The sequence below is a fragment of the Gossypium arboreum genome, chromosome 13 (genome assembly GCF_025698485.1).
Source record: "Gossypium arboreum isolate Shixiya-1 chromosome 13, ASM2569848v2, whole genome shotgun sequence".
NCBI lineage: Eukaryota > Viridiplantae > Streptophyta > Magnoliopsida > Malvales > Malvaceae > Gossypium > Gossypium arboreum.
In genome coordinates this window covers 52,601,578-52,745,756 of record NC_069082.1, presented here as the reverse complement: position 1 = coordinate 52,745,756, position 144,179 = coordinate 52,601,578, and the positions used below count along the sequence as shown (strand labels likewise).

The 144,179-nt window shown below is 36.3% G+C and overlaps 3 non-coding genes and 1 pseudogene across 3 annotated transcripts; 3 read left to right on the top strand and 1 right to left on the bottom strand.

Annotated features, from left to right (window-relative positions):
* Window positions 1–28,147: 28,147 nt before the first annotated feature.
* On the bottom strand, window positions 28,148–106,412 carry LOC128286806 (uncharacterized; annotated as a pseudogene).
* Window positions 34,490–34,596, top strand: LOC128287195 (small nucleolar RNA R71). The gene has a single exon (XR_008277891.1). It is a non-coding gene; the product is annotated as a small nucleolar RNA R71 (small nucleolar RNA).
* On the top strand, window positions 45,792–45,898 carry LOC128287234 (small nucleolar RNA R71). The gene has a single exon (XR_008277929.1). It is a non-coding gene; the product is annotated as a small nucleolar RNA R71 (small nucleolar RNA).
* A 2,792-nt stretch (window positions 106,413–109,204) lies between the features above and the next one.
* LOC128287338 (small nucleolar RNA R71) lies at window positions 109,205–109,311 on the top strand. Its single transcript, XR_008278038.1, has one exon. It is a non-coding gene; the product is annotated as a small nucleolar RNA R71 (small nucleolar RNA).
* The last annotated feature ends 34,868 nt before the right edge of the window (window positions 109,312–144,179 follow it).

The following is a 144,179-nucleotide window of genomic DNA, read 5'->3' as shown; positions in this document are numbered from 1 at the left end:
GATAATATTGTTTGGCATCATGAAGAAATTTCCTTCTTCTTTGATTAGTGAGCACAGGTGCAGCAACCCACTCGCTAGGAAATTTACTATATCGGCATACCAAGGTAATGCTGTGATAACTAGAATTTGTTCATCTAAGAATTCTTCCTTAATGAGTTGAATATTGCCATCTTCATTTCTTATATCTGTAACAGATCGTTTTTAGTCAAATCGAAACAGTGGTTTTGGGACAATAAATTTGAAGTCAAAATATTTATTTTATTATTTTAATAAGGTCTACAGTATGATAGATTAATTATGTGAAATTTTTGTAATTAAATTTTACCGTTCAAATGCTTAATTCGATAAAAAGGACTTAATCGCGTAAAGTGTAAAACTTGTATGCTATTAGTTAAATGTGTCTAATGGCTATGGCTTATTAAAGTGAAGGTCTTATGATATAATTAGACCATTTTATATTGGGTGGACATTTATGGACATAAAACATGTGAATTTTAATGTTCTAATTTAAGGTTAAAACTGTGATTTGGTAAATAAAGATTTATTAAATTAAACAAAACATGGTTTTCATCTTTCTTCACCATGCCTAATCAAAATTAGCTAAGGAAAACATCATTGGAATAGCTTGAAGGTTTTTCCATATATTAGCTTTGCATGTAAGTCCATTTTTGTTTAGTTTTTAATGATTTCTATGTTTTTGTGATCGTTGCATCTAGTGCTAGCTAGCCTAGGAACTAATTTGCAAAACCATTAAAAGATTTTGAATGTTTCCATCGATGAAATAGCATGTGTTTTGATGTTTGATGATAGATTTTGAATGCTTGTTGATAAATATACAAGTTTTTTAAGTGATTTTTAGTGAAAATGCAAATTAGGGGCTAAATTGTGAAATGTTTAAAATTTGAGGTTAAAATGTGAAATAAATGGAAAATAGCCTTAATATGTATTTCGGTAATTTAGCTAGCATGGGTTTATTGTGAATTTGCATTATGGTAATTCAGCTAGCATGGGTTTATTGTGAATTTGCATGAATTTGTGATTTTGTGTATTAAGGACTAAATTGTAAAAATGTGAAAGTTTAGGGACAAATGTGTAAAATAGCCTTAATATGTATTTTGGATTGAATTGAATAAATAGAATAATAAATAATTTGATTTTGATTACTTATAGATCAAGAAAAGAAGAATTTAGACTTAGATCGGGGAAAAAGTAAAGTAATTGAATAGTTGATTTGTTTCGTCATTTCAGTACACGAGGTAAGTTCATATGAATTAAGCATTATTATAATTATGCTTTTAGTGCTTTGATATTACATAAATTGTATATACAAGACTACAGATATGGTCGACGACAGATCAATTATTTGTGGCACTGAGTGTACGATTCGACATAGCTTCAGCTATATATGGCACTTAGTGTGTGGCCTGAGATAGCTTCGAATATGTATGACACTTACTGTGCGAGATATCGAGTGTGGCACTTAGTGTGCGAGATATCGAGTATGGCACTTACTGTGCGAGATATCGAGTATGGCACTTAGTGTGTAAGACAATGAGTATTCAATGGCATTCTGTGTATGTATGAACTTGTTATGGATTGGTACAAGTATGTACATGTATATTATGAGATTATAATCGAAGAAGTTACAAATTTTGTATATAAGCTTATGAATAAGCAGTTGAAAGGTTTGTTAGTAATCTTAAAATACATGATAATATGTTTAGATTGATGAATGTTGTATTTGTGGTTAGTTAAGTTTATATCATATGAGCTTACTAAGCTATGAAGCTTACTTTGTGTTAATTTTTCTATGTTTTATAATGAATCAAGGCTAGCTCAGATCCGAGAGTCGTCGGGAACATCATCACACTATCAAACATCTAACTTGGTACTTTTAGATTATACATTTTTGGCATATGGCATGTATAGGCTAGATGTGGTATTTTGGTTGTGATTATGAGATTTGGCTTGTAAATTGTGTATGTTTTGTTTTGTATATATAGCCATGAGTGATGGCTTATTTTGGTATGTTTGGTATGAATGTAATTATGGTTTTATAGTTTCTCAAATGGTTAATTGATTTGTGGAGTATAAAATGCTTGAGAAATGCCTTGATAAGGTATGATTTTAGATGTTGTGTGGTTATTTATAAGGAAGTTATGTGAGTGTGAATTATGGTAAATGAACTATATAGATTGATATTGATTTGGCATGTATTTGGCTAAGTAAATTGTAGTGATTTGAGATTTGGAATAGATGAAATTATAATGGTATGAATTGTGCATTTGGTTGATGATTTTGCCTGCCTAATTGTATGATGAAATGGCACCATTTTGGTTGTTTAGGTGAGCATGAATAAGGGTGGCAAACTGATCTTGCAAATGGCCTATTTTTGTCCACAAGGGCAGAGACACGGGCGTGTGTCTCAATCATGTGTGACACACAGTCATATTACACGCTCACGTGTCCCTTGGTGATGAAATTAATTTGATGTCAGTATGCTCCACACAGTCTCACACACGAGCGTGTGACTGGCCATGTGGTACAAGTCAATATACTCTCTAATTGGCACACGGGCATGTGACTTGGCCATGTTGCATAAGTCAGTATACCCTACAGTTTTGGGATGGCCAAGCACACGGCCTGGCACATGGGGATGTGTGGCCACTTCGAAGGGCACACGGGCTAGACACACAAGTGTAATATCCTGAATTAGGGCTTAATCGGAATAGTGGTTTCGTGACCACAAATCTGAGATAGAAATAATTATTTTATAATTATTTTGATGATTATGAAATGATTGCATGATTGTGTGAAAATTTCATGATGAAATTCTATGCCTAAAGTGCTTAAATTGAAAGTAGGGACTAAATCGAATAAGTTGCAAAACTTGCATTCTAGAAGTTTTTAGTATGAAATTGTTTTGGAATATTAATGAGGAGGTCTTAAATAGCAATTTGACCAATTTTAAGTTCATGGACAAAATTAGGACATGGAAGGAATTTTTGGAAAGTTTAGTAGTAAGGGTATTTTGGTCATTTAGTTATTAAAATGAATTAAAAACAAAATTAAAAGCCAATTTTGTCCATCTTCTTCATTAGGCCGAAATTTCAAGGGTTCTCCATAGCTAGGGTTTGTTTCAAGCTTCCAAGCTCCATAGTAAGTGATTCCAAGCCTGCTTTTAATGTTCTTTACGTTTTGGAATCCCGGTAGCTCGATTAAGCTTATGTTAGCAATAATTCAACCTAGGGTTTATATTTGGAAAAATACCCATAGGTGAAATTTGTGTATTTTGATGTTTTATGATAGAATATGAGGTTTTAAATTATGTTAGACAACTTGTGCTATTCGGTTTTGAGTGAAAACGAGTAAAAGGGCTTAATCGGCAAAAATACCTAATAGTCACAAGTATATGTTAGAGAGAGAATTTGATGTTGCCATAGAAGGAAAAGTGATCAGCATGTTATAAAACATAAGAATAAGGAATAAAGTTTAATTCCGAGCCTAGGGGCAAAAGTGTAATTATGCAAAAGTTTAGGGTAAAAGTGTAATTTTTCCAAAGTTAAGTATTAAATGCTGTTTTGATGAATGTATGTATTAAATAAGATTAATTTGGTATTATAGATCAAGAGAAACGAGATTCAAGTCGCGATTGAGGAAAAGAAAAGATTGTGGACTAAATTGCAAAATCTTTATATTTTGGTACCAAGGTAAGTTCATGTGTAAATAATGTAGCATAAATGTTTTTTTTAAGTTATTAATGTTAATTATATGATATGCTGATTTTTAATCGAGAAATATTATGCTTTGTGGTTAATGTTGAGTAATATGCAAATTATGTTTACTACTTGATAAATATGAATTGCAACCGAGTATCGGTTCTGATATTCCATGGAAGACGGCAAATGTGAGATCGAGGGAAAAAGCCCGTTTGAACCTTAGGAATAGATTAGGATACAAGTGACATGTCACTAGGATGGTTGAGCATCCGAACTCGTTGAGTTGAGTCCGAGTTCACCTATGGATGCGAATGTCCGAACTCGTTGAGTTGAGTCCGAGTTCGTGAGATGTAACTAGGCATCCGAACTCGTTGAGTTGAGTCCGAGTTCACTTATGGATGCGAACGCCCGAGCTCGTTGAGTTGAGTCCGAGTTCACTTAGGGGCGGGTTACATGATTTCTTGATTACATATGAGGCACTTATGTGCAAATTATCCGTGTATCCGAGTTATATTCCGATGTGTTCAACGGGTGAAATTTCTAGTGAAATGGAAGAACACTTAAGATGCAAGTGACGTTTTGGGTAAGTGTTGTGAAATGGACACTTTGGACAGGTATGTTCTTAACCCTCGGGTTGAAAATAGATACAACAACGATAAGGTGGTAAGATGATGAATGATGTTTAGAAATGTGATATATGTTTTGGTGATACCATGCTAAAGTTGTTTGGTATATTTGTATTGTTATGTTACTTGTTATTTACATATGAACTTACTAAGCATTTATGCTTACTCCTTCCTTTTCATTCACTATAGTTTTGAACAAGCCGGCTCAGAATCGGGACAGTCGAAAGTTCGATCACACTATCCAAAGGACTTTTATATTGGTAAATGGCATACACTACTTAAGTATGGCATGTATAGCAATATACCTATTTCATGTAAATAATTTTATGATATGGCCATGTTTGGTTGAGAAAATGTTTGATATTGATAAGTCATGGTGATGGCTAATTTAGATCATGTTTGATATTATGGAAGTTTAATAGGTTATCTAGTTCATAAAAATTCATGGAAAGATGAATCTTGCCTTAAAACAGAATATTGCTGCAGCAATGACATGAATTTGAAAAATCACTAAAAATAGTATAAATGGAACTAAATAATGAGTAATTTATGAAATTGAAGCTTAATGAGTCTATTTTCATGTGGATTGAACAAAACAGGCATATAAATTATATTTTATGAGACATTTAAACTTTTGTGAAACAGGACCAGAATGATTTCTGGATCCCCTGTTCTAACTTTAAAAATTCATAATAAATTTTAAAAAAATAATTATAAGTTTTTCTTTATATGAACAGATTCCTTATTGAGTCTAGTTTTAATAAAAACAAACCTTGTAGTCATTGAAATTCTTTATATAGAGATATCTGATTCGTAATACACATATGTCAGAGCAGTCAAACCCTGAAACAGGGGAGACTTTAACTAATAAACTGTACTAATTGGCCCAACTAAAAATTCTAGAAAAAAATTAGTAAATAGATATATGAGTCTAGATTTAGGGAAAATTTACGGATCTTTATTTTGAGTTTCGTAACTCGAGATATGATTTTTCTTGTAACTGTGACACGAGTAGCTAGAAAGCTGTGAATGTAGAAACAAATGATTTGAAGTTCTTAAATTGATAAATTATGTTCGGTAACCCCTCAAGCTCGACTCCGGTGATGGTCTCGGGCGTAGGGGCATTACATTTGGTGGTATCAGCGCAGGTTTAGTCGGTTCTCGGACTACGTGTTGTATGTACGGATTTTGCTATACATGCCATATGTATGAATTGTAATAGTGTGACGACTTCTGACCTTTTTCAATGAATTTTTATATAGTAAATGGATCCCGATCCAGCTGTGGTAGATGAAGTAGAGAGCAATGCGCCAGCTCCGGCTGAAGGGGCAGCGCCGACTGAAAACCCACCTCCTACTGTTGGTCAGGGAGGAGGAGAAAGGGATCGGGAAGCCTTTCTCCAAATGATGAGTGCATGGTACATCGAGTTCGTTCAGACGAACCCAAATGTACGACCTCCCCACCTCCCCAATTCCTCAACCTATGCCTCCAATTCCTCAAGGAGTGGATATGATAAAATTTCACAGAACCCCGTTGATAGAATTAAGTAAACAAGGGCTGAAGAATTTAGAGCAAATATTGATGATGATGCGAGAAAGCGAGTTCGGCTTGAAAATTCTATCCGGTATTTGATGAATTATCTTGTACACCGAAGAATGTTTGAAATGTGCTACATCTTTGTTGAGAGATTCAGCCTATAATTGGTGGAAGACTTTGATTTCAGTGGTACCGAAAGAGAGGGTAACCTAGGAATTCTTTCAAGAATAGTTTCGGAAGAAATATATTAGTGAAAGATTTATTGATCAGAAATGTAAAGAGTTTCTTAAGCTGAAGCAAGGTAATATGACAGTCTCAGAATATGAAAGAGAGTTTGTTCGATTAAGTAAGTATGCCACGGAATATGTTCCTACAGAAGCCAAGATGTGCCGACGATTTGAAGACGGGCTTAACGAAGACATTAAGGTATTTGTTGGGATCCTTGAACTAAAAGAAATGGTGGAACTTGTTGATCGAGCTTGCAAGGCTGAAGAATTCTTGAAGGAAAAGAAAAGGTAGAATCAAACACGAAATTGGAAGAAAAGACCAATGAGTAATGCACCCTCACAAACAAACCGGAAAGTCAAGAAATATGAATCCTCGTTCCCAAGTTTCATTTGGGCAATCATATGGAAATTTTAAGAAGCGAAATGTGGGTCCTAAATCTTAGACTACTACTGCGGCTAGTGTGGGAAATCGAGATTTGTTAAACCCGAGTGCCGGTGTGGTAGAAATCATTTTGGTCCATCTGAGCAAATGAATGTTTTCGATGTGGTTCTCGAGATCATTTTATTAGAGACGCCTGAGAGAGAGTGAGAAAGAAAAATTTCGAATGTAAAATCTAGTGGTGCAGACTCGATGGGAAGGTATCCGAGAAAAGCTGGAAGTGAAACAAGCAGTAAGAATGTAGCCAGAGATGCAGTAGTTAGATCTGAAGGAAGAGCTCCGGCTAGAACCTATGCTATTAAAGCGCGTGAAGATGCTTCCTTTCCCGATGTGATTACCGGTACATTTTCTCTTTATGATACTAATGTTATTGCTTTGATTGATCCCGGTTCTACTCATTCATATGTATGCATGAAACTGGTGTCTAGTATGAATATACCTGTTGAGAACACAGAATTTATGATTAGAGTGTCGAACCCGTTAGGCAAATGTATGATAGTTGATAAAGTATGCAAGAAATGCCCTTTAATGATTCGGGGTCATTACTTTCCGGCCGACTTGATGTTGTTGCCGTTTGATGAATTTGATGTTATTTTGGGTATGGATTGGTTGACATTGCATGATGCTATAGTAAATTGCAAAGAAAAGGTTATAGAATTAAAATGTGAAAGTGGTGAAATCTTGCGGGTTGAACCAGACAAATCAGAGGCAATATTTAGTATGATTTCTTCGATGTCGGCTCAGAGATATTTGAGAAAGGGTTATGAAGCTTATTTGGCGTATGTAATTAATACAAAAGAAGTTGAAAAGAAAGTTGAATCAGTGCCGGTTGTGTGTGAATTTGCGGACGTATTTCTAGAAAATTGCCGAGTTTGCCTCCAGTCAGGGAAGTAGAATTTGGTATAGATTTGATACCGGGAATAGCTCCGATCTCAATTGCTCCATATAGAATGGCACCAACAGAGTTGAAAGAGTTAAAGTCGCAGTTGCAAGAGTTGACTGATAAAGGCTTTGTGAGACCAAGTTTTTCACCTTGGGGTGCTCCGTGTTATTTGTGAAAAGAAGGATGGTTCTATGAGATTATGTGTTGATTATCGGCAGTTAAACAAGGTGACAATAAAAAACAAGTATCCATTGCCGAGAATTGATGATTTGTTTGATCAGCTAAAAGGAGCGACATGGTTTTCAAAGATTGACTTGAGATCTGGGTATTATCAGCTGCGAGTAAAAGAGTCAGATGTGCCTAAAACTGCTTTTAGAACAAGGTACGGTCATTATGAATTTTTAGTTATGCCATTCGGGTTAGATGAGACAGAGCATGCTGAGCATTTGAGGATAGTTTTGCAAACTTTGAGAGATAAGCAGCTGTATGCTAAATTTAGTAAAAGTGAATTTTGGCCATACTTGGACAGATTTGTTGTGGTGTTTATAGATGATATTTTAATTTATTCAAAAGATGAGACAGAGCATGCTGAGCATTTGAGGATAGTTTTGCAAACTTTGAGAGATAAGCATTTGTATGCTAAATTTAGTAAAAGTGAATTTTGGCTCAGGAAGTTGGATTTTTGGGTCATATTGTTTTGGTGATGGTATACTGGGTTGATCCTAGTAAAATTTCAGCCATTGTTGATTGGAAACCACCGAAAAATGTAACTGAAGTTAGGAGTTTCTTGGGGCTATTTGGGTATTATCGGCGGTTCGTAAATGAATTTTCTATAATTGCTGCTCCTATGACTAGACTACTCGAAAGGATGTTAAATTTGAATGGACGGAAGAATGTCAACAGAGTTTCAAAGAATTGAAAAGTTATTAAGCTGAAGCACCGGTGTTGATACAACCCGAATCGTAAAGAATTTGTGGTGTATAGTGATGCTTCTCTAAATGGTTTGGGGTGTGTACTCATGCAAGAAGGAAAAGTGGTGGCTTATGCTTGAGGCGTTAAAACCTCATGAGAGGAATTATCCTACTCATGATTTGGAATTGGCTGCAGTGGTGTTTGCTTTGAAGATTTGGCGACATTATTTGTATGGTGAAAAGTGCCGAGTATATACCGATCACAAAGTCTTAAATACTTGATGTCACAAAAGACTTGAATTTGAGACAATGAAGATGGTTAGAGTTATTGAAAGATTACGAGCTTGTTATTGATTATCATCCGAAAAGCGAATGTGGTTGCCGATGCTTTAAGCAGAAAGTTGTTGTTTGCTTTGAGAGTTATGAACACTCAGTTGAAAATTTCAGATGATGGTTCAATTCTAGCAGAGTTAAGAACAAGACCGATGTTTTTGCAAGAGATTTCTGAAGCTCAAAAAAATGATCAAGATTTGCTAGCCAAAAGAAAAGCAATTGTGAAGTCGTCACGGGATCGATTTCGAATCGGTTCGATGGTTGTTTGATGTTTAAAAATCAGATTTGTGTACGAAAAATGATGAGTTGATTCAAAAGATTTTGCATGAAGCACATAATAGTTGTTTGGCTGTTCATCCAAGGCGAGACGAAGATGTATAATGACTTAAAGAAAATGTCTTGATGGAGTGGAATGAAAAGAGATATTTCGAGTTTGTATCAAAGTGCTTAGTTTGTCAACAAGTGAAAATTTGAACACCGGTACCTTCGGGATTACTTCACCTATTATGGTTCTGAATGGAAATGGGATAGGATTGCTATGGATTTTATATCGTGGTTGCCGTTAACTCGGGGAAGAAAAATGCCATCTGGGCAATAGTTGACAGACCGACTAAATCGGCTCATTTTATTCCGAATGCGTCTGATTATTCTCTTAATAAGTTGGCTGAATTGTATATCCGAGAGATTGTTAGACTTCATGGGATACCTTTGTCAATCATTTCGGATAGAGATCCGAGGTTTACCTCACGGTTTTGGCAAAAGTTGCAAGAGGCATTAGGTACAAAGTTAAATTTCAGACCGCCTTTCATCCACAAACCGATGGACAATCGAGAGAGTAATTGATTCTTGAAGACATGCTCGGATGTTGCGTATTGGAATTTCAAGATAGTTGGGAAAGGTACTTACCATTGGTAGAATTTGCTTATAATAATAGTTATCAGACGAGTTTGAAGATGGCACCTTATGAAGCATTATATGGTCGTAAATGTTGGACGCCATTGTATTGGACTGAACTTAAGGAAAATCAGATTTATGGAGTTGATTTAATAAAAAAAACCGAAGAAAAGGTGAAAGTGATTCGAGATTGTTTGAAAGCTACTTCAGATAGACAGAAATCTTATGCGGATTTGAAACGAAAAGAAATGGAGTTTCAAGTTGGTGATAAGGTATTTTTGAAAGTGTTTCCATGGAAGAAAGTCCTTAGATTTGGACGAAAGGGCAAGTTAAGTCCGCGTTTTATTGGACCGTATGAAATAATTGAAAAAGTTGGACCGGTAGCATATCGGATAGCGTTACCACCTGAATTAGAGAAGATTCATGATGTGTTTCATGTATCTATGTTACACCGGTATCGTTCGGATCCTTCACATATAATTTCACCGACAAAAATTGAATTGGGACCGTATATGACTTTTGAAGAAGAACCGATTAAGATTTTAGCTCGAGAAGTCAAACAACTAAGAAATAAAAGTGTTGCACTTGTGAAAGTGTTATGGCAAAAGCATGGGGTAGAAGAGGCTACATGGGAACCTGAAGAAACTATGAGAAACCAATATCTACACCTGTTTACCGGTAAGATTTTCGAGGACGAAAATCCTTAAAAGGGGGGGAGAGTTGTAATATCCTGAATTAGGGCTTAATCAGAATAGTGGTTTCGTGACCACAAATCTGAGATAGAAATAATTATTTTATAATTATTTTGATGATTATGATATGATTGCATGATTGTGTGAAAATTTCGTGATGAAATTCTATGCCTAAAGTGCTTAAATTGAAAGTAGGGACTAAATCGAATAAGTTGTAAAACTTGCATTCTAGAAGTTTTTAGTATGAAATTATTTTGGAATATTAATGAAGAGGTCTTAAATAGAAATTTTACCAATTTTAAGTTCATGGACAAAATTAGGACATGGAAGGAATTTTTGGAAAGTTTAGTAGTAAGGGTATTTTGGTCATTTAGTTATTAAAATGAATTAAAAACAAAATTAAAAGCCAATTTTTGTCCATCTTCTTCATTAGGCCGAAATTTCAAGGGTTCTCCATAGCTAGGGTTTGTTTCAAGCTTCCAAGCTCCATAGTAAGTGATTCCAAGCCCCATTTTAATGTTCTTTACGTTTTGGAATCCGGTAGCTCGATTAAGCTTATGTTAGCAATAATTCAACCTAGGGTTTATATTTGAAAAATACCCATAGGTGAAATTTGTGTATTTTGATGTTTTATGTTAGAATATGAGGTTTTAAACTATGTTAGACAACTTGTGCTACTCGGTTTTGAGTGAAAACGAGTAAAAGGGCTTAATCGGCAAAAATACCTAATAGTCACAAGTATATGTTAGAGAGAGAATTTGATGTTACCATAGAAGGGAAAAGTGATCAGCATGTTATAAAACATAAGAATAAGGAAAAAAGTTTAATTCCCGAGCCTAGGGGCAAAAGTGTAATTATGCAAAAGTTTAGGGGCAAAAGTGTAATTTTTCCAAAGTTCGTATTAAATGCTGTTTTGATGAATGTATGTTTTAAATAAGATTAATTTGGTATTATAGATCAAGAGAAATGAGATTCAAGTCGCGATTGAGGAAAGGAAAAGATTGTGGACTAAATTGCAAAATCTTTATATTTTGGTACCAAGGTAAGTTCATGTGTAAATAATGTAGCATAAATGTTTTTTTTAAGTTATTAATGTTAATTATATGATATGCTAATTTTTAATCGTGAAATATTATGCTTTGTGGTTAATGTTGAGTAATATGCAAATTATGTTTACTACTTAATAAATATGAATTGCTACCAAGTATCGGTTCCGATATTCCATGGAAGACGGCAAATGTGAGATCGAGGGAAAAAGCCCGTTTGAACCTTAGGAATAGATTAGGATACAAGTGACATGTCACTAGGATGGTTGAGCATCCGAACTCGTTGAGTTGAGTCCGAGTTCACCTATGGATGCGAATGTCCGAACTCGTTGAGTTGAGTCCGAGTTCGTGAGATGTAACTAGGCATCCGAACTCGTTGAGTTGAGTCCGAGTTCACTTATGGATGCGAACGCCCGAGCTCATTGAGTTGAGTCCGAGTTCACTTAGGGGCGGGTTACATGATTTCTTGATTACGTATGAGGCACTTATGTGCAAATTATCCGTGTATCCGAGTTGTATTCCGATGTGTTCAACGGGTGAAATTTCTAGTGAATTGGAAGAACACTTAAGATGCAAGTGACGTTTTGGGTAAGTGTTGTGAAATGGACACTTTGGACAGGTATGTTCTTAACCCTCGGGTTGAAAATAGATACAACAACGATAAGGTGGTAAGATGATGAATGATGTTTAGAAATGTGATATATGTTTTGGTGATACCATGCTAAAGTTGTTTGGTATATTTGTATTGTTATGTTACTTGTTATTTACATATGAACTTACTAAGCATTTATGCTTACTCCTTCCTTTTCATTCACTGTAGTTTTGAACAAGCCGCCTCAGGAATCGGGACAGGTCAAAAGTTCGATCACACTATCCAAAGGACTTTTATCTTGGTAAATGTCTTGTACAACTACTTAAGTATGGCATGTATAGCAATATACCTATTTTGTGTAAATAATTTTATGATATGGCCATGTTTGGTTGAGAAAATGTTTGATATTGATAAGTCATGGTGATGGCTAATTTAGATCATGTTTGATATTATAGTAGTTTAATAGGTTATCTAGTTCATAAAAATTCATGGAAAGATGAATCTTGCCTTAAAATAGAATATTGCTGCAGCAATGACATGAATTTGAAAAATCACTAAAAATAGTATAAATGGAACTAAATAATGAGTAAGTTATGAAATTGAAGCTGAATGAGTCTATTTTTCATGTGGATTGAACAAAACAGGCATATAAATTATATTTTATGAGACATTTAAACTTTTGTGAAATAGGGCCAGAATGATTTCTGGATCCCTATTCTGACTTTAAAAATTCATAATAAATTTTAAAAAAATAATTATAAGTTTTTATTTATATGTACAGATTCCTTATTGAGTCTAGTTTTAAGAAAAACAAACCTTGTAGTCATTGAAATTCTTTATAGAGATATCTGATTCGTAATACACATATGTCGAGCGGTGAACCTGAAACAGGGAGACTTTAACTAATAAACTGTACTAATTGGCCCAACCAAAAATTATAGAAAACAATTAGTAAATAGATATATGAGTCTAGATTTAGGGAAAATTTACGGATCTTGATTTTTATTTTTATAACTCGAGATATGATTTTTCTTGTATCTGTGACACGAGTAGCTAGAAAGCTGTGAATGTAGAAACAAATGATTTGAAGTTCTTAAATTGATAAATTATGTTCGGTAACCCCTCAAGCTCGACTCCAGTGATGGTCTCGGGCGTAGGGGCGTTACAACAGGCGTTTGGTTCACCGTGTGCCCAAACCAGTATGTATGCCCTGTTTCCACACAGCCTGAGACACGAGCGTGTCTGGAGCTGTGTGAGGCACGCGGCCTCTTCATACGGGCGTGTGACCCCTGTAAGTTTGAAAAGTTTCCTAAGTTTCTAAAATTTTCATATGTCATCGTTTTAGTCCTGAACCACTTCTAAAGCATGCTTAAGGCCTCATAGGCCCTTATAAGGGACAATATGATTGTGTTGAATGATTTATGAGAATGAATGCTTTATGCTCGATAAATGTATGTCATATGTTGTGAATTGATCGGTAATACCTCGTAACCCTACCCCGACAACAGATATGGGTTAGGGGTGTTACATTTATTGGTATCAGAGCTAAGATTTAGTCAATTCTAGGACTAACGTAGTGTATGTGAGTCTAGCTATACATGTCATATATATACTCTGAGATAGTGTGATGACTCCTGACATTTTAAACTACGTTTTTATATAGTAATGGATCCTAATTGAGCTATAGCTGATGAGGTTGAAAGTAATGCGCCTGCTCCCGTGCAAGAGACAGCGCCATCTGATTCTAGACCCATGGCAGGTAGCCAGGGAGGAGAGGCTAAAGAAGCCTTTTTTCCAAATGATGAACGAATGGTTCACTCAATACATTCGTACGAACCCGACTGCTCAGCAACCTCCACCCTCTCCTAATCCCTAACCCGTATCTGTAGCTCCTCAAAGAGCCGAGCTTTTAATATTGAATAAACCTCCTGTTGACAAGATCAGTAAACACGGGGTTGAAGAGTTTAGAGCTAATGTTGATGATGATCCTGAGAGAGCCAAATTTTGGCTTAAAAATATGACCCGAGTGTTTGATGAACTTTTGTGCACGCCAGTTGAATGTTTACAGTGTGTTGTTTCACTGTTGAAAGATACAACAAATCAATGGTGGAATACCTTGGTGTCTGTAGTACTGAGAGAGCGAGTGACTTGGGAATTCTTTCAGATGGAGTTTCGAAAGAAATATATAAATCAGTGGTTCCATGATCAAAAGTATAAAAAGTTTGTTGAAACAGGGCTGAATGACCGTGACAGAGTATGAAAGAGAATTTGTACGGTTGAGCAAGTACACTCGTGAGTATGTGTCTACTAAAGAAATAATGTGCAAGTGGTTTGTTGATGGGCTGGACAAAGATATTAAACTTCTTGTTGGAATTTAGAACTGAAAGAATTTATTATTTTAGTAGACAGAGCTTCCAAATACGAGGAACTTAGCAAAGAAAAGAGAAAGGCTAATTCAGAAGCAAGAGATTCGAGGAAGAGATTGATGAGTAAGCCGTATCAATCTTCATTAAAGAAACCCAGGGATTATTTTAACCGACAGATCACTTCAACAGGATATTCCAATAGAGATCGTGGAAAGCAATACACCAGTCCTAAAGCTCAAGTTACATCAGTGTCGAGTGTTGGTAATGTGAAAGATGTTAAACCCGAATGTCAACAATGTGAAAGATGACATTTTGGAGATTGTTGGATGAAAAATAATAATACAGCTTGTTACAGTTGTGGTTCATGAGATCATTTTATCAGAGATTGTTTCGAACTAAATGAAAAAGAAGAATCTCAGCATGCAAGATTGAGCAATACGACAACGAGAGGGAGACCGCCAAGAAATATGAGAAATGTATCTAGTGTTAGAGATGTGATGAGAGATTCTGCTGTGAGATCTGAGGCACAAGCACCTGCCCAAGCTTATGCTATTAGTGTACGGGAGGAGGCATCATCTCCAGATGTTATCACTAGTACTTTCACTCTCTATGATATTAATGTGATTGCATTGATAGATCCAAGGTCAACTCATTCTTATATATGTATAAATTTAGTATTTAGTAAGACTTTGCTTGTAGAGTCTACTGAATTTGTGATTAGAGTATCGAACCCCTTAGGCAAATGTGTTTTGGTTGACAAAGTCTGCAAGAATTTTTCGTTAATGAATTGAGGTTTCTATTTTCTGGCTAATCTGATGTTGTTGTCATTCGATGAATTTGATGTGATTTTGGGTATGGATTGGCTAACGATGCATGAAGCAGTTGTGAATTGTAGACGAAAGACTATCGAATTGAAATGTTAAAATGGTGAAATTCTTCAGATTGAGTCTGATAATTTGAGTGAGTTACCTACTGTGATATCGTCTATGTATGAAAAAGAGTTGTGATGCATATCTTGCATACGTACTAGATGCAAAAGTGTCTGAATCAAAGATTGAATCTGTACCTGTTGTTTGTGAGTTTTCGGGTGTATTTCCAGAAGAGTTACCGGGTTTACCACCTAGTAGAGAGGTTGAGTTTGGTATTGAATTAGTACTGGAACAACGCCAATATCGATAGCTCCGTACAGAATGGCTTCGATAGAGTTAAAAGAATTGAAAGCTCAATTGCAAGAGTTGACAGATAGAGGTTTTGTTAAATCGAGTTTCTCTCCCTAGGGTGCACCGGTGTTATTTGTGAAAAAGAAATATAGCATGATAAGAATATGTATAGTCTATCGACAACTCAACAAAGTGACGATCAAGAATAAAAACCCTTTGCCACTAATAGATGATTTGTTTGATCAGTTAAAAGAGGCAACATTATTTTTCAAAATTGATTTGAGATTGGGTTATTATCAGTTGAGAGTTAAAGGCTCAGATGTGCCAAAGACTACATATAGAACAAGGTACAGACACTACGAATTTCTTGATATGCCTTTCGGACAAATAAATGCACCTGCTATTTTTATGGACTTGATGAACCAAATTTTCAAGTCGTACTTAGACTGATTCATAGTTGTATTTATTGATGATATTTTGATTTACTCTTGTGATGAATCTGAGCATGTCGAGCATTTGAGAATCGTATTACAAACTTTGAGAGATAAACAGTTGTTTGCAAAGTTCAAAAAATGTGAGTTTTGGTTACGAGAGGCTGGTTTTCTAGGACATATAGTTTCAGCCGTGGGTATCCGAGTTGACCTAAGCAAAATATCTGCGATTATAGATTGGACGCCTCTGAGAAATGTATCCGAAGTCTGTAGTTTTCTGGGACTAGCCTGTTATTATAAACGATTTGTGAAAGGCTTCTCGATGATTGTGACTCCGATGACATGATTACTTCAAAAAGATGTTAAATTTAAGTGGTCATAAAAGTGTCAGTAGAGCTTCGACCAATTGAAAGCATTATTGACAAAGGCACCAGTGTTAGTTCAACCTGAGTCGAGTAAAGAATTTGTATTTTCAATAATGCATCGTTAAATGGCCTAGGTTGTATTTTAATGTAGGAAGGCAAAGTTTTAGCTTATGCCTCGAGACAATTGAGGCAGCACGAAAAGAATTATCCGACGCACGATCTAAAGCTGGCTACGATAGTGTTCACATTGAAAATTTGGCACCATTACTTGTTTGGTGACTCAAAAAGATTTGAATTTGCAATAGTGGAGATGATTAGAATTGCTAAAGACTATGAATTAGTGATTAACTATCATCTAAGGAAAGCGCACGTAGTTGCTGATGCTTTGAATCGAAAGTCCTTATTTGCTTTGTGTGCTTTGAACACATAATTAGCTTTGTCTGACGATGGTTCGACAGTAGCCGAGTTGTATGCGAGACCATTATTTCTACAACAGATTTGTGAGGCTCAAAAATTTGATAATGAATTGCAAGCAAAACAAGCTCAGTGTGAGTCGACTTCAAATTTAGAGTTTTGAGTTGGGTTTGATGATTGTTTGAGGTTTTTTGATAGAATAAGTGTACCAAGAAATTCTAAACTCATTCAAAAGATTCTAAATGAAGTACACAGTAGTTGTTTATTAGTACATCCGGGAAGCACGAAAATGTATAACAATTGGAAACAACTTTATTGGTGGTAGGCATGAAATGAGATATCTCAGAATTTGTTTCAAAATGTTTGATTTGTCAGCAAGTCAAAGCTGAGCATCAAGTGTCGTTAGGTTTATTACAGCCTATTATGATTCCTGAGTGGAACTGGGATAAAGTAACAATGGATTTCATATCAGGTTTGCCCTTATCTCTGAAAAAGAAAGATGTGGTTTGGGTTGTTGTTGACAGATTGACGAAATCAGCTCATTTCATTCCAGTACATACATATTTCTCACTTGATAAATTAGTTGAGCTGTATATTTTAGAAATTGAAAGATTACATGATGTTCCCTATCTATTGTTTTGAATAGAGATCCAAGATTTACTTCACGATTTTGGAAGAAATTACAAGAAGCTTTGGGTTCAAAGCTGCATTTTAGCACTGCATTTCACCCACAAATGGATAGTCAATCCGAATGAGTTATTCAGATACTTGAGGATATGTTGCGTTTTTGTATTCTTGAATTTGAAGGTAGCTGGGAGAAATATCTACCGCTAATTGAATTTGCTTACAATAATAGCTTCCAATCGAGTATAAAGATGGCACCGTACGAAGCTCTAAATGATCGTAAATAGAACACCATTGTACTGGAGTGAGCTCAGAGAAAAAAAGGTTCACGGGGTTGATCAGACCAGAGAGACTGAAGAAAAAAGTAAAAGTGATTTGTGATAGTTTGAAAGTAGCTCCGGATCGACAGAAATCGTATGCAGATTTGAAACGGAAAGATATTGAGTTCCAGATCGGGAATAAAGTGTTTTTAAAAGTGTCACCATGGGAAAAGATATTACGGTTTGGTCGGAAAGGAAATTTGAGTCCGTGATTCATTGGATTGTATGAAATTACAAAGTGAGTTGGGCCAGTGGCATATTGACTATCTTTACCATCTGAGTTAGAGAAATTGCATAATGTATTTCATGTGTCAATGCTTCAACGATACTGACCCGACCCTTCACATGTCATTTCCCTGACCGAGGCTGAAATTCAGTCTGATATGTCATATACTGAAGAACTGATTCGAATTTTAGCTCGTGAGATCAAAGAGTTGAGAAATAAGATAATCGTATTAGTGAAAGTATTATGGCATCGACATGGGGTTGAAGAAGCTACATGGGAACCCAAGGCTGCTTTGAGAAAATAATACCCAAACCTCTTTATTGGTAAGATTTTCAGGGACAAAAATCCCTATTGGAAATTAGCCTAGAATTTGTCCACACAGGGTAGACACAAGGGCATGTGTCTAGGCCGTGTGTGACATGTGATCTGCCCCATGGGTGTGTGATCCGGCTATGTGTCCCCTACACCCTAATTAGGAAAAATAGTATGCCCAATAGTAAACATACGGGCAGAGACACGGTCGTGTGTCTCAGCCGCGTGATAGACACGGCCTCAAGACATGGGCATGTGCCCAAGCCGTGTGAAGTCTACACTTAACTTTTGGAATTTGATTCGCCACACGGCCTAAGCACACGGGCATGTGACTTGGCTATGTGACCCTAATTGTGTTGATGACATCATAAAAAGAGAGTTACACGGGCTGAGGACATGTGCGTGTGACCCTGTTTGATGAAAATTTCTTTAAGTGTTCCCAAAGTTTTCTAAAGTTTTTGGATTAGTCTCGAACTACTCCTGATGTTTGTTTTAGGCCTCGTAGGCCCATATAAGGGACAATTTGCATATGTATGAATGAATTTAATTTGAACGAAATTTTATATCCCGATTTTGTATGTTTGCTTGTGTATAAGTCTGGTAATGCCTCGTATCCTGTCTCGATGTCGGACATAGGTAAGCAATATTATATTTAGTAGTATCAGAGCAACAATTTAGTTGGTTCTCAGACTACATAGCATGTGTTTGAGTCTAGTTATACATGCCATACATAAATTGTGATAGTGTGACGAATCCTAACGATTTTAAACTATTTTTTTCATATAGTAATGGATCCCGAATGAGCTATGGCAGATGATGTGGAAAGTAATGCACCAACCCTTACCCAAGGGGCGGTGCTAGAAGAGAGTAGACCTGTAACTGTGAGTCAAGGAAGAGAGGCTCGAGAAGCCTTCTTCCACGCTATGAACGAATGGTTTGCGAAGTTCGTTCGTACGAACCCGGCTGTTTAGCCACAACCTCCACCCCCCAAAATCCTTAATCCGTACCCCTAGTGCCGCAAGGTATGGACTTTATGACATTTCATAGAACCCCAGTTGATAAGATTCAGAAACAAAGGGCGGAAGAGTTCAAAGCAAATACCGAGGATGATACAGAGAGAACAAAATTTTGGCTTGAGAATTCAATAAGGGTATTTGATAAACTATCATGCACACCCGAAGAATGTTTGAACTGTGCTATTTCCTTGTTGAGAGACACGGCATATCACTGGTGGAAGACACTAGTATCCGTGGTACCTCAAGAGAGAGTTATGTGGGAATTCTTCCAAGAAGAATTTTGAAAGAAGTACATCAGCGACCGATTCATTGACTAGAAGCACAAGGAATTTTTAGAATTGAAACAAGGCCTCATGTCAGTAACCAAGTACGAAAGAAAGTTTATTTGGCTTATCAAATATGCTAGGGAGTGTGTATCCTCCGAGGCTAAAATGTGTAGAAGGTTTGAAGACAGACTTAATGAGGATATTAGATTGTTAGTGGGTATTCTTGAGCTGAAGGAGTTTGTTGTGCTCGTTGATCGGGCTTGTAAAGCTAAGAAACTGACCAAGGAAAAGAGAAAAATCGAGGCTAAGGCTAAAGATATAAGAAAAAGGCCAATGAGAAAGTCGTTCCCCTCTCAGTCTAAGAAATCCAGAGATACGTATTCTCGTTCTCATGTTTAGGTCGGGCGTTCGTATGGGAATCGTAAGAGGCGAAATTTGGATTTTAAATCTCAAGCTACATCTATGGCTAGTATGGGTAACACTAGACCTTTTAATCCCGAGTGCCAACATTGCAGAAGATGTCATCTTAGTGTGTGTAGAATGAACGACGGATCTTGTTTTAGATGTCGTTCTCAAGACCACTATATCAAGGACTGCCCCGAGATGATTGAGAAAGAAAAATTCATAGTACAAGGCCGAGTAGTACGACTACAAAAGGGAGACCTTCGAGAAATTTCGGTAATGGGGCTAGTAGCAAAAGTGTGGCAAGGGATACAACGGTGAGATCTGAAGCTAGAGCTATAGCTAGGGCCTATGCCATACGTGCGCATGAGGATGCATCTTCTCTCGATGTGATCACTAGTACTTTTTCTCTTTATGATACTACTATTATTGCCTTGATTAACCCCGGTCCTACTCATTCGTATGTGTGCATGAAATTGGTATCTAGCATGAATACGCCTATTGAGTCTATGAAATTTATGATTAAAGTGTCAAACCCGTTAGGCAAGCTCGTTTTAGTTGATAGGGTATGCAAGAAATTTCCCTTGATGATTATAGGTCATTATTTTCCAACTGACTTGATGTTGTTGCCGTTTGATGAATTTGATGTTATTTTGGGTATGGATTGGTTGACACTTCATGATGCTGTAGTAAATTGTAGACAAAAAGTTATTGAATTGAAATGTGAAAATGATAAAAATCTCCAGGTTGAATCAGATGAGTCAGATAGGTTGTAAATCGTTATTTCTTCGATGTCTGCCCAGAAACGTATAAGAAAAGGGTGTGAGGCTTATTTGGCTTATGTGATGAATACAAAAGAATCAAAATTGAGAATTGAATCAGTGCCTGTTGAATGTGAATATTTGGATGTATTTCCGGAAGAATTGCCAGGTTCACCTCCAAGTAAAGAAGTAGAGTTTGGTATTAATGTAATGCCAGGGATGGCACCTGTTTCGATTTCTCCGTATAGGATGGCCTCGACTGAGTTGAAAGAACTGAAGTCACAATTGCAAGAATTGACCGACAAGGGTTTTGTGAGACTAACTTTTCACCTTGGGGTGTTCTGGTATTATTGTGAAAAATAAAGACAGTTCAATGAGATTGTGTATAGACTATCGACAGCTCAATAAGATAACAATCAAGAAAAAGTATCCTTTGCCAATGATTGATGACTTGTTTGACCAATTGAAAGGAGCATCATGGTTTTCTAAAATAGACTTAAGGTCCGGCTACTATCAGTTGCGAGTTAAAGAGTCAGATGTGCCTAAAGCTGCTTTTAGAATGAGGTATGGCCACTATGAATTTCTTATTGTGCCATTTGGGTTAACGAATGCTCCTGCTATGTTTATAGATTTAATGAACCGAATATTTCGGCCATATTTGGGCAAATTTGTTTTTGTGTTCATTGATGATATTCTGATTTATTCAAGAGATAAGGCAGAGCATACTGAGCACTTCAGAACTATTTTACAGACTTTAAGAGACAAACAGTTGTATGCTAAGTTCAGTAAAAGTGAGTTTTAGCTTCGAGAAGTTGGATTCTTCGGCCACATCTTTTCAGGTGATGGTATCCGAGTTGATTCTAGCAAGATTTCTACTAACATCAAATGGAAACCGCCAAGGAATGTATCCGAGGTTAGAAGCTTTTTGGGCTTAGTCAGTTACTACCGACGGTTTGTGAAAGGATTTTCTTTGATTGCCACTCCCAAGACAAGATTGCTTCAAAAGGATGTTAATTTTGAGTGGTCAAAAAAGTGTCAACAAAGCTTCAAGAAATTGAAGATGTTATTGACTGAAGCACCAATTTTGGTACAACCCGAGTAGGGTAAAGAATTTTTGGTTTATAGTGATGCTTCCTTAAATGGTTTGGGATGTGTACTTATGCAATATGGTAAAGTCGCAGCTTACGCTTCGAGGTAGTTGAAGCCTTACGAGAAGAATTATCCAACACATGACTTAGAGTTGGCATCCATAGTGTTTGCTTTAAAGATTTGGTGACCTTATTTATTTGGTAAGAAATGCCATATCTATACTGATCACAAAATTCTTAAGTACTTAATGACTGAAAAAGGCTTGAACTTAAAACAACGAAGATAGTTAGTACTGTTAAAAGATTATGAGATTTTGATTGATTATCATCCAAGTAAGGTGAATGTGGTCGCTGACGCTTTGAGTAGGAAGTCGTTGTTTACCTTGAGGGCTATGAATACACGGCTGACTTTTTCTGATGATGGTTCGATTCTAGCTGGGTTGAGAGCTAGACCAACATTTCTTCAACAGATTTTTGATGCTCAGAAAGTTGATAAAGAGTTGCAAGCTAAGAGAGTTTAGTGTGAGTCTAGCAGTGAACTGGATTTTCAGAGTGACTCCGATGGTTGTTTGAGATTCTATGGTAGGATTTGTTTTTCAAAGGACACTGAGTTGATTTCAGAAAATGTATTAGTGGAATGGTATCAAAAGAGATATCTCAGAGTTTGTATCGAAATGTTTAATTTGTCAGTAGGTAGAGGCCAAACACCAAGTACCTTCGAGTTTGCTTCAGCCCATGATGATTCCCGAGTGGAAATGGGACCAGATTACTATGGATTTTGTGACAAGGTTGCCTTTAACTTCGAGAAAGAGGGATGCCATATGGGTCATTGTTGATAGATTGACTAAGACGACTCATTTTAAACTGGTACGTACTGATTACTTGTTTGATAAGTTATCTGATTTGTACATTGGTGAAATTGTCAGACTTCATGGAGTACCCATATCGATTATCTCGGATAGAGATCCGAGGTTCACTTTGCAGTTTTGGAAAAAGTTACAGGAGGCTTTGGGTACGAAGTTAAACTTTAGTACCACTTTTTATCCGCAAACTGACGGTCAGTTGGAGAGAGTAATTCAAATACTTGAAGAGATATTCCGATGTTATGTATTGAAATTCCAAGTAGTTGGGAAAAGTACTTACCATTGGTAGAGTTTGCCTACAACAATAGTTATCAGTCGAGTTTGGAAATGGTGCCTTATGAGGCATTATATGGGCATTATATGGGCATAAGTGCCAAACACCTTTATATTGGACTGAACTCAGAGAAAATCAGATTCACGGGGTTGACTTAGTCAAAGAAACTGAAGAGAATGTAAAGATAATTCATGATTGTTTGAAAGCTGCTTCGAATAGATAGAAATCCTACGTGGATCTGAAATGGAAAGAGATTGAGTTTCAGGTCGGTGATAAGGTATTTTTGAAAATGTCCCCATGGAAAAAGGTTTTGAGATTAGGTAGAAAGGGCAATTTGAGTCTGCATTTTATTGGACTGTATGAGATCACCGAAAGAGTAAGGCTAGTTGCCTATCTGTTAGCCTTACCATCTGAATTGGAAAATATTCATGATGTGTTCCATGAGTCTATGTTGTGCCATTATTGATCTGATCTTCACAAGTGATTACACCGGCAGAGGTTGAGATTTGATCGGATATAACTTATGGTGAAGAACCGGTTAAGATTTTGGCTCGGGAAGTCAAACAATTGAGAAACAAAAGTATTGCCCTTGTGAAAGTGTTATGGAAAAGACAAGGGGTTGAAGAGGCTACATAGGAGTCTGAGTAGGCCATGAGAAACCAATACCCAAATCTTTTTACTGGTAAGATTTTTGGGGACGAAAATCCCTAAAGGGGGAGAGTTGTAACATCTCGAATTAGGGTCTAATCAGAACAGTGGTTTTGAGACCACAAATCTGAAGTAGAAATAATTATTTTATAATTATTTGATGATCCATGATATGAATGCATGTTTGTGTAAAATTTTCATGAAGAAATTTTATGCCTAAAGTGTCCAATTTGAAGTTGGGGACTAAATTGAATAAGTTACAAAACTTGAGTTCTAAAAGCTTTAAGCATGAAATTGCTATGGATTATTAATTAGAGGTCCTTAAATAGTAATTTGACTAAGTTTTAAAATTTTAGACAAAAATAGGCATGCATAGGAAAATTTGAAAGAGAGGCATTAAAGGGCATTTTAGTCATTTGGTTAATAAAAGTATAAAAAGGGAAAAATCAAGCAAAATTTGCTCATCTTCTTCATGCCATAGCCAAAATTCCTAAGGGTTCCATAACTAGGATTTTTCACCTTTTCAAGCTCAATAGTAGTACATCCTAGCCCTGTTCTTGATGTTCTTTATGTTTTTGAGATCCTTGAAGCATGATCTAGCTATTTCTACCCTTATTTTAAGCTAAGGTTCATGTTCAAAAACTTACCCATGTGTGACATGCATGTATTTTGATGTTTAATGGAGGAATATGAAAGTTTGATGTGTGTTTAACATCTCTTACTAAGTGATTTTTTATGGAAATGCATGTAAAGGGCCTATTTGTAAAGTTGTAAAATGGGTAGTAAATATGTGAAATAAAGAAAAAATGTGGGCTACTAGGAGTAGGAATATGAATCGGCTAGGCTGGGGTAGTAAAAAAATGCATGCATTTCATTTTACGAGCTTAAGGACCAATTTGTAAATAAGTGAAAAGTTAAAGGTAAAAAGGTAATTTTACCAAAGTATTTGTTTGGGCCATTCAAAAAATGTATGTATTAAATAAGTCAAATTTGACATTATTTAGTACCGAGGTAAGTTCATATACAAATAATGTGATGTTATGTTCATATAGAAATAATGTGATGTTATGTTATTTTTTTGATGTTTAAGCTCAAATTCTTCAATAATATTATGAGTTATGCTTTGATTGCTCTATGAGGAAGTGATGAGTATTATGGACATTGAGATCGACATTACGAGCAAGCTTAACAGAGATGTGATATCAAAAAATCTCGTTTGAACCTTAGGAATAGTTTAGGATACAAGTGACATGTCACTAGGAATCATGTAATTTATAGCTCTGAGATATGTTTATGTGGTTCCAAGTGCTGGTCTTATTCGTTCTACCGGTGGCTGGGTAGTCTGGCATGTGTTGTGGATACCTGACAGCTTGTGTGAGCAGACCGTGTAGCTACATCTTGACCGACAGCTTTTGTGAGTAGACCCGTGAGTAGCTCGAGAATAAGCCTTTATGTGTTATGCGATATGAGGTAGCTTTAGCTCATATGTGGCACTTATGTGCGAGCCTTCTGTGTATCCAATAGTATTTCGAGTGTTCAACAGGTAAATTACCGAGTAACTTGACAGAAGACCCAAAGGGTAAGTCAATGAGAAGAATGAGTAAGAGATTATGTTATGAGTCAATATAGGTATGCATACCGAACTCATGAGTAATGCCTTGGTATGTGATGAACTTATGACAAAGTTGTTCATGTGATGAGTAAGTTTAAGTGATTTGATGAATTATAAGTTATGTTCATTATGTTAAATGTATATTAAATATTTGTTTGTATAGCATGTTATTTGCATATCGATTTACTAAGCTTTAATGCTTACCCCCTTCCTTTCCATCTTTTATAGTGTCACCAAGCTAGCTCGGGGATCGAAGGACGTCGGAGACTTGATTACACTATCAATTGGACATTTTGGTTAGTCTCGACATTTTGAGTATGGCATGTATAAGGGACTTGGTTGTTTTGTTATGTGTCATATTGATTAGCTAAATGAATTGGCTCATGATGGTATTATTATTCATTTTGTATATGGCCATGAGATGTGGCTTATATTGGCTTCTTAGGTTGTAACCCTTATTATTTATGCATGCATGCAATGTGTTTATGGGTTGGTGGTTGCTTATTGGTAATGGATGTGATAAATGGCACATATGCTTAATGAATGAATTGGGACTAAAAGGTATGACCATGTTCATGATATAATTGAGTAGCTCGAAGGTAGGTTTATAAGGATGAATAAATATGAAATTGGTGTGGAATGCCATATGAAAGCATGATGGTTTGAGCATGTGATATGTTGACATTACAAAGTCATGGAATAATCATGATTATGAGTATTTGAGTGACTAAATATGCTATGTTGCATACCATCAAAAATGTATAAGTGAGTGAGCATTTAAGGGTTGCAAATGGCTTGGAAATTAGCCTAGATTTTGTCCATACGAGTAGACACATGAGCACGTGTCTAGGCTATGTGTGACGCACGGTCTACCCCATGGGCCTGTGATTTGGCCATGTGTCCCCTGCACCCTAATTAGGCAAAATAGTATGCCCATTAGTAAACACATGGGTAGAGACACGGCCGTGTGTCTCAGCCATTTGTCTCAGCCGTGTGATAGACACGACCTCAGGACAAGGGCGTGGGCGTGTGCCCAGGCCGTGTGAAGTCTACACTTAAGTTTTAGAAATTAATTTGCCACACAGCCTAAGTAGACGAGCATGTGACTTGGCGTGTGACCCTAATTCTATTGATGATGTCATAAACAGAGAGTTACACAGGCTGAGGACACCGCGTGTGTGACCACACGGCCTACCCGCACTGGTGTGTGACCCTGTTTCATGAAAATTTCTCTAAATGTTCCCAAAGTTTTCTAAAGTTCTCAGATTAGTCCCGAACTACTCCCAATGTACGTTTTGGGCCTCGTAGGCCCATATAAGGGACAATTTGCATATGTCTGAATGAATTTTATATGAACGAAATTTTATGGCTCGATTTTGTATGTTTGCTGGTGTATAAGTCCGATAATGCATCGTATCCTGTCCCGGTGTCGGACACGGGTAAGGGATGTTACATTCCATGTATGTATGGACTTGTTATGGATTGGTACAGGTATGTACATGTATATTATGAGATTATAATCGAAGAAGTTATAAAGTTTGTATATAAGCTTATGAATAAGCAGTTGAAAGGATTTTAAAGTAATCTTAAAGTACATGATAATATGTTTAGATTGATGAATGTTGTATTTGTTATTAGTTAAGTTTATATCATACGAGCTTACTAAGGTATGAAGCTTACTTTGTGTTAATTTTTCTATGTTTTATAGTGAATCAAGGCTAGCTCGGATCCGAGAGTCGTCAGGAACATCATCACACTATCAAACATCTAAGTTGGTACTTTTGGATTATACATTTTTGGCATATGGCATGTATAGGCTAGATGTGGTATTTTTGTTGTGATTATAGCCATGGGATTTGTCTTGTAAATTGTGTATGTTTTGGTTTGTAGATATAGCCATGTGTGATGGCTTATTTTGGTATGTTTGGTATGAATGTAGTTATGGTTTTATAGTTGCTCAAATGGTTAATTGATTTGTGGAGTATAAAATGCTTGAGAAATGCCTTGATAAGGTATGATTTTAGATGTTTGTGTGGTTATTTATAAGGAAGTTATGTGAGTGTGAATTATGGTAAATGAACTATATAGATTGATATTGTTTTGGCATGTATTTGGCTAAGTAAATGGTAGTGATTTGAGATTTGGAATAGATGAAATTATAATGGCATGAATTTTGCATTTGGTTGATGATTTTGGCTGCCTAATTGTATGATGAAATGGTACAATTTTGGTTGTTTAGGTGAGCATAAATAAAGGTGGCAAATTGGCCTTGCAAATGGCCTATTTTTGTCCACACAGGCAGAGACACGGGCATGTGTCTCAGTCATGTGTTACACACGGTCATATTACACGCCCATGTGTCCTCTAGTGATGAAATTGAATTGAAGTTAGTATGCTCCACACGGTCTCACACACGGGCGTGTGACCAGCCGTGTAGTACAAGTCAGTACACTCCCTAATTGGCACACGACCTAGCAGATGGGTGTGTGACTTGGCTGTGTTGCATAAGTCAGTATACCTTACAGTTTTGGCACGGCCTAGCACAAGGCCTGGCACACAGGCGTGTGTGGCCACTTCGAAGGGCACACGGGCTAGACACACGGGCTTGTGGTTGGCCGTGAGACCCAAGTCAGTATGTATGCCTTGTTTCCACACGGCCTAAGACACAGGCGTGTCTGGAGCCATGTGAGGCACACGGCCTGTTCACACGGGCGTGTGACCCTTGTAAGTTTGAAAATTTTTCTAAGTTTCCAAAATTTCCCTATGTTATCAATTTAGTCCCGAACCACTTCTAAAGCTTGTTTAAGGCCTCGTAGGCCCTCATAAGGGACAATGTGATTGTGTTGAATGATTTATGAGAATGAATGCTTTATGCTCAATAAATGTATGTTATATGTTGTGAATTGATCGATAATATCTCGTAACCCTACTTCAGTGATGGATACGGGTTAGGGGTGTTACAACTTCTATCTTGGATAAGAGAGGCATGGGCTACATGAGCCCCCAATAGTTTATCGGATACATTGATAAGCCGAGCATTCCCGATTGACCAAACAAAACCGGTGGATTCTTGGTCACAACCAGCTAAAGTTAAAGTTCCGTCAAAGAGCGTTTCCATGGGGTAAAACCTCCTCAAGGAATATAAGGTTTTCATGAGGCTGATCTTGAGCCGCCATCCAAGCACAAATACCTTCGTTTAAAAGAATATTTTTGGTGTAGAAAGTCTCAAATTTAAGATCTTCTGCTGCACTGATTTCTTGGGAAATGAAGTCATAGGCACGTAGGTTCAGAGCCAGACTGACTACAGAATAAAATCAACCACTTGATTCTTGGTCCCTTTCCTATCTTGAATTTCAAGATCAAATTCTGCAACAGTAATATCCACTTGATATACCTAGGTTTGGCATCCTTCTTGGTCACCAAATACTTAATCGTAAAATGGTCTGTATAAACTGTGACCTTGGTATCAACTAGATAGGATCTGAATTTCTCAAATGCAAATATCACATCTAATAGCTCCTTTTCAATAGTAGTGTAGTTAAGCTATGCATCAGTCAAGGTCCTGCTTGCATAATATATAGCATGGAATACCTTATCCTTTCTTCGCCCCAATACTGCTCTTGTAGCGTAATCACTGGCATCACACACAAGTGCAGAAGGTAGTGTCCAATCCAGTGCTATGAAAATTGGTGCTATCACTAGTTGCTTTGTTTATTCTTCAAAAGCTTTCAAATAGGGCTTATCAAAATTGAAGGCTCTATTATGTTCTAACAAGGTACAAAGGGATTTGAAGATTTAAAAAATCATTAATAAATCTTTGATAAAACCCTGCATGGCCTAGGAAACTTCGAATACCTTTAACAGTGGTAAGTGGTGGCAACTTTTTAATCACCTCAATCTTTGCTTCGTCCACAACAATCCCTTTTTGTGATATTTTATGTCCCAGAATAATGCCTTTACAAACCATGGAGTGGCACTTTTTCGAGTTCAATACAAGATTAGCTTCTTCACAGCGATAAAGAACTAACTCCAAATTCTTCAAACAATTCTCAAAAGTATCGTCAAAAATAGAGAAATCGTCCATGAATACTTCAAAAAACTTTTCTACTATATCTGAAAATATCACCATCATGCAATGCTGAAATATTGTTGGGGCATTATACAACCCGAATGGCATCCATCTAAATGTGAAAATTCCATATGGACATGTGAAAATGGTCTTCTCTTGGTCATTGGGAGCTATGGCAATCTGATTATACCCCAAGTAACCATCAAAAAAACAATAGAAGGCTTTACTAGCTAATCTATCCAGCATTTGATCGATGAAAGGTAAAGGGGAAATGGTTCTTCTGAGTTACATTGTTAAGCTTGCGATAGTCCTTTCTTGGGTACAGATTGAACATGGCTCACCCACGAACTATCGAAAATAGGGTATATTATGCCAGTGTCAAGCCATTTGATAATCTCCTTCTTGACAACTTCCTTCATGATGGTGTTCAACCTTCTCTACTACTCAATAGAATTACTATGGCAATCCTCTAGTAAAATCTTATGCATGCAAATAACAGGACTGATTCCTTTGATATCGGTGATTGTCCACCCCGGCACCTTCTTAGATCTCCTCAAAACATCTAGTAACTTAGCCCCTAATCAAGTGTCAACTCTGTAGATATAACTACTGGCAGAGTGTTGTTGTTTCCTAAGTAAGCGTACTTTAAATGTAACAGCAAAGGCTTTAACTCCAATGTAGGAGGTTTCTTTATAGAAAGTCTAGGAGGCTTAAAAGAACAAGCTAATAAATCCAAAAATTCAAAACTCTTCCCTATTCTATCTTCAAACCTCTTGGTCTCTATAAGATCACGAAGTTCTTCAGTCTTTTCTGCTTCACTCAACTCAAATGGCTCTGCATCATCATCATCATCAGAATTGTTGTCACAAGATTTTGCAAACTCTACCGCCACTGCCATTTCAATAAATCCAATGGCGTGACATTCTTCATTCTTATCTGCACACTTCATGGCATCAAAAACATTAAAAATAATTTGCTGGTTATTAACCCTCAGTGTTAACTCACCTTTTTGCACATCAATTAGTGTTCTACCTGTAGCTAGAAAAGGTCTTCCAAGAATAATTGACACTTCTTTATCAGCTTCACATTCTAAAATAATAAAATCTACTAGAAATACAAATTTATCTACTCTTACCAATACATCTTCAATTTTACCTTTTGGGTGTGCATAAGAACGACCAGCTAGTTGCAGCATGATTGTGGTGGGTCTTGCCTTCCTGATTCCTAGCTTCCTGAAAACAAACATAGGCATTAAATCTATACTTGATCCTAAATCACATAATGCATTACCAACATAATGATTTCTAATTGAAAAAGGAATAGTAAAACTCCCTGAGTCCTTCAACTTTGGTGAGGCAATTTGTTCATCAACATCGTTGTGCACCCTTCAGTGAGAGCAACAGTTTCAAATTCCCCCAAGCTTCACTTCTTTGACAAGATATCTTTCATGAATTTTACATAATTGGGCATTCACTCGAACAGTTCCACCAACGGTATATTGATATGGAGTTGCTTCAAGACATCCAAAAAAAATTTGAACTAAAAATCTTGCTTAGATTTCTAAAATCACTGAGGAAAAGATGGCGATGGCCTTCCTTCAGATTGCTGACATTTTTTGTTGTGACATTTTTATTGGTAACACAATTTGATTCTATTACAACATTCTTTTCATTAGTATGCTCAATTGTAAACTACTCCACAAATGGGTCTAAATTCTTTCTATGTGTGAGATCTAAGTTGTCCTCATTTGTAATGGCATCATTAATAGCTCCAAGTAACTAAGTACCACTTCAAGCGTAATGGCCTTGCAATGCTCCTTCCCTTATGAGCTTGAATTTTAGTGTCACTTGGCAATGCTTCTTAAGGTCTCAAGTTTAATGCATTGGCAATCTACCTTACTTCATTCTTCAAAGCTCTTAGGGCTGCAGCTTGACTTTAGATCACGGCATCATTTTTGGCCATATATTCCTTCAACAAAGCTTCCATAGATGAAGAATATGATGCTGAACTCTTTTGAGCATTTTGTCATGGCATTGGTTGATTATAACCAAGTGGTGCATTTATGGCATTCTGTCGAACAACATTGTTGGAATTCACAACTTATAAATTATTCCAACTGAAGTTTGGATGTTAATTCTGTAACACCCCGTACCCGAGACCGTTGCCGGAGTCGAACACGAGGTGTTAACGGACTTAATTCATTAATTAAACAGCTCATACAATTCATTTTAAAATTTCCAGACAAGCTGGCTAACTGCATCACAGTTGCTTTAAAAATCATATCTCGAGTTACGAAACTCGAAATCCAATTCCGTAAATTTTTCCTGAAACTAGACTCATATATATATCTACTAATTTTTTTCTAGAATTTTTGGTTGGGCCAATTAGTACAGTTTATTAGTTAAAGTCTCCCCTGTTTCAGGGTTCAACTACTCTGACCTCTGTGTATTACGAATCAGATATCTCCCTGTACAGATCTTCAATGACTATGCCGTTTATCTCTAATAAAACTAGACTCAATAAGAAATCTGTACATATAAAGCATGACTTCTAATTATCTTTGTAAAATTTATGGTAAATTTCCAAATTCAGAACAGGGGATCCAGAAATCGCTCTGGCCCTGTTTCACAAAAATTTAAACATCTCATAAAATATAGCTCATATACCTGTTTCGCTTATTCCATATGAAAATAGACTCATCAAACTTCGATTCCATAACTTATTCATTATTTAATTCCATTTCTACTATTTTTAGTGATTTTTTAAACTCACGTCACTGCTGCTGTCTGAATCTATTTTATGGTAAATTTTACCTATTTCATGGTTTCCATGGATTAGCTAGCAATTTGACATACATAATACCAAATATGATCATGATTAGCCATTCCAATGGCTAATCATTATAAGCATTTCTATTTCCATGCCACTCAATAACCATATCATAAGACCATATATACAAAATGATTATAATGCTATACATGCCATACTCAAAATATACAAGCCATTACGCCAAGATGGTATACGGATAGTGTGAGCGTGCCTCCGACCGTTTCCGAGCTGGCTTGTCAACACTACAAGGAATGAAAAGGAGGGAGGAAGCATAAATGCTTAGTAAGCTCACATGCAAATAGCAAGTAACATAACCATATAAGCAAACATAAAACATCATTTGCATAATCATCACCAAGACATTCATATCACCTTTTCATTTATCATCTTACCATATTGTTGTTATATCGAGTTTTCAACCCGAGGGTTAAGTACATACCTGTTCAAAGTATCCATTTCACAACCTTACCAATACGTCCCTTTCATCTTGAGTATTCCTCCATTTGAGTAGAACTTTATCCGTTGAACACATCGAATATAATTGGATACATGGATAACTTGCACATAAGTGCCACATATGTAGCCAAGCTACCATGTAACCCGCCCATAAGTGAACTCGGACTCAACTCAACGAGCTCAGGCGTTCGCATCCATAAGTGAACTCGGACTCAACTCAACGAGTTCGGATGCCTAGTTACATCTCACGAACTCGGACTCAACTCAACGAGTTCGGACGCTCGCATCCATAAGTGAACTCGGACTCAACTCAACGAGTTTGGATGCCCAAATATCCCAGTGACATGTCACTTGTATCCTAATCCATTCCTAAGGTTCAACGGGACCTTTTTCCCAATCATGTGTCTCAACCATCTTCTACGGAATGCCGATACCGATACTCGGTAGTATTTCACATTTTCCAAGTATATCACATAATTTGACATATTATCAAACAATTATCACAAGTATAATATTTCATAATAATTATCATATCATTTAAAAAACATTAAAACATTTAAAATAATAACTATGTTACCAACATTTACATATGAACTTACCTCGTATGCGAAAATGGCTATTTTTACCATTTCGTCCACAACTTGGTATTTTCCCCATTTTAGCCGAATTTCAGTTTTCCTTGCTCTATCATTTAAAATATAGTCTAATTAGGACTCACATTATTCAAATTGACCCAAAATCATATTTTGGAAAAATTACAATTTGCCCCTAAACTTTAGCATATTTACACTTTTGCCCCAAAGCTCGTAAATTAAAATTCAGCCTATTTTCTTATGTTTTATGACATGCTGATCATTTTTCCTTCTATGGCAACATCAAATTCTCACTCTAACATGTACTTATGACTATTAGGTATTTTTACCGATTAAGCCCTTTTGCTCGTTTTCACTTAAAACCGAGTAGCACAAGTTGTCTAACATAATTTAAAACCTCATATTCTATCATAAAACACCAAAATACACAAATTTCACCTATGGGTATTTTTCCAAATATAAACCCAGGTTAAATTATTGCTAGCATAAGCTAAATCGAGCTCTAGGGACTCTAAAAGCGTAAAAATCATTAAAAGCGAGGCTAGAACGGACTTACAATCAAGCTTGGAAGCTTGAAAACCCTATCCATGGTTTCTCCTTGCTATATTCGGCCATGGGGTTGAAGATGAGCAAAATTGGCTTTTAATTTTGTATTTTAATTCATTTTACCCCTAAATGACCAAAATGCCCTTACTACTAAACTTTCCAAAAATTCCATCCATGTCCAATTTTTGTCCATAGACTTAGAAATTGGTAAAATTACTCTTTAAGGACCTCTAATTAATAATCTAATTCAATTTTATGCAAAATACTTCTAGAACACAAGTTTTGCAATTTATTCAATTTAGTCCCAAATTTCAAATTAAGCACTTTATGCATAAAATTTCTTCACGAAATTTTCACACAATCATGCAATCATATCATAGACCTTAAAATAATCATAAAATAATTATTTATATCTCGGATTTTGTGGTCACGAAACCACTATTCCGACTAGGCCCAAAATCAGGATATTACAAATTCCACCCTGGATTGTAGGAGTTGGAATATGGGTTATTGTTCCGGTTAAAATTACCCATGTAGCACACAGATGCAGGGTTTGATGGGCATTCATCAAAAACATGATATTCCCACAATAACTGCATGATAGCTCGGCCATTTTCATCTCCTGAACTGTAGCTGGTCTCTTTAGTGTTTTGATCATATTAGCTAAAGATTATACCTGAGCCATTAAAGAAGTGATTACATCAAGCTCCATTGTGCCAGCAACTCTTCTGCTAGTCCCCACTCTCGTAGTAGGGTATTGATGATTATTTTTGGCAATCCGTTCCAAAATCTCACGCACTTCATTATATGATTTATCTAGCAAAGTACCATTGGCAGACGCATCCACTACCATCCTTGTATGCGCATTTAATGCGTTGTAAAACATTTCCATCTGTGTCCAGTGTTAGAAACCTTGCATTGGACATTTCCTAAGTAATTCCTTGAATTAGAAACCATACATTGGACATTTCCTAAGTAATTCCTTGAATCACTCCCAAGCTTCATACAACGTCTCATCCTCTAATTGTCGAAAATATGTGAGATCATTCCTTAACTTGGCATTCATATTTGGGGGATTATACCACAGAAAAACCTTTCACAAAAATCATTCCAAAATGCCACTATCCCTCTGGTACAATCTCTTAATGAATACGGAAATAGATTAAGTTGCAAGACATCTTCAGGAACACCTATTGCTTGAATGAGTCATAAACTTCCAAGAAAAGTCTTAAGTGTAGTCATGGATCTTCAATAGGCAATCCACTGAACTGTCCTCCCGTTTGCAGTATCTAAAACATTACTGGTTTCAACTCGAAATGCTAAGCTTGAATGTGTGGCCTCACTATTCCTGGATTCAAATCATCAAAAATTGGCACAACATGCTATCAAATAGGTTTGTCTCAATCATCCATCACATGAGGCAAATCAACATCCTGACTATTTGGATATAATGGATCTTCCCTATCTAGATCATTTCTAATCCAAGCCATATCTTGCAGTTCTCGTCTTCTTCTTTTGAAAGTTCTCTCGATCTCTGGGTCAAAAGAATACTCTCAATTAGTAGGAATGTATCTACTCATGCACTAACAACAAACCTACGGAAATTAAAAACAAAAAAGTTAAATAAAACTAAACCAAATTTCACCAACTTGTCATTCCCTGGCAACGATGCCAAAAACTTGCCGCGTGTGAATATAATATGCAAATGTGCAAGTATACACGTCAAATCAAGTACTAAAGTAGTAACAAAGATCGTCTCCTTAAGGATTGAATAAGATTAATTCGACTAACCTATTACTATAAACTATATGAATTAGGCTGTGGCAAAATAGAATAACAATTTCTATAGTAATATGCCCTATTAAAATCAAATAATTAACTTAAAATGTTGTGGCAAAGATAAAGAGACAAAGTTGAGAGGAACTATGTTGTTGAATGGAAAGGTTGATGACATGACAAAATATTAACAAATTTACTATTCAGATTAAATCTAAGGTAGTTTGCTTCTCTCGAGAGTCGGACTTCAAACTACCTACGTAAGGCTTTGCATGTCTACAAAACTTAAGAAGGATACCCAGCAATGTTTCTTCCTTTCTCTGTACAAAGTGTAACTCTATGTTTATAGTGCTACGAGTATTCTGTCAAATACTTACTTGTATCATTCGGTCACAATACAACTCATCTAACCTTTTCAGAATTAAATCAAGTTTATGAACATATTATACATTCATCTATGCCTCGGTCATTAAAGGAACTAAAGATTCATCCAATAATCCCAACTCAATGAGATTAGCTCATGAGTTGTAAATTAAAATCCAAAATGAAAGTACCATTCAACAACATATTTTGATAGTTAAAATTCATAAAATCAATGAAGATAATGAAGGAAGAACTTCAGAAAGCTTTCACCAATCTAGCCATCAACTCCAATGCTATAATATCTTGCGCAGCCTAGGGTTGAATGCTTCTCCTTCTTCTTTGTGTTGCTACTCAATTCCTTAGCTGCTACCCTTTTTCCTTGCGTCTCTGGATCTCCTATGAGAAATTGTGTAAGGAAAAACCATTCTCCCTTCTCTTTCTCTTTTTTCTTTTTATAGGGTAGGTCCCCGTCTCAATACACACTCCTTTCTCCCTCTTTTTCAGGTGGATATTTCTGGTAGAAGTATAGTTGGCTAAGAGTGGCACAGATTAACAGCTGAGTCAACATCTTCCTGGAATTTCCATGGAATTTGTGCTAGAAATCTATCCAACCTTTTTTCACGACAAAACTTCACTCATTCATTCTTTTCCTCCTTTCTACACCTGTTATAAATAACACACAATTCCTTTCCTCCTACAAGTAAAAGTAACATATAGTGACATTGAAAGCACAATCTAAGATTCATGATACAATGTTATAAAAATACTACTATAACTTCCTAAAATGCTACTAAATTTACTCAAGTATGAACAATTAACCAAGTCTAGAAGCTTGAAACATAACTCTTTTCAAGAGTTATCAAATACTATGAAGTAAGGGACTATTGTGAACAGATTGACTTGGTATCTCTTCCTAGAGACATTTAAGAATAAATTCATGGGTGAGTAGTACATGGAAGCTTGTATGCAAGAATTCATCAATTCGGTTTAAGGCAAACTGACTGTAGCTGAGTATGAAGTAGAATTTGTAAGATTGAGTCAGTACATAGTTGAAATGGTTTCTCAAGAAAAGGATCACTACAAGAGGTTTCGTTTTGGATGCATCATGCTATGCAACTTTATCTAGTAGCTCATGACACGGCGAGCTTTGATAGTTTGTTGAAAAAGATACGACTACTGAAGAGATAAGAGCGGAGGCAAAGCGAGCTTCAATAAGGACTAAAAAATAGATGTCTAGACACAAATTGCCAAGTTGGCCACTTTGCGAACACTGTGAATGCAAGCACGTGGTGAATGTTGAAAGGTAAGAGGTGGATGCTTCAAGTGTAGGTCCAAGGAACACTTGATAAGGAACTACCTAAGATTACGGGAGGGATTACAAGCCCAGAACGCAATCCCCACACCAGTACGAGCTAGTGCTCACTTAAAAGGAAGAGGTAGAAGTAGTAAAACAAGGCAAGTTACGCAACGAACCTTAGCACAAATAGTTTCCATACAATATGAGATAGGAGGGCTTGCGGAAGTTTATGTTGTGAGGGAACCACGGGATCAGGGTTTAATAGATGTCATTACCAGTACTTTCACTTTACGAACTTTACCATTATTTTCCTTACTTGATTCTTGTTTTACCCACTTGTACATCTTTAGTGACCTAGCCTATGAGCTGGGAATTCCAGTGGATGTTATAGACAAAGGGATGACAACCACTAGTTCATTTCATAAGACTATTTTGGTTAATAGAGTGTACAAAAGGTGCCCTTTTATGGATTCAATATAATTTTGGGAATAGATTGGCTGACTAAGCAAAAAGCCAAGATAGACTTTACACTTAAAAGAGTGACTTGCGAACTGATGAAGGGACAAAAATCATTGTGGTTGGGAGTGAACCCAATTTTTTCCCAACATGGTCTTAGTAATAAGAGAAAAGAAGTTAATAGGGAAAGGCTGATGCCTACCTCGCCTATGTGATGGATTTGCCAAGCAAAACTATAAGAGTTCGCGACATTCACACAGTGAAAGGTTATCCTAATGTTTTTCTAGACGAGCTACCTAGATTACTCCAAAATCGTTGATCGCGATTTTTGTGACAGTTAAGTTTTAAATATTTATAATTAATCGTTCTTGAAACTAACTATTATCACGATGCACACAAGTGTACCTATCGAACAGTAGTATAGTTTTAGCAAGACCGGATTGTCAAACCCAAAGGAACTAAAAGTACTAGTAATGACTGTCTTTTTATTATCTAGCCTAAGAATAAAGGGGTTTTGTTTTAACTAACTAATTAACTAATCTAAGAATTCACAGAGAATGGAATTGGGAGATTACTTTTGGAAAATGATTGAATTAAGACAATACCTAAAGAAAAATCCACCTAGACTGTACTTGTTATTCTGGCTACGAATCGGACGATTTACTCATTTAACTTGTTCCATAGAGTTCCCTAAGTTATGTTATTATCCCTTTTCAAGACCAATAACGTCTAATCCCTAGATTGAATAATCGAGACTTTTCTCTAATTAACACTCTAGGGTTACATTAACTCGATCTATAGGTCCCCTTATTAGGTTTCACCCTAATCCAGCAAAATCTTATCACCCTGTGTCTAGGCGCGCAAACAACTCCGCTTAATTATGAAAAATGTACTCTTAGACAGGGTCTATTCCTTCTCTGAATAAGAGCTTATCTTGAATCAGTATCCTGGGATATTAAAACAAGAATTAAGAACACATAATTAAGAACAAGTTAAGTATTTATCATACAATTCAGAAAATAATAACAAGATTTGTCTTAGGTTTCATTCCCCTTAGGTATTTAGGGGATTTAGTTCATAACTAAAAGGGAAAACATCTCAGAAGAATAACAGATACAAAACATAAAGAAAACCCAAAACTCCTGAAAGGGAATTGAGGGGAGATCTTCAGTCTTGATGGTGACTCCGGCTTCTGAGATGGATCAATTGGCTTCTTTCGAGTAATTCCTTCCTTCCTCTCCGTGTCCTCCTTTTTCTCTTCCTTTAAGGCGTATCTATAGGCTTTAGAATGCCTAAAAACCTTCAAAATTAGCCTTTTCCGAATTGGACTCAATTTGGGCTCTACAGGGACATGCCTGTGTGAATCGTGCTTCAAATCTGCCAAATTGACACGGCCGTGTGGTCTGCCCGTGTGAGGAAGTCCAGGCCGTGTTGATTTCGTACTTTGGTCCATTTTCTCCGTTTTTGGCCCGTTTCTCGTTCCTTTCGCTCTCCTATGCTTTTCTAAGTATAAAACATGAAATTAAAGCATTAGGAGCATCAAATTCACCAATTTTAAGGGAAAATCATCCATAAAATGCGTTAAGCATGGGGTAAAAATATGTATATATTACGGTTTATCAAATACCCCCACACTTAAGCATTTGCTTGTCCTTAAACAAAATTCTCAACTCATAATCAAAATACATCTTTCTCAACTTATAATCTCTATCGAAAATATCTCAAAATAATCCATAGGTAATCATACATTGAGAATTCAACTAAAAGAACATAAAAGTTTCAAACATTCCAAGTTGAGTATTTAATCATGCAAACATAAGTGTCTCCCGTCATCTAACTAATTACCTTTGATTCAGAATATCACAGAGTTTCACATCCTCACTAAAGATTCACTCAAATCACTCGAGGTGTTTAAGGACAATAATTGAAGCACTCAAGAATCAATAATGAAAAATTATTACCATAGGCTTGCATGAAAATCAAATCTCCACCACTATAAATTGAGATGATACATCAATCAAAAGGTCTTTAGAGGGATGTAATGAGGCTTGGTTAGGGGGTGTGGTCACAGGCTGAAAGCAAAAGTTATAATCGAGATTGAATTGAAAAATCACTTAACTAGAACAAGATTTAATATCACTTGCGTACAACAGAGCTTCTTCTCAGAATATGGAATTAAATACTTAAGCTCAAAAACAAAAGATTACTACTAATAATATGTATACATTTTTATTTAATTAAGAAGAAGCTAAATTACAAAATAGAATAAAACATTGTTAAGCAACTATTTCGATTCAAATCTCGACAAAAATGGGATTCAAATTAATTTAGGGGATCTCAACAATAATGGGTTAAGGGCTAATATTAAGGGTAATACAAGAAATGGTTTGTTAGGCTCAAGCGGGTTTACTAGGGGTTAATCGTGAAGGTAGGCTTTTCATGGCATGAGTGGGTTAATCCTAAGTGCCTTTCTTATTTTGACATATCAAATCAAATAGTGTGGCCTTGACATGCATAATCAAGCCAGTTCTAGAATAACAATTCAATACTGACGCACTCAAAGCAATAATAAAAGTGAGCATGAAAGAATTAATAGATGCTGAAAAGGCTCAAAATCTCACAAAAATTATGGCTTTTTGATGTTTAAAACTTGTGAATTCCAACTCAAAGTAATACCTAAACTTTGGGGAAACAACCTAAAATTTTAAATTCTTAAAAATCAACTTATCATGCTTGATTCTCTAATGTCTTAAGGTTTAAACAATCAATGCATAAAATGCCTATGTTTTAATTCAATATATATCAATCAAAATCATAAATCAATCAAAATTTATCCTAAATATGATATGAGAGCTTTTCAAGAGAACAAGGCAGTCATTCAGGGATTTTTCTAATAATAAAATAAATAACCCCCACACTTAAAACGTACTAATCGCGTGATTTCATGATAGGTTTTGAATATTTATAATTAATCGTTCTTGAAATTAACTATTATCGCGATGTAGGCAAGTGTACCTATCGAACAGTAGTATAGTTTTAGCAAGACCGGATTATTGAACCCAAGGGAACTAAAAGTACTACTAATGACTGTCTTTTTATTATCTAGCCCAAGAATAAAGAGGTTTTTGTTTTAACTAACTAATTATCTAAACTAAGAATTCACAGAGAATGGAATTGGGGAATTTCTTTTGGGAAAATCAATTGAATTAAGACAATACCTAAGGAAAAATCCACCTAAACTGTACTTGTTATTCTGGCTCCGGATCGGACAATTTGTTCATTTAACTTGTTCCGTAGAGATGCCTAAGTTATGTTATTATCCCTATTAAAGACTAATAACATCTAATCCCTAGATTGAATAATTGAGATCTTTCTCTAATTAACACCCTAGGGTTGCATTAACTCGATTTATGGATCCCCTTATTAGGTTTCACCCTAATCCGGCAAAATCTTGTCACCCTATGTCTAGGCGCGTAATCAACTCCGCCTTAATTATGACAAATGTACTCTTAGATAGGATCTATTCCTCCTCTGAATAAGAGCTTATCTTGAACCAATATCCTGGGATATCAAAACAAGAATTAAAAACACATAATTAAGAACAAGTTAAATATTTATCATACAATTTAGAAAATAATAACAAGATTCGTCTTAGGTTTTACTCCCCTTAGGTATTTAGGGGATTTAGTTCATAACTAAAAAGGAAAAAATCTCTGAAGAATAATGAATACAAAACATAAAGAAAACCCAAAACTCCTGAAGGGAAATTGAGGAGAGATCTTTAGTCTTGATGGTGAATCCGGCTTTTGAGATGGATCAATCGGCTTCCTTGGAGTAATTCCTTACTCCCTATTCTGTGCCTTCCTTTCTTTTCTCCCTTAGGGTGTATTTATAGTCTTTAGGATGCCTAAGAGCCCTCAAAAGTAGTCTTTTCTGAATTGGACTCAACTTGGGCTCATAGGGGCATGCCCGTGTGACACGCCCGTGTGCCATTATTTTAGGCCGTGTTCGAGCCTGTTAGAATGGCACAGAATTGTGTTTTACCTGTGTGAGTCATGCTTCGATTCTTCTAAATTGACATGGCCGTGTGGGCTGCCCGTGTGAGGAAGTCCAGGTCGTGTTGATTTCGTACTTTGGCCCATTTTCTCTGTTTTTGGCCCGTTTCTCGTTCCTTTCGCTCTCCTATGCTCCCCTAAGTATAAAACATGAAATTAAAACATTAGTAGCATCGAATTCATCAATTCTAATGGGAAATTATCCATTAAGTGTGTTTAACATGGGGTAAAAATATGTATAAATTACAGTTTATCAAATACCCCCACACTTAAGCATTCGCTTGTCCTCAAGAAAAATTCTCAACTCATAATCAGAATAAATTCTTCTCAATTTATAATTTCTATCGATAATATCTCAAAATAATCCATAGGTAATCATACATTGAGAATTCAACTAAAAGAACATAAAAGTTTCAAACATTCCAAGTTGAGTATTTAATCATGCAAACATAGGTGTCTCCCCTCATCTAAGTAATTACCTTTGATTCAAAATATCACAGAGTTTCACATCCTCACTACAGATTCACTCAAATCTCTCGACGTGTTTTAAGGACAATAAATGAAGCACTCAATAGTCAATAATGAAAAGTCATTACCATAGGCTTGCATGAAAATCAAATCTCCACCACTATAAATTGAGATGAAACATCAATCAAAAGGTCTTTAGAAGGTTGTAACGAGGCTTGGTTAGGGGGTGTGGTCACAAGCTGAAAGAAATGGTTAGAATCGAGATCAAATTAAAAAATTGCATAACTAGAAAAAGAGTTAATATCACTTGCGTACAACAGAGCTTCTTCTCAGAATATGGAATTACTAATGTTTATACATAGGTTTTTTTTTTTTAAGAACAAGTTAAATAACATAGACTAACTTATTACAAACAAGAGATAGCTAAGCAATTTACTCAACTTAAATCTCGAAAAAAAATAGGGATCAAATTAATTTAGGGGATTTCAACAATAATGGGTTAAGGGTTGATATTGAGGGTAATACAAGGAATGGCTTGTTAGGCTCAAAGGGGTTTACTAAGGGTTAATCGTGGAGGTAAGCTTTTCATGGCATGAATGGGCTAATCCTAAGTGCCCCTATTATCCAAATAGTGTGGTCTTGACATGCATAATCAGGCAAGTTCTAGAATAATAATTCGATATTGACACACTCAAAGAAATAATAAAAGTGATCATGAAAGAATTAATAGATGCTCAAAAGGCTCAAAAATCTCACAAAAATTATGGCTTTTTGATGTTTAAACTCGTGAATTCCAATTCAAAGTAATACCTTGACTTAGGGAAACAACCTATAATTTTAAATTCTCAAAAATCAACTTATCATGCTTGATTCTTTAATGTCTTAAAGTTTAAAAAATCAATGCATAAATGCCTATGTTTTAATTTAAGATATATCAATAAAAATCATAAATCAATCAAAATTTATGCTACATATGATATAAAAGCTTTTCAAGAGCACAAGGTAATCATTCAGGGATTTTTCTGATAATGAAATAAATACCCCCCACACTTAAGATGTACATTGCCCTCAATGTACAAAGGTAGATATTAGAATATAAAAATAAGATAGGGAGAGAAGTGAAACTTTCTGAATTAAGAATGGATGATATTCTTGGATTCGTGAGATCGAGTATTTTAAATAAAGCTGGAGGGCAAGCATGATTCTAAATGATAAAAAGAGAGTTAAGGGAATAATCTTATAGTAGTGGTAAAGATAAGCCATGTTTAAAAAAAAAACAAATGAATCTTAAAAACTTAATAAAAGAAAAATAAAATAAAATAAGATAAATAATCGATTTTTTCAAGTGGCACGGCCGGTGCAAACGCCCGTATGGATCGTGTCCCGTCCGTGTTCGTCGCGAACTGAGATGTCGTCACATGGCCTTCTGGCACGCCTGTGTGCCTAGGCTGTGTGGCTACATCATCGTGTCGCACAGACGTGTCTGGCGCGGTTCACTTCTCCCACGGTCGTGTACCTCTGCGCACGCTTGTGTTATTTTGATCGTGTCGTCCACGGGTGCTAGACACGGGTGTGTCGCACACCCGTACTGTTTTAACAGGTTCAACCACGGCCATGTCGCACGGCCGTGGTGTTTTATCGTAGCCCGTGTTTGGGAGAAATTGTTGTCCTATTTTCACATGGCCCTAAGCACGCCCGTGCTCTTGGCCGTGTCTCTGTGGAAAACCTGTATTCAAGCGCTCTGTTAGTAAGTTAGATGTTGAAGACTAAATTTTAAAGAAGTTAATATAGTTAGTGCTCGGGTTGCCTCCCGAGAAGCGCTTATTTATAATCTAAGCTCAACTTACCTCTCCGTTGAATGATCATGGTGGTTTGAGGATTTTATACTCCTCATTCCTGCTATTAATCTCATCAAAATAAGGTTTTAAACGGGTGTTGTTTACCTTAAAAGTGCCGAACTTGGGATGACTTACCTCGACCGTACCGAATAGGAAAATGCTGAGTACCGTAAGAGGGATTTCTTCATTCGATGTGGTAGTGACAATGTGGGGATCTGTGGAATCTAATAAGACTCTATCTCCAACCTTAAGTTCATTTGGAAAGGGATTGAGCTTGTTCTGTCGTAGATTTGGTTAGTCAGGTGTTCTCGGTTTATGCGTCCGCCATTCACCTAGCTCCTCGATTTGTAGCCTTCGATCTTCATGAATGAGTCCTCTACTATAGCTTAAGAATGGTTCATGTACTTCCTTCAGACCCATTTCCTGCAAAGAAGGTTGCACCATATTGTTAGTTTTAGTAGAATGGTTTAGACGATCACCTTCAATTTCCATTATGTTGCTAGAATTGCGAGCTAGAAGGGTGATTGTTTCGTCTCCCACACGGAGTGTGAATTCACCTGTGCCAACATCAATAATTTTTTTAGCAGTTGCTAAAAAGGGCCTTCCTGGAATTAGAGGAGTGTTTTTATCCTCCTCTATGTCTAGAACAATGAAGTCAACGGGAAATATAAATTTATCGATTTTAACTAGCACATCTTCAATAATACCCCTAGGATATCTTATAGTTTTATCTGCTAATTGAATGCTCATCCTAGTCTATTTGGGTTTCCCGAGACCTAATTGTTTGAACATTTTGTAAGGCATGACGTTAATACTAGCCCCCAAATCAGCTAATGCATTACTGACATCTAAACTACCAATTAAGCAAGGAATTGTAAAATATCTTGGATCTTTAAGTTTGTTGGGTGGTTTATTCTAGAGAATAGCTGAGCAAACTGCGTTTAGCTCCACATGCGATGCCTCGTCCATCTTCCGCTTATTTACTAAAAGCTCCTTTAAAAATTTCATTGTGTTTGACATCTGTGATAGAGCTTCAATAAATGGTAAGTTAATATGTAATTTTTAAGAGTTTATGGAATTTACCAAATTGTTCATCTGAGCGGTCTCTCCTTGTCGCGTTGGGGTATGGCACAGAGGTTTATATTTGACATTCACTAATTTGTTTTTATTGTGATCTACCTCACCTTGACCTTTTCTTACCACAGTTTCTTGCCTCGGTTCTAGCTCAAGCTCAACAAATCCTTTTTCATCTTGAACAATAATCGCGTTGAGCTGTTCCCTTGGGTTAGGTTTAGTATTACTTGGCAAGCTCCCTTGTGGTCATTCGAAGATTAGTTTAGAAAACTGGCCTATCTAAGTTTTGAGCCCTTGGATCGACGGTTGTTGATTTTTAAGTGCTGTCTCAGTGTTCTGGAAACAGGTTTCTGACACTGGGATAAACTTTGTTAGCATCTCTTCAAGGTTCAGTTTCTTTTCCTGTCGGTAGGGTGGTTCTTGGTAGCCTGGAGGTGGCATGTGGTATTTGATTTCCTTGACTGCCCCACAAGAAATTTGGGTGGTTCCTCTAACCTGCATTGTAAGTGTTACTATATGGATAGTTTTGAGGTCGAGGATTATTACCCATATAATTTAATTGCTCGTTATCGATGTTGTGGCCATAAGGTTGGTATTCCGAATGGCTTGTTCCACCTCCACTTGCTTCGTACTACATTACTGGTGAACCTGTGAAGAACTAAGAAAACCATCAATCTTATTATTTAGAAGTTCTACTTGGTTTGATAGCATAGTAATCGAATCGACATTATAAACGCCTACTATTTTAGTTGGTTTTGTCCTCATGACTTGCCACTGATAGTTATTCAGTGACATCTCCTCTATAAACTCATAAGCATCTTCAGGTGTTTTATTATTGATGGTTCCGCCAGCAGCTACGTCAACCATTTGCCGAGTCGAAGGATTCAGGCCATTATGGAATGTTTGAACCTGAAGCCAAAGCGGTAACCCATGGTGAGGGCACCTTCTCAAAAGGTTCTTGTATCTTTCCTATGCATCGTAGAGTGTTTCTAAATCCATTTGCACAAAAGAAGAGATATCATTACATAATTTAGACGTTTTAGCCGGCAGAAAATTTTTTAGTAAAAATTTTTCGATCATTTGTTCGTAAGTAGTAATTGACCCTCGTGGTAACGAGCTTAACCGCTGTTTAGGTTTGTCCTCAATGAGAAAGGGAATAACCGAAGAAGAATGGCATCGTCAGAAACGCCATTAATTTTAAATGTATCGCATAGTTCTAAGAAGTTGGCTACATGAGCGTTGGGATCCTTATCCTGCAAACCATCAAACTGAACAAATTTTTGTATCATTTGAATAGTGTTAGGTTTTAGTTCAAAAGTATTTGCAGCTACAGCAGGTCTAACTATACTTGATTTAGTTCCTGTTAAAGAAGGTTTATCATAATCATACATAGTTCGTAGAACAGGATTTTGATTAGCCGCAATTGCAGGAGGTAGCTGATTGTCTTGGTTTTCAGCCATCTCTTCGCTTGGGGGTTGAGTATCGTCTTCTTGCTCGTTCTCTGTGTATCTTAGGCTTCGCATTGTTTCTCTTTGGTTTCAGCAAAGTGTGCGATCGATTTTTTCGTCAAAAAGTAGTGGTCCTGACGGGTTTCTTCTAGTCATAAACTATAAAAACCTGCCAAGAGAAGGAAAAAATAAGAATAAAATTAAATTAAATTAAATTGCAAGAAAAATAAATGGCTAAAGTAATAAAAATTGAGTGTTCCTAATATCTTAGTTCCCTGGCAACGGCACCAAAAACTTGATCGCTTGATTTCGTGAAAGGTTTTAAATATTTATAATTAATCGTTCTTAAAACTAACTATTATCGCGATGTAAGCAAGTATACCTATTGAACAATAGTATAGTTTTAGCAAGACCGGATTGTCGAACCCAAGGGAACTAAAAGTACTAGTAATGACTATCTTTTTATTATCTAGCCTAAGAATAAAGAGGTTTTGGTTTTAACTAACTAATTATCTAAACTAAGAATTCACAGAGAATGAAATTGGGGAAATGCTTTTGGGAAAATCGATTGAATTAAGACAATACCTAAGGAAAAATCCACCTAGACTGTACTTGTTATTTTGGCTCCGAATCGGACGATTTATTCATTTAACTTGTTCCGTAGAGATCCCTAAGTTATGTTATTATCCCTATTCAAGACTAATAACGTCTAATCCCTAGATTGAATAATTGGGACCTTTCTCTAATTAACACCCTAGGGTTGCATTAACTAGATCTATGGATCCCCTTATTAGGTTTCACCCTAATCCAGCAAAATCTTGTCACCCTATGTCTAGGCACGCAACCAACTCCGCTTAATTATGAAAAATGTACTCTTAGACAGGGTCTATTCCTCCTTTGAATAGGAGCTTATCTTCAATCAGTATCCTGGGATATCAAAATAAGAATTAAGAACACATAATTAAGAACAAGTTAAATATTTATCATACAATTCAGAAAATAATAACAAGATTCGTCTTAGGTTTCATTCCCCTTAGGTATTTAGGGGATTTAGTTCATAACTAAAAAGGAAAACATCTCAGAATAATAACGAATACAAAACATAAAGAAAACCCAAAACTCTTGAAGGGAAATTGAGGAGAGATCTTCGGTCTTGATGGTGAATTTAGTTTCTAAGATGGATCAATCGGCTTCTTTGGAGTAATTCCTTACTCCCTATTCTGTGCCTCCCTTTCTTTCCTCCTCTAGGGTGTATTTATAGGCTTTAGGATGCCTAAGAGCCCTCAAAAGTGGCCTTTTCCGAATTGGAATCAACTTGGGCTCGACAGGGACATGCCCGTGTGACACGCCCGTGTACGATTATTTCAGGCAGTGTTCGAGCCTGTTAGAATGGCACGGGCATGTGTTTTACCCATGTGAGTTGTGCTTCGATTCTGCCAAATTGACACGGCCGTATGGGCTGCCCATGTGAGGAAGTCTAGGCCGTGTTGATTTCGCACTTTGGCCCATTTTCTCCATTTTTTGGCCCATTTCTAGTTCCTTTCGCTCTCCTATGCTCTCCTAAGTATATAACATGAAATTAAAGCATTAGGAGCATCAAATTCACCAATTCTAATGGGAAATCATCCATAAAATGCGTTTAACATGGGGTAAAAATATGTATAAATTACGGTTTATCATGTACATTGCCCTTAATGGACAAAGATAGATAGGAAAAGATAAATTTGTAATCATAAGATAGAGGGAAAAGTGAAACTTCCTGTATGATGAGTTCCTCGAACTGGAGTTTTGGAGAGTAATCGGTGTGAGAGTAGAGGAGGATACTCCGGCGATGGTATAGGTTCATTAGTCCATAAGTCCTGCGCCAAAAGAATATTATATCTAGTGGTAGCTATGGTCATGGTCGATCAGGACATGGCAGTCGTGGAGAACCTTCCCCCGGTGGAGTTTTTAGTTCCTATGCGATGATGAGCTTAGGAGCTCTATATAACTGTGATAAAATCAGGAACTTTTTAGAGGATATTAGTAAGAATAATTACTCTTAATGAAATAACCGAAATTGATAATAAAATAAAATTCTAAAATTTTAATTAAAATAAAAAGTAGTTTTAATAAAAATTTAAAACATAAAATAATAAATAAATGTTTTTTAACATCATCATCGCTGGATGGTTTGCGAGGTGGGACTGGCGATGAGGTGTGGAGGTGCTGACAAATCTGCTGTAGAGTAGCATCAATGTTGTCAAATCGTTGAAAACACTGCTGCTCAAATCGAGTGAGGCGCTCAAAGATGTCAACATATGAAGCCACTGCATGAACTAGACGAGAGGGTGGTGGTGGCTGAGACAGGGGGTCCTCATGCTGTGGAGGGACATCATCAGGAATGTCCTCGTATGCTTCCTTCTCGGTAGATTGGGCGAGATTATATTAAGGAGGGTAGGTTCCTCGGCGCTTTTCGATCATCCCCATGCTGAGCATGCTCGAGATGCCTTGTGGAGACATCTGGCCAATGAGGGTTAAGGATGATTCTTGTGCGGTGGTGCTGAGGAGCCCAAAGTGTCGAGCCAACCGAGTAACATAAAGGCCAATGGAGATGACCCCCTTCCTATACCGCTCTGTTGGGTGCTGAATCGGGAGGGCTATGAAATAGGCAAGGTCGATGACGTGCCCGTGCGACATACACCATAAAAAGTAGGCGTCGTGAGTGTTGACGACGCCGGTGCTCTCTCCCCTTCCTGTAATTGTGTGAGCCAAAATGGCGTGTAGGTACCTCAGAGATGGAGGGAGAGCCGATGCCTTGGAGCAGCTAGGATTGTAGGTGGCCCCACCTACTACTAGTGCGTCCCAGCACCGTGAAGGAGAATGATGGATGTGGCGGTTGAGAGCATGTAAGTCATTCTCCTCCTTGAATTCCTCTGTATATAAACCTAGTGCCGTATCGAATTCTGAGACGCTGAGCTGCCGGACTAATCCGCCTAGGAGAAATTGGACCGTGCCGGGATATCGTAGTTCGTCATCACGGTCTGAAGATGAAATGTGGAGCATAATTCCATCGTAAGCTCAAGATACGTCGGCTCGATTATCCCAAGGAAAAGCTCCCAAGGGTCGGTGGTTAGGAGGGCCCGAATCACTTCAGCCAACTGAACTTAAGAAAGGGTGACAAACTTCCACAGTAGGACCCGAGGAAGATGACGCTCCCTTCCTTTTCTTTGAAGCAGGGACAACAACCTTTTTACCACGTGAAGATGACATGGTACTTGCAAATAGAATCATCAAGTCGTCTTGATGTGTGGTCAAAGTAAAACGAAGACAAATTTTAAATAAAAATCATAATTTCAACCACAACTGCTAAAACTAACTAAAACAATAAGTTCATTGGCATACTTTTGTGGCACTAGCATGGTGATATGAGTAAAAATGGCCAAGAATTTAATGGAAATATAAAGAGCATAAATTTAGCACATGGCATGAGTTGTAATGGTAAATAACAAAAAACAATTGAAAACTATGAATATTGATTTAGAATAGGTGAGTAAGGCATGAGAGTTTCATAAAAAATATGTCATGGGGAATGAATGATAACTAATCTTAAAAGAAATGAAACTTGAATGATAGCATAGTGTGAGATACATGAAGATTATAGCATTAAAAATGCATGGAGTTAAAGGTAAAAGAGTGAACAAACGCTAAAAAATGGAAGAATAAGTGTCAGGAATTTGGAAACAGCACACGGGCGTCGCGGGGAGGGCGTGTGGACTTGCAGCTGTGACAGACCTAATTTGGCCCTAGTCGGAAAGCGATTTCGGGACCACGAAACCGAGTCACAAAAAAATAATTAAATGTTATATTCTGTGATTATTACATGTGAAAGTGCATGTGTGAAAATTTCATGCTTTGATTTTGCCATTTGTGAGTGAAATTATGAAATAGGACCTATGTGAAAATTTTTGAAAATGCTATAGGCTAATTTGTAGTGGCCAAATAACTTATAGTATGAAATAGGTGGGTTTGCATGTCAAATTTCCCACCTTAAGGTATAGTGGCCGGCCATGATGGGTATGATAAGCATTATGGGCATTTTTGTTTTTTGATAAGTTATAGCATGAGTATGGCACAAATATTATATGTCATTTTGTGTTATGAAATGTTGGGGGAAAAAAATAACAAAAGGATAGAAAGGACAAAGTTTTTCCATCTTTTTTGTTCTTCATAGCCGAAATTGAGAGAGCAAATAAGGGAGAAAACCCTTGAGTATTCGGTCACTAGGGGGAGAGTGTTTTCATGGTAAGAAAAATAGTAAAGGAAAATAAATAAATAAATTGTTGAGTTCTGCCCATTTCTGGGCTGTTCGAATGGAGAGGGAAGAAGAGGGCTGATGCATGTTTAATTTTTTAGCTCATTTAGGAGCTGGTTCCTTAAGAAACTCACTGAAGGTGGCATCAAGAAGGGGAAAGAAACTGCCCAAGAGTAGGTTCAGCTGCTGTTCATTATTATATTAGCTGAAATAGTTAATACAATATAATTTAATTCAACAAATAACATGACTATGAAATAAAAATTTTATTACCATCTCATTAATGGTACTTGATATGTGATTTGTATTATCAATCAAAGAACCCATTTATTGCAAATCGCAATTAAAAAAATTGAATTCATTTTTCTTATTTCAAAAGATACAATAAATTATTTCAAATTTTAGAAACAAACACGGTAAATATCCCATAATTTCTCATTATTTACCTACAATAAAAAATTTATGTTAGATAACAATAATAATATAATTAAAAACATATAAACTATCTAAATATAAAAACATACAATTAAAAAAAAGAACTAGAAACATACCTAATTAGAAGAACTTCCAAATAATCTATAAAATTATATAACAACAAATTTAATCAACATTTTAATAAATCAATAAAAATTATTAAATAAATAAATAATAATATAAAATTACATTAAAAATCACAAAACACTAAACTATAAACACTAACGATTTATAATCATAAATTACTAACACAAAAAACTATAAATTTTTTTTAAAAAATACATTACTAAATAAAAATCATAATACACTAAACCACTAAACACTACCAATTTATATAACCTAATCTTAAATTACTAATAAAATAGCTATAAAAATATTTTTAAAATTATATTACTAAAAAAATCACAATACACTAATACACTAAACCACTAAACACTAACAATTTATATAACCTAATCTTAAATTACTAATAAAATAGCTATAAAATTATTTTTTTAAAATATATTACTAAAAAATCACAATACACTAATACACTAAACTACTAAACACTAACAATTTATATAACCTAATCTTAAATTACTAATGAATAACTATAAAATTATTTTTTTAAAAATATATTATTACTAAAAAATCACAATACACTAATACATTAAACACTAACACTTTGTAACCTAATCCCATAAATTATTAACTATAACAAAATAGAAAACACTAATAATTTATAACCTAATCATAAACTACTAACAAAATAACTATACAATTTTTTTTAAATTTACATTGCTAAAACTCACAAAACACAACAATTTTATAATAAATTACTAAAATAATACATTACCCTTTTTTTTCTTCTTCTTCTTCTTCTTCTTCCTTCTTCTTCTCCTTCTCCTTTCCCTATCAAGAAGGGAAAAAACGCCCAAGAGTAGGTTCGGTCTGCATTCAAGAAGTCCTTGCAATGAAACTTTGAAAAATTCCATGTTTATCTTGTGTTTAATACATGCAGTAAACGCAGATTCAAGGACATTAAGCAAAGTTAATAGTTAAAATACATGTTAGTTGTTACCAAAATACTGGTGTTAGAAGTGAAGAAGAGTTGATAAATAAATGTATAAGTTGGTGTTAAAACCTGCTGTTGAATGCTGATAGTTTCAGCATGTAATTGCTGTAGTTTATCGTGCAATAAATCCTGGTGTAATTGATCTGCTGCTGCTCTAATTAAGGTAAAATGTTGGTTAATAAATGTCCTGTTTTGTGGTAATAAGCAAAATATAAAGATGGTTGAAATTAACATGCATTACTGTTCGGTTTATGTTTGAAGAGTTATTAACTTTTGGAGGTTAAAATAGTTTAATTTGGGATTTACATTTTCAAATTTCAGTTTCAGTAATGTCCCATCATTATTGGTTGAAGCTAAGGAAATAAGCATTTGTTGAAAGGATGTAGGGAACTAAATTGTCTGAAAATTATTTGCTGTCAGCTAGTGAAATTTTAATGTTCGAATGTATGCTGAATTTTTAAGTGTCTGAATGCATGCCAGAATTCAACATGTTCAAATGCACATTGGAGTGTTTTGTTTAGGTAGGTTAAATGTGTCTGATATTCAAACCGTCAATACACAAGAGTCATTGTACCATATCAAACCGGACAAGAACTCATGTACTTAAAATTGAGCTATCATGTTGCATGATCTTGTATGGTAAATTAAATGAAAATCAGCGACATTGATATCAAATTTTAATACAAAATATAGGTGAGTACTGGATATATGAAATTATGTAAATATTTAAATTATGATGCATGATTTATGTGTATAGAAATGAAATTTCTTTAGTGAGAACTCGATGATGTGTATTTGTGAGCATGCATGTGCATTAGATGCTATGTGGGAAAATTGGTTAACATGTTGTGTGTATTATGGCCGAATGTGAATTTGGATAATATTGAGTAATGTTTGTGCTTTAAAATGATGAAATGAAGTTTATGCTTAAGTGAAATTATAGGTATGTGATGATTGATTTGTGATATGCATGTTTAAATAAGATGCATGCAAGGTATGTGTGAAAGAGTGAATTGGTAATAAATCTGCTTGGGACAGCGGCAGTAATGTGATTTTGGAAAATCACCATAAATTGTGGGAGATGAGTTAGAAGTTGAATAAATTATGTAATTAAAGCTTAATGAGTCTAGTTTCTTATAAAAGAAACCGTGTAAGCAAAAGAATTGCTGATAATGAGATATTTGAAGTAATGTAGGACAGGGTCAAAATGACTTCTAGATCCTCTGTTCTGTTTTTATAAAATCATTATAAATTGTAAAACAATGGTAATACGATAAAATTTATATGCTTAGACTCCTTAATGAGTATATTTTCAAATGAAATAAACGAGAACATATTTTAAATTCTGTAAAATGAGAAATTTGATTCGTAGTGAAGAGTGGTCAGATTAGCCAAAGACTGAAACAGGGGAAAATTTAATAAAAATATGGTATTGATTGGCCAAACCAAAAATTCTGAAAATTTTACAGATAGAAGATATATGAGTCTATTTTCAGGGAAAATTAACAGCAATTGATTTAGAGTTTCGTAACTCCAGTTATAAATGATTTAGTGACTATTGCTCAGGAAGACAGCTTACAGTGAAATTTTGATTACGGGGTAAACATTGACAAAAATTTGTTAATTAGTTGCTTATTGATTTCTTAGAAGCTTACTATGATCTGTAGGTGTGGAAGTCGAATATATATATATATTATATTTTCAAAGTGATGCTTGAATAGTCGAATAATGACTAGTTTAAAATTGTTGAATTTAAGCTCAAGAGCATGAGGGGCAAATTCGGATTAGGGAAAAGAGAAAGTAATCGAATAGTCATTGTAATCATTCGGCAACATTCGAGGTAAGTTCTTAAATGTTTAAGCTTGATTCCTTTTTATATGCCTAAGAGTTAAATTAATATGGCAAAGAGAATGCAAAATTTATTTAGTTAATGTGTCGAATATGTAATGATTTAAGGCTATAAGCCGATTATGGCTATTATGCTTAAGTTGAATTGGATTTGGAAATTTGATGCACTAAATGAGTGTTACAATGAATAAACTATAACGTATATGTGCTGGTAGAGATATCACGATTTGTGATGATTAAATATCTAATGGAAACCATGATGTGTATAAAATTATTATTATTAGTCATTTGTGGTAGCCGAATGTGGCTTGGTACTAAAGTGATTAAATGTGAACTTCGACGAGATAACTGTTAGTGATTGATGATATAAGTTATACATGATTGAAGTACAAGTTATGAAAGTGGGAAAGAACAGGTGAATTGTTTATCGAAAAATGATATCAGGCTTCGGGCCTAGCAGGCTATGATGCCGGTGAAATACTATTCAGGCCTTTGAGCCTAGCAGGCTATGATACCGGTGAAATACTATTCAGGTCTTTGAGCCTAGCAGGCTATGATGCCAGTGAGATATTATTCGGGCCTTTGAGCCTAGCAGGCTATAATGCCGGTGAGATACTATTTGGGCTTTCGAGCCTAGCAGGCTATAATGCCGGTGAAATGATATCGGGCCTCGAGCCTAGTAGGCGAAATGCCGGTGATTAGAGAAAAGTCTAAGACTAAGGTACCTTGTGTTAGATTGACAAATAAATATACTCAATACGTTAAGTGGGCCAGGTATGCATTATGTGTTCATATGTGAGCTTGATTTGAAGTGAATCATAAGTGTGTAATGTAATACATATGTGAACAAATGTTATAACTATATCTATGATCATGATACATCTGGTCAAGTTGTGAAAGTATGTGAAGGTATTTGATTTATTTATGTTATATGAATTCTGATTAAGTGTTATAAGAATGTTGAATGTGCATTATGTGCATGTGTATATTCGGCCAGATGGCAATATACCTAGAATATGGCCGCTTGAGAAATTGAATAATCGAAATATAATTGCGTTTATTTTTTGCATTGCTTAAAACTTACTAAGCTTATGAATGCTTACTCCGTTGTTACATTCCTTTGTTTTATAGATTGTTGGCTCCAGTTACTTGCTCGGGTTGGAGTTCACCGGAGATATTATCACACTGTCGAGCTCACGCTAATGGTGTAAGTAAATCCTAGAATTTTGAGTCTATGGCGTGTATAGGGTTTTAATGTTGAGTATGTGATATTATAATTTAGCCAAAGGTGGTGGCTTGTATTGATAAAGTGTTTTGGCCATGTAAATTGGCCTATGTTGGCTAGTGATGTTTTGGGCCTCGTAAGCCCATATATGGGACAGATTGCATGTGAAAAGAAAAGTTTTAAATTGATTGAAATTTTTCAGCACGGTTTTTGTGTGATTGACTGAGTTTAAGTCGGGCAACACCTCGAACCCTGTTCCGGCGAGGGATACGGGCGAGGGGTGTTACAGCAGCGGCTAAGGTTAGGGTTTTTGGGTGAAGAAGACAATGAATAGTGCAGCCTATTTATAGATTTTGGGGCACACGGCCAGGCAACACGCCCGTGTTCCCCAATTTTAGCCCGTGTGATTCGCGAATTTTGAGTTTAGGCACGTCTAACATTTAGTACAAGCCAGTGTTCTTTGGGCGTGTGGGTGCACACGACCGTGTCTGGCATTCTTTGCTTCTTCCACGCCCATGTTTATAGACCCACACCCGTGTCAATCTAACAGGTTCGACCACGAGTGCTAGACACGGGGGTGTCGCACGCCCGTGCTGTTTTAACAAGTTCACACACGGTTCTTCTACACGGGCGTGTCGCACGTCCGTGTTATTTTGGCAGGTTCGACCACGGCCATGTCGCACGGCTGTGGCATTTTATCGTAGCCCTTGTTTGGGAAAATCATTTCCCTATTTTCACACGGCCCTTAGCACGCCCGTGTGCTTGACCGTATCTCTGTGGAAAACCAGTATTCAAGAGCTCCATTAGTAAGTTAGGTGTTGAAGTCTAAATTTTAAAGAAGTTAATACAGTTAGTGCTTGGGTTGCCTTCTGAGAGGTGCTTATTTATAGTCTAAGCTCGACTTACCTCTCCATTGAATGGTCATGGTGGTTCGAGGAGTTTATACTCTTCATTCCTGCTATCATTCTCATCAAAATAAGGTTTCAAATGGGTGTTGTTTACCTTAAAAGTGTCGAACTTGGGATGACTTACCTCAACTGTACCGAATGGGAAAATGCCAAGTACTGTAAGAGGGATTTCTTCATTCAGTGTGGTAATGACAATGTGAGGATCTGCGGCATCTAATAAGACTTTATCTCCAACCTTAAGTCGATGTTGGAAGGTATTGAGCTTGTTCTGGCGTAGCTCTAGTTTATCATGCGTTCTTGGTTTATGCGTCTGCCATTCACCTAGCTCCTTGATTTGTAGCCTTCGTTCTTCATAAATAGGTCCTCTACCATTGCTTGAGAATGGCTCATGTACTTCCTTCAGACTCATTTCCTGTAAAGTAGGTTGTACCATATTGTCAGTTTTAGTAGAATGGGTTAAACGATCACCTTCAATTTTCGATGTGTTGCCAGAATTGCAAGCTTGAAGGGTGATTTTTTCGTCTCCCATACGGAGTGTGAGTTCACTTGTGCCAACATCAATGGTCGTTTTAGTAGTTGCTAAAAAAGACCTTCCTAGAATTAAAGGAGTGTTGCTATCCTCTTCTATGTCTAGAACAATGAAGTCCACGGGAAATATAAATTTATCGATTTTAACTAACACATCTTCAATAATACCCTTAGGAAATCTTATAGTTTTATCTGCTAATTGAATGCTCATCCTAGCCTGTTTGGGTTTCCCAAGACCTAATTGTTTGAACATTTTGTAGGGCATGACGTTAATACTAGCCCCTAAATCAGCTAATGCATTGTTAACATCTAAACTACCAATTAAGTAAGGAATTGTAAAACTCCCTGGATCTTTTAATTTGTTCGGTAGCTTATTTTGCAGAATAGCTGAGCAAACTGCGTTTAGCTCCACATGCGACGCCTCGTCCAACTTTCGCTTATTTGCTAAAAGCTCTTTTAAAAATTTCATTGTGTTTGGCATCTGTGATAGAGCTTCAATAAACGGTAAGTTAATGTGTAATATTTTTAAGAGTTTAAGGAATTTACCAAATTGTTCATCTGAGAGGTCTTTCCTTGTCGCGTTGGGGTATGGCACATGAGGTTTATATTTGACATTCACTGATTTGTTTTTATTATGACCTACCTCACCTTGGCCTCTGCATACCATAGTTTCTTGCCTCGGTTCTAGCTCAGGCTCAATGAATCCTTCTTCATCTTGAACATTAATCACGTTGAGTTGTTCCCTTGGGTTGGGTTCAGTATTACTCGGCAAGCTACCTTGTGGTCGTTCGAAAATTAGTTTGGAAAGCTGGCCTATATGAGTTTCGAGCCTTTGGATCGACGCTTGTTGATTTTTAAGTGCTGTCTCGGTGTTTTGGAAATGAGTTTCTAACACCGATATAAACTTTGAGAGCATCTCTTCAAGGTTTGGCTTCTTTTCCTGTAAGTAGGGTGGTTGTTGGTAGCCTGGAGGTGGTCTCTGATTTCCTTGGCCTCCCCATAAGAAATTTGGGTTGTTCCTCCAACCTGCATTGTAAGTGTTACTATATGGATTGTTTTGAGATCAAGAATTATTACCCATGTAATTTAACTGCTCGTTATGTGACAACCCTAATTTGACCCTAGTCGGAAATTGGTTTCAAGACCACAAAATTGAGTCACAAAAATAATTAGATGTTATATTTTGTACTTATTGTATGTGGAATTTGTATGTGTGAATATTTTGTGCCTTGATTTTATCGATTAGGTATTAATTTATAAGGAAGGACTCATGTGATAAGATTTGAAAATGTGATAGGTGAATTTCGAAGTGGCCTATTAATGCATGAATTATTGACATGGGGGACTTGCACGTCAAATGGACCACTTTTAATGTAGTGGCCGGCCAAGGTGATGGGTAATAGATAATATACGCATTTTAGCATTATAATAGTTAGTGGGTGATGGGCATTTCATGTCTTTTATATTAAAGAATTAAATGTTTAATGGATTAATATTATGAAATATGAATTTTTATTAAAAGAAAAGGGTGATAAAAACAAAGTTGGCTCATCGTTTCTTCTTCCATTTCCGTACCTAAAGAAAGAAAAAGAAGAAATTGAAGTTAAGGCATTTGGTCACCTTTAAGTTGATTAAGAAGCTCTTGAATATTCGGTGCCTAGGGGAAAAGTTTCTAAGAAGTTTGGCCATGCATGTAACTTGATTGAGGTATGTTTGATATTATTCTTTGAGATTCATGTATATTTTAAGTTGTAAGTTTGAAATCTACCTAGCCATGGTTCAAATTTTGTTATTTGATGGAGATGATATTCGGCCATGAATGTTACATTCTTGGTTGGTATTTTGATGTCTTTGGGATGAGGTATGAAGATGGTTGATTTTGAGTGTTTAATAAAAAGGATACATGAATTGTTGTTAAATAGTGGTCGAATGTAGCATGATTAAAGATGTGAATAAATTGAAGTTAAGGAGGTTGTCAATGAAAAATATGAGTTGGATGAGCATGCATGTGCATTAAATGCTAAGGGGAAAAATCGGCTAACATGTTGTGTGTATTATGGCCGAATGTGAACTTTGACAATATATTGAGTAATGTTTGTGCTTTAAAATGATGAAATGGAGATTATGCTTAAGTGAATTTATAGGTATGTGATGATTGATTTGTGATATGCATGTTTAAATAACATACATGCAAGGTATGTGTGAAAAAAAAAAGTGATTTGGTAATAAATCTGCTTGGGACAGCAGCAGTAACGTGATTTTGGAAAATTACCATAAATTGTGGGAGATGAGTTAGAAGCATAATAAATTATGTAATTAAATATTAATGAGTCTAGTTTCTTATAAAAGAAACCGTGTAAGCAAAAGAATTTCCAATAATGAGATATTTGAAGTGATGTGGAACAGGGTCAGAATGACTTCTAGATCCTCTGTTCTGTATTTATAAAATCATTATAAATTGTACAAAAATGTTTATAAGATTACGTTTATATGCTTAGACTCCTTAATGAGTCTAGTTTCAAATGAAATAAACGGGAACATATTTTGAATTCTGTACAATGATAAATTCGATTCGTAGTGAAGAGTGGTCAGATTAGTCAAACAGTGAAACAGTGGAAACTTTAAGAAAAATCTGGTATTGATTGGCGAAACCAAAAATTCTGAAAATTTTATGGATAGAAGATATATGAGTCTATTTTCAGGGAAAATTAACAGAAATTTATTTGGAGTTTCTTAGCTCCAGTTATAAATGATTTAGTGACTGTTGCTCAGGAAGACAGCTTACAGTGAAATTATGATTATGTGGTAAATATTGACAAAAATTTGTTAATGAGTTGCTTATTGATTTCTTATAAGCTTACTATGATCTGTATGTGTGAAAGTCGAATATATATATTATATATTCTAAAAGTGATGCTTGAATAGTCAAATAATGACTAAGTTTAAAATTGTTGAATTTAAGCTCAAGAGCATTGAGGGGCAAATTCGGATAAGGGAAAAGAGAAAGTAATCGAATAGCCATTGTAATCTTTCAACAACATTCGAGGTAAGTTCTTAAGTGTTTAAGCTTGATTCCTTTTTATATGCCTAAGAGTTAAATTAATATGGCAAAGAGAATGTAAATTTTATTTAGTTAATATGCGAATATGTAATGATTTAAGGCTATAAGCGATTATGGCTATTATGCTTAAGTGAATTGGATTTGGAAATTTGATGCACTAAATGAGTGTTACAATGAATAAACTATGCCGTATATGTGCTGGTAGAGATATCACGATTTGTGATTATTAAATATCTAAAGGAAACCATGATGTGTATAAAATTATTATTATTAGTCCTTTGTGGTAGCCGAATGTGGCTTGGTACTAAAGTGATTAAATGTGAACTTCGATGAGGTAACTGTTAGCGATCGATGATATAAGTTATGCATTATAATATATATTCGGGTTTCAAACCTAGCAGGCGTAATGCCGGTGAAATGACATCAGACTTAAAGGTCTAGCAGGCTTATGGCCGTTGATGAAATCAGGTTATTACCTAGTAGGAAAATTGTCGGTAAACTATTAAAAGTGTGGTGCTATAAAACTATGGGCTAATACTATTTGTGGATTCATTCTGTAAAGTAAATTATTCAGGTACGAACAACCTAATTAAGTACATGTGAATTAAATAAATTTGATGATTGATGTGAATCGAACATATAAGAAATGGTTTCATGTTTATGTTCAACTATGAGACCTTGTGTTAAATCGACAATCGATTTCGTTCAATACATTAAGTTGGTTAGATATGCCAGATGTACTTATGCATGTTAAATCGATTGGAATTGAATCATGAATGTGAATTGAGAAGCATAGGTAAAAATGCCTATGTCATATATGTGAGTAAGGATAAAATCATCGTAAATTATCGATAAGGATGGGCTATGTGCGGAACCATCATATAATTGCTAATTTGAATAGTTGTGTGCAAATCAGTGAGCAAGATGCATTGTATTGAGATAATGCTTCAGTGAAAATATACATATGTTCTTTGTGTTGAATGAATATTAAATTAAAGTTATGAGCCGTATGTGACTAGCATATCTAGTCGAATTTGATACTATCAAATGATGTGCTAAGATATGTGTTCCAATGTGGAAATTAAACCCTATGTGGTTGAAAGGATGAAAATCTTTGTTCATAGATATGTGTTTCAGTTATACATGATTGAAGTGTAAGTTATGAAAGTGGGAAAGAACAGTGAATTGTCTATCGAAATATGATATTCGGGCTTGGGCCTAGTGAGCTATAATGCCAAGTGAGACGATATCGGGCTTTGAGCCTAGCAGGCTATAATGCCGGTGAAATGAAATGTTATGTGAGTTCGGTGTTCCTTGTAAGGTAGGGTGTAATATCCTGAATTAGAGCTTAATCGGAATAGTAGTTTCGTAACCACAAATCTGAGATAGATATAATTATTTTATAATTATTTTGATGAATATGATATGATTGCATGATTGTGTGAAAATTTCGTGATGAAATTCTATGCCTAAAGTGTTTAAATTGAAAGTAGGGACTAAATCGAATAAGTTGAAAAATTTGCATTCTAGAAGTTTTTAGTATGAAATTGCATTGAAATATTAATTAGTGAGCAAGATGTATTGTATTGAGATGATGCTTCAGTGAAAATATACATATGTTCTTTGTGTTGAATGAATATTAAATTAAAGTTATGAGCCGTATGTGACTAGCATATCTAGTCGAATTTGATACTATCAAATGATGTACTAAGATATGTGTTCCAATATGGAAATTAAACCCTATGTGGTTGAAAGGATGAAAATCTTTGTTCATAGATATGTGTTTCAGTTATACATGATTAAAGTTTAAGTTATGAAAGTGGGAAAGAACAGGTGAATTGTCTATCAAAATATGATATTCGGGCTTCGGGCCTAGCAGGCTATAATGCCGGTGAAACGATATCGGGCTTTGAGCCTAGCAGGCTATAATGCCGGTGAAATGAAATGTTATGTGAGTTCGGTGTTCCTTGTAAGATAGGGATTTAGTCGAATGTTAAAGATGAAATGATAGTGTATTATATCATGCTTATATGGCCTAATGGTAAGTATAACATGTTGGTAAATATGCAATGTGCTTTTATAATCGATTGATAAGTTTGAAATGAATGTGAGTGAAATGTTATGCATAAGCTATCAAATGCTAAGTGTGAAAATGAGATGAAAGAAAAGTGTTTGAGATGTGTTAATATATGATTAAATATGCATGATATTTGATGTGTATCCAGCTTAAAACCCGGAGCTTCAGATCGGTATTATATCGGGTTAAATCACGCAGCTTCGTCTTTGGTAATATATCCGGTTAAATCCATGAGCTTCGTGGTTGGTATTATATCCGGGTTAAATCCCGGAGGCCTAGTACTGGTATTATATTCAGGCCTTGAGCCTAGCAGGCTATTATGCCGGTGACATGATATCAAGCCTCGAGCCTAGCAGGCGAAATGCCGGTGAATGAATAAAAGTCTATGGTTAAGGCACCTCGTGTTAGATTGAAAAATGAATACATTCAATATGTTAAGAGGGCCAGGTACGCATTATGTACTCATATGTAAGTTTGATTTGAACTGAATCATAAGTGTGATGTGATACATATGTGAATAAATGTTATAACTATATCTATGATCATGATACACCTGGTCAGGGGTGAAAGTATGTGAAAGTATTTGATTTAATTATGTTATATGAATTTAGATTAAGTGTGATAAGAATGCTGAACGTGCATTATGTGCTTGTGTATATTCGGCCAGATGGCAATATACCTAGAATATAGCCTCTTGAGAAATTGAATAATCGAAGTATAACTGCGTTTATTTGTTTGCATTGCTTAAAACTTACTAAGCTTATAAAAGCTTACTCCGCTGTTACATTCCTCTGTTTTATAGATTGTTGACTCCAGTTACCTGCTCGGGTTGGAGTTCGTCGAAGATATTATCACATTGTCGAGCTCACGCTATTGGTGTAAGTAAATCCTAGTATTTCGAGTCTATAGCATGTATAGGGTTTTAATGTTGAGTATGTGATATTATAATTTAGCCAAAGGTGTTGGCTTGTATTGATAAAGTATTTTGGCCATGTGAATTGGCCTATGTTGGCTAGTGATGTTTTGGGCCTCGTAAGCCCATATATGGGACAGATTACATATGAAAATAAAAGTTTTAAATTGACTGAAATTTTTCGGCACGATTTTTGTGTGATTGACTGAGTTTAAGTCGGGTAACACCTCGAACCCTGTTCCGACAAAGGATACGGGGGAGGGGTGTTACATTTAGTGGTATTAGAGCTATGGTTTAGTCGGTTCTCGGACTAACATAGCAAGTATAAGAGTCTAGATATACATGCCATAAGTAAAGCGTGATAGTGTGATATCTATCGGCTCTTATAAATTGTTTTGCTTAGTAATGATGTGTTCCAACCGAGCTATTATTAATTGATCCGAAAATGCTATCGAATTGATTGTAATATATTTGTGATATGACGAAATTGAAGGGTATGAAAAGAAGTTTATGATATGTGTGCATCAGTGTAAAGATATGTATAAGATTGTATAAAGTAAGTGGTAATGAAAGATCAAATTGGGTGGAATGCAGGGAATGAGTACGATCGTTCACTAATGAATTGACAGAAAAGACCATGGTTGGACCATGGCAATACATGAGACAGATGAGCTAGTGTAAGACCCGTCGGGGATGTGGCATCGGCTCGACTTGTGCTAAGCGTAAGACCTATCTGGGATAGGCATCGGCACAGCCCAGTGAGTGCTAGTGTAAGACCTATCGGGAATAGGCATCAGCACGGGCAGAGCAGAGCTAGTATAAGACCACAGTCGGACTATGGCATCAAGTAAGCGATGTATTCAAAATCGTAAGACGTTTTCTGATTTGATAAATATTGACAAGTGATCAATACTAAATGTGGAAACTTGATAAGACATTATTGGTAATTTGAGTAAGAGAAATGAAAGTTTGAATTGTGATAAATTCACTTATGTTTTGCTAATATTCACATGAAATAAAGTTGTGTGTATTACTGAGATATGTGAAAATGTATCTGTAACGAGTTGGAAATTTGAAATGTTTGAATCAATGTGCGTAATATTATGATGATGAGTGATAAAGTTATCTATGTATACAAATATGAAAGTTCCTTTCGAGGCCTAACGACCTCACCCCCTTATCAGCGTTATTATTGTTCTGGTATGGAATAAGTATACAGATTGGTTAAAGGTTACATAAAGGATCTTTATATGAACTCCGATCGTTAAATGTTTGTTTATCTGAGTTGTAATAGATTATGCAAGTATATGGAATAAAATAAATCAGTGGTATTATAGAAGTGGTTGTGAGATAGAATTTCTATCCAAATTGAATCAAAATTTTTATTATTTTCTAAGAGAGAAATATTATTGGATTATGATTTATCATTGACAATAAAAGATCAGTAAGATGGGGTTTGCATGTACAAGGTTATATTTGATGAAGTGACTGAAGTATCTATAATGTGATCTGTTGGTGTAGACCAAAGTTCCGGATTTTTGGTAAAAAGAGATACATGTGAAAAATGGAAAATTGTGATTCCGAGAATTTTGTGAAAATGTTTTTAGAGTGGAAACTATTTCTTCTGGTAAGATTTTCGGGAACGAAAATTCCTAAGGGGGGAGAGTTGTGACAGCCCTAATTTGACCCTAGTCGGAAAGTGGTTTCGAGACCACAAAATTGAGTCACAAAAATAATTAGATGTTATATTCTGTACTTATTGTATGTGGAATTTGTATGTGTGAATATTTCGTGCCTTGATTTTATCGATTAGGTATTAATTTATAAGGAAGGACTCATGTGATAAGATTTGAAAATGTGATAGGTGAATTTCGAAGTGGCCTATTAATGCATGAATTATTGACATGGGGGACTTGCACGTCAAATGGACCACTTTTAATGTAGTGGCCGGCCAAGGTGATGGGTAATAGATAATATATGCATTTTAGCATTATAATAGTTAGTGGGTGATGGGCATTTCATGTCTTTTATATTAAAGAATTAAATGTTTAATGGATTAATATTATGAAATATGAATTTTTATTAAAAGAAAAGGGTGATAAAAACAAAGTTGGCTCATCTTTTCTTCTTCCATTGCTGTACCTAAAGAAAGGAAAAGAAGAAATTTAAGTTAAGGCATTTGGTCACCTTTAAGTTGATTAAGAAGCTCTTGAATATTCGGTGCCTAGGGGAAAAGTTTCTAAGAAGTTTGGCCATGCATGTAACTAGATTGAGGTATGTTTGATATTATTCTTTGAGATTCATGTATATTTTAAGTTGTAAGTTTGAAATCTACCTAGCCATGGTTCAAATTTTGTTATTTGATGGAGATGATATTCGGCCATGAATGTTACATTCTTGGTTGGAATTTTGATGTCTTTGGTGATGAGGTATGAAGATGGTTGATTTTGAGTGTTTAATAAAAAGGATACATGAATTGTTGTTAAATAATGGTCGAATGTAGCATGATTAAAGATGTGAATAAATTGAAGTTAGGGAGGTTGTCAATGAAAATATGAGTTGGATGAGCATGCATGTGCATTAGATGCTAAGGGAAAAATCGGCTAACATGTTGTGTGTATTATGGCCGAATGTGAACTTTGACAATATTGAGTAATGTTTGTGCTTTAAAATGATGAAATGGAGATTATGCTTAAGTGAATTTATAGGTATGTGATGATTGATTTGTGATATGCATGTTTAAATAACATGCATGCAAGGTATGTGTGAAAAAAAAAGTGATTTGGTAATAAATCTGCTTGGGACAGCAGCAGTAACGTGATTTTGGAAAATTACCATAAATTTTGGGAGATGAGTTAGAAGCATAATAAATTATGTAATTAAATATTAATGAGTCTAGTTTCTTATAAAAGAAACCGTGTAAGCAAAAGAATTTCCGATAATGAGATATTTGAAGTGATGTGGAACAGGGTCAGAATGACTTCTAGATCCTCTGTTCTATTTTTATAAAATCATTATAAATTGTACAAAAATGTTTATAAGATTAATTTTATATGCTTAGACTCCTTAATGAGTCTAGTTTCAAATGAAATAAACGGGAACATATTTTGAATTCTGTACAATGATAAATTCGATTCGTAGTGAAGAGTGGTCAGATTAGTCCAACAGTGAAACAGGGGAAACTTTAAGAAAAATCTGGTATTTATTGGACAAACCAAAAATTCTGAAAATTTTATGGATAGAAGATATATGAGTCTAATTTCAGGGAAAATTAACGAAAATTGATTTGGAGTTTCTTAGCTCCAGTTATAAATGATTTAGTGACTGTTGCTCAGGAAGATAGCTTACAGTGAAATTATGATTATGTGGTAAACATTGACAAAAATTTGTTAATGAGTTGCTTATTGATTTCTTATAAGCTTACTATGATCTGTATGTGTGAAAGTCGAATATATATATATATTATATATTCTGAAAGTGATGCTTGAATAGTCGAATAATGACTAAGTTTAAAATTGTTGAATTTAAGCTCAAGAGCATAGAGGGGCAAATCCGGATAAGGGAAAAGAGAAAGTAATCGAATAGCCGTTGTAATCGTTCGACAACATTCGAGGTAAGTTCTTAAGTGTTTAAGCTTGATTCCTTTTTATATGCCTAAGAGTTAAATTAATATGGCAAAGAGAATGTAAATTTTATTTAGTTAATGTGCCAAATATGTAATGATTTAAGGCTATAAGCCGATTATGGCTATTATGCTTAAGTTGAATTGGATTTGGAAATTTGATGCACTAAATGAGTGTTCAATGAATAAACTATGCCGTATATGTGCTGGTAGAGATATCACGATTTGTGATTATTAAATATCTAAAGGAAACCATGAAGTGTATAAAATTATTTTTATTAGTCCTTTCTGGTAGCCGAATGTGGCTTGGTACTAAAGTGATTGATGTGAATCGAACATATAAGAAATGGTTTCATGTTTATGTTCAACTATGAGACCTTGTGTTAAATCGACAATTGATTTCGTTCAATACATTAAGTTGGTCAGGCATGCGATATGTACTTATGCATGTTAAATCGATTGAAATTGAATCATGAATGTGAATTGAGAAGCATAGGTGAAAATGCCTATGTCATATATGTGAGTAAGGATAAAATCATTGTAAATTATCGATAAGGATTAAATCGATTGAAATTGAATCATGAATGTGAATTGAGAAGCATAGGTGAAAATGCCTATGTCATATATGTGAGTAAGGATAAAATCATCGTAAATTATCGATAAGGATGGGCTATGTGCGGAACCATCATATAATTGCTAATTTGAATAGTTGTGTGCAAATCAGTGAGCAAGATGTATTGTATTGAGATAATGCTTCAGTGAAAATATACATATGTTCTTTGTGTTGAATGAATATTAAATTAAAGTTATGAGCCGTATGTGACTAGCATATCTAGTCGAATTTGATACTATCAAATGATGTGCTAAGATATGTGCTCCAATGTGGAAATTAAACCCTATGTGGTTGAAAGGATGAAAATCTTTGTTCATAGATATGTGTTTCAGTTATACATGATTGAAGTGTAAGTTATGAAAGTGGGAAAGAACAGGTGAATTGTCTATCGAAATATGATATTCGAGCTTCGGGCCTAGCAGGCTATAATGCCAGTGAGACGATATCGGGCTTTGAGCCTAGCAGGCTATAATGCCGGTGAAATGAAATGTTATGTGAGTTCGGTGTTCCTTGTAAGATAGGGTGTAATATCCTGAATTAGAGCTTAATCGGAATAGTGGTTTCGTAACCACAAATCTGAGATAGATATAATTATTTTATAATTATTTTGATGAATATGATATGATTGCATGATTGTGTGAAAATTTCGTGATGAAATTCTATGCCTAAAGTGTTTAAATTGAAAGTAGGGACTAAATCGAATAAGTTGAAAAATTTGCATTCTAGAAGTTTTTAGTATGAAATTGCATTGAAATATTAATTAGGAGGTCTTAAATAGCAATTTGACCAATTTCTAAGTCTATGGACAAAAATTGGACATGGATGGAATTTTTGGAAAGTTTAGTTGTGACAGCCCTAATTTGACCCTAGTCGGAATGTGGTTTCAGGACCACAAAACCGAGTCATAAAATTTAGTTAAAATTTTAATTGCATATCTTATATGTGTGATAGTACTTGTATAAACATTTGATGTTTTAATTTTATCTTAGGAATGTGAATTTTGCTTGAAAGGATCTAGTTGAGAGACTTAGAAAATTATGATAGGTAAATAAGTAAGGACCAAATAGTATTAAAGTAGGAAAGTTTGGGTTTGCATGTCAAAGTGCCCAATTCATGTTAAGTGGCCGGCCAAGCATGGTTCCATTCCTCCAAGTTTATGTTGTTTATTATTTAATATTGGTAAGTAAATTAAAATAAATTAAAGAAAGGAATTAAAAGGAAAAGATGAATAAAATAAGGAGGGAAGAGGAGTGTTCATCTTTTTTTCTTTGGCTATTGCCGTGAGTGAGGAGAAGGAAGGAGATTTGGTTATTTGATTTTGGCTTGGAAGATGGCTAGAATGAGGTATGTATTGAATGATTCTTGAAAATCTATGCATGTTTGAGATGGTTAGTTCAAATTCTACTCATCCTATAGATTAGACTTAGGATTTTGAGGTTGAAATTCGCCAAGAAGCTTGAAACTCTTAGTAGATGTGTTAATGTCATTAAAATGGATAGTAATGTAGGATATGGTGAGTGGTTAATTGCTTTTAACTTGAAAGTTGAGGTTAAAATGGGTTAAGTGATTGCCGAATCTAATTTAGGGGTGGAGGATTGTGTTCATGTTATATTGGATAGGTAGAGGTTGTAATGAGGTTGAAATTGTTGAATTGTTAGTTGGGTAACAAATGAAGCAATCGGCCATATGGGGTAAAAATGGGATGTTCATTTTAGTTGTTGTTTCATTTTTGTGAGAAATGGGTCAAGTGTTCATGAGATGAAATTTTGTGATTAGATGAATTAAAAGTAATAGTATAGTTGATATATATATATATATATATATAGATATACATATTCGGCCATCACTTAGGAGCTTATGTGATGTTGAGTTTAAGCTTTGCATATTCGGCTATATATACATATATATGTAAGCCCATTCGTGATATTACCTTAGGACTATGTATATATAATCGACAAAAAAATGGGAAAAACTAGCAAAGATGATTGTCGAATGTCCAAGTGTACATATGCATGTGTGATTGGATTATTGAAAGTATGGTAATTGCATAAGGTTATTAACCGAATAGCTAAGAACATAAGGTAGCAAGATAAAAATTTTGCCATGTCGTTCCGTATGTCATAAAATCATTAAAATGTGAATACCAATATATGTAGCAAAGCGGTTGAATGAGTTAATTTATTTGTTTAAGCTCAAGATCCTAAAGGAGAGGCGTCCAACAAGGGGAAATCGAAGGTCATCGAGTAGCCGACTTGGAATTATTTTACCCAACACAAGGTAAGTCATTAAGCATATAGTTGGTATTAATTTAAATGATCGTAATACCTAAGCAATTGTGTTTAATGAGATGAAATGTATACAAATGTATATGTATGTAGAGATGAAATTGTCGAATGTAAAAAGGAAGTGAAGCGTATAGAGTGGCTGGTTTTCGGCACTAAGTGTGCGGGCAATAAGTGTTCACGGTTGTGAGATTGGCACTAAGTGTGCGGGCTTGAAATGCATGGCACTAAGTGTGCGAGTTTAAAGTACATGGCACTAAGTGTGAGTGGTTGATTATTAAGCACTATGTGTGTGAACCCACTATATATATATATTTTCTATCAATTATTTATATTAAGGGTGCGACCTTACCGAGTCGATTTCGGACAGCGGAAAGGGTAAGTACCTTGAGTTCATGGCTAATAGGTGCTATGTTTATATTTGGAGTTGAGCGTGGTAAGTTTTGAACCTATGTGATGATTATAATTGAAGTCACGTACAAAAGGTTCATCGTGGAATAGGTGAAAGTTCGCTTAGTTGTATGATTGTAACGAAAATAAAATGATGTATGGAAATGCCTCAATTATTCTATTGAATAGCGTATGAAATGTTAATGTAGGACTTGGAATGAGATTGAATCGTAAGGTCTAAGAAACTATGGCATAGTTCGGTATGGATGGAGTACTTAGCCTCATTTCATTGTTTCCTCTTGTGAAAATTTTATTAATGGATGGTAGTGTAATGCTTATGACTTACTGAGTTATATACTCATTCGGTGTTTGCTTGTCACCTATTTTAGGTTTCTTGGACTCGACTTTTTGCGTATTCGGGACCGTCATCGAAGCCATCACACCGGCTAGCAACTTTTGGTATTTTCTTCTTAGTTGGTCTAGGAGAACATTTCGGCATGTATAGGCTATTATGTTTTGTTGAAATTTGGTATGTAAACTTTTAGCCATGCGAAAATGGCATAAATGTTCGGTTGGAATGGTTCTATGATGTTTGGACACAAGTCTTGGTAATTCGGTTTTGGTTGAGTATTGGTTGAGGCCTACTCCGATTATTATGCCATATGTCATGGCTGATTATTTTCGGTGTTAAATTCATGATTTGGTAATAGTGTAGTGGGGAGATGCTCGGTGATGATTAGCCTTTAGCATGGCTAGTCATGGTCATAAATTGTGACATGTATGATGAATTATTAGTTAGATCAAGGAAAAATCATGAAATAGGCATAGTTTGTTTTAGTAATGATCTTTGACAAAGAAGTGATGTGAGATTGAAAAATCACTAAAAATAGTAGAAATGAAATTAAATAATGAATAAATTATGAAATCGAATCTTGATGAGTCTTTTTCATATGGAAGAAACAAAACGACCATATGAGCTGTATGTTAGGAGTTAATTAAATTCTTGTGAAACAAGGCCAGAGCGATTTTTGGATCCCCTATTTTGATTTAGAAAATTCACCGTAAATTTTATCGAGATAATTAGAGGTCGTGCCTTATATGTACAAATTCATTATCGAGTCTAGTTTCATTAGAGACAAACGGCATAGGCATTGAAGCCCTGTACAGGGAGATATTTAAATTGTAAGGTACAGAGGTCAGTGTAGTCGAACCTTGAAATAGGGGAGACTTTAACAAATAAACTGTACTAATTGGCCCAACAAAAAAAATTCTACAAAAATTCCCCCATATAGATATATGAGTCTAGTTTCGGAGAAAATTTACGGAATTGGATTTCGAGTTTCAGAACTCAAAATATGATTTTTAAAGCGACCACGATACGAGAGCTGACTTGCTCGGAACAAAAAAAATAGGGGAAATAAATGAAGTGGCCGGTAACACCTCGTCTTCGATTTCCAGAACGCCATGAGTTCGGGTGTTACATTTTATTGGTATCGAGCTATGGTTTAGTCGGTTCTAGGACTACCATAGCGTATGAGTCTAGCTATACATGCCTTAATGTTAGTGCTTAATAATGTGATGACTTCTGACGGTTAAAATTTTTGTTTTGATTAGAAAATGGAACCCGGGGTAGAGAGACCCTTAGCGGATGACGTTGAAAGTGTAGCGGCTGCTCCTACGCAAGGGACACCGCCTGTTGAACCTCAGTCATCTGCAAATAATCAGGATGAGGGGGCAAAACAAGCCTTCTTCACCATGATGAATGAGTGGGTCGCGCAATATGCCCGAACCATTCCGGCTATCCAACCATTCCCGAATTTGAATAATCCACCCCAAGAGCCCGTAACGCCATCAGTTACTGATCCTGTGAGGCTGAGTAAACCACCTGTAGACTTGATTACGAAGCGCGGAGCCGAGGAGTTCAAGGCCATAGTTACTGATGATGCCAAAAGGGCCGAGTTCTGGCTTGATAACACCATTCGGGTGCTCGATGAACTGTCATGCACACCCGATGAATGTCTAAAGTGTGCTATATCCTTGTTGCGAGACTCAACCTACTATTGGTGGAGGACCTTGATTTCCATAGTCCCAAACGAACGAGTTACTTGGGATTTCTTCCAAGCGGAATTTCGAAAGAAATATATTAGTCAACGGTTCATCGATCAAAAGCGTAAGGAATTCTTGGAACTCACCTAAGGTCAGTATGACAAGATGTCGAATCGAACATGAGTTCGTAAGACTCGATCAGTATGCCCGGAGTGTGTGGTGATGAGGTTGCTATGTGCAAGAGATTTGAAGAAGGATTGAATGAAGATTTAAAGCTACTAGTGGGCATTTTGGAGATAAAAGAATTCGTAACACTAGTTGAACGAGCCTGCAAGGCGGAAGAACTTGGAAAGGAGAAGAAGAAGGCTGAATTTGAAGCTAGAGACTATCGTAAGGTACAGAGGTCAATGTAGTCGAACCTTGAAACAGGGGAGACTTTAACAAATAAACTGTACTAATTGGCCCAACAAAAAAAAATAGGGGGAAATAAATGAAGTAAGCAGGTAACACCTCGTGTTTGATTTTCGGTAACGGCCATGAGTTCGGGGTGTTACATTAGTAGTAAGGGCATTTTGGTCATTTAGTTATTAAAATGAATTAAAAACAAAATTAAAAGCCAATTTTTGTCCATCTTCTTCATTAGGCCAAAATTTCAAGGGTTCTCCATAGTTAGGGTTCGTCTCAAGCTTCCAAGCTCCATAGTAAGTGATTCCAAGCCCCGTTTTTAATGTTTTTTACGTTTTTGGAATCCCGGTAGCTTGATTAAGCTTATGTTAGCAATAATTCAACCTAGGGTTTATATTTGGAAAAATACCCATAGGTGAAATTTGTGTATTTTGATGTTTTATGATAGAATATGGGGTTTTAAATTATGTTAGACAACTTGTGCTACTCGGTTTTGAGTGAAAACGAGTAAAAGGGCTTAATCGGCAAAAGTATCTAATAGTCACAAGTATATGTTAGAATAAGAATTTGATGTTTCCATAGAAGGGAAAAGTGATCAGCATGTTATAAAACATAAGAATAAGGAATAAAGTTTAATTCCCGAGCCTAGGGGCAAAAATGTAATTATGTAAAAGTTTAGGGGCAAAAGTGTAATTTTTCCAAAGTTCATATTAAATGCTGTTTTGATGAATGTATGTATTGAATAAGATTAATTTGGCATTATAGATCAAGAGAAACGAGATTCAACTCGCGTTCGAGGAAAAGAAAAGATTGTGGACTAAATTGCAAAATCTTTATATTTTGGTACCAAGGTAAGTTAATTTGAAAATAATGTAGCATAAATGTTATTTTTAAGTTATTAATGTTAATTATATGATATGCTGATTTTTAATCGTGAAATATTATGCTTTGTGGTTAATATTGAGTAATATGCAAATTATGTTTACTACTTGATAAATATGAATTGCTACCGAGTATCGGTTCCGATATTCCATGGAAGACGGCAAATGTGTGATAGAGGGAAAAAGCCCGTTTGAACCTTAGGAATAGATTAGGATACAAGTGACATGTCACTAGGATGGTTGAGCATCCGAACTCGTTGAGTTGAGTCCGAGTTCACTTATGGATGCGAATGTCCGAACTCATTGAGTTGAGTCCGAATTCGTGAAATGTAACTAGGTATCCGAACTCGTTGAGTTGAGTCCGAGTTCACTTATGGATACGAACGCCCGAGCTCGTTGAGTTGAGTTCGAGTTCAATTAGGGGCGGGTTACATGATTTCTTGATTACATATGAGGCACTTATCTGCAAATTATCCGTGTATCCGAGTTGTATTCCGATGTGTTCAACGGGTGAAATTTCTAGTGAAATGGAAGAACACTTAAGATGCAAGCGACGTTTCGGTAAATTTTGTGAAATGGACACTTTGGACAGGTATGTTCTTGACCCTCGGGTTGAAAATAGATACAACAACGATAAGGTAGTAAGATGATGAATGATGTTTAGAAATGTGATATATGTTTTGGGGATACCATGCTAAAGTTGTTTGGTATATTTGTATTGTTATGTTACTTGTTATTTACATATGAACTTACTAAGCATTTATGCTTACTCCCTCCTCTTTATTTACTGTAGTTTTGAATAAGCCAGCTCGGGAATCGGGACGGGTCGAAGGTTCGATCACACTATCCAAAGGACTTTCATGTGGGTAAATGGCTTGTAAAACTTTATGTATGGCATGTATAGCAATATACTTATTTTGTGTAAATAATTTTATGATATGGCCATGATTGGTTGAGAAAATGTTTGATATTTATAATTCATGGTGATGGTTAAATTTAGATCATGTTTGATATCATGGAAGTTTAATAGGTTATCTAGTTCATAACAACTCATGAAAAGATGAAATTTGCCTTAAAATAGAATATTCTTCATAAACAATGACATGAATTTGAAAAATCACTTAAAATAGTATAAATGGAATTAAATGATGAGCAAATTATGAAATTGAATCTTAATGAGTTATTTTCATATGGATTAAAAAAAACAGGCATATAAATTATACTTTATGAGATATTTGAAACCTTGTGAAACAGGGCCAGAGTGATTTCTAGATCCTTTGTTCTGAATTTAAGAATTTATAATAAATTGTAAAAAAATAATTATAAGTCATTATTTATATGTACAGATTCCTTGTTGAGTCTAGTTTTAATATAAACAAACCTCGTAGTCATTGAAATTCTTTATAGAGAGATATCTGATTCGTAATACACAGAGGTCAGAGCAGTCGAACCCTGAAATAGGGGAGATTTTAACTAATAAACTGTACTAATTGGACCAACCAAAAATTATAGAAAAAAATCAGTAAATATATATATGAGTCTATATTTAGGGAAAATTTATGGATCTTGATTTCGAGTTTCATAACTCGAGATATGATTTTCTTGTAAGCTGTGGACGGGTAGCTAGAAAAGCTGTGAATGTAGAAACAAATAATTTGAAGTTCTTAATTTGATAAATTATGTTCGGTAACCCCTCAAGCTCGACTCTAGTGACGGTTTCGGGCGTGGGGGCGTTACATTTGGTGGTATCAGAGCAGGTTTAGTCGGTTCTCGGGCTACGTGTTGTATGTACGGATTTTGCTATACATGCCATATGTATGAATTGTGATAGTGTGACTACTTCTGACCTTTTTAAATGATTTATATATAGTAAATGGATCCCGATCCAGCTGTGGCAAATGAAGTAGAGAGTAATGCGCCAGCTCCGGCTGAAGGGGCAGTGCCAACTGAAAACCCACGCCCTACTGTTGGTCAGGGAGGAGGAGAAAGGGATCGGGAAGCCTTTCTCCAAATGATGAGTGCGTGGTACATCGAGTTCGTTCATACAAACCCAAATGTACGACCTCCCCACCTCCCCAATTCCTCAACCTATGCCTCCGATGCCTCGTGGAGTGGATATGATAAAATTTCACAGAACCCCAGTTGATGAATTAAGTAAACAAGGGGTGAAGAATTTAGAGCAAATATTGATGATGATGCGAGAAAGCGAGTTCGGCTTGAAAATTCTATCCGGTATTTGATGAATTATCTTATACACGAAGAATGTTTGAAATGTCATACATCTTTGTTGAGAGATTCACCTATAATTGGTGAAAGACTTTGATTTGATTGGTACCGAAAGAGAGGGTAACACAGGAATTCTTTCAAGAAGAGTTTCGGAAGAAATATATTAGTGAAAGATTTATTGATCAGAAATGTAAAAAGTTTCTTGAGCTGAAGCAAGGTAATATGATAGTCTCAGAATATAAAAGAGAGTTTGTTCAATTGAGTAAGTATGCCAGGGAATATGTTCCTACAGAAGCCAAGATGTGTCGACGATTTGAAGACGAGCTTAACGAAGACATTAAGGTATTTGTTGGGATCCTTGAACTAAAAGAAATGGTGGTACTTGTCGATCGAGCTTGCAAGGCTGAAGAATTACTGAAGGAAAAGAAAAAGGTAGAATCTGAAACACGAAATTGAAAGAAAAGACCAATGAGTAATGCACCTTCACAACAAACCGGAAATTCAAGAAATATGAATCCTCGTTCCCAAGTTTCAGCTGGGCAATCATATGGAAATTTTAAGAAGCGAAATGTGGGTCCTAAATCTCGGACTATACTGCGGCTAGTGTGGGAAATACGAGATTTGTTAAACCCGAGTGCCGGTGTGTGGTAGAAATCATTTTGGTCCGTCAGAGCAAATGAATGTTTTCAATGTGGTTCTCCGGATCATTTTATTAGAGACTGCCCAGAGAGAGCTGAGAAAGAAAAATTTCAGAATGTAAAAGCTAGTGGTGCAGACTCGAGAGGAAGGTATCCGAGAAAAGCTGGAAGTGAAACAAGCAGTAAGAATGTCACCAGAGATGCAACAGTTAGATCTGAAGGAAGAGCTCCGGCTAGAACTTATGCTATTAAAGCGCGTGAAGATGCTTCCTCACCCGATGTGATTACGGTACATTTTCTCTTTATGATACTAATGTTATTGCTTTGATTGATCCGGTTCTACTCATTCATATGTATACATGGCGGTGTCTAGTATGAATATACTGTTGAGAACACGAATTTATGATTAGAGTGTCGAATCCACTAGGCAAATGTGTGATAGTTGATAAAGTATGCAAGAAATGCCCTTTAATGATTCGGGGTCATTACTTTCCGGCCGACTTGATGTTGTTGTCGTTTGATGAATTTGATGTTATTTTGGGTATGGATTGGTTGACATTGCACGATGCTATAGTAAATTGCAAAGAAAAGGTTATAGAATTAAAATGTGAAAGTGGTGAAATCTTGCGGGTTGAACCAGACAAATTAGAGGCAATATTTAGTATGATTTCTTCGATGTTGGCTCAGAGATATTTGAGAAAGGGTTATGAAGCTTATTTGGTGTATGTAATTAATACAAAAGAAGTTAAAAAGAAAGTTGAATCAATGCCGGTTGTGTGTGAATTTGCGGATGTATTTCCAGAAGAATTGTCGGGTTTGCCTCCAGTCAAGGAAGTAGAATTTGGTATAGATTTGATACCGGGAACAGCTCCAATCTCGATTGCTCCATATAGAATGGCACCAACAGAGTTGAAAGAATTAAAGTCGCAGATTGCAAGAGTTGGTGATAAAGGCTTTGTGAGACCAAGTTTTTCACCTTGGGGTGCTCCGTGTTATTTGTGAAAAGAAGGATGGTTCTATGAGATTATGTGTTGATTATCGGCGGTTAAACAAGGTGACAATCAAAAACAAGTATCCATTGCCGAGAATTGATGATTTGTTTGATCACTAAAAGGAGCGACATGGTTTTCAAAGATTGACTTGAGATCTGGGTATTATCGATTCATGAGTCAAAGAGTCGATGTGCCTAAAGCGCTTTTAGAACAAGGTACGGTCATTATGAATTTTAGTTATGCCATTCAGGTTGACAAATGCTCCTGCTTGTGTTTATGGACTTAATGAATCGCATATTTTGGCCATACCGGACAGATTTGTTGTGGTGTTTATAGATGATATTTTAATTTATTCAAAAGATGAGACAGAGCATCTTGAGCATTTGAGGATAGTTTTGCAAACTTTGAGAGATAAGCATTTGTATGCTAAGTTTAGTAAAAGTGAATTTTGGCTCCGGAAGTTGGATTTTGGGTCATATTGTTTCGTGATGGTATACGGGTTGATCCTAGTAAAATTTCAGCCATTGTTGATTGGAAACCACCGAAAAATGTAACTGAAGTTAGGAGTTTCTTGGGGCTAGCTGGGTATTATCGGTGGTTTGTAAATGGATTTTCTATTATTGTTGCTCCTATGACTAGACTACTCAAAAAGGATGTTAAATTTGAATGGACAGAAGAATGTCAACAGAGTTTCGAAGAATTGAAAAAGTTATTAACTAAAGCACCAGTGTTGATACAACCCGAATCAGGTAAAGAATTTGTGGTGTATAGTGATGCTTCTCTAAATGGTTTGGGGTGTGTACTCATGCAAGAAGGAAAAGTGGTGGCTTATGCTTCGAGGCAGTTAAAACCTCATGAGAGGAATTATCCTACTCACGATTTGGAATTGGCTGCAGTGGTGTTTGCTTTGAAGATTTGGCGACATTATTTGTATGGTGAAGAGTGCCGAGTATATACCGATCACAAAAGTCTTAAATACTTGATGTCACAAAAAGACTTGAATTTGAGACAGCGAAGATGGTTAGAGTTATTGAAAGATTACGAGCTTGTTATTGATTATCATCCGGGAAAAGCGAATGTGGTTGCCGATGCTTTAAGCAGAAAGTTGTTGTTTGCTTTGAGAGTTATGAACACTCAGTTGAAAATTTCAGATGACGGTTCGATTCTAGCAGAGTTAAGAGCAAGACCGATGTTTTTACAAGAGATTTTTGAAGCTCAGAAAAATGATCAAGATTTGCTAGCCAAGAGAAAACAGTGTGAAGTCGTCACGGATCGATTTGAATCGGTTCGATGGTTGTCGATGTTTAAAAATCGGTTGTGTACCAAAAATGATGAGTTGATTCAAAAGATTTTGCATGAAGCACATAATGGTTGTTTGGCGGTTCATCCAAGGCGACGAAGATGTATAATGACTTAAAGAAAATGTCTTGGTGGAGTGGAATGAAAAGAGATATTTCGAGTTTGTATCAAAGTGCTTAGTTTGTCAACAAGTGAAAGCTGAACACCAAGTACCTTCGGGATTACTTCATCCTATTATGGTTCCTGAATGGAAATGGGATCGGATTACTATGGATTTTATATCAGGGTTGCCGTTAACTCCACGGAAAAAAATGCCATCTGGGCAATAGTTGACAGACTGACTAAATCGGCTCATTTTATTCCGATACGTACGGATTATTCTCTTAATAAGTTGGCTGAATTGTATATCCGAGAGATTGTTAGACTTCATGGGATACCTTTGTCAATCATTTCAGATAGAGATCCGAGGTTTACCTCACGGTTCTGGCAAAAGTTGCAAGAGGCATTAGGTACAAAGTTAAATTTCAGCACTACCTTTCATCCACAAACTGATGGACAATCAGAGAGAGTAATTCAGATTCTTGAAGACATGCTCAGATGTTGCGTATTGGAATTTCAAGATAGTTGGGAAAGGTACTTACCATTGGTAGAATTTGCTTATAATAATAGTTATCAGACGAGTTTGAAGATGGCACCTTATGAAGCATTATATGGTCGTAAATGTCGGACGCCATTGTATTGGACTGAACTCAAGGAAAATCAGATTTATGGAGTTGATTTAATAAAAGAAACCGAAGAAAAGGTGAAAGTGATTCGAGATTGTTTGAAAGCTACTTCAGATAGACAGAAATCTTATGCGGATTTGAAACGAAAAGAAATGGAGTTTCAAGTTGGTGATAAGGTATTTTTGAAAGTGTCTCCATGGAAGAAAGTCCTTAGATTTGGATGAAAGGGCAAGTTAAGTCCGCGTTTTATTGGACCGTATGAAATAATTGAAAAAGTTGGACCGATAGCATATCGGCTACCTGAATTAGAGACGATTCATGATGTGTTTCACGTATCTATGTTACGTCAGTATCGTTCGGATCCTTCACATATAATTTCACCGACAGAAGTTGAACTACGACCGGATATGACTTATGAAGAAGAACCGATTAAGATTTTAGCTCGAGAAGTCAAACAACTAAGAAATAAAAGTGTTGCACTTGTGAAAGTGTTGTGGAAAAAGCATGGGGTAGAAGAGACTACATGGGAACCTGAAGAAACTATGAAAAACCAATACCCACACCTGTTTACCGGTAAGATTTTCGAGGACGAAAATCCTTAAAAGGGGGGGAGAGTTGTAATATCCTAAATTAGGGCTTAATCGGAATAGTGGTTTCGTAACCACAAATCTAAGATAGAAATAATTATTTTATAATTATTTTTATGAATATGATATGATTGCATGATTGTGTGAAAATTTCGTGATGAAATTCTATGCCTAAAGTGTTTAAATTGAAAGTAGGGACTAAATCAAATAAGTTACAAAATTTGCATTCTAGAAGTTTTTAGTATGAAATTTCATTAAAATATTAATTAGGAGGCCTTAAATAGCAATTTGACCAATTTATAAGTCTATGGACAAAAATTGGACATGGATGAAATTTTTGGAAAGTTTAGTAGTAAGGGCATTTTGGTCATTTAGTTGTTAAAATGAATTAAAAACAAAATTAAAAGCCAATTTTTGTCCATCTTCTTCATTAGGCTGAAATTTCAAGGGTTCTCCATAGTTAGGGTTTGTTTCAAGCTTCCAAACTCCATAGTAAGTGATTCCAAGCCCCGTTTTTAATGTTCTTTACGTTTTTAGAATCTCGGTATCTCGATTAAGCTTATGTTAGCAATAATTCAACCTAGGGTTTATATTTGGAAAAATACCCATAGGTGAAATTTGTGTATTTTGATGTTTTATGATAGAATATGGGGTTTTAAATTATGTTAGACAACCTGTGCTACTCGGTTTTGAGTGAAAACGAGTAAAAGGGCTTAATCGGTAAAAATACCTAATTGTCACAAGTATATGTTAGAGTAAGAATTTGATGTTGCCATAGAAGGGGAAAATGATCAGCATGTTATAAAACATAAGAATAAGGAATAAAGTTTAATTCCCGAGCCTAGGGGCAAAAGTGTAATTATGCAAAAGTTTAAGGGCAAAAGTGTAATTTTTCCAAAGTTCGTATTAAATGCTGTTTTGATGAATGTATGTATTTAATAAGATTAATTTGGCATTATAGATCAAGAGAAACGAGATTCAACTCGCGATCGAGGAAAAGAAAAGATTGTGGACTAAATTGCAAAATCTTTATATTTTGGTACCAAGGTAAGTTCATGTGTAAATAATGTAGCATAAATGTTATTTTTAAGTTATTAATGTTATTTATAAGATGTGCTAATTTTTAATCGTGAAATATTATGCTTTGTGGTTAATATTGAGTAATATGCAAATTATGTTTACTACTTGATAAATATGAATTGCTACCGAGTATCGGTTCCGATATTCCATGGAAGACGGCAAATGTGAGATCAAGGGAAAAAGCCCGTTTGAACCTTAGGAATAGATTAGGATACAAGTGACATGTCACTAGGATGGTTGAGCATCCAAACTCGTTGAGTTGAGTCCGAGTTCACTTATGGATGCGAATGTCCGAACTCGTTGAGTTGAGTCCGAGTTCGTGAAATGTAACTAGGCATCCGAACTCGTTGAGTTGAGTCCGAGTTCACTTATGGATGTGAAAGCCTGAGCTCGTTGAGTTGAGTCCGAGTTCAATTAGGGGCGGGTTACATGATTTCTTGATTACATATGAGGCACTTATGTGCAAATTATCCGTGTATCCGAGTTGTATTCTGATGTGTTCAACGGGTGAAATTTCTAGTAAAATGGAAGAACACTTAAGATGCAAGCTATGTTTTGGTAAGTGCTGTGAAATGGACCCTTTGGACAGGTATGTTCTTAACCCTCGGGTTGAAAATAGATACAACAACGATAAGGTGGTAAGATGATGAATGATGTTTAGAAATGTGATATATGTTTTGGTGATACCATGCTAAAGTTGTTTGGTATATTTGTATTGTTATGTTACTTGTTATTTACATATGAACTTACTAAGCATTTATGCTTACTCCCTCCTCTTTATTTACTGTAGTTTTGAACAAGCCAACTCGGGAATCAGGACGGGTCGAAGGTTCGATCACACTATCCAAAGGACTTTCATGTGGGTAAATGGCTTGTAAAACTTTATGTATGGCATGTATAGCAATATACTTATTTTGTGTAAATAATTTTATGATATGGCCATGATTGGATGAGAAAATGTTTGATATTGATAAGTCATGGTGATGGTTAAATTTGGATCATGTTTGATATCATGGAAGTTTAATAGGTTATCTAGTTCATAACAACTCATGAAAAGATGAAATTTGCCTTAAAATAGAATATTGCTGCAGCAATGACATGAATTTTAAAAATCACTAAAAATAGTATAAATGGAATGAAATGATGAGCAAGTTATGAAATTGAAGCTTAATGAGTCTATTTTCATATGGATTAAAAAAAACAGGCATATAAATTATACTTTATGAGATATTTGAAACCTTGTGAACTCGGGCGAGTGATTTCTGGATCCTCTGTTCGACTTTAAAATTCATAATAAATTGTAAAAAAAATAATTAGAAGTCATTATTTATATATACAGATTCCTTGTTGAGTCTAGTTTTAAGAGAAACAAACCTCGTAGTTATTGAAATTCTTTATAGAGAGATATCTGATTCGTAATACACAGAGGTCGAAAATTGAACCACAAACTGGGAAAATTTAACTAATAAACTGTATTAATTGACCCAACCAAAAATTATAGAAAAAAATTAGTAAATATATATATGAGTCTATATTTAGGAAAAATTTACGGATCTTGATTTTGAGTTTCGTAACTCGAGATATGATTTTTCTTGTAGCTGTGACGCGGGTAGCTAGAAAGCTGTGAATGTAGAAACAAAAAATTTGAAGTTCTTAATTTGATAAATTATGTTCGGTAACCCCTCAAGCTCGACTCTGGTGACGGTTTCGGGCGTGGGGGCGTTACATAGGGATTTAGCCGAATGTTAAAGATGAAATGATAGTGTATTGTATCATGCTTATATGGCCTAATGGTAAGTGTAACATGTTGGTAAATATGCAATGTGCTTTTATAATCGGTTGATAAGTTTGAATTGAATATGAGTGAAATGTTATGCATAAGCTATCAAATGCTAAGTGTGAAAATGAGATGAAAGAAAAGTGTTTGAGATGTGTTAATATATGATTAAATATGCATGATATTTGATGTGTATCCGGGCTTAAAGACCCGCAGGCTTCGTACTGGTAATATATTCGGGTTAAATCCCGCAGGTTTCGTGCTGGTAATATATCCGGGTTAAATCCCGCAGGCTTCATGCTGGTAATATATCCGGGTTAAATCCCGCAGGCTTCGTGCTGGTAATATATCCGGGCATAAAGACCCGCAGGCTTCGTGCTGGTAATATATCTGGGTTAAATCCCACAGGCTTCGTGCTGGTAATATATCCGGGTTAAATCCCGCAGGCTTCATGCTGGTATTATATCCAGGTTAAATCCCGCAGGCCTAGTACTGGTATTATATTCAGGCCTTTGAGCCTAGCAGGATATTATGCCGGTGAGATACTATTCGGGCCTTTAAGCCTAGTAGGCTATAATGCCAGTGACTTGATATCGAGCCTTGAGCCTAGCAAGCAAAATGCCGGTGAATGAATAAAAGTCTAAGGTGAAGGCACCTCGTGTTAGATTGACAAATGAATACATTCAATACGTTAAGAGGGCCAGGTACACATTATGTACTCATATGTGAGTTTGATTTGAATTGAATCATAAGTGTGATGTGATACATATGTGAATAAATGTTATAACTATATCTAGGATCATGATACACCTGGTCGGGGTGTGAAAGTATGTGAAAGTATTTGATTTAATTATGTTATATAAATTCAGATTAAGTGTGATAAGAATGCTGAACGTGCATTGTGTGCTTGTGTATATTCGGCCAGATGGCAATATACCTAGAATATGGCCTCTTGAGAAATTAAATAATCGAAGTATAACTGCGTTTATTTGTTTGCATTGCTTAAAACTTACTAAGCTTATAAAAGCTTACTCCGCTGTTACATTCCTCTGTTTTATAGATTGTTGACTCCAGTTACCTGCTCAGGTTGGAGTTCACCGGAGATATTATCACATTGTCGAGCTCACACTATTGGTGTAAGTAAATCCTAGTATTTCGAGTCTATGGCATGTGTAGGGTTTTAATGTTGAGTATGTGATATTATAATTTAGCCAAAGGTGTTGGCTTGTATTGATAAAGTGTTTTGGCCCTGTGAATTGGCCTATGTTGGCTAGTGATGTTTTGGGCCTCGTAAGCCCATATATGGGACAGATTACATATGAAAAGAAAAGTTTTAAATTGACTGAAATTTTTCGGCACGGTTTTTGTGTGATTGGCTGAGTTTAAGTCAGGTAACACCTCGAACCCTGTTTTGGCAAGGGATACGGGCAAGGGGTGTTACAAAACTCATGTTTATATTGTTATGAATAAATTCACAGCAACTCAGTAATTTGCTAACTTATGAACATACTCACCTACACAAATCCATTCATCTCTTAACATATCCCTATGTTAATTGAATCGATAAACAAATTCTAATAGGTAGGCATGCTATTGCACATACATACTCATTAAATTGAACTAATCTCTTGCATATTCCTATGTCAATTCGAACGATTAATTAAATCTAATGAGAACATAAAAGACTATGCGAGGTAACAAGGTATCATTACCTTGAAACAGTTTAATCACAATAATCTTGCAAGTTATGCAAGGCAAGTGTATCGCCAGATACAATGCTAATTTAACCTTCAGCTACCTTAGAATAATAAACATGCACTGATTAAGTATTGCGTCAATTAATTACAATTTCAATCCGTTTAAATAATTAATTCATTAGTTCCCTCACAATTATAATGCAAGAATAACTTAGGCATGGTTTTACTTAATCAAGCATTTTACCGAGGCCTATAACAGCATAAACACAACTTTAATAATTTAAGAGGACAAAATGCAATCAACCCAACACAAATAAATTCAAGCTAAGCTGATTAAATTAACCATTCCAACAACATAAATAGTCATAGATATGTTCATCACAAAAACAACAAAAATTAAAGAGATAGGAAACAAGAATCAAATCCGATGTTTTTCTGTGGCTTGACTAGGTTGCTTCGTTTTTCCTTCTTTGTTGTCCTTGCTGATCAAGGCTGTTATGAACACTCAATTGCTGCTACAAAATGGCTGAAGAAGAACCCTTTCTCAAGGGGAGAAATCGGCAAAAGAGCAAGGAACTTTGAATGGGAAAAATGAGAGAAAAAGTGAAAGAAGAGAGAAGAATTATGAAAGAAAAAAGGTGAATGAGGGATGTGTTGAATGATCAGCCAAGGGGTTTTTATAAATGAATTTGGCAGCTGAAATTTGCTAAAAATAGTAGCCAAAGAGCCACCCCTTGGCCGGCCTCCTATGTGGCAAAGTTGATGGCTTTAACTTTGCTAAATATGGCTTGGGCAAATCTACAAAGCCGCCAATTGTGGAGGGGTTTAATTGCAATTTGAACAAGTCTTCAAGGGCTTCTTTGTAGCTTAAATAATCAGGTAATGAGTTGAATAGGGTCAGCACTTGGACAGTTTTGGGCTGTACTTTTCTTGGCCGGTTCGATTTACTCAGTTCGGTTCAATCGGACCACTTTTTCAAAATTAATTAATCATAATTTATTAACCCAAATTAAATTGGATATAAATTAAAATTAATTATATTATGAATAAATATATATAATTTTGGATTGGCTTAGGCTGAAATTTAGTTCACCTCGATACTTCAAATTGCTTCTTGGTTTTGTGCTTCTAGTAGTGTCTGCCGAGCCATTTTTCGCCCTTTGTGCAAATATGTCGAAAATAACCAAAATTCATCAAAAATAATTATGAAATTAACTAAAATTAAACATGTTCATATTTTAAGTGAACTTTAATTATTTTATAAAAATTAATTATTTTTCGATAAGAATTTAACCGAATTTGCATGAATTTAAGTTAAAAAGGATATAAAAAAGTGTGTAAATTTTTGTGTTTCCACACCCCCAAACTTAATTCATTGCTCGTCCCGAGTAATGTTCAAATTGAAAAGAATTTCTTGAAAACACCTTTGAAAAATTCCTTCAGAACAACATTCTTCCCAGAATTATGAATTTAATATACTTATGCTCAAAAACAAGAAATTTGATAATTATGCTTACTTAAGTATACATATCGTTCAAATTAATCTCAATCATTCTTATGATAGCAAAAATTAGACTAAATGCTTCCTAATAAAGTCATGTTAAACCTTACCAATTTAATTTTATTCCCTTATTCAAGATTAAGCTGCAATCATTAAGTTTAACTTATGCCTTCATATGTTGAACATAGCAATTTCTCTCCATTAATGTAGGTAGCATTGGAACTTTGAATCAATAGGTCTTTAATAAGGTTGTAATATGGTGGGCTTAGAGGTAGGTAAAAGATAGATAAATTTAGGATTTTAAACCTTAGACTCAGCTTCAATTGGACCATTGGAATAATTTCCCTCAATACACCAACTTACTTTGCTTTCACATGCTCATTTGTACATCTTATTTTAAGAACTCATGCTCTCTCTTTTTTCTAACACAAGCATTTTATTGAATGTACTACAATTTTAGAGCATTTGATATTTCTTTTCAACTCCCCCAAACTTATTTTTAAAGAATACTTTAAATAGTACTAAGTCTAGTGTTTGGGACAATTTTAAGATAGTTAAGAGAGAAGTGATGGTTAAATTTGCAAGGGTTCAAATAAAATTAGGCCATATAGTCTCAAAGTTGGGTTTCAAATGATAAAAATTTCATCATGGTTGGCTCGAAAGGCTCAAACGGTCCAAACAAAAGTTGCCTAATCATTTTCAATGTTCCATGCTTCCTAGGATTTCGCCTTAAGAAACTACTAAGTCAATTCTAAAGACTTAAACTTTCATGCATGCCTAACTTTCATAAGGAACTAAAAATTTATGGTACGATTTGCATGCTTATTAAAAATACATTCATATCATTATTGAGCTAACATAATAATTTATTGAAATAATAGAACTTTATTTATACTGAAGTTTAGCATACTTAACAAAATTTCCAATTTATTGAACAAAATATATCCTAATCATAATTAAAAGAAAATTTTATTCTGAGTGGAAATAATTCAATTTTTCGGTCCCCCTACTTAAGTTGAACAATGTCCTCATTGTTTAAAGTGAATAGATACTATCCACCATGTAGGATTCTAAAAAAGAGGACGTGAGTCCAATTGACTGCTTAAGTACCAAACTCTCTCTAAATCCAATCTTAAACATGTATATACTTATTGCCATGCTTTATACTTTGCGACTTGTTCATTATTCATGATTTCCATCTCTTGCTTTATTATGCAAAAATAAAAATTCCTAATTAAACTTAATCCTAAAATGACCTAAGAATAGAAATAAAATAAAGTCAAGATCCCCCCCTTTTATTTATTTGCAGATCCTTCCGAGTTTGAGTCATCTTTTGCTCCATCATCATTACTTTTGCATGAATCGCTTCGCTCCTTCTTCGATAATGGACTCCATGGTTCAAATATAAAATCTGGAAATTTAGGCACAAAAATAAATGGGTCATTGTAAATTTTCTTCAGAGCACCTCTCATCGAGTCATCCCTTATTTTTGAGTATCTCCAATAAGCTTGTTGCTACCATTGCATATATTGCATTATGTCCATCAATTTTGACAGCTCATCTCGAAGATCTAGGTGAGGTGATTGAGCTCTGAACATTGGTTTCGACATTAGGTTCAGCTTTTGGTTCCGTTGGTTCCTCCTTGTCTAGGACTTCAGCTAATTGAATTGTGGGGTCTTCTTCTTCTTCTTCGGGGTGCTCACTTTCTTCCACTCATTGTTGTAGAACAGATTCTCCAACTATTCGGTAGAGGTCCCAATCTGTGATTGTGCCCTGGCTATAGCCTATCTTCTTTACATTTGCAAGAATTTTAGCTTTCAAGCACAGAATTGTTATCATAAAGGGAAAGTAGGCTAGGCTAGAACGTCTAACGGCACAATTCTGCATTTCTCTCAAGATGATTTTTCCCACAACAATGGTCTTTCTAATTAAAATCGAGTATAATAAGACCATTCACTCTAATGAAATTGTAGTCCCATGTGAGCTATCCATAAGGCTGAAACGGATGAAATAGAACCATACCTTTGTGAGTGGTGTCAAATATTCTCTTTGACAAGTGTAGATTCCTTGCTTTGACACAGTCCACTTAGAACCTGGAACTGTAAGTTCTTCAAGAATTTCTTGCAAATTTCCAGGCTCTATATTGCTCATCAAGGGAGAATATTCGTCATTTTCAAAATCATGAAATTCAAAGAATTCATTAATAGTGTTTGAAGTTATTGGTACCTTGATTCCACGAACTGGAACTTCCGTCAACTCACTTGAGGTTAAATTTGCATAGAACTCGCGCACTAACTCCTCATCCACACTAGGTCTCTTCTCACAAAACAACTCCCAATTGAGAGTTTCAGTGACCCGACGAATACGTGCCATAAAATCAATATAGTTGTTTTCTTTCAATATGAAGCCTTTCTCTGGATGCGTCTGTTGATTCTTGAAGATACTCTCGTATCTCGCTTTAGCTTCTTCACAGTGAAACTTGTTTTGTGATTCGTCAATTTGAGCGCAGGCATGAGTTCTCTTGCGATGCATGATTAACCACCTTTTTTTAAGAACTCCTAAAAATAATTAGAAAGCAAAAGAGATTGAATTAAGGTAGGTTGGAGGATTTAGCTAAGGATGGGTGAAGGTGTGTGCCGCTCGAGTGTTGGAATGCTGCTAGGTGCATAGGTGGAAGGGCACGGGAGTAGGCAGCAGTGGGCGCAGGAGCTGGGCAGGGTGCACGAGCAGCAAAGTGAGCCTCGTCGAAAGGGATTGGTGCAGCGCTAGGCGCGAGTGTGTGACACACACTGGGCAAAGCAGGCCGAGTCTTGGCGAAGCCCAAGCGCAAGGCAGCGCGCGATGGGTAGGCGTGCATAAGGTCAGCTGGGCGTGTGTTGGTCGACTACTAGGTGATGTTATGGCTAGGGACTTTCGACACTTAAGGGATTTGGTGCTTTAGGGTTTTGAGTGATGAATGAGTGGAGGGAAGTAAGGGTGGAATTTATAGAGTAGTAGGAACTAGAGTAGCATTCTAAGTATAATTTAACAATAAAAAAAAATTCTAATCCTAATTCTACTCAAAGTTAACAACAATTAATAATAAAAATATACATATTAAATATTAATGTTATTAATTTATTAAAATAAAATTGAAATTAAACTAATCCTAATTCCGTGCTAAGTTTATAAAAATTAATATATCAATTATAATAGATATAATAATATATTAAAGATTATCATATTATTATTATTTGCAAAAAAAATTAATTAAAATATTTATTCTAGATGCCTTCTTAAAACTATTTACAAAAAGAGGCACCTAATTTTTATTATTTATGAAAAGAGCAACCAAATTTTAAAAATAATTCAATTAAGTCCTTAGACTTAATGAAAATTTGAAATTGAGTTGCAATTTAAAACTTGGATCAAAATTGACCCTTTTATTTGAAAAACAAAAATTTAATTTTCTATTTAGGGAATAATTTATCGGAAAATTATGTTAAGATCAATTTCCAGGAAAGATTGGAAGGGTCACAAGCGGTCCCGCTTAAGTTCCAATCTTCTAGACAAAATTTATTTAAACATACTAACCCCAAAAATATACCCTAAATCATTTATTAAAAAGGAAAATAAGAAAATTTAAACACTTGATAAAATGAACGGAATTTGATTTCATTCAATCTTATCTCTCCAGTAATGTTTCAGACACTGAGCATTAACTTGAAAATTGCCTCCCTTACCTTGGAGTTCAACAACTCCGTATGGATAGATGCGATGAATTGTAAATGGACTGAACCAATGTGATTTTAGTTTACCTGGAAAGAACCTTAATCTGGAATTAAATAACAAGACTTGCTGGCCTGCTTCAAATTCTCGAACTCGAATGTGCTTGTCATGCCATTTCTTAAGTCTCTCCTTGAGTAATTTGGCATTTTCGTACGAGAACATTCGGAATTCCTCTAGCTCATTGAGTTGGAGCATCCATTTCTCTTTAGCAAGCTTAAGATCCAAGTTCAGTTGTCGGATAGCCCAGTAAGCTTTATGGTCAAACTCCAAGGGTAGATGACAGGCTTTTCTAAAGACCAACCTGTAGGGTGACATCCCTAAAGGCATCTTGTACGCCATTCTATAAGTCCATAAAGCATCATCCAATCTTTTGGACCAATCTCATATGTTCGGGCAAACTACCTTCTCAAGTATGCCTTTAATCTCTTTGTTTGCTAGTTCAGCTTGCCCATTCATCTACGGATGGTAAGCTGTAGCGACCTTATGTTTCACTCCATGTTTATCTAATAACCATTTCAACCACTTGTTCACAAAATGAGACCCTTCAGCACTGATGATGGATTTTAGGGTTCCAAACCTTGTGAACACATGTTTCTGCAAAAACCTCATCACAACCTTAGCATCATTTGTCAGATATGCTTCAGCCTCAATCCACTTAGACATGTAGTCTACAGCAACAAAGATGTACTTGTGACCAAAATACGGAGGGAAAGGACCGAGAAAATCAATACCCCAAACATCGAATAATTCTACCTCAATGTTGTTTGTTCGAGGCATCTCATTTCTGCTGGTAACATTTTCGACCCCTTGACATCTATCACAACTCTTTACGTAAGCACATGCGTCTTTGAATAGTGTTGGCCAAAAGAATCTGGCTTGCAATACCTTGGCTGCAGTACGTGTACCTTCGAAGTGTCCCTCACTCGGAGCTGAGTAACAATGATATAGAATCTTATGTACTTCATCTTCTACCACGCATCTCCTGATCATTTGATCTGCACACTTCTTAAACAAGTATGGCTTTTCCCAAAAATAGTACTTCACATCGTGAAGAAACTTTTTCTTTTGATGATACGTCTTATCAATCGGCATCAAACCACAAGCTAAATAGTTAGCAATATCAGCAAACCAAGGGGTATTATAGACATGATTTACCTTTAGTATGTGTTCACCTGGAAACATCTCTCGAATTGGTATAAGAGAAGAGTTCCCTTCCTGCAGCTTCAATCTAGACTAATGGTCTGCTACTTGGTTTTCCACTCCCTTTCGATCTTGAATTTCTAGGTCGAACTCTTGAAGTAGAAGCACCCATCGGATCAGTCTCGGCTTAGCGTCTTTCTTGGCAAGTAAATACTTAATCGCCGAGTGGTTCCTATAGACAGTCACTTTGGTACCTACAAGATAAGATCAAAACTTGCAAAAGTAAACACAGTAACTCTTTCTCTGTTATCATATAATTCAGTTGAGCTCCTATCAAAGTTCAACTTCTGTAGTAGATGGGATGAAAAACTTTGTTCCTTCACTGGCCCATGACAGCTCCTATCGTGAAGTCACTTGCGTCACACATTAGTTCAAATGGAAAATCCCAATCTAGTATGATGATTATGGTTGCCAGAAATAGTCGACTCTTCAAATTGTTGAAAGCTCTTAAGCATTCTTCATCAAATTTGAACGTCGTGTCCTTCTCTAATAGTTTGCATAAGGGTTTAGAAATTTTGGAGAAGTCCTTGATGAATCTTCGATAGAAATCGGCATGTCCCAAAAAGCTCCTAACACCCTTTACAGATGTTGGAGGTGGGAGTTTCTCAATAACATCTACCTTTGCTTTATCAACCTCTATTCCATGTCTTGTTATCCGATGCCCTAGAACAACACCTTTTCGTACCATGAAATGGCACTTTTCCCAGTTGAGTACGAGGTTTGTTTCTTCGCATCGCCTTAGTACCTTGGCTAGATTGGCTAGGCAATCATCATATGTATCTCCAAATACTAAAAAATCATCCATAAAGACTTCCATATACTTCTCAACCATGTCAATAAAAATAAACATCATACATCTTTGAAATGTAGCAGGTGCATTATATAAACCAAATGTGTAACACCCCTTACTTGTACCAGAGACCAGGATAGGATACGAGGCATTACCAAACACATGCACAGTCATTCATGCAAAAACTAGGCTATAAAATATTTTCTTTAAAACAACCTCATTCATACATACACAAATTGACCCTACTTTGGGCCTACGATGTGACAGCCCAAAATTGACCCTAGTCGGGAAGTGGTTTCGGGACTGCTAAACCGAGTCACCGAAATGTTTGAACGTAATATTTATTGTCTAGAATATGTATTTATGAATGTGTGAAAATTTCAAGCTTCGATTTAGTCGATTGCATGTGAATTCAGTTATTAGGACTTGTGTGACACTTTTGAAATGTGATAGGCTAATCTATAAGGACCTAATAGTGCATGTAATCAAAAGGGAGGACTTGCATGTCAAATTCCCCCCCTAATAGCTAGTGGCCGGCCATGACAAAGGATTATGGGCAAAAACATGTCATAAAACATGTTGGGACAATGGTGTATGTAAGAAAAAAATAAAATAATGAGCATGGGAATTGAATAATGAAAGGGAAGAAAAAAAAAGAGAATGGTGAGTGTTCCCCCCATTGCCGTGAGTTGAAGAAAGGGAGAAAAAAATTTGTTGTTCATCTTTTTTCATTTCTTTGAGCTGAAAATTCTAAGGAAGAAGGAAGGGGTTTTTGCTTCATGCTTGGTTTGGAAGAGGATTAGGAGGAGGTTTGGCCATACTTGTATTAAGATTAAGGTATGTTTGATGTTGTGCCATGAGATTCATGCATGTTTTTGGTTGCTAACTTGATGTTCTTATTAGCCCATGGTTCAAATCTTTGCTATGTCATGGGGATGATATTCGCCAAGGTAGATGTTGTGTTAATGCCATTGCATGCTAAATATGAAGCTTGATAATGATACATGTGATGGTGGATTGAGGACTCTTGGATTTTCTTTTAGCATTTTTGAGTGAGACATTAAGTTCTTTGTTTAACCATGACCAAAATCGAAGCGGTATGGTGTTGTGGTGTATTCGGCCATGGTATATCCATAAGTATGATTTATGCATATTGCATGGTAGGTAAGATTTGAGCTTTGGATATATGTTTATGTTTGGATATAAGCAACTTTGAGATTCGGCTCTAGCATATATATATATATATATATATATATATATATGTTTGCACATGATATATTGGTATGACATATATACTATTTCAAGGTATATATTTGCATATGATGATGTTTCGGTTATGAAATAAATGATTGATGCGTATTGAGTTACAATATGGAATGCGTTAGTTAGTAAAATGTATGTTGTTTTTGTGTGGTATTAAGCGTATAATTGGCCTCAACATGGACATGCATATTCGGCCACATGAGGGGGATTGGAGTGCATGCATTTGGTTAGAGGCAAGCATATTGATGCCTATTCTTGGCTTGGAAAATTCGGCTAAGGAGAGTACTAACTAATGTGTTGAGTTTGATTCATGATTTCCGTACATATGTGACTTTAATGTCTAATGAAAAAATGTGGGCTAAGTACCTTGAATTCCTCTTTCGATGCTCAAATGATTAAATCAATTTATTTGTTAAATTAAGCTCAAGAGCAAAGGGGAGCTAAATCCGATAAAGGGAAGGAAAAAGTGGTCGAATAGCCATCGGAATCATTCGACAACATCCGAGGTAAGTTCTTGAGTAATATAGCTTAAATTATGATTTGATTAGATCATGTCTCAAGTAAATCGAAATCATGCTCCTTGTGTGTGGATATTGAACCGAAATGTGCAAGAGTGATAAGTGTATTGTATTTGAGTTTTGCTAATGGAAATGAAATACGAATGTGTCATGATTTAGTGTTAAATGTGCATGTTTATTCGAATGGTGTCCGGGCTAAGCCCCGAAGGCTTTTGTGCTAAGTGACTAAATCCGGGTCAACTCCCGAAGGCATTTGTGCGAGTTACCAAAACCGGGTTAAGTCCCGAAGTCATTCGTGCGAGTTATTAAATCCGGGCTAATTCGAAGGCAATTGTGTGAATCACTATAACGGGCTATGTCCCAAGACAATCGGCGAGTCGCTATATCCGGTTAAATTCAAGGTACGTGATTCGGGAATGAGCAATCTTGCTGTAAAAATTTCAGTTAATACGCTTGCAAAAATTCCAGCAATGAGGTATGTTCGTATGTGCATTGGAATAGTTGAATTCCTTGAATAATATTCGCTCAGTTGAGTAATGAGCTTAGGTATTTGGCTAAGATGATCCCTTATGTATGAACATAGGGGTTGGAATGTAAAGTAGAAATGATTTGAAAGTATGTATATACGGAATTATCATTTAGTTATATGAATGCTATACCTCTGTTGTGCTTAAATTCTTCGCTCAAACTTACTAAGCATAAATTGCTTACTCCGTTTCTTTGTTTCTTTGTTTTATAGATTTTGGCTCGTCACCATCGGACTCGGGATTTTTGAAGTCAAGTCTCCCACACTATCAAGGCCCTTTTTGGTACAAATTTTGGTTGAGCTTTGAAATGGCATGTATAGGACTACCCTTTGTTGATTTTCAAGTACTTTTGTGATGTATGTGTATGGCCATGCGAAAATGGCTCGTAAAAGTGGAGTATGGCATTAGACCATTTGTGTTTATGTATATATGTATGGTTTCATGATGTTACTACGGACTGAATGGAAGTGTTGGGCAAATGATCAGCCATTGGAATGGCTAAATATGATTATATGTGGACCTATGTATGACAAAACTCTAGTTGGTCCATGGAAACCACGAAATAGGTAAAGTTTACCTTGAAAGCAGATCTTGACAAAGAACATTGGTGTGGATTTGAAAAATCACTAAAATTTGTAGGAATGGAATTAAATAGTGAATAAATTTTGTAAATGAACCTTGATGAATCTACTTTCATATGGAAGAAACGAAACAGGGCCAGAACAGTTTCTGGATTCCCTGTTCCGAATTTGGAAATTCATTGTACATTAACCAGAGATAATTAGGAGTCATGACATATATGTATAGATTCCTCTTTGAGTCTAGTTTCTATAGAACAAACGGTATCAGTATTGAAGCCCTGTACAGAGAGATATTCAAGTTGTAATGCGCAAAGGTCAGTGTAGTCGACCCCTGTAACATGGGAGACTTTAACTAATAAACTGTACTAATTGGCCCGACCAAAAATTCTAGAAAAAATTTTGTAGATGGAAATATGAGTCTAATTTCAGGGAAAAATTACGAAACTGATTTTCGAGCTTTGAAACTCAAGATATGATTTTTAAGGCGACAGTGATGCAAGAACAAACTTATGCGGAAAATTTTAAATGGACTGTGAAAATGATTAAGTCGAGTTGTGTGCACCTTGTGTTCGACTCCGGTAACGGACTCGGGTATGGGGTGTTACATACGAGGCCTAAAACAACCATCAGAGAAGGATTGGGACTAAACCGGGAACTTCAGAAAGGCTTGGGAAAAAAATTCATGCTTTAAGCCTTACACGCCTATGTGGAGGCAGGGCACACGCCCGTGTACTTGCGACACGCCCTTGTACATTACCCGTATGGATTTATTTTTCATTTCGAACCTCTAGGGGTTTTCACACGGCCTAGCACACACTCGTGTCCCTGGCTCGTGTCCATCACACGGCCTAGGCACGCCCGTGTCATCGCCTGTTTCCAAAAACCTTAACATTCTGTTTATGATGTCAGCATCCAATTCGAGGCACACGGCCAAGGCACATGCCCATGGCCAGAGGCCGTGTCCTTCACACGGCTAAGACACACGGCCGTGTCTCTGCCTGTGTATTTACTATCATGCATTCTAACCTAAAATTTTAGGTGCAGGGGACACATGACCGGACAACATGCCCATGGGAGCTGACCGTGTGTCACACATAGCCTAGACACATGCCCATGTGTCTACCCATGTGGACCATTTGGAGGCTATTTTCCAAGCCATTGGTCACCCTCTAACATCCATGCACACTTGTAAACTTCAAAGGTACTCTAACATCCATGCACACTTGTAAGCTTCAAAGGTATTTTACATAGCCTAAATATACTCTTAAACCACCTTGGCAAAAGCTATTACATGTTAACCTCATCTCATTGATTTAGCACATGTAAGGTTATCCTTTTCGTATTAAGGATTACCATATCACATTGCGCATTTTACACTATATTATAACCACATAGCGTTTTATGCCATAACCACTCTCGAGTTATTTGGCCTCATTTCATGTATCCATCCATGATAAACCACATCAACACATCACATGAAACATTTAAGCATTAGCATGTAAAATAAGTAGGGTTGCAACCCACATTAATAATAGCCACATCTCATAGCCATATACAAAATAAATTAACATAACATTTAAAGCCATTACTTTGGCTAATCAAATGACTCATATAAAAAAAAGAACAAGGACCCTATACATGCCATTATAACAAAATAAAGGTTTCTATATACCAAAGCGAGACAAGTTGATAATGCAGACAATGCTCCAACCGTTTTCCAATCTTCAAGAGTCCATAAGCTCTATAAGACAGGGAAACGAAAGGGAGTAAGCATTAACATGCTTAGTAAGTTCGGATAGCAGAAAAGTAAACTTACTGGTTAATTAACATACAACCACATTAGCTATAGAATTCATCAAGCATAGATTATTTTCCCTAACACGTATACTTAATCGTCAAGTTAGTCCAAAAGTGATACAAGATAATAATCATCATAGATGAGCTCATCAATTCAAGTATTTTCATTCCTTTTTCTCATTTTAACCCCGTTGAATTTCCCATTTTGCTGTCAAATCATGAAAGTGATCATTTCAAGTACGCACTCTCGCAAACCTCGCTCTTACGACGGGATTACCAATCCAGGCTAAATCCCCTACAACGACAATTACTCTTATGAGCTCGGATCTGAATTACCAGTCAAGCTAAATTCAAATCCTAATTCGGATTACTCATCCGAGCTAAATCCATAGCGCACACATATTCTTCGGGAGGCTAGATCACTTTAGGAACACCCGTCCGGGCTAGATCCTTTTACCATCAATTCATTTTCAAGAAATCCATCAGATATCCTTTTTATTCAACCGGGACATTTTATCATCTTTTCATTAATACAACATTTTTCATAAATTATTTCACAAAGAATAACACAATTATATTACAATTAAGAACATAAATTTTAATGTATTTTAAAGTGTACATTCAAGTTATACAAACTTACCTAGTAGTCGTTTCAAATTCGTATTTCAATTACTCTGAAACCTTTTTCTTTCCACGGTCGACATCCGAGATTGGTATCTCGGGGTCTATATAAGCAACAATAAATTGTTAATACATTACATTATTCATTTTCGGCCTAAAACTCATTCTAGGGCAAAATGACCATTTTGCCTCTAACCTTTCACACTTTTTTACAACTTAGTCCTAAGACTCGTATAATGAAATGCATGTAATTTCTTGGCTACCCATACCTACCTGAATGTTTTTCATACTTATAGAAGCCCACATTTTCCTTCATTTCACATTCTTCTACCCATTTTTACAACCTTTACAAAATGGTCCTTTTAGCCATTTCCATGAAAACTACTTAGTAAAAGTAAAACTCTCATATTCCTCAATAAATCATCAAAGCACAAGCATCTCATGCATGGGTAAATTTTTAAACAAGAATCCCAGCTTGAAATATTGGTAGAAATAGAAAGAGCATGATACGAGGATCTCAAAAATACAAAGAACATTAAAATGGGGCTAGGGAGCACTTACTATTGAGCTTGAAAATGTTGAAAACCCTAGCTATGGAGAACATACAAATTTTGGCAGCTATGGGGAAGAAGATGGCTGATTTTAGCTTTCATTTTCCTTTTTTATTAATTTTATTACCAAATGACCAAAATGCCCCTCCTTACCAAACTTTCAAATTTTTCCATGCATGCCAATTTTTGTCCAAAAACTTAGAAATTGGGAAATTTTCTATTTAAGACCTCCTAATTAATATTTCAAATCAATTTCATACAAATTTCTTCTAGAACCCAAGTTTTGCAATTTATTTTATTTGGTCCCTAATTTCCAATTGGACACCTTATACTTAGAATTTTTTCATAAAACTTTAACACATGCTTATTTTCATATCCTAGGCCTCATAATAATCATAAAAAAAATATTTTAACGTCGAATTTGTGGTCCCAAAACCACTATTCTGACTAGGCCAAATTTTGGGATGTTACAAAATGGCATGTGTCTAAATGCAAATATACCATACGAGCAGGTGAATGTTGTTTTGTGTTGATCTTCCGATACTACTGTAATTTGATTATACCCTTAGTATCCATCAAAAAAATAGTAATAGTCTCGCCCTGCAAGTGTAACACCCTTCGCCCGTATCCCTCACCGGAACAGGGTTCGAGGTGCTACCAGATTTAAACTCATCCATTTATATAAAACCAGACCGTAAAAATTTTTGATCAATTTTAAACTTTTCATACACACGTATATTATCCTTTAATCGGGCTTACAAGGCCCAAAATATTCATGAGGCATTATTAAATATTTACCAATATCTTAGTCTTGTATCATTTACTTACTAAGTTTTACAACCCTATACATGCCATAGACTCGAAACACTAAGATTTACTTACGCCGATAGCGTAGACTTGACAATGTGATAATATCTCTAACGGCCTCCAACCCGAGCTAACCTGGCTGTAACGCCCCCACCCCCGAAACTGTCACCGGAGTCAAGCTTGAGGTGTTACTAAACTTATCTTACCTTTTAAACAACTCTAAACCACTTATTTTAATTTTTAGAATAAACTGTTTTTCTGCGTCATGATTACTTAAAAATTCATTTCTCGAGTTTCAAAACTTGAAATTAAAATCCGTAAATTTTTCATGAAACTAGACTCATATATCTATCTACTAATTTTTTTCTAGAATTTTTTGACTTAGCCAATTAGTACAGTTTATTAGTTAAAGTTATAGCTATTTCAAAATTCGACTGCACTAGCCTCTACTTACTACGAACCACTTTTCTCTCTGTAAAAAAATCATATGACTATACCGTTTGTTTCTATTAAAACTAGATTCAATAAGGATTCTATCCATATAAGGCACACCACCTAATTATTTTTGTAAAATTTATGGTGAATTTCTAAAGTTGAAACAGAGGATCCAGAAATCGCTCTGGCCCTATTTCACTAAAACTCAGATATCTTATAAAATACAAAACCTTTACCTGTTTTGCTTAATCCATATGAAAATAGACACAATGAGCTTTAACTTCATATATTATTCACCATCAACCCATGTCTCTACAATTCCTTGTGATTTTTCAAAATCACGTTATTTCTGATACTTGAATCTATTTTTAAGTTACTTTCACATTTTTCTTAGTTTTCATGTGATAGTTACTACTTATTCATACATACTATTAAACATGTATATCATCAGCCCTTCTATTAGTTAATCACTAGCAAGTATTTACACATCATTCATTGATCATATCATATCAAAATAAACCAAGTTCCTATACATGCCATACACAAAACGAAACGTCTAACTATACCAATGTGATTTCTTCGATAGTGTGATCGGTCTCCGACGTTTCTTTCGATCCCCGAGTGGCTTGATAAGAACTATAAGAAAAAGAAAATGAAGAGAGTAAGCACTAGGCTTAGTAAGCTTACAAGCAAATAAATTACAACATTCAACATAATGAATAATTATACATAATGTCACCTAGCCTCATAAACTTTCTTTACTTCTCATTTTTTACCTTCTTCTTTACTCATTTACCTTCTTTCTTACCTGACCTTTCACTATTCATAAATATAATCTACCTTCCCTTTTTGCTGATAATTCACTTTAATTTAACGTGTACAATGACCCGTTGAACCACTCGGAATACTAAGGATACTAGGGTCGTTCCTGTCTATCAATATCCTGCCAATGCCATGTCTTCGACATGGAATTACATGAATTATTCCTGTCTCCAATGCCATATATATCTAATATGGGCTTACATGGCTCATTCCTGTCTCCAAAGCCATATATCTGATATGGACTTACATGGCTCATTTCTGTCCTGTCTTGTCCTGTCAACCCCAATATCCTAACATTCTTAAGGTTCAAACGGGGACTCCTAATGCTTTTTTTTCTGTCACTTCGCCTTTAATTCGACTTTAAATATTCTCAAAAAAGTAAGTATATAAATGCTGGAAATTGACAATAATAATGTAAAATAAAAGAATATTGCATTTATTTACTGTAAACTTACCTTGATACAAAATGTGACAAAACCTTACAATTTAGTCCTTTACTTTTTCTTTTCCTCGTTCTTCTTTGGATTCTTGATCTATAATATAAAATATTTCTACTCATTAGCATTTATTTGATTTCTATTTCACTTCACAATTTATCTTGTTTAAATTTTGAAATTGCACTTTACCCCAAATTTTACAGTTTTACAATTTAGTCCTGCTCAATTCACCCATCAATTGAACTAATTTTTTCTCAATTAACACTTTTATTTTATCATTATAAACTATTTCACAACCTTTGATATTCTGAATTTCAACACCAACATCTAATTCACAATTTTACTCACAATTAGGTCCTAAATACCATTTTCTATCAAAATGACTTAATAAAACAACCTTAATATGAAATTAGAACTTCAATTTCATAATAATTCATCCTAAAATGCCCTTACTCAGCCGGGGTAACTTCCAATTTCACCCACCAAATCAAAAACTAATGAATTAGATGATGGACCTAATTGTAAAAGTCACAAAAACATAAAATTACTAAGAAATAGTAAAATCGAACTTACATGGTGCAAAAATATGAAAACCAGCATAGGAGACCTGCTACTGCGTTTTCGGTGAGAAAGATGAAGAAATGTCTAGATTTTCAATTACATCATTTTTTAACTATTAACTTTTATGCTAATTCCAATTTTGTCCCTTGTTCACATTGTTTTCTTGCTTATTTCATACCCAAACTGTCCACCATTAACCTTTGGGTCTAATTGCTCTTTAAATCCATCTTTTAAATACTTAAGCTATTTACTCACAATTTAACAAATTTTGAGCTATTTTCGATTTAGTCTGTTTAATTAATTAGCTATCCAAACATCAAAATTTTCTAACGAAACTTTAGTACTAACTCAATGACACTCCATAAATATTTATAAAAATATTTATAGCTCAATTTTCAAATTCGAGGTCTCGATACCTCATTTTTGACCCGTTTGACCTAATAAATTATTTTAATTCACTAATTTCTCCATTTCACAAATTCTTCTAAATTCTTACTTGACTCATAAATATTAAGTTACTATCTTGTTCAATCTTATTTGTCCGATTTAGTGATCTCAAATCACCATTTCTGACACCACTGAAAATTAGGCCGTTACATTCTACCTCGGATTTGTGGTTTTGCAACCACTGTTCCGTTTAGGCCCTATTTCGGGATGTTACATTTCTCCCCCCTTTAGGGATTTTCGTCCCAAAAATCTTACCTGTGAAGAGATTTGGGTACTATTTTCGCATAGCCTCTTCGGGTTCCCATGTAGCCTCGTCTACCCCATGTCTATTCCATAGTATTTTCACAAGTGCAATACTTTTGTTCCTTAATTGCTTTACCTCTCGAGCTAGAATCTTTACCGGTTCTTCACCGTAAGTCATGTCTGGCTGAATCTCAACCTCTGTCTGAGAAATCACATGTGACGGATCTAAACGATAACGATGTAGCATAGACACATGAAATACATTATGAATCTTCTCTAACTCAATAGGCAAAGCTAACCGATATGCTAATGGTCCGACTCTCTCAAACACTTCAAATGGTCAAATAAAACGTAGACTCAGTTTGCCTTTCTTGCCAAATCTGAGAACTTTCTTCCACAGGGATACTTTCAAAAAAAAAAACTTTGTCACCAACTTGATACTCAATCTCTTTTTTCTTCAAATCTGCATATGACTTTTGTCTGTCTGAGGCTGCTTTCAAGCAATCTCTGATGATTTTTACTTTCTCTTCTATTTCCTTAACTAGATCAACCCTGTAAATCTGATTTTCCTTAAGCTCTATCCAATACAAAGGTGTGCGACATTTACGTCCATACAAAGCTTCATAAGGTGCCATCTTCAAACTTGACTGATAACTATTATTGTAGGCAAACTCTACTAATGATAAATATTTTTCCCAACTGCCTTGAAATTCCAGTACACAGCATCTAAGCATATCTTCAAGTACCTGAATAACTCTCTCTAACTGACCGTCGGTTTGAGGATGGAAAGCTATACTAAAACTCAACTTTGTGCCCAAAGCCTTCTGTAATTTCTTCCAAAATCGTGAAGTAAATCTTGGATCTCTGTCTGAAATGATCGATAATGGTACCCCGTGTAGTCTGACTATCTCTGAAATATACAACTCGGCCAACTTGTCAAGTGAAAAATCCATACGAACTGGGATAAAATGAGCTGACTTCGTTAACTTAACAATCACAACTTATACTGCATCTTTCTTTCTCGATGTAAATGGCAATCCTGTCACAAAATCCATAGTAACTCGATCCCATTTCCACTCAGGGACTAGCACAGGCTGCAATAAACTTGAAGGTACCTGATGTTCGGCCTTTACCTACTGACAGATCAAACATCTAGAAACAAACTCTGAAATGTCCCTTTTTATTCCTACCCACCAGTACATTTTCTTCAAATCATTATACATCTTTGTACTACCTGGATGAATAGACAAAGAACTACTATGTGCTTCTGTAAGATCTTTGAATAAGCTCATCATTCTTGAGACGCATACCACATCTCGAACATCAAACAATCGCTTGAATCGATCTAAAAATCGACTCTATATCCGACTTACACCGATCTCTTTTGGCTAACAACTCACTGTCATTTTTTTGAGCTTCACAAATTTCTTCAAGAAACATCGGTTTAGCTCTCAAGTCAGCTAAGATAAAACCATCATCTGAAAAGGCTAGACTAGTGTTCAAAGCTCTTAATGCAAATAAAGATTTCCTACTCAAAGCATCAGCAACAACGTTTGCCTTACCTGGGTGATAATCGAGCACTAACTCATAATCTTTAATCAACTCTAACCATCTTATTTGCCTTAAATTCAAATCTTTTTGTGTAATCAAATATTTCAAACTTTTGTGATCAGTGAATATGTTGCACTTCTCACTGTACAAATAATGTCTCCAAATCTTCAGCGCAAAAACAATGGCAGTTAGCTCTAAATCATGTGTCGGATAGTTCTTCTCATGTGGTTTTAGTTTTCTAGAGGCATAAGCAATTACCTTCCCTTCCTGTATAAGTACACAACCAAGTCCATTCATGGACGCATCACTGTAAATCACAAACTCCTTACCTAGTTCTAGTTGCACTAAAACAGGAGCTTTAGTCAACAATGCTTTTAACTTGTCAAAACTCTGTTGACACTTCTCAGTCCATTCAAACTTGACATCCTTTCGCAGCAATCTTGTCAGCGGGGTAGCTATCATGGAAAATCCCTCTACAAATCGCTTATAATATCCGGCAAGACCAAGAAAACTTCTAACTTCTGATACATTTCTAACTCCATGTTTCATTGTCGAATAGCCCAATAAGCTTTATGCTCCAACTCTACTGGTAGATGACATGTTTTTCCAAAAATAAGTCAATACGGGGTCATGCCAATTGGTCCCTTATACGCCGTCCGATAGGCCCAGAGCGCGTCATTGAGCCGAAGACTCCAATCCTTACGGTTGGGTCGAACCATTTTTTCCAAAATTGACTTGATCTCCCTGTTTGAAACCTCTGCTAGGCCGTTCATTTGGGGATGGTAGGCTGTTGCTATACGATGATGAACCCCATATTTTGATAATAGTGCCTCCATGACCTTGTTGCAAAAGTGGGTACCACGATCACTGATCAAAGCTCTAGGTATTCCAAACCTAGAAAAAATAGTTTGTTTTAGAAACTCCACAACAGTTTTAGCATTATCATTGCGAGTAGGCTTTGCTTCTATCCACTTAGAAACATAGTCTACCGCAAGAAGTATATATACGTTTTCAAACCAAGAAATAAAGGGGCACATGAAATCAATGCCCCATACATCAAAAATCTCACATACATGAATCGGGGATAGGGGCATTTGATTTCGTCTAGTGATATTACCTGTATGCTGACATTTATCGCAAGACTTACAAAAGTTAAACGCATCGCGAAAGATTGTAGGCTAATATAGCCCACACTCCAATACCTTGTGAGCTGTCCGCTTAGGGCCAAAGTGGCCTCCACAAGCTTCTGTGTGACAAGAAGTAAGGATAGAGGTTACCTCGATTTCTGGAATGTTTCCACAAGTATGGATCATCCCATATGTAATTCTGAGCTTCGCGTCTAAGCTTGTTTTTTACGGATTGAGCTAACTTAGTGGGCAACGATCCTGCGGTTAAGAGATTAACTATGTCTGCATACCACGGATAGTAAGCCTCGGTTAAGAATAAGGTTTCGTCAGGGAACTCATCCTTTATGGGATCATCATCAAACGGAGTTTTTATCCTACTCAAGTGGTCAGCCACCAGGTTTTTACACCTCTTTTTGTCACGAATCTCGATGTCAAATTCTTAGAGCAATAAAATCCATCTAATGAGCCTTGGCTTTGCTTCCTTCTTTGCGATCAAGTACCTAAGAGCTGCATGGTCAGAAAAAATGATCACCTTAGATCCCAGTAAATATGATCAAAATTTATCTAGAGCAAACACAATAGCTAAAAGTTTTTTTTTTGTGGTTGTGTAGTTGCTTTGTGCAGTATCTAGGGTCTTTGAGGCGTAACAGATGACATGAGGCTCTTTTGCTATCTTTTGTCCCAATACGGCTCCCACGCTGTGTTCGCTTGATCGCACATAATTTTAAAGGGATAGTTCTAGCTTGGTGCTTGCACTATAGGGGCGGTTACCAACTTTTGCTTAAGTGTATCAAAAGCCTCCTTGCATTTTGAGTCAAACTCAAATTTCTTGTCTTTCTGCAGCAGCTCGCACAATGGTTCAGCTATTTTTGAGAAGTTTTTTATAAAACGCTTGTAAAATCCTGCATGGCCAAGAAAAGAACGTATCTCTCTAACAGTAGAGGGATATGGCAGAGAATTTATAATGTCAATTTTGGCCTTATCAACCTCAATTCCCTTAGATGAGACTATATGACCTAGAATCAAACCTTTGTCTACCATAAAATGACACTTTTCATAGTTCAAGACAAGATTAAATTCTATGCACCTGTTCAAAATTATCGTAAGGTTTTCAAGGCATTTAGTAAAATAGTTTTCATACACGGTAAAATCATCCATAAAAACTTCAATAATTTTTTCTACATATTCGAAAAATATACTCATCATGCATCTCTGGAAGGTAGCTGGTGCATTGCAAAGTCCAAATGGCATCCTCCTGTATGCAAACGTGCCAAACGGGCATGTAAAAGTGGTTTTTTCCTGGTCTTCTGGCGCAACGGGGATCTAAAAGAAACCTGAATATCCATCAAGACAACAAAAGTGAATTTTACCAGACGTTCAAGCATTTGATCTATAAAAGGAAGAGGGAAATGATCTTTTCTAGTATAAGCATTCAACTTCCTGTAATCGATGCAGACACGCCACCCATTCTGCACTCGGACCGGTACTAAGTCACCCTCAGCATTTTTCTTTACTGTCACGCCTGTTTTCTTGGGCACGACTTGTACCGGACTTACCCATCTGCTGTCAGAAATAGGGAAGATGATGTCAGCATCCAGCAACTTAATTATTTCTTTTTTCACCACCTCCATCATATTCGGGTTTAAGCGTCTTTGTGCCTCTCTCCTTGGTTTTGTGTTCTCCTCTAAGTAAATCTTGTGGGTGCATGTCAAAGGGCTTATCCCCTTCAAGTCAGCAATGGGCCAGCCAATCGCCTCCTTATGACTCTTTAGTACCTGGATCAAACCTTCCTCCTCGGGTTTAGAGAGTTTATTTGAAATTATAATGGGTAATGTATTACCTTTTCCTAAAAATGCATACTTGAGATGCGCGGGAAGCGGTTTCAATTCCAAATCTAGAGCCTGCACAACAGAAGGTAGAAGTTTAGTTTCTGATGGGGACAATAATGTCTTAACAAATTCATAATCATCATATCTATATTCAGATTTGTCTTCATAAGTTGACTCAAAAGTCTCGTCTACTAATGAGTCAACTAGGTTGACACGGTTTACACTCAAGATTTTGCTTGGATGGCTAATGGCATCGTAAACATTGAATTTCACGGTCTCCCCATCAAACTCCATCGTAAGAGTGCCGCTTCGGACATCGATCTTGGTGCTAGCAGTACTAAGGAAGGGTCGGCCCAACAGGAGGTCCGAAGATCCAGCAGTGTTGTTCTCCTCCATCTTTATTACGTAGAAATCTGCAGGGAAAATAAGTTCATTAACTTTTACCAAGACGTCCTCGAGAACTCCTTCGGGATGCACAATAGACCTGTCTGCCAATTGAATAATAACACCTGTCTTTGTCAAAAAACCCGCATTAAGTGATTCATAAATAGAATAAGGCATCACATTTATGGAGGCCCCTAAATCGCACATAGCCTTTTTAATTCCTAAATGGCCAATTTTGCATGGAATAGCGAACATACCCCTATCTTTGCATTTAACCGGCATTTTCCGCTGTAGCACTATGGAAACATTCTCACCAACACTTACCTTTTCATTACCTGTTAGTTTTCGTTTGTTGGTGCAAAGCTCTTTAAGGAACTTGGCATACCGCGAAATTTGTCTGATGGCGTCTAACAGTGGTAAATTGATCTCGACATTCCTGAATGTTTCGAGGATCTCCTTGTCCTCCTTACTTTTTCGACACTGATTTAATCGTCCTGGGAATGGAGGTTGGATTTTCGACAGTAGGGGTTTCGCTGGTACCTGTTCATCGTTTTTGGGTTTTTCCTGGGCACTTTCTTGGCCAAGATTTCTGCCAGGAATTGGTTCCAACACCTTTCCACTTCTCAGTGTTATTGCATTTGCATTTTGCCTCGGGTTTGGTTCTGTTTGTGATGGCAGCTTCCCTTGAGAGTTCATCTTCTCAATTGACGTGGTCAATTCTCTTATAGACGCTTCGGTTTTCTATTGAAAATCAAGCATATTAGCTGCTAATTTATTAACCAAAGTTTCTAGAGAATTACCTAAATCTCGTGGCTGTTGTGGAACTTGGTTCTGGTATGGTTGGTTATATCGTGGGTTGCCCCATAACTTAAGTTAGGGTGATCCCTCCATCCTGGGTTGTAGGTATTTACGTAAGGGTCGTATCGCCTTTGTGGTGGCCCAGGAAAATTTCCCACAGCATCTAAATGGGCCATAGTATCATCACTCAAACTGGGACATGCATTAGTTGTATGTTCAGGGGTAGCACATATTCCACATACTCGGGCTGGTTTGGCTTTTTCTGCAACAAGAGAGCTCATAATATTAGTAAGTCTATCAATTTTATCTTCTAAGGTTGAATTACTTAGCTGGTAAACCCTTCTAGGGGGTTTAGGATTAGCTCGAAATTGTTGAGAATTCGCTGCCATTGTGAAGATCAAGTCTCTTGCTTGTTGGGGAGTCATGTTGACCAATGCTCCTCCACTAGCGGCGTCTACCATATTCATTTCCATGGGTTTTAGGCCTTCATAAAAGTACTGGAGCAAAGACTGTTCTGTTATACCGTGTTGTGGGCAACTTGCACACAATTTCTTAAATCGCTCCCAATAGTCGTACAGAGTCTCTGCGTCTTTTTACCTTATGCCCACGATTTCTCTTCTTAACTCAGCCGCTCGTGATGCAGGGAAAAACTTGTTAAGAAATAAGCGAGATAGATCAGCCCAAGTTGTAATGGATCCAGGAGGTAAATAAAATAGTCATTCCCTAGCTGAATTTGCTAGGGAAAAAGGGAAAGCGCGTAATGTAATTTGATCCTCAGTTACCCCCTGAGGTTTCATACTCAAACAAACCATATGGAATTCTTTTAAATGCTTGTGGGGGTTTTCATTTTGCAACCCACGAAAAGTTGACAATAGCTGAATCAAGCCTAACTTTAATTCAAAATCAATATCCATAGTAGGATACGCGATGCATAGTGGCGGTTGTTCTGTCGGCGCTTCGACCAGTTGCCGAATTGTCTGATCCATAGGTTGAGGTGCTAAATTAGGGTTTTCGTCAACCCTAGTGTTAAGTACTTCTTCAGGGGAATCAACTTCGACTTCTTTACTTTCTAACGTTCGAGTAGGGTTTTCGTTAACCCTAGACTCTACTTCGTCGTCGATTCTAATTTCTGGCGGTGGATTGCTTTGAGTTCCAACCACCGCTGACTGCTTTTTCCTTATTTTTGTTTCCTTTCGATTAGCTTTCGCAGTCTTTTCCTATTTCTGAGTCGAACGTAAGAGTGCCTGGAACAGATCTGGTCATAGAAAACAAAGAAAAACAAGATTAGTACGTTGCCGGTCCCCGGCAACGGCGCCAAATTTTGATGCTCGTTGAGAGCACCAAAAATATCCTATTCCCTGTAAAATAACAAAAAAAATAGTAAATGGGAAGTAAGGTCGAATCCTCAAGGACCGGATTATACGAATGCTTGTTTCTCGAAATCCTGGGCAGAATCGTGCCCAAGAAAACCTGCGTTCCTGGAAAAAATAAAAAATAAAAACAGAATTTAAGAATTGATTTTGGAAGCGAAAAATAAAATAAAAATAGAATTTAAAGTTTACTGGAATTATGATTACGAAAATAATAAAAATAATAAAGAGAGTTTTAAGAGAAAAGAAATTCTTATGGGAAAGTTCTAGCCTCTGGTTGTCTTATTCCGCCTTGGCTCAATCCTTGGCTTTTGGATGATCCTTCTCGACTCAAGTAAGCCAGTTATAGTGGAAAAGGATGCCTACGACCACCAGCTCCAAAGATTAGACTTATGATTTTTAGGGAACCTGACTCTAGCCAGTAATCTATGCTAGATCAACGCTTCTCAATGGCGAATCCCACGCCATTTTGTCTCTTTGGCTCGCCAACCTCTGACGCAGTAAGTTAACGAACTAACTATGCAATCCTTCCAAAACATACAAAGTGGCCGCCTTTGCATATGCTGAAAAGCTTACTTCTTAAGGGCCATGGACGGAAGCGTCAGCCTGTAGTGCGAAGAAATGATGAATACTTGGTGAGAAGGCTAAGTACGAATTCTAAGCCTCAAAAACCCTTTTTGGGGAAATATTGACAACTTTTGGCTAGAAGGGTTTTAGTGGCTCATGATAATGGTGGAAAAGAAAATAAAATTATGGAAAAAGAAATTTTATTAAAAGAAAAAAAATATGGAAAGAACAAAAAACTTTTAGGGGGAGAGTGTTTACAGAAAAGATTCCAAATAGAGTCACTTCACCCCCTATTTATAGTGCTAGGAAGATAGTTTAATTTAACTTAAATTCTAAAAGATAAATACATTTAATTAAAGATAAATAAAGATAATTAAAATAAAATCCTAAAATTAAATAATCCTAATAATTATCTTAATATTAATTATCCTAATAAAATAGAGTCTTCCAAAATAAAATCTTTTCTATTTGCTTTCAAGTCCTTATGCCTTCCATGTTCGCACTTTTGGCACCATATTTGTCCCACGTTGCAATTGGCCCATTTAATCTCCAAATTGACGCTTTTTCCCTTGAATTTACTTTTTGCCTCCAATTTAGTCCCTAAAAGATGAAAAGACATAAATAGCTCAAATTAGTAGGCTCAAGCTCAAAATAAACACATGATTAATATATAAAAACACGCCATTTTAGAGTATTATCATCGTGTGAGCATTAAGACCATTATAAAATGTCTCAAGTTGGATGCAATATGGGATTCCGTGATGAGGGCACTTCTGTAATAATTCTTTGTACCTTTCCCATGCCTCATACAAGGACTCATCATCCATATGTTGGAAAGCAGTGATCTGGTTCCTCAACTTAGCATTCTTGCTATGCGGGAAATACTTCATAAGGAATCTTTCTACTAACTCTTGCCATGTGGAAATTGAGTTTGGTGGCAATAAGTTCAACCAAGCTGGAGCTTTGTCTCTTAGTAAATACGGGAACAACTTTAATCATAATGCATCTTCGGGTACTCCGGGTAACTTGAAAGAATCATTCACCTCCATAAACAGTCTTAAGTGTTGGTGAGGATCTTCGGTAGGCATTCCACTGAATTGGCCCACTGTCTGAAGCATCTGGAACATGACTAGCTTCAACTTGAACTGTTGTGCCTCAATTTCGGGTCTTCTAATACCCAGATTAAGATCATGAAACACTAGCACGACATACTGTCATAAAGCTCTATCCCTATCATCAGCAATAAGGATAGGATTTTGAGCAGGGTTTGCTTCATTTCCTTGGATCAGATTTTCGAAGTTTATCTCTTCGGTCCTTCTCTAATTTGCTTGTCTTCTTCGCTTTCGAAAAGTTTGTTCAATCTTAGGGTCTACAGGGAGTAAATTGATGATTTGATCCATACTCATAAATACCTGAAATAATCATAGAAAAATTAATTAAGCTAAAATTTAAACAGGAAATTAAACCAAAACGCAAAACTGACGAATTCACAAATAATGACTTTAAAACACAGTCCCCGGCAACAGTGCCAAAAACTTGGAGCGACAGAAATGTGAAAGTGTACACAATCGCAACAAGTAATCAAGTGACAAGTAAATGTCGAGTTATTGTACCCATAGGGACTGTGAAAAGAATTATTTATGAATGCTATTTAAAACACTTTGGTAAAGAAAAAATATATATTTTGTTGGAAGAGGGTGATTAAAAACTAAGATTTTAAACCAAGTAAACTAAATAAATAAATCTCAAATGCATGATTTCAAAATACGATTTTAATCAAGATAATATAATTGTGTTAGATTAATTACATTTCTTATCTTAGAATTATTAAACTCATGTTTATATTGTTACGAATAAATTCACGGCAACTCGGTAATTTGCTAACTTATGAACATACTCACCTACACAAATCCATTCATCTCTTAACATATCCCTATGTCAATTCAATCAATAAACAGATTCTAATAAGCAAGCATGTTATTGCACATACATACTCATTAAATTGAACTAATCTCTTGCATATTCCTATGTCAATTAAAATGATTAATTAAATCTAATGAGAACATAAAAGACTATGTGAGGTAACAAGGTATCCTTACCTTGAAACAATTTAATCATAATAATCTTGCAAGTTAAGGAAGGCAAGTGTACCGCCAGATACAATGCTAATTTAACCTTCAGCTACCTTAGAAGAATAAACATGCACTGATTAAGTATTATGTCAATTAATTACAATTTCAATCCGTTTAAATAATTAATTTATTAATTCCCTCACAATTATAATGCAAGAATAAATTAGGCATAATTTTACTTAATCAAGCATTTTACGGAGGCCTATAACAACATAAACACAACTTTAATAATTTAAGAGGACAAAATGCAATCAACCCAATAATAATTAAATTCAAGCTAAGCTGATTAAATTAACCATTCCAACAACATAAATATTCATAAATATGTTCATCACAAAAACAACAAAAGTTAAAGAGATAGGGAACAAGAATCAAATCCGGTGTTTTTCCGTGGCTTGACTAGGTTGCTCTATTTTTCCTTCTTTGTTGCCCTCGCTTGTAACACCCCGTACCCGAGACTGTTGCCGGAGTCGAACACGAGGTGCTAACCGACTTAATTCATTTACTCTTACAGTTCATTTAAAAATTTTCCAGACAACTGGCTAACTGCGTCACTGTCACCTTAAAAATCATAACTTGAGTTACACAACTCGAAAATCAGTTTTGTAATTTTTCTCCGAAACCAGACTCATATATCCATCTATAGATTTTTTTCTAGAATTTTTGGTCAGGCCAATTAGTACAGTTTATTAGTTAAATTCTCCCCTGTTACAGGGTGCGACTACACTGACCTTCATGCATTACAACTTGGATATCTCCCTGTACAGAGCTTCAATACTGATTCCGTTTGTTTCTATAGAAACTAGACTCAAAAAGGAATCTATACATATATGGCATGACTTCTAAATGTCTCTGGTTAATTTATAATGAATTTCCAAAGTCAGATCAGGGAATCCAGAAACCGTTCTGGCCCTGTCTCACGAAAACTTTAACATCTCATAATATACTATTCATATGAACGTTTCGTTACTATCCTATGAAAATAGATTCATTAAGGTTCGATTACATAATTTATTCACTATTTAATTCCATTCCTACTATTTTTAGTGATTTTTCACATCCACATCACTGCTGCTGCCAGCATCTATTTTTAAGGTAAACTTTACCTATTTCATGATCCTCCATGGATCAACTAGAGTTTGTCATACATATACCAAAAGTGATCATGAATAACCATTCCCATGACTAACCGTTACCAACATTTCCATACCTCTCGAAGGACAACATACAAAACGATTATAATGCTATGATCAAAGTATACTTAAGCCATTTTCGCATGGCTATCCAAATTTACACAAAACCGAAAGGTACATGACCTACAACAAAAGAGTAGTCCTATACATGCCATTTCAAAGTTCAACCAAAAGTATACCAAAAGGAGCTTTGATAGTGTGGGCGACTTCGACTTCAAAATCCCGAGTCCGACAGCTGAAGAACCAAAATCTATAAAACAGAAAATCAAAGAAACGGAGTAAGCATTAAATGCTTAGTAAGTTTTGAGCAAAGAATTTAAGCACATCAGAAGTATAGCATTCATATAACTAAACGGATAATTCCATATATACATATTCTTAAATCATTCCTACTTCACATTCCAACCCCTATATTCATACATAAGGGATCATCTTAGCCAAATACCGGAAGCTCATTACTCATCGGCGAATATTATTCAAGGAATCAACTATTCCAATGCACATACGAAACATACCTCATTGTTGGGATTTTACAAGCGTATTAACTGAAATTTTACAGCAAGATTGCTCATTCCCGAATCACGTACCTTCGGAATTTAACCGGATATAGCTACTCGTTCAAATGCCTTCGGGACATAGCCCGGTTATAGTAACTCGCATAAATGCCTTCGGGACTTAACCCGGATTTAGTAACTCGCACAAATGCCTTCGGGCTTAGCCCGGAATTAGTAACTCGCACAAATGCCTTCGGATCTTAGTCCGGATATAGTCACTTAGCACAAAGCCTTCGGGACTTAGCCCGGACATCATTCGAATAACCATGCACATTTATTAATAAATCATGACACATCCGTATTTCATTTTCATTACCAAAGCTCAAGCACAAGACACTTATCACACTTGCAATCTCGGCTTAATAGCCACATACAAAGAGCATGATTTTGTTTTGCTTAAAACATGATCTAATCGAATCATAATCTAAGTTCCATTACTCGAAAACTTACCTCGGATGTTTTCAAACGGCTTCAACGGCTATTCAATCACTTTTTCCTTCCCTTTATCGGATCTAGTTCCCCTTTGCTCTTGAGCTTAATTTTAACAAATAAATTGATTTAATCATTTGAGCATCAAAAAGAGGAACTCAAGGTACTTAGCCCATATATATTCATTAGACATTAAAGTCACATACATATGAAATCATGAATCAACTCAACATATTATCCCACACTTCCTTTTAGCCGATTGTCTAAGCCAAGATAAAAGCATCAATATGCTTGCCTCTAACCGAATACATGCAACGCCAATCCATCTCATGTGGCCGAATATGCATGTCTATGTTGAGGCCATTTATATACTTAGTACCACATATAAATGACATACATTTTACTAACTAATGCATTACATATTATAACTCAATACGCATCCATCATTTACTCCATAACTAAAACACCACCATATATAAACATATCCCTTGAGATGATATATGTATATGTCATACCAATACATCATGTGAAAATATATATATATATATGCAAGAGCCGAATCACAAGGCTGATTATAACCATCTCATATATTTTCATCCCATACCCGAATGCACAAGTACATTATAATAGCTTCCAACTTAATTCATCATAATTTTTTTTTTTCATGGCCGAATGCTCCTTCTACACCATTTACCTTCACAAAGCATGAATTTCATCATCCAACTTACAAGCTTACAATCTCATGAAGTTTAACCTCATAGTATCTATCAAACTCTCACTCATTAGCTTCTATCATAAACCTCCAACAACACCAAATAAACATATACTTCGTGGGTCTATGGTAGAACCAAGAAAGGAACTCATAGATATCAAGATGTAAGCAAACTACCTTTATTCATCTAAGTTTAGCATGAAACACAACCATCACCCTTATTAATCTTTTATAGCCGAAAACCATACTCACCCTAAAAATCAAAATTTCAACATGGTTTACAAAAATCACTTGATATCTCACTCAATATCAACTAAAATTTCAAGAGCTAGTACAAACTTCCTTACCTTAATAGTGACTTAAGATGACCGATTGCTTCACTCCCTTCTTCTTCCTTTCAATTCGGCCAAGAAGAACCAAAGAACACAACTTGTTTTTGTTTCTTCCTTAGAACATTCGCCAAGAGAAATGAAAAAAGATGGACACTTTTTTTTTGTTTTCTTTCTTACATTCACGGCAATGGGGAGGGGGAGAAACAATCACACACATTCTTTCCTTTTTCCATTTCTTTATTACCCATACTCCTTATTTTATTGTTCCTAACATACATCACTAACATAACATGTTTGTGACATGTTTCCACTCATAGCATGGCCGGCCACTAGCTCAAATATTGGGCAATTTGACATGCAAACCCACCATTTCTATAACATGCATTAATAGGCCACTTTACATTTGCCTAGCACATTTCTAAATTTTCTCACATAAGTCCTATTTACTAAAATTCACTTACAATTAACAAAATTCAAACATGAAATTTTCAGACATGCATAAGTACATATAATGAGCATCAACTAGGACGGTTAATTATTTTTTTATGACTCAGTTTAGTGGTCCCGAAACCACTTTCCGACTAGGGTCAATCTAGGGCTGTCACAACTCTCCCCCACTTAAGAAATTTTCGTCCCCGAAAATCTTACCGGTAATTAGGTTTGGGTATCGTTCTTTCATAGAGTTCTCAGGTTCCCAAGTAGCTTCTTTCATTCCGTGTTTGAGCCATAACACTTTCACTAACGAAACCCTTTTGTTTCGCAACTCTTTCACTTCACGAGCTAGGATACGAATCGGTTCTTCTTCCTAACTCATATCAACTTGAATTTCGACCTCGGAGGGGTTTATTACGTGTGAAGGATCGGATCAGTAACGTCGAAGCATCGAAACATGAAAACGCTGGATCCTTTTGAGTTCGGAGGTAAAAGCAACCTATATGCAATCGGGCCAACTCGTTCGGAGATCTCATACGCCCAATGAATTCAGACTCAATTTGCCCTTACGGCCAAATCTGAGTATCTTTTTCCAAGGCGACACCTTAAGAAACACTTTGTCTCCCACCTGATACTCAATATCTCTTCGTTTTAAATCCGCGTACGACTTTTGACGATCTGATGCTGCCTTCAGACTCTCACGAATTATTCTTACTTTCTGTTCAGCATCTTTAATCAAATCCACCCCGAAAATTTTACTTTCACCGAGCTCGGTCCAAAACAATGGCGTACGGCATTTTCGACCGTACAAAGCCTCGTAAGGTGCCATCTTAATACTTGACTGAAAACTATTGTTGTAAGCGAATTCAATCAAAGGTAAATACTGTTCCCATGAACCACTAAACTCAAGGATGCAACATCTCAACATATCCTCGAGTATTTGAATTATCCGCCGGATTGACCATCGGTTTGGGGTGAAAAGCGGTGCTAAATGCAACTTGGTGCCCAAAGCTTCTTGCAATTTCTTCCAAAATCGTGAGGTGAATCTTGGATCTCTATCCGACACAATAGAAATCGGTACCGTGTAATCTCACAATCTAAGAAACATACAATTCAGCTAGTTTATCCAATGAAAAATCGAGACGACGGGATAAAATGAGCCGACTTAGTCATCTATCGACAACAACCCAAATCGTATCCTTCTTACTTGCCGACACTGGCAACCCAGATACAAAATCCATCGTGACTCGATCCCATTTCCATTCAGGTATCATGATCGGCTGAAGTAAACCCGTAGGCACTTGATATTCCGCCTTCACTTGCTGATATATTAAACACTTCGAAACAAAATCGAAAATGTCTCGTTTCATACCATGCCACCAAAACTGACGTCTCAGATCGTTGTACATTTTCGTACTCCCCGGGTGATTTGACATTCGGCTACAATGAGCTTCATTCAGAATCATCGAAATGAGTTCTGAATTTCTTGGAACACACAAACGACTTCTGAACTCAAACAATTGTCATCATCAATTTGAAATTCTGATTCCATATTCGGAGTACATTCAGCCCGCTTTGCAACCAAATCATCATCGACTTTCTGAGCTTCACAAATTTGTTGAATCAACAATGGTTTGGCCTTTAATTCAGCTACTAACACATTGTCGGGTAGAACAGACAAATGTACATTCATTCCTCGTAAAGCAAACAGTGATTTCTGGCTTAAGGCGTTCGCAACCACATTAGCCTTTCCCGGGTGATAATCAATGACAAGCTCATAATCTTTCAACAATCAAGCCAACGCCTTTGTCGCAGATTCAAGTCTCTTTGAGTCATCAAATATTTGAGACTTTTGTGATCCGAATATACATGGCACTTCTCACCAAATAAATAATGTCGCCATATTTTCAAAGCGAATACGATGGCAGCTAATTCGAGATCATGGGTCGGATAATTTTTCTCATGTGGCTTTAATTGTCTCGACGTATAGGCCACAACTCGACCTTCTTGCATCAATACGCAACCTAACCCAAGTAGGGAGGCATCACTATAGATGACAAACTCTTTGCCCGATTAATTTGCACTAAAATTGAGCTTCATCAAATAAGTTTTCGATTGATCAAAACTTTTCGACATTTTTCCGTCCATTCGAACTTAACATCTTTTGAAGTAGCCGTCATGGGTGTGGCTATCATCGAGAAACCTTTTACAAACCGTCGGTAAGTAAGCAAGTCCCAAAAAGCTCCGAACCTCAGTAATATTTCTGAGGCTTCCAGTTAAGTATGGTGAAATTTTCTCGGGTCAACTCGAATACCCGATACGGATACCACATGGCCCAAGAAGCTAACCTCTCTTAACCGAACTCACACTTCTTGAACTTAGCATATAACCGCTTATCCCGTAAAATTTGCAACACTAATCTCGGTGCTCAAAGATATTCGGTCTTATCTCTTGAATAGACCAAGATGTCGCCGATGAACACAACTACGAACCGTCCAAATCATGCTCAAGATCTGATTCATCAAATCCATAAATACCGTAGGGCATTAGTGAGCCCAACGGCATCACTAAGAACTCGTAGTGGCCGTATCTCGCTCGAAAGCGTTTTGGGTATATCCGAATCTCGAATTCATGAATCGGTAATAACCCGATCTCAAATCTATCTTTGAAAACACTGAGGCTCCCTTTAGTTGATCAAACAAATCATCAATACGCGGTAACGGATATTTATTCTTTATCGTCACTTTATTCAGCTGACGATAGTCAATGCACAACCTCATGGTTTCGTCCTTCTTTTTCACAAACAATACTGGTGCACCCCAAGGTGAGAAACTTGGTCGAGCGAAACCTCTATCCGTCAATTCTTGCAACTGCGCTTTCAACTCTTTTAACTCGGTTGGTGCCATACGATACGGAGCTATCGAAATCGGTGTAGCCCCAGGTACAAGCTCAATACCAAACTCTATCTCCCGAACAGGTGGTAAACCCGGTAATTCTTCAGGAAAAACATCCGGGTATTCACAAACCACCGGCACAGATTCGGGTTTCTTTTCTAACTCTTTGTCATCAAGTACATACGCAAGGTATGCTTCACACCCTTTCTTACATATTTCGGGCCAACATTGCGATATTACATTGGTAACCCTTTAAGTCCGTAGACTCAACTCGGATTATCTTGTTATTTACACACCTCAAATCGATAGTCTTGCTTTTGCAATTCACAACCGCATCATGCACGGTCAACCAATCTAAACCGAGGATAACATCAAATTCATCAAACGGCAAAAGCATCAAGTCCGCGGAAAACAGAACCTCGAATTACTAGGGGCATTTCTTACACACTTTGTCGACAAGCACGTAACGACCCAAGGGATTTGACACCGAATTACGAACTCGAGAGACTCAATAGGTAAAGTCTTCTTGGATGCTAAGGTTTCGCATATATAAGAATGAGTAGAACTAGGGTCAATCAAAGCAATCACATTAGTATCAAAGAGAGTAAAAGTACAGGTAATAACATCCGGCGAGGAAGCATCCTCGCGTCTTGGCGTATAGCATAAGCCCTAGCAGAGAGCACGAGCCTCGAGATCTGGTCGTAGCATCTCTAGATCCTCACGACCACCACTAGCATTGCCGTATTTCTAAATGGTCTACCTCGGAAAGTGGTAGCACCCGCTTCCCACTCTGATTTACATTCTGTTTAGACAACCTCGGGCAATCTTTAATAAAATGGTCAACTAACCCGCACTTGTAACAGGAGCGGTCATGGAATCTACAACTCCCAGAATGCCATTTGCCACAATATTGGCACTCCGTTCTGTCTCGACGATCATTTCCAATCTTGGCGATCAAGTGACTCGTGTGCTCACAGGGGGTCGATCACGATCTCGTCTAGAAAAGCCCAAGTGTCCTAGACCGCCTAAGCCATCTCTAAATTTCTTCGATGATCGTGGGAAGGGCTTCCCAAGACCTCTTCTGAAACTCCTTGCTCCCACCTCACTTTTCTTTTCTCCATCTTGAGCTCCTCGGCCTTGTAAGCTCGCTCGACAAGTGCCACAAATTCTTGGATTTCCAAAATGCCTACATACAGCTTTATATCGTCATTCAGCCCATCCTCGAAACTTTTACACATCACGGCTTCTGAAGAAATGCATTCTCGCTCGTACCGGCTAAGCCTTACAAATTTTCGTTCATAGTCGGTAACCGACATGGAACCTTGTTTGAGTTCAAGAAATTCCTTCCGTTTTTGGTCAATGAATCTCTGACTGATATACTTCTTTTGAAACTCGGTTTGGAAGAACTCCCAAGTTACTTGCTCTCTAGGCACGACAAAAGTCAACGTGTTCCACCAATAGTAGGCAGAATCACGTAGCAAGGAGATAGTACACTTTAGGCACTCATCGGGTGTGCAAGATAGCTCATCGAGTACCCGGATAGTGTTGTCCAACCAAAATTCAGCTTGATCGGCATCATCGTTGTCCGTAGCCTTAAATTCGGTAGCCCCATGTTTTCGGATTCTGTCAACTGGGGGCTTATTTGACCTTATTTGGTCAGTTACCGGAGGTATTGTAGGTGCGGGGGTGGTATTTGTCGGGAATGGAGGTTGTGGAACAGCCGTATTAGTTCGAATGTATTGGTTGAACCAATCATTCATCACGCTATAGAAAGCTTGTCTAGCTTCATCATTCGGATTACTAGCATTAGGTTGAGAGTCCGCCGGCGCTGTCCCTTGTACGGGAGCAGGCGCTACACTCTCAAGATCATCAGCTACTGCTCGGTCGGGATCGGGATCCATTACTATAAATAAACACATTTGCAAATGTCAGAAATCACCACACTATCAAATAATCACATAAAATGGCATGTATAGCTAAACCCAACGCATTACGGTAGTTTTAGAATCGACTAAACCGTAGCTCTGATACCAATTTAATTGTAACATCCCGCACCCGAGACCGTTGCCGGAGTCGAACACGAGGTGCTAACCGACTTAATTCATTTACTCTTACAGTTCATTTAAAAATTTTCCAGACAACTGGCTAACTGCGTCACTGTCACCTTAAAAATCATAACTTGAGTTCCACAACTCGAAAATCAGTTTCGTAATTTTTCCCCGAAACCAGACTCATATATCCATCTACAGATTTTTTTATAGAATTTTTGGTCGGGCCAATTAGTACAGTTTATTAGTTAAATTCTCCCCTGTTACAGGGTGTGACTACACTGACCTTCATGCATTACAACTTGGATATCTCCCTGTACAGAGCTTCAATACTGATTCCGTTTGTTTCTATAGAAACTAGACTCAAAAAGGAATCTATACATATATGGCATCACTTCTAAATGTCTCTGGTTAATTTATAATGAATTTCCAAAGTCAGATCAGGGAATCCAGAAACCGTTCTGGCCCTGTCTCACGAAAACTTTAACATCTCATAATATACTGTTCATATAAACTTTTCGTTACTATCCTATGAAAATAGATTCATTAAGGTTCGATTACATAATTTATTCACTATTTAATTCCATTCCTACTATTTTTAGTGATTTTTCACATCCACATCACTGCTGCTGATAGCATCTATTTTTAAAGTAAACTTTACCTATTTCATGATCCTCCATGGATCAACTAGAGTTTGTCATACATATACCAAAAGTGATCATGAATAACCATTCCCATGACTAACCGTTACCAACATTTCCATACCTCTCGACGGACAACATACAAAACGATTATAATGCTATGATCAAAGTATACTTAAGCCATTTTCGCATGGCTATCCAAATTTACACAAAACCGAAAGGTACATGACCTACAACAAAAGGGTAGTCCTATACATGCCATTTCAAAGTTCAACCAAAAGTATACCAAAAGGAGCTTTGATAGTGTGGGCGACTTTGACTTCAAAATCCCGAGTCCGATAGCTGAAGAACCAAAATCTATAAAATAGAAAATCAAAGAAACGGAGTAAGCATTAAATGCTTAGTAAGTTTTGAGCAAAGAATTTAAGCACATCAGAATAGCATTCATATAACTAAACGGATAATTCCATATATACATATTCTCAAATCATTCCTACTTCACATTCCAACCCCTATATTCATACATAATGGATCATCTTAGCCAAATACCGGAATCTCATTACTCGACTGAGCGAATATTATTCGAAGGGAATCAACTATTCCAATGCACATACGAAACATACCTCATTGTTGGGATTTTACAAGCGTATTAACTGAAATTTTACAGCAAGATTGCTCATTCCCGAATCACGTACCTTCAGAATTTAACCGGATATAGCTACTCGTCCAAATGCCTTTGGGACATAGCCCGATTATAGTAACTCGCATAAATGCCTTCGAGACTTAACCCGGATTTAGTAACTCGCACAAATGCCTTCGGGCTTAGCCCGAAATTAGTAACTCACACAAATGCCTTCGGATCTTAGTCCGGATATAGTCACTTAGCACAAAGCCTTCGGGACTTAGCCCGGACATCATTCGAATAACCATGCACATTTATTAATAAATCATGACACATCCGTATTTCATTTTCATTACCAAAGCTCAAGCACAAGACACTTATCACACTTGCAATCTCGGCTTAATAGCCACATACAAAGAGCATGATTTTGTTTTGCTTAAAACATGATCTAATCAAATCATAATCTAAGTTCCATTACTCAAAACTTACCTCGGATGTTGTCGAACGGCTTCAACGGCTATTCAATCACTTTTTCCTTCCCTTTATCGGATCTAGTTCCCCTTTGCTCTTGAGCTTAATTTTAACAAATAAATTGATTTAATCATTTGAGCATCGAAAAGAGGAACTCAAGGTACTTAGCCCATATATATTCATTAGACATTAAAGTCACATACATATGAAATCATGAATCAACTCAACATATTATCCCACACTTCCTTTTAGCCGATTGTCTAAGCCAAGATAAAAGCATCAATATGCTTGCCTCTAACCGAATACATGCAACGCCAATCCATCTCATGTGGCCGAATATGCATGTCTACGTTGAGGCCATTTATATACTTAGTACCACATATAAATGACATACATTTTACTAACTAATGCATTACATATTATAACTCAATACGCATCCATCATTTACTCCATAACTAAAACACCACCATATATAAACATATACCTTGAGATGATATATATATATATATGTCATACCAATAGATCATGTGCAAATATATATATATATATATATATATATGCAAGAGCCGAATCACAAGGCTGATTATAACCATCTCATATATTTTCATCCCATACCCGAATGCACAAGTACATTATAATAGCTTCCAACTTAATTCATCATAATTTTTTTTTTCATGGCCGAATGCTCCTTCTATACCATTTACCTTCACAAAGCATGAATTTCATCATCCAACTTACAAGCTTACAATCTCATGAAGTTTAACCTCATAGTATCTATCAAACTCTCACTCATTAGCTTCTATCATAAACCTCCAACAACACCAAATAAACATATACTTCGTGGGTCTATGGTAGAACCAAGAAAGGAACTCATAGATATCAAGATGTAAGCAAACTACCTTTATTCATCTAAGTTTAGCATGAAACACAACCATCACCCTTATTAATCTTTTATAGCCGAAAACCATACTCACCCCAAAAATCAAAATTTCAACATGGTTTACAAAAATCACTTGATATCTCACTCAATATCAACTAAAATTTCAAGAGCTAGTACAAACTTCCTTACCTTAATAGTGACCTAAGATGACCGATTGCTTCACTCCCTTCTTCTTCCTTTCAATTCGCCAAGAAGAACCAAAGAACACAACTTGTTTTGTTTCTTCCTTAGAACATTCGGCCAAGAGAAATGAAAAAAGATGGACACTTTTTTTTGTTTTCTTTCTTACATTCACGGCAATGGGGAGGGAGAAACAATCACACACATTCTTTCCTTTTTCCATTTCTTTATTACCCATACTCCTTATTTTATTGTTCCTAACATACATCACTAACATAACATGTTTGTGACATGTTTCCACTCATAGCATGGCCGGCCACTAGCTCAAATATTGGGCAATTTGACATGCAAACCCACCATTTCTATAACATGCATTAATAGGCCACTTTACATTTGCCTAGCACATTTCTAAATTTTCTCACATAAGTCCTATTTACTAAAATTCACTTACAATTAACAAAATTCAAACATGAAATTTTCACACATGCATAATTACATATAATGAGCATCAACTAGGACGGTTAATTATTTTTTTATGACTCGGTTTAGTGGTCCCGAAACCACTTTCCGACTAGGGTCAATTTAGGGCTGTCACATCGCTGATCAAGGCTATTATGAACACTCAATTGCTACTCCAAAATGGCTGAAGAAGAACCCTTTCTCAAGGGGAGAAATCGGAAAAAGAGTAAGGAACTTTGAATGGGAAAAATGAGAGAAAAATTGAAAGAGGGATGTGTCAAATGATCAGCCAAGGGGGTTTTTATAGCTAAATGTGGTAGCTGAAATTTGCTAAAAATATCAGCCAAAGAGCCACCCCTTGGCTGGCCCTTTTATGTGGCAAAGTTGATTGCTTCAACTTTGCTAAATATGGCTTGGGGCAAATCTACTAAGCCACCAATTGTGGAGGGGTTTAATTGCAATTTGAACAAGTCTTCAAGGGCTTCTTTGCAGCTTAAATACTCAGCTATTGAGTTGAATTGGGTCAGCATTTGGATGATTTAGGCTGTCCTTTTCTTGGCTGGTTCGGTTTACTCGGTTCGGTTCAATCGAACCACTTTTTCATAATTAATTAATCATAATTTATTAACCCAAATTAAATTAGATATAAATTAAAATTAATTATATTATAAATAAATACATATAATTTTGGACCATCTTAGGCTGAAATTTAGTTCGCCTTGATACTTCAAATTGCTTTTTAGTTTTGTGCTTCTAGTAATGTCTGCTGAACCATTTTTCGCCCTTTGTGCAAATCTGTCGAAAATAACCAAAATTCATCAAAATTAATTATGAAATTAACTAAAATTCAACATGTTCATATATTAAGTGCAGTTTAATTATTTTACAAAATTAATTATTTTTTGACTAGAATTTAACCGAATTCACATGAATTTAAGTTAAAAAGGGTATGAAAAAGTGTGTAAATTTTTGTGTTTCCATTTACCGAGTACTTAAAAGCAAACCCCGTTCTACAACAACCTCCCCTACTTGCTCCTTAACCAGTTCCTGAGGTACCATAGGGTGCTGAACCTGTTAGAACTGGTAAGCCTCCGATAGATAAAATCAGCAAGCATAGGGCGGAAGAATTTAGAGCTACCGCAGATGATGATCTGGAAAGGGCTGAGTTTCGGCTAGAAAATACTATCATGGTTTTAGATGAATTATCCTGTACATAAGACGAATGTCTAAAATGTGCAGTATCCCTACTGAAGGATATAGCTTATCATTGGTGGAATACTATAACTTCTGTTGTACTGAGAGAAAACATTACATGGGAGTTTTTCCAAACTGAATTTAAAAAGAAGTATGTTAGTTAGAGATTCATGGATTAGAAAAAGAAAGAATTTTTAAAACTCAAACAAGGAAACATAACTGTATCCGAATATAAACGAGAATTTGATCGGCCGAGTAAATATGACAGAGAATGGGTTCTAACTAAGGCCGAGATGTGTAAACACTTTGAAGAGGATCTAAATGAAAATATCAAGTTATTGATCAAAATTCTCGAAATAAGGGAATTTACGGTGTTAGTTGAACGAGCACACAAAGCTAAGAAGTTGAGTAAGGAAAAGAAACAGGCTGAAAGAGAGGCTCGATTTTCTGGAAAAAGAATTATGATTAAGTCACAATCATTTGCTTCTAAGAAATTAAAGAAGTATTATGATCGGGTGATCACCTCTACAAGATACTCTAGAAGAGATCGGGGCTCTCAACGTTCTGACCTGAGGTCTTCATCACCATATGTAACCAGTGTGGGTAGTGTTGGTAATCCCAAATTGAAATGTAAACATTGTAACAAATTTCATTATGGGGAATGTCGGTCTAGAAGTGGAGCTTGTTTTAGATGTGGTTCACTTGACCATTTTCTCAATGATTGTCCAAAAAGAGTTGAAAAAAAGATAGAACCAGCTCCAAAGCCTAGTAATCCTGTCTCGAGAGGTAGACACCCCGTCATCCCGGCAATGTTGGTGGTAGTCAAGGTACTACCAAGGATACAATAGTTAGATCTGAAGCACGAGCACCTGCAAGGACATATGCTATTCGTGCAAGAGAAGATGCCTCTGCACCAAACGTCATTACTGGTACATTTTGTCTACTTGATACTAATATTACTACATTGATTGGTCTTGGTTCCACACATTCATACATATGTACAAACTTAGTAACTGTTAAAAATTTACCTATTGAATTCACTGAATTTGTGGTTAAAGTTTCAAACCCCCTTGGCTAGTGTGTTATGGTGGATAAAGTTTGTAAGAACTGTTCGTTGATGGTAAAAGGTTATTACTTTCCAGCTAACTTGATGTTATTGCCATTTGATGAATTTGATATGATTTTGGGAATGGATTGGTTAACCCAATATGATACAGTGGTGAATTGTAAAAAGAAATATATCGTATTGAAATGCGAGAGTGGTGAATTACTTCATGTTGAATTTGATAAACTAGATGGATTACCTAATGTAATTTCAGCAGTATCAGCACAGAAATATGTCAAAAGGGTTATAATGCTTACCTTGCATATGTGATGGATACTAAAATATCTGAGTCAAAGATTCAATCAGTGTCGGTTGTATGTGAATTTTCTGATGTAGTCCCAGAAGAATTACTTGGTTTACCACTGGATAGAGAAGAGGAATTCTCTATAGATCTTGTTCCGGGAACAACACCTATATCCATAGCACCTTACAGAATGGCTCCTACTGAATTAAAATAGTTGAAAGCACAGTTGCAAGAATTGATTGACAGAGGTTTTGCTCGGCCTAGTTTCTCATCTTGGGGAGCGCCGGTTCTGTTTGTAAATAAGAAAGATGGATCGTTAAGGCTGTACATTGATTACAGATAGCTCAACAAAGTTACAATAAAGAACAAGTATCCATTACCTCGTATGATGACCTGTTTGACCAGTTAAAATGTGCCACTGTATTTTCAAAGATTAATCTCCGTTCTGGTTACTATCAATTACAAGTAAAAGATTTGATTTGCAAAAGACAACTTTTAAAACCAGGTATAGAACTATAAGTTTCTTGTGATGCCATTCGGCTTGACAAATGCACCTGCATTGTTTATGGATATGATGAATAGAAGTTTCGGCCCATATTTAGACAAGTTTGTGGTGGTATTTATAAATGGTATTTTGGTTTACTCTCGAGATGAAAATGAACATGCAGAACATTTGAGAACAGTATTACAAACTCTGTGAGGGAAACAATTGTATGCCAAATTTAGTAAATGTGAATTTTGGCTACGGGAAGTTAGTTTTCTTGGGCATATTATATCTGCTGAAGGTGTTAGAGTAGACCCGAATAAAATTTCAGCCATTATTAACTGGAAGCCACCGAAGAATGTATCTAAAGTCCAAAGTTTTCTGGGACTAGCTAGTTATTATCGGAGATTTGTAAAAAAAATTTCAATGATAGCTTCTTTGATGACTCGTTTTCTACAGAAAGATGTAAAGTTTGAGTGGACTGACAAATGCCAGCAGAGTTTTGACATATTAAAGGCTTTATTGACAGAAGCACCTGTATTAGTCCAGCCTGAATCGGGCAAGGAATTTATAATTTACAGTGATCATTGAATGGTTTAGGCTATGTTTTGATGCAAGAAGGTAAAATGGTAGCCTATGCTTCACAACAACTAAAGACACATGAAAAGAACTACCCGACATATGATCTTAAATTGGCAGTCATAGTGTTTGCATTGAGAATCTGGCGGCATTACTTATTTGGTGAAAAATGTCACATATTCACTGATCATAAAAGTCTGAAATATTTGATGTCACAGAAAGATTTCAATTTGAGACAGCACAAATGGCTTGAGTTATTGAAAGATTATGATCTTGTTATTGACTACCATCAGGGAAAAGCCAACGTAGTGGCAAATGCTTTAAGCAGAAAATCCCTTTATACTTTGCGAACAATGAATACTTGATTGTCATCATCTGATGATGGTTTAATTATAGCTGAGTTAAAAGCTAGACCAACGTTTTTGCAGCAGATCTCTGAAGCTCAGAAAAATGATAGTAAGTTGCAAGCAAAACAGATACAGAGTGAATTGACTCCTAACTCAGAATTTCAAATTATGACTAGTGGTTGTTTGTTATTCAGAGGCAAAGTATGTGTACCAAAAGGTTCAGAACTAGTACAAAAGATTTTGACTGAAGCTCATAATGGTAACATGTGTATACATCCTGGTAGTAATAAAATATATAATGATCTAAAACAGTGGCCAGGAATGAAACGAGATATTTCTGAATTTGTATCTGAATGTTTGATATGTCAACAAGAAAAAGCTGAATATCAGTTACCTTCTGGACTATTACAGCCAGTTACGATACCGGAATGGAAATGGGAAAGAATTACTATGGACTTTGTATCAGGGTTACCTCTTTCTACAAGGAAGAAAGATCCCATTTGGGTAATTGATGATCGGTTGACAAAGTCAAGACACTTTATTCCGGTACATATGGATTTTTCCTTGGACAGATTGGCTAAATTATATGTTTTTGAGATTGTCAAATTGCATGGAGTGCCTGTCTGCATTATTTCAGATAGAGACCCTCGATTTACATATCGATTCTGAAGCAAATTGTAAGAAGCTCTAGGTACTCAGTTACACTTTAGCACTGCATTTCATCCCCAGACAGATGGTCAATTTGAATGGGTAATACAGATCTTGGAAGATATGCTTTGATGTTGTATACTTGAGTTTGAAGGTAACTGGGAAAGGTATTTACCTTTAGTTGAATTTGCATACGATAACAGTTATCAGTCTAGTATTAAAATGGCACCGTATGAAGCCTTGTATGGTCACAAATGTAGAACTTCATTGTATTGGATAGAACTCAGTGAGAAAGAGTTACATGGAGTTGACTTAGGCCGTGAAACCAAGGAAAAAGTAAAAGTAATTCGGGATAGTTTGAAAATAGCCTCTGATCGTCAAAAGTCTTATGCTGATCTAAAACGAAAAGAAATAGAATTCCAAGTCAGTGACAAAGTATTCTTAAAAGTATCACCTTGGAAGAAAGTTCTCCGGTTTGGTCGTAAAGGAAAACTGAGTCCATGGTTCATTGGACCATATGAGATTATAGAAAGAATTGGACCGGTTGCATAACGGTTAACTTTACCACCAGAACTTGATCGGATTCATAATGTTTTTCATGTGTCTATGAAATGACAGTACCAATCCGATCCTTCACGTGTTATTTCTTCGACCGAGGTAGAGATTCAACCTTACATGACATATAGTGAAGAACCGACCAAAATTTTAGCTTGGGAAACAAAAGAGTTAAGAAATAAAAAGGTAACTTTAGTAAAAGTTCTTGGGTAACGACATGGTATAGAGGAGGCTATTGGGAACCGGAGGACACTATAAGGAAGCAATACTGGAATCTTTTCACTGGTAAGATTTTCGAGGACGAAAACCTTAAGGGGGAGAATTGAAACAGGCTATATTTCAGAGAAATTGGAACAGTGGTTTCAGGACCACAAATCTGATCCGAAAATAAAGTTTATTTTTATTTTATAATTAGTCCGTATTATGATAGACATGTCGTGTGAAAATTTTGATACGAAAATTTTATCGATTAAGTGTTTAATTACGAGAAGAACTAAATCGCATAAAATGCGAAAGTTGAATTCTAGTAGCTATAAGGATTAAATAGCTATGGAATTCAAAACTAGAGGTCCTTATATGGTAATTAGACCATTAAAGAAAAGTATGTAGATTTTTGGTGACTCATCCAAGAAAAAATTAGAAAAGAATAGGGACTAAATTGGAAATTGAAATAAATAATTAATTAAAAAAATGATAAAAGATATCATCTTATTATTTTTGTCATATTCAACCCTAAAATTATATGGAAACCCTAGGAGAGAGAGAAGAAACTTTCAAGGCTTAATTGCGTAAGTTTCCTTGTCTCATTTTTAGTAATTTTGATATTTTTGAAACTGGGATAGTCTAATCTATCTATTTGGGGATTAATTTGAAAAGTTATCAAGGTATGAAATTTGGGTTATGGATGAATATGCTGAAAATTAGGAATTTATGGTAGAAAATAAAAAGTTGTTGATAGATAAACAACTTTTACAAAAATGATTTTTGATGAAAATATGATTTAGGGACTAAAATGTAAAATTGTGAAATTTGATGAAAAATTTTGCATTTTTATGATTACATGTGCTGTAAATTTTGTAATGGGATTTTGGTTAGGCTTGGAATAGAAGTAAATTGCACAAGTTTCATTTTCCAAGCCTAGGGACAAAATGAGAATTTATAAAAAAGTTAAAAGGCAAAATGGTAATTTTGCCTAGGATGTAAATTGAGTCCAAATAAATATGAAATGTAACACCCCAAACCCGAGACCATCGCCGGTGTCGGACCCGAGGGTTAACAAACCAAGTTCACATGTTTTTGCCCACCAATTTGACATTTCCAGTCAGGCTGGAAAACTGCGTCACTGTCGCCTTAAAAATCATATCTCGAGTTTCAAAACTCGGAAACTGGTTTCGTAAATTTTCCCTGAATTTAGACTCATATATCCATCCATGGATTTATTTCTAGGATTTTTGGTCGGGCCAATTGGTACAGTTTATTAGTTAAAGTTACCCCTGTTACAGGGATCGACTGCTCTGACCTTCGCGCGGTATAACTTGAATATCTCTCTGTACAGGGCTTTAATGCTGGTGTCGTTTGTTTCTAATGAAACTAGACTCAAAATGGAATCTGTACATATAAGGTATATCTCCTAATTATTTTGGATAATTTATAGTGAATTTTTAAAGTTGCGACAGGGAACCCAGAAACCATTCTGGCCCTGTCTCACAATAGCTTTAATATCTCTTAACCTGTAACTCCTATGACCGTTTCGTTTCTTCCATATGAAAATAGACTCATAAAGGTTCATTTACATAGCTTATTCACTATCTAATTCCATTCCTATGAATTTTGGTGATTTTTCACATTCATGCCACTGCAGCTGGCAGCATCTGTTTTAAGATAGGACTTACCTATTTGGTGGTCTCCATGATTCAACTAGCCTTACCATACATAGGTTCATATATGATCATTTTAACCATGCCAATGGCTGATCATATGACCAACATTCCCATTTCCAAGTCATAGCCACATCATGACACAAAATATATACATACAACCCACAATTAGTCTAAGTTCATGCTTCCCTTTTCGAGCCATTTTCGCACTACCGTACATACTTACATTACAACATATTTAACAAACAAGGGGTAGTCCTATACATGCCATCTCAAGTTCAACCAAAAATTTATACCAAAATGGAGGCTTGATAGTGTGGATGACTTCGACTTCAACGATCCCAAATCCGATTGCCTCGAGCGAAATCTAGAAAACTAAGAGCCAAAGCAACGGGGTAAGCATTTTTATGCTTAGTAAGTCTCAAGGAATATAATGAACTATAATTTACAGCAATACATTCACATAGCCAAATGCATCATTTCATTAATACACATTCTTACTTCATTCTTCATCATTATATAAGTTTGCAAAGCATCAATCAATTCAATAACTGAAATTCATTAGTCGATTGAGCGAATGTTGCTCAAACACGCCGACTTTCCAATGCACATATAACGTACCTTATCCTTTGGGCTTTCCGAGTGTACTAATTAAATTCATTTCGCAACCAACACTCACCTCCAGCCCAAGATTCTTCGAATATAACCGGATTTAATCACGTGCACAAATGCCTTGGTCTTAGCCCGGATAGAATAACTTCGACGAATGCCTTGGCCTTAGCCGGATATAGCCACTAGCACAATTGCCTTGGTCTTAACCCGGATATAATTTCCAGCATAGTTGTCTTCGGCTTAGCCCGGATATCATTCAATTTCTCATGCACACATACATCAATAATCATTGGACATACATATTTCATTTTAGTTACAAAGGCTCAAACACAATTATAATCATTAGCATATTAGCCGCCGGGACTTAGCCGGGTGGAATTCAAATACTCATACACACATAATCAATAATCATACACATCCATATTTCATCTCACATAATTCAAGTAAGGTCACTTCTTGAGGACTTACCTCGGATGTTGTCGAACGGCTTTTTCGGCTATTCGATCACCTTTTCCTTCCCTTGTCCAATTGTGGCCCTCTTAGCTCTTGAGCTAATTCAAACAAATTCAATTTATTAAAACCTCATTGTGCTTGCTTATGGCGAATATGACAAGGATTTTAAATGGTCATATGGCCACTCTTTAGCTTGAATACACAATGGTCATGCACATTTTATACTACATCAAGCAATTCAATACAATTTATTTGAGCATCAAGGAAATGCTAAGGCCTTCAATAGGCTACCCAAGGCGAATATTCATGTACATGTTGAGGTCAATTTTGCACTTAATACCTCACAAAACAGCATGCAATCTACTAATTAATGCTTTGCACATTGTGGCCCAAAACTTATAATATAGCATCAAGCACTTATATGTGTGCTAGGTCAATTGTGCTTGCAATTTCACAAGCATTCTTCCACATTTTCTTCTTTAAATCAATACATTCATCACTTAGTTCATAACCAAACATAATGTGCAATCATATATATGCATATATGAGCATGGCCAATTTTCAAGGTGTCCATAGCCATCCAAAACACAAATTTTAACTAACATGCAAGAAGCATGAATCATGCTCAAGAATGCATCATGGCCGAATATGACAATCATGCTCCTTTTCAACTTTAATCATGATAAAACAAAGAGAAAACTCAAAATCTTACTCATGAATAGAAAATCCATCATTGCATGCATCATCATCAAGCTTCACACTTAGCATGCAATGGCTTTATCACCATAACAACTTTGCCCAAATACCATTTCCATGGCATAACAAAGATTTGAGCCATGGCTAACATGCACATCGAGTTAGTAACCAAGTCATGCATGAAACTCCAAACACAACCTCATACATACCTTAATCTTGGTACAAGTATGGCCAAATCTCCTTCTAGTTCTCTTCTAAACCAAAAATGGAGCAAAATCCCTTTCTTCCTCCTTATGATTTTCGCCAAAAGATGAGAAAGGATGAACAAATTTTTTGTTTTTCTTCTTGGTTGCACGGCAATGGGGGAATGTTACTCTCACACACATTTTTTTTTCATTCTTTTCTTACCCATGCTTATTTGTTTATGATTTCTCCCTAATGCCCAACAAAACATGTTTCATGACATGTTTAGCCCATATCACTTTGTCATGGCCGGCCATCACTTGTAAAAAAAGGAAATTTGACATGCAAGTCCATTATTTTGCATGCATGCTTTAATTAGTCATCACATATTTCCCTATCGTACTTTCAAAGTTCACTACTAAGTCCTTTCTTATAAATTAGCACCTAATTAATAAAAATCGAGACACGAAATATTTACGCATACCAATTCCACATACAATAAGCACGGAATATAACACTTAATTATTCTTGTGACTCGGTTTCGTGGTCCCGAAACCACTCTCCGACTAGGGTCACATTCGGGGTGTCACAACTCTCCCCCACTCAAGAGATTTTCGTCCCCGAAAAGCTTACCGGTAAATAGGTTCGGATATCGCTCTCTCATAGAGTTCTCGGTCTCCCAAGTAGCTTCTTCTATCCCGTGCTTGAGCCATAACACTTTCACTAGCGGAACCCGCTTGTTTCGCAACTCTTTCACTTCTCGTGATAGGATACGAATTGGTTCTTCCTCATAACTCATATTAGCTTGAATTTCAATTTCTGATGGACTAATCACGTGCGTTGGATCGGATCTATAACGTCAAAGCATCGACACGTGGAAGACATCGTGAACCTTTTTGAGTTCAGGGGGCAAAATCAAACGATATGCCACTGGACCGACTCGCTCTGATATCTCATATGGCCCAATGAACCTCGGGCTCAACTTGCCCTTACTACCGAACTCGAGTATCTTTTTCCAAGGCGATACCTTGAGAAACACTTTATCACCCACGATACTCGATATCCTTACGCTTTATATCCGCGTCGACTTCGACGATCGAAGGCTATCTTCAAACTTTCACGGATTACTTTCACTTTCATTCAGATCCCTAATCAAATCCACCCGAAAATCTTGCTTTCACCGAGCTCGGTCCAAAACAATGGTGTACGGCATTTACGCCGCACAAAGCCTCGTAAGGTGCCATCTTAATGCTCGATTGAAAGTCGTTGTTGTAAGCGAATTCAATCAACGGCAAATACCGCTCCCATGAACCACTAAACTCGAGGACGCAACATCTTAACATATCCTCAAGTATCCGAATTACCCGCCGGATTGACCATCGATTTGGGGTGAAAGGCGGTGCTAAATGCAACTTGGTACCCAAAGCTTCTTGCAACTTTTTCCAAAATCGCGAGGTAAATCTCGGATCTCTATCCGACACGATGGAAATAGGCACCCGTGTAATCTCACAATCGAGAAACGCACAATTGGCTAGTTTGTCCATTGAAAAATCATGCGACGGGATAAAGTGGGCCGACTTAGTCAATCGATCTACCACGGCCCAAACCGCATCCTTCTTACTTCATCGACAATGGCGGTCCGGATACAAAGTCCATTGTGACTCGATCCCATTTCCACTCGGGTATCGTGATTGGTGAAGTAATCGAAGGCACCGATGTTCCGCCTTCACTTGTTGACATATTAAACATCTCAAACAAAGTCGGAGATGTCTCGCTTCATACCATGCCACCAAAACCGACGTTTCAAATCATTGTACATCTTCGTACTCCCCGTGGATTGCCATTCGGCTACAATGGGCTTCATTCAAAATTATCGAAATGAGTTCAATTCTTTGGGACACACAGACGACTTTTGAACCTCAAACAATCGTCATCGTCGATTTGAAACTCCGAGTCCTTGTTCGAACACACGCGGCCGCTTTGCAACCAACTCGTCGTCGACTTTCCGAGCTTCTCGAATTTGGTGTGTCAATAATGGTTTGGCTTCCAATTCAGCCACTAACACACCTGTCGGATCGGACGGACAAGTGCACATTCATCGTCGTAAAGTGAATAACGATTTACGACTCAAGGCATCCGCAACCACATTCGCCTTTCCGGGTGATAGTCAATGATCACTCATAATCCTTTAACAACTCGAGCCAACGTCTTTGTCGCAGATTTAAGTCTCTTTGGGTCATCAAATATTTGAGACTTTGTGATCCGAGTATACATGGCACCTTTCACCAAATAAGTAATGTCGCCAAATCTTTAAGGCGAATACGATGGCGCCAACTCGAGATCATGAGTCGGATAATTTTTCTCATGTGGCTTTAATTGCCTCGACGATAGGCCACAACTCGACCTTCTTGCATTAATACGCAACCTAACCCAAGTAGAGAGGCGTCGCTATAGATGACAAACTCCTTGGGACTCGGGTTGCACTAGAATTGGGGCTTCATCAAATAAGTTTTCATTGATCGAAACTTTTTGGCATTTCTCATCCATTCAACTTAACGTCCTTTTGGAGTAGCCGTCATCGGCGTGGCTATCGTTGAGAAGCCTTTTACAAATCGTCGGTAATAACCTAAGAAGCCCCAAAAAGCTCGAACCTCAAGAATATTTCTGAGGCTTCCAATTAAGTATGGCTGAAATTTTATTGAATTCGACTCGAATACCCGATGCATACCACATGACCCAAGAAGCTAACCTCTTAACCGAACTCACACTTGCTGAACTTAGCATATAATTGCTTGTCCCGTAAAATTTGCAAAGACTAACCGCAGTGTTCAAAGATGTTCGGTCTCATTTCTTGAATAGACCAAGATGTCATCAATGAACACGACTACGAATCGATCCAAATATGGTCTAAAGATCCGATTCATTAAATCCATAAATACCGCAGGGCATTAGTGAGCCCAAACGGCATCACTAGGAACTCATAGTGACCATATCTCGCTCAAGGCGGTCTTGGGCACGTCCCAATCTCGGATTCGCAATTGATAGTAGCCCGATCTCAAATCTATTTTCGAGAACACCGAGGCTCCCTTCAGCTTGATCGAACAAGTCGTCAATACGTGGCAACGGATATTTGTTCTTTATCGTCGCTTTATTAAGTCGACGATAGTCGATGCACGATCGCATGGTTCTATCCTTCTTCTTACTTAACAACACCGGCGCGCACCCAAGGCGAAAAACTCGGGCGAGCAAAACCTCTATCCACCAATTCTTGCAACCGAGCTTTCAACTCCTTTAATTCCGTTGGTGCCATACGATACGGAGCTATCGAAATTGGAGTGGTACCGGTACCAATTCGATGCCAAATTCTATTTCCGAACAGTGGTAAACCCGCAATTCTTCGTGGAAAACATCCGGGTATTCACAAACCACGGGCATAGATTCGGGTTTCTTTTCGATTCCTTGTCATCGAAAGCACGACGCAAGGTACGCCGCACTCTTTTCTTACATATTTTCGGCCAACATTGCCGATATTACGGTGGCAACCCTTTAAGTCCGTAGACTTAACCCGAATTATCTCGTTATTCGCAAGACCTCAAATCGATAGTCTTGCTTTTGCAATTTACGACCGCATCGTGCATGGTCAACCCATCCAAACCAAGAATAACGTCAATTCATCGAACGGCAAAAGCATCAAGTCCGCCGGAAACAAGAACCTCGAACACTAGGGACTTTTCTTGCACACTTTGTTGACAAGCACGTAATGACCCAAGGGTTTGACACCCAAATTACAAACTCAGAGACTCAATAGGCAAAGTCTTATGGATGCTAAGGTTTCACATATATAAGATTGAGTAGAACCAGGTCAATCAAAGCAATCACATTAGTATTGAAAAGAGTGAAAGCACCAAGAATGACATCCTGGAGAGGCAAGATCCTCGCGCGCGGCGTATGGCATAAGTCCTCGCAGGAGCATGAGCCTCGGATCGATGGTAGCATCTCTAGATCCTCTCGACCGCCAACGACATTGCCCATATTTCTAGGTGGCCTACCTCGGCAAGGGTAGCACCGGGTTTGCACTCGACTTACATTCTGCTCATGCATCCGGCAATCCTTCATAAAGTGGTCGGCCGATCCACACTTATAGCGAGAGCGATCACGAAACCAACAGCTCCCGAATGCCATTTGCCACAATGTGGACACTCGCCCTCTCTCGGCGATCATTTCCACCACCGTGATCGAGGTGACTCGCGTGGTCACAGGGGTCGATCGCGTCCTCGTCTAGAAAAGCCCAAACGCCTCGACCGGTTCACATCATCTCGAAATCTCTTGATTGCTGTTGAAGAGACTTTCCGAGGACCTCTTCGAATTCTCCAGTTCCCACATCAGCTTTTTGTTTCTCCTTTCTAAGCTCTTCGACTTTACAAGCTCGCTCAACAAGTACTACGATCTCTCGATTTCGAGAATGCCAACGAACATCCTTATATCATCATTCAGCCCATCCTCAAGCGTTTACATAATAGCCGGACGAAATGCATTCTCGCGTGTATCGCTAAGCCTCACAAATTTTCGTTCATAGTCAGTAACCGACATAGAACCTTTCTTAAGATCAAGAAATTCCTTCGCTTTTGGTCGATGAATCTCGATCGATATTTTTTTTTTTTTTTTTGAACTTGGTTTGAAAGAATTCCCAAGTCACTTGCTCTCTAGGTACCACGAAGTCGAGTACTCCACCAATAGTAGGTGGAATCACGTAGCAAGGAGATGGTACACTTTAAGCACTCATCGGTGTACAAGATTGCTCATCGAGCACCGGATAGTGTTGTCCAACCAAAATTCAGCTCGTTCGGCATCATCATCATCCGTAGCTTTAAATTCAGTGGCCCCATGTTTTCGAATCCTATCGATTGGGGCTTACTTGACCTTATTTGGTCGATTACGGAGGTATTGTAGGTGCGGGGTTGCATTTGTCGGGAATGGAGGTTGTGGGACAGCCGTGTTAGTTCGAATGTATTGATTAAACCATTCGTTCATCACACTATAAAAGGCTTGCCTAGCCTCGTCATTAGGATTATGGCCATAGGTTGAGAGTCCGGCGCTGTCCCTTGCGCGGGAGCAGCGCCACACTCTCCACATCATCACTATCGCTTCGGTTGGGATCGGGATCCATTGCTATAAACAAACATGAAGTCAAATTGTCGAATTCATCACACTATCGATTCATCATTTAATGGCATGTATAGCTAGACCCCAAACACATCACGGTAGTCCTAGAATCGACTAAACCGTGGCTCTGATACCAATAAAATTGTAACACCCCAAACCCGAGACCATCGCCGTGTCGGACCCGAGGGTTAACAAACCAAGTTCACATGTTTTTGCCCACCAATTTGACATTTCCAGTCAGGCTGAAAACTGCGCCACTGTCGCCTTTAAAATCATATCTCGAGTTTCAAAACTCGAAACTGGTTTCGTAAATTTTCCTGAATTTAGACTCATATATCCATCCATGGATTTATTTCTAGGATTTTGGTCGGGCCAATTGGTACAGTTTATTAGTTAAAGTTACCCCTGTTACAGGGATCGACTGCTCTGACCTTTGCGCGGTATAACTTGAATATCTCTCTGTACAGGGCTTTAATGCTGGTTTCGTTTGTTTCTAATGAAACTAGACTCAAAATGGAATCTGTACATATAAGGTATATCTCCTAATTATTTTTGGATAATTTATAGTGAATTTTTAAAGTTGCGACAGGGAACCCAGAAACCATTCTGGCCCTGTCTCACAATAGCTTTAATATCTCTTAACCTGTAACTCCTATGACCGTTTCGTTTCTTCCATATGAAAATAGACTCATAAAGGTTCATTTACATAGCTTATTCACTATCTAATTCCATTCCTATGAATTTTGGTGATTTTTCACATTCATGCCACTGCAGCTGGCAGCATCTGTTTTAAGATAGGACTTACCTATTTGGTGGTCTCCATGATTCAACTAGCCTTACCATACATAGGTTCATATATGATCATTTTAACCATGCCAATGGCTGATCATATGACCAACATTCCCATTTCCAAGTCATAGCCACATCATGACACAAAATATATACATACAACCCACAATTAGTCTAAGTTCATGCTTCCCTTTTCGAGCCATTTTCACATACGGCCGTACATACTTACATTACAACATATTTAACAAACAAGGGTAGTCCTATACATGCCATCTCAAGTTCAACCAAAATTTATACCAAAATGGAGGCTTGATAGTGTGGATGACTTCGACTTCAACGATCCCAAATCCGATTGCCTCGGCGAAATCTAGAAAACTAAGAGCCAAAGCAACGGGTAAGCATTTTTATGCTTAGTAAGTCTCAAGGAATATAATGAACTATAATTTACAGCAATACATTCACATAGCCAAATGCATCATTTCATTAATACACATTCTTACTTCATTCTTCATCATTATATAAGTTTGCAAAGCATCAATCAATTCAATAACTGAAATTCATTAGTCGATTGAGCGAATGTTGCTCAAACACGTCGACTTTCCAATGCACATATAACGTACCTTATCCTTTGGGCTTTCCGAGTGTACTAATTAAATTCATTTCGGCAACCAACACTCACCTCCAGCCCAAGATTCTTCGGAATATAACCGGATTTAATCACGTGCACAAATGCCTTCGGTCTTAGCCCGGATAGAATAACTCAGACGAATGCCTTTGCCTTAGCCCAGGATATAGCCACTAGCACAATTGCCTTGGTCTTAACCGGATATAATTTCCAGCATAGTTGTCTTCGGCTTAGCCGGATATCATTCAATTTCTCATGCACACATACATCAATAATCATTGGACATACATATTTCATTTTCGTTACAAAGGCTCAAACACAATTATAATCATTAGCATATTCGCTTCGGGACTTAGCCCGGGTGGAATTCAAATACTCATACACACATAATCAATAATCATACACATCCATATTTCATCTCACATAATTCAAGTAAGGTCACTTCTTGAGGACTTACCTCGGATGTTGTCGAACGGCTTTTTCGGCTATTCGATCACCTTTTCCTTCCCCTTGTCCAATTGTGGCCCTCTTAGCTCTTGAGCTAATTCAAACAAATTCAATTTATTAAAACCTCATTGTGCTTGCTTATGGCCGAATATGACAAGGATTTTAAATGGTCATATGGCCACTCTTTAGCTTGAATACACAATGGTCATGCACATTTTATACTACATCAAGCAATTCAATACAATTTATTTGAGCATCAAGGAAATGCTAAGGCCTTCAATAGGCTACCCAAGGCCGAATATTCATGTACATGTTGAGGTCAATTTTGCACTTAATACCTCACAAAAACAGCATGCAATCTACTAATTAATGCTTTGCACATTGTGGCCCAAAACTTATAATATAGCATCAAGCACTTATATGTGTGCTAGGTAGAATTGTGCTTGCAATTTCACAAGCATTCTTCCACATTTTCTTCTTTAAATCAATACATTCATCACTTAGTTCATAACCAAACATAATGTGCAATCATATATATGCATATATGAGCATGGCGAATTTTCAAGGTGTCCATAGCCATCCAAAACACAAATTTTTAACTAACATGCAAGAAGCATGAATCATGCTCAAGAATGCATCATGGCCGAATATGACAATCATGCTCCTTTTCAACTTTAATCATGATAAAACAAAGAGAAAACTCAAAATCTTACTCATGAATAGAAAATCCATCATTGCATGCATCATCATCAAGCTTCACACTTAGCATGCAATGGCTTTATCACCATAACAACTTTGCCCAAATACCATTTCCATGGCATAACAAAGATTTGAGCCATGGCTAACATGCACATCGAGTTAGTAACCAAGTCATGCATGAAACTCCAAACACAACCTCATACATACCTTAATCTTGGTACAAGTATGGCCAAATCTCCTTCTAGTTCTCTTCTAAACCAAAAAATGGAGCAAAAATCCCTTTCTTCCTCCTTATGATTTTCGCCAAAAGATGAGAAAGGATGAACAAATTTTTTGTTTTCTCTTCTTGGTTGCACGGCAATGGGGGAATGCTACTCTCACACACATTTTTTTTCATTCTTTTCTTACCCATGCTTATTTGTTTATGATTTCTCCCCAATGCCCAACAAAACATGTTTCATGACATGTTTAGCCCATATCACTTTGTCATGGCCGGCCATCACTTGTAAAAAAAAAGGGAAATTTGACATGCAAGTCCATTATTTTGCATGCATGCTTTAATTAGTCATCACATATTTCCCTATCGTACTTTCAAAGTTCACTACTAAGTCCTTTCTTATAAATTAGCACCTAATTAATAAAAATCGAGACACGAAATATTTACGCATACCAATTCCACATACAATAAGCACGGAATATAACACTTAATTATTCTTGTGACTCGGTTTCGTGGTCCCGAAACCACTCTCCGACTAGGGTCACATTCGGGGTGTCACATGAAATATGTGAAATTGATGATTAAAGCTATTTATATAGATCCGAACAACACAAATTCAAGGTTAGACTGAGGAAAAGAAAAGGTTTCGGATTAGTAGATTTTATACGCAAACAAGTGTTGTGGTAAGTTCATGTAACTTAATCGAGCATGTAAATATGTTAAATTGAATGTTTTGTTCGTATGGAATGTGACTTATATTGATGTACATTATTTGAATGCTATAATGAAAAATTGAATACATGCTTGAAATGGTGAAAAAGGGTTAAGTCCCGATTGAATATTGAATTCTGATGAATATATGCGCTTTCTCGAAACGAATAAGGTCTTACATTTGTTGTGGACGAGATTTAGCTTGGACAAGTAATCCTATTTACATTGCTATAAAAAGGATTTAGCCCGGACGGGTAATCCTGATATAATACCTCTCGAGTATATGTTACGATTAGGGCTTAGCCTAGATTGGTAATCCTAGTTGAGCTCTTTTGAGCTTACATTATATAAAGGATTTAGCTTGGACTGGTAATCCTATTATAAGATATGTGGCTCGAGAGTGTGTTCCTTGATTAAGTTCCCTAATGGGTACCCTCGAATAAGAATTGACGGATTATTGAATTGTACACCCCGAGTGTACTACTTGAGTATCCATCAGAATTTCAATGATTCAACGGGTATAAAACTCTTAACAATGCATGAGAATTATGAGATGAAATGATAATATCTTGAAAGAGTATTGCATGTATATGTAAACTTTGTGACTAACATGTTTGATTGGATGCATATGTTTAGGCGATTTTGCCAAATGGATGGAAAACATGTTATTGTATGCTTAGATTTAATAAACGGGATTGGTAAGTTTAGTTTATGTTATACGAACTTACTAAGCATGTAATGCTTACTCCATTTTATTTTTCCCTATTTTATAGTGCTCGGAAGCTCGCAAAGGTTGGAGATCATTGGAGCATCGTCACACTATCAACTAGTTATTTTGGGTATATATAGCAAAATCATTTTGATATAATGGCATGTATAGGACAACTTAACCATTAGTGGTTTGATAATAATGCTTGTAATCTAGCCATTGGAATGGCTAGTAATGGTTGTTTTGATATACTTATAATGTCATGTTATGGTAGTTAAATATATGTTAAGTTGTTTATCAAATTATGTCTAATATATGGATTGAATCAAGGTAAGATTGTGAGCATGTATGCAGGTGATGGTATGCCATGATGAATGATGGAAATTGCTTAACTTGAATGCTTAGAAATAGTTGGAATGTGTTTGGTATGTTTTAGTGCAGGAAAAAGGTAAATTTGGGTGACAAATGAAGCTAGGAAATGGCTTTATTTTGTCCACACAGGCGTTTGTCTAGACTGTGTGTGACACACGGCCTGGTATATGGTAGTGTGGTTAGGCTGTGTGTCCCCTGCACCTTAATTTTGAGAAACAGAATGCTCAGAATTGAGCACACGGGCAGAGACATGGCCATGTGTTTCAGCTGTGTATGCTATACAGCCTAGAACACGGGTGTGTGTCTTGGCCGTGTGAAACCTGCACCTAATTTTGAATTGAATTAATTAACCACATGACCTAGCACATGGGCGTGTGGCATGGTCGTGTGCACAAGTCAGAGAGTTACACGAGGTTGAACATGGCCAGCAGCACAGGCGTGTCCCTTGGACCACACGGGCGTGTGAGCCCTGCACCTTGGAAAATTTTTGAAATATCGCAAAAAATTCTTAGAGCTTCCGATTAAGTCCTGACTTGATTCTAGTGCTCGTATTGGGCCTCGATGGTCCAATTGAGAGACGTTTTGAATGATCTCGGTTAATGAATAGTAATTTATATAATTTAATTATAAATGTTCTAAAAGTTCTGGTAATGCTTCGAAACTCTATTTTAACGACGGATATAGGTTAGGGGTGTTACATAAGTGATCGATGAATATAGTTAGAAGCAAATTTCTTTATAACTATGAGACTATCTCCCTCTAACTATATCCCTAAAACCCAAGTCATGTGTAAAAAAGAGAGATGAAACATTACCAAGGCCTCAGCCGCCAACGGGGAATAAACCATGATCACATTTCCATATTTGTTAAAAAAAATTCAGTGTATACCAAACGTTGTAGTGGAATTTTTTAAGTGTTACGTAATCCTAAAAATGGAAATTTATATATAAACAAAAAGATTATAATAAAATGCACAAATTGAAACCAACTAAATTTCTGCTACTTTCTCCCTCCCTATCACTTTTTAACTGTCGCAAACTTCTTTAACTTCAAATTCATCACCAAAATAATAAAACAAGTTAGAATAACAATAAAAACAATAAAAAAAAATTCTTAATCTATTGAAATAATGTAGTTTGATTTAACAAGACTCTAATTTTACTTTTTTAAGCTTTTGAAAAGAACTCTAATCTAACTTCTTGAAACTAAAATCTAAATAAATTTTCACTGATCTAAAACTAATAATCACTATAAACCTCTCTTGATTTAAGTAAAAACACCAAAAATTCTTATCCTCTTTATATATTTAGAGCTTCACCCAAAGTTTTAAGGACTCACTCAAAATCTTATCAAATTTGAATTTTTTTTTGTTTCAATGATATCTTGAACTTAAAAACCCTTAATCCTCACCAACAAATATAAAAATTAAGACTATAAGGACTAATATAATTAAGAAATTAATGGAAAAATCTACTTACCAAATTGAATTTGATGGAAATGGATCAAGAAAATTAAAAAGTCAAACTTCCTCTCTCATCACCAACCAATAACACCAAGAAAGCATGGAGAAGATGATAAAATTGATTTTCAACTTGATTCAATGAATAAATTAGTAAGAGATTAACTTACCAAACTAAAATGGAAGATTTCAAATGAAAAATAAGATAAAATATCAAAATAGTCACTTTTGTTTATTTCAGGTGACATTTTAGTTACTTATGTTTGAAATGTTAAGTTTTAGTCACTTATGTTATCGTGTTGTAATATTTTAGTCACTGAGCCATTAATTATCATTAATGGTGTGACGGTAAGCTGACGTGATACGTTAAATTATCATTTCAAATAAAAACTTTAGGTTAATTTATACAATCGGTCACCATGTTTTTTTCATTTTGAGTAAATTTTTTTTCTTTTATGTTTTTTTAACTTAATTTTTTTCTTTGAATTTTCCATTCTCTCCTGCTTTTCCCTCTGTTTTCCTCCTTTCTCTATTTTTTTTAACGTTGATGTTTTCCATTTGTTAAAACTAGTCCCTATACTTTTATTCTTTTGAACAGTTTTTTTTTTTAGTGAGGGTAGCTTGTAGACTAGTTTTAACAAATGAAAAATATAAAAAAACTACGTTAAAAGAAATGAAGAAGTGAGAAAACAGAGGGAGAAGCAAAATAGAATGGAAAAAAAAAAAGAAAAGTGGAAAGAATATAAAAGAAAAAAATTAAATTGCTCAAAATAAAAAATATAGGAACCAATTGTAGAATTTAACCTAAAATTTTCATTTGAAATGATCATTTAACGTGTCACGTTAACTTACCGTTACACCCTTAAAGATAATTAATGGCTCAGTGACTAAAATATTACAACACGATTACGTAAGTGACTAAAACATAATACTTCAAACATAAGTAATTAAAATATAACCTAAGGCAAATAAAAGTGATTATTTTGATAATTTACCCTAAAAGAATATTGAAGAGAGCTTGAGAGAAAATGAGAAAGCTATCGTGAAATGAAACCAACTCAATCGTTCCCTCTTTGGGCATCTATCAAATTGTCTATTTGCTCACATACCCTTGGGCTAATTTCCAAAGAAAGACCTCACATTTGTCTAATTCTAATTTCTAACCTTTTCTGCATTTGCCCCCACAAGTTTTGATTCCCTTACAAAATAATCCATATATCAAATTCTAATTTTCTTAATACTAATTAAATTAAGATCGAATATTAATTATTACCCACCAATTACGAATTATAAAATTAGTTTTATGCTTATTTCTAGAAGCCTCTCAGTTAAACTTCATGGAAGGACTCAAATCATCAATTTTGACATAAAATCAAAATTTTCGACATCAAAATATTTTGGGCTGTTACAGGTTGCACATAAATAATATTTTTAGTTCTTTGGGAAAGTAGTGGAGTCTAAGAAAAATAACCTTGGGTCTTCGCCTAATTGCTTGCTTTGACCTGTAAATTTAAGGTTTAGATAGATGAGTTAAGGTATTTCGATGACACAAACAAGATTTTTGGTGATTTTGTTTTAGTG